The sequence below is a fragment of the Strigops habroptila genome, chromosome 18 (assembly GCF_004027225.2).
Source record: "Strigops habroptila isolate Jane chromosome 18, bStrHab1.2.pri, whole genome shotgun sequence".
Classification (NCBI taxonomy): Eukaryota; Metazoa; Chordata; class Aves; order Psittaciformes; family Psittacidae; genus Strigops; species Strigops habroptila.
In genome coordinates, this window is record NC_044294.2 from 6241987 (window position 1) to 6377686 (window position 135700).

The 135700-nt window shown below is 55.6% G+C and overlaps 7 protein-coding genes and 1 long non-coding RNA gene across 17 annotated transcripts in view; 3 read left to right on the forward strand and 5 right to left on the reverse strand.

Annotated features, from left to right (window-relative positions):
- Positions 1-1088: 1088 nt before the first annotated feature.
- TMEM9 (transmembrane protein 9) lies at positions 1089-6705 on the forward strand. 3 transcript variants are annotated; one of them, XM_030473590.1, is made up of 6 exons: positions 1089-1167; positions 3679-3780; positions 4137-4228; positions 4658-4766; positions 5235-5366; positions 5515-6705. In XM_030473590.1, exons 2-6 carry the CDS (start codon positions 3685-3687, stop codon positions 5662-5664), a joined length of 579 nt encoding a protein of 192 aa, XP_030329450.1. In that variant the 5' UTR covers positions 1089-1167; positions 3679-3684; the 3' UTR covers positions 5665-6705. The 3 variants fall into 3 exon arrangements, with proteins under 3 accessions (XP_030329450.1, XP_030329451.1, XP_030329449.1); XM_030473591.1 differs by having other exon boundaries at positions 1119-3780; XM_030473589.2 differs by lacking the exons at positions 1089-1167; positions 5235-5366; positions 5515-6705 and having other exon boundaries at positions 3475-3780; positions 4658-4987.
- On the reverse strand, positions 3096-13713 carry LOC115602435 (alpha-1,6-mannosyl-glycoprotein 4-beta-N-acetylglucosaminyltransferase-like). 3 transcript variants are annotated; one of them, XM_030473583.2, is made up of 5 exons: positions 12977-13713; positions 10051-10175; positions 9648-9795; positions 7532-8709; positions 3096-6679 (listed from the first exon to the last, which is right to left on the reverse strand). In XM_030473583.2, exons 2-4 carry the CDS (start codon positions 10153-10155, stop codon positions 7565-7567), a joined length of 1398 nt encoding a protein of 465 aa, XP_030329443.1. In that variant the 5' UTR covers positions 10156-10175; positions 12977-13713; the 3' UTR covers positions 3096-6679; positions 7532-7564. The 3 variants fall into 3 exon arrangements, with proteins under 3 accessions (XP_030329443.1, XP_030329442.1, XP_030329444.1); XM_030473582.1 differs by lacking the exon at positions 3096-6679 and having other exon boundaries at positions 7456-8709; XM_030473584.1 differs by lacking the exons at positions 3096-6679; positions 10051-10175; positions 12977-13713 and having other exon boundaries at positions 7456-9225; positions 9648-9702.
- A 2721-nt stretch (positions 13714-16434) lies between these two features.
- On the reverse strand, positions 16435-28883 carry TMEM183A (transmembrane protein 183A). 3 transcript variants are annotated; one of them, XM_030473587.1, is made up of 8 exons: positions 28698-28883; positions 28103-28192; positions 25696-25851; positions 23297-23453; positions 22010-22190; positions 18703-18783; positions 18146-18301; positions 16435-16905 (listed from the first exon to the last, which is right to left on the reverse strand). In XM_030473587.1, exons 1-8 carry the CDS (start codon positions 28792-28794, stop codon positions 16720-16722), a joined length of 1104 nt encoding a protein of 367 aa, XP_030329447.1. In that variant the 5' UTR covers positions 28795-28883; the 3' UTR covers positions 16435-16719. The 3 variants fall into 3 exon arrangements, with proteins under 3 accessions (XP_030329447.1, XP_030329446.1, XP_030329448.1); XM_030473586.1 differs by having other exon boundaries at positions 23297-23456; XM_030473588.1 differs by lacking the exons at positions 28103-28192; positions 28698-28883 and adding an exon at positions 27918-28061 and having other exon boundaries at positions 23297-23456.
- Positions 20299-22003, reverse strand: LOC115602438. Its single transcript, XR_003989662.1, has 3 exons — positions 21852-22003; positions 20800-21581; positions 20299-20344 (listed from the first exon to the last, which is right to left on the reverse strand). It is a non-coding gene; the product is annotated as an uncharacterized LOC115602438 (long non-coding RNA).
- Positions 28884-32028: 3145 nt separating the features above from the next.
- On the forward strand, positions 32029-85296 carry PPFIA4 (PTPRF interacting protein alpha 4). 3 transcript variants are annotated; one of them, XM_030473592.1, is made up of 31 exons: positions 32029-32075; positions 53424-54209; positions 61756-61857; positions 61981-62145; positions 62689-62763; positions 63838-63933; positions 64350-64571; positions 64956-65102; positions 65218-65352; positions 65941-66024; positions 66776-66907; positions 68293-68355; positions 69599-69690; positions 71945-72086; positions 72305-72510; positions 72878-73118; positions 73330-73365; positions 73954-74087; positions 74255-74418; positions 75017-75110; positions 75329-75410; positions 76049-76249; positions 77091-77153; positions 78514-78540; positions 79462-79637; positions 80129-80226; positions 80871-81046; positions 81260-81328; positions 82149-82326; positions 83575-83666; positions 84139-85296. In XM_030473592.1, exons 2-30 carry the CDS (start codon positions 53973-53975, stop codon positions 83631-83633), a joined length of 3696 nt encoding a protein of 1231 aa, XP_030329452.1. In that variant the 5' UTR covers positions 32029-32075; positions 53424-53972; the 3' UTR covers positions 83634-83666; positions 84139-85296. The 3 variants fall into 3 exon arrangements, with proteins under 3 accessions (XP_030329452.1, XP_030329454.1, XP_030329455.1); XM_030473594.1 differs by lacking the exon at positions 73330-73365; XM_030473595.1 differs by lacking the exon at positions 68293-68355.
- Positions 85297-86472: 1176 nt separating this feature from the next.
- Positions 86473-90001, reverse strand: MYOG (myogenin). Of its 2 annotated transcripts, none has more exons than XM_030473337.1 (3): positions 89520-90001; positions 87381-87462; positions 86473-86640 (listed from the first exon to the last, which is right to left on the reverse strand). In XM_030473337.1, the coding sequence occupies exons 1-3, from the start codon at positions 89997-89999 to the stop codon at positions 86519-86521; spliced, it is 684 nt and encodes a 227-aa protein (XP_030329197.1). In that variant the 5' UTR covers positions 90000-90001; the 3' UTR covers positions 86473-86518. The 2 variants fall into 2 exon arrangements, with proteins under 2 accessions (XP_030329197.1, XP_030329198.1); XM_030473338.1 differs by having other exon boundaries at positions 86519-86640; positions 87381-87454; positions 89512-89999.
- A 12168-nt stretch (positions 90002-102169) lies between these two features.
- Positions 102170-126363, forward strand: ADORA1 (adenosine A1 receptor). Its single transcript, XM_030473285.1, has 3 exons — positions 102170-102789; positions 103094-103472; positions 125430-126363. Exons 2-3 carry the CDS (start codon positions 103132-103134, stop codon positions 126061-126063), a joined length of 975 nt encoding a protein of 324 aa, XP_030329145.1. The 5' UTR covers positions 102170-102789; positions 103094-103131; the 3' UTR covers positions 126064-126363.
- A 3141-nt stretch (positions 126364-129504) lies between these two features.
- The window catches only part of MYBPH (myosin binding protein H), a 13442-nt gene continuing 7246 nt past the window's right edge, over positions 129505-135700 (reverse strand). The window contains exons 5-12 of the mRNA XM_030473336.1: positions 134793-134881; positions 133891-134086; positions 133101-133240; positions 132827-132986; positions 131834-131970; positions 131222-131408; positions 130231-130272; positions 129505-129748 (exon numbers count right to left, since the gene is read on the reverse strand). Coding sequence (XP_030329196.1) covers positions 130262-130272; positions 131222-131408; positions 131834-131970; positions 132827-132986; positions 133101-133240; positions 133891-134086; positions 134793-134881 — 920 coding nt within the window. The 3' untranslated portion in view covers positions 129505-129748; positions 130231-130261. The remainder of the gene's footprint in view (positions 129749-130230; positions 130273-131221; positions 131409-131833; positions 131971-132826; positions 132987-133100; positions 133241-133890; positions 134087-134792; positions 134882-135700) is intronic.

Consider the following 135700-nt stretch of genomic DNA (forward strand, 5'->3'; position numbering starts at 1 on the left):
GCTACAGGCTGGGCAGAGAAGAGATTCAGAGCAGCCCTGCAGAAAAGGACTTGGGGGTGTTGGTTGACGAGAAGCTTAACATGAGCCGGCAGTGTGCGCTTGCAGCCCAGAAAGCCAACCGTATCCTGGGCTGCATCAAAAGAAGCGTGACCAGCAGGTCGAAGGAGGTGATCCTGCCCCTCTACTCTGCTCTCGTGAGACCCCACTTGGAGTACTGTGTGCAGTTCTGGTGTCCTCAACATAAAAAGGACATGGAGCTGTTGGAGCGAGTCCAGAGGAGGGCCACGAGGATGATAAGAGGGCTGGAGCACCTCCCATATGATGACAGGCTGAGAAAGTTGGGGCTGTTCAGCCTGGAGAAGAGAAGGCTGCGTGGTGACCTCATAGCAGCCTTCCAGTATCTGAAGGGGGTCTACAAGGATGCTGGGGAGGGACTCTTCCTTAGGGACTATAGTGGTAGGACATGGGGTAATGGGTTCAAACTTAAACAGGGGAAGTTTAGATTAGATATAAGGAAGAAGTTCTTTACAGTGAGGGTGGTGAAGCACTGGAATGGGTTGCCCAGGGAGGTTGTGGATGCTCCATCCCTGGCGGTGTTCAAGGCCAGGTTGGACAGAGCCTTGAGCCACATGGTTTAGGGCAAGGTGTCCCTGCCCATGGCAGGGGGGTTGGAACTAGATGATCTTAAGGTCCTTTCCAACCCTTACGATTCTATGATTCTATGATTCTATAATGCAAGAGACTGATGGCAGACCCCTGGCCTTTGATCCCAGAGGATCACGAGTAGCATTTATAACCGTACATCAGCCAAAAAGCACAACTAAGGGCACGGATGGCGACAATGCCCTTTGATGGACACAGCAACACCTTTGGTGCGAAAGGCGCAGGGAACCCGCTGCTGCTCTGAGGGAGAACCGGGCTCAGGAGCCGCCCCGGGGCGCTCCGCCTCCCGCCGCCCGGCCGCAGCGCTGCCGCCCGGCTCCCCCCAGCTCCCGGGGCGTGAGAACCTGCCCCTCGGGCTACCTGCCTTCCGATTGGCCTTCGGCACTGCCTGTCACTGCTCGTCACCCTCTATAACCAATGAGCGTGCAAGGAGCCGCGGCGAAGGCGGGGCTTGCAGGGGCCGGGGCCGGTGGTGGCGAGCGTCGCGCCGGCGTCCAGGGGCAGGTAGGGCCGGGGCGGCTGCGCCGGGCGGCTTCAGGGGAGGCGCGGCCCGGCCCGGCCCCTTCCCTCCGATCCCTTCCCCGCTTCCCCTTTTCCCTTCCCTGCTGCCCTTCCCGCCGCCTTGCTCCCTCCGGGGCCCGGGCCGTGGCTGTGATGGAGCCCGGTGGTCGGTCGCTCGGTGGCGGCAGCAGCGGCCTGGGGTAACCGGGAGCACCCCGGGAGGCCCGGCCCCTGGAGCGCGGTGGAGCTGGGACGTGGAAGCCTCTGCAGCGCTGAGATCCGCTGTCCTTGCGCGGGCATTGAGGGGTCGCCGCCGGGGGAAGCTCCGAGCGGGGCGGTTGGGTGTCGGGGCTGGGGAGAGCACAGGGCCCGCGGCGGGCCGGGGATGGGCAGCGCATGGGAGCATCATAGATGCAGCCTTGGAAGGGCTACAGGTGATGTAGGGACAGGCCAAGGGAAATGGCTTTAACCTGCCAGAGGGGAGATTGAGATGAGCTCTGAGGCAGAAGCTCTTCCCTGTGAGGGTGCTGAGGCGCTGGCACAGGGTGCCCAGAGAAGCTGTGGCTGCCCCATCCCTGGCAGTGTTCAAGGCCAGGTTGGACACAGGGGCTTGGAGCAACCTGCTCTAGTGGAAGGTGTCCCTGCCCCTGGCAGGGGGTTGGAACTGGGTGAGCTTTAAGGTCCATTCCAACACAAACCAGTCGGGGATTCTCTGTTAAAGGTGAAGAGTTTATCGTGGGTGCTCCCAGGGGAAAGGTGCAGGTGTGCTGTGGGCCACCTTGGGGGGCTCGTACCTGGGAGCTACCATGCTCCTCAGTCCCTCCAAGGCCATAACCACACACAGGTCCCTCTCCCCCGCTATCATTCACAGTGCTGTTGGGTTTTGGTCCAGGTACAGATGCTTTTAGACAGATGGCTGCTGTGAGCTTGGCTGATTGTCTGCAAAACAAGAGTTTTAAGGCATTTGTGCAAGCACCCCTTTGAACATACGTTGTCAATCATGGAAAGAACTACGCATAAACAGCCCTTTGTATGGCTGTTGGTATTTTACAGGTCATGATGGGTGGTCTTGAGTCTTGGAGTCATTCAAGTTTTTCTTTTGTTGCTGATAAAGATGGTGTAATAGATCACATTTCCCCCTGCTCTTATTAAAAATGACATGCCTGAGTTGTTTGCATGACCTGAATTCACTTGAGCAGGCTAAAACCAAATGCCAGCTACACACCTCGTTGTTGAGTAAAAAACAAGTAGTAATCCAAAACCACTTACAATGAGGAATGTGCACGGCACAGCCCAGGTATGTCACAGCATTTCTGATGAGGAGCTCAAACCCTGGTGTGCAAATAGTCTGCAAAGAAAGAACCCTGGTTTGAAGAGGGTTCTGACTGCGGTGCAGAGGGTTAACAAACCCTGCGATAAGCTGATAGGACTGGAATGCATTTTCTTGGGGTTTGGCAGATCCGCTTCTTACAAGTGGCTGGTGTTCTGTTTAAAGAAGAGAGAGGACCTTGGTGTTTGCAATCCCTAACGCTCATTTTTAGTGTTGACATGAGTATAGCAAACGGTGGTGGAATATTCCAGCGATGGAAACACTAATGGAATTATGCAAGCCAGTAGAAAATAACCTGGAGTGGGCTGTGGGATTACCCGTGCCCTACAGAGCTGATTAATGAAGGTGTTTATTACCTTCCCTGAATAAAGCTGTGCTGAGGTGGCTTTTCAGAGTGCCAGGAATGGTGCCACCTTGGGATCAGCTGCCTTTTGTGCTGCCCTTGCGCATCTGGCTGCAGCCTCGTGGAGGCTAACTCTGCTCTTGTGGCAAAGAAAATGAGCTCATGTTCCTTTGGATTCATGCAAACACACATCTCTGGAACAACCTTATCTGTGCATATGGAGCAAAAGGCATACAATGAATTCACCAAGCCAGCAGCTTGAAAGAGTTGTGAAAAATCAGAATTTTACTGAACAGATATTTTGGGGAAAAGGAGGAGGTTTAGGAATCCGTAAATATTCCACCTCCTTCCCATAGTTCATGGCTCATGAGAGAGGCAAATATGCTGACTCCAAGCGCAACTGGAGTGCCAGAAGATGAATGATTTGACACTTACTATGCAGTACAGCAGCGAGGCCCCAGTGTCCTTCTTCAGGTCACTCTTGGTCTGTGGTTTTCCTGCTTCTGTATCTTTTACTGGGCAAAACTGTCAGCAGCAAAATACCACAACAGGGTATTGGGGACTTGCAGAAGTCACTCTGTGAGGGAATCAGCAATACTTTCTGCAGGACTGCTGTAGTTTGGAGGTGTGGCTCTAGGAGGTGGAAGCTTTTTCGATGGGAGTGTTTCTTGGCATCTGTGTAAAGTGTTTCCAGGAGTTTCTCACTGGCATCAGCCTTGATTCAGGGATAATTTTCTACTTCCTGGGCAAAGTGGGCCATAAAAGGAAAGCTCCAGTTAACTCCTTCTGGCTGCATTCAGTTGAGATCCTCTGTCCTGGATGTGAATTTCTGTTTCCTCAGGCTTCCATGATGTTTGCCCAGTGCAGCCCGAGGTGTGCGAGCTCCGTGCTGCTGCTGGTGCTGCTCTGCTGCATACTTCCTCCTCCGGCACTAGCCAGCAAGGTGAGTGACCTGCTTCAGACACACGCTGAACCGTGTGTGTAGTGCAACAGGAACAAAAGCAGTGGGGAAGCAACTGGTTTTCAGTGGAAGTTTGCAAAGACAGGGAGTGCTGAGGTGTGTTTTTCATGGCAGTGGCCTCTGCTCTGCCTTCTGCTGTGTTTTGGAGCTTGCGTTTTATAATGTGTATGAAAAGTACCTCGTGTCCGGGCAGACACTTTAACTGGGGAGTTCTTGATGTGAAAGCAGCAGCGCAGGAAGAAGAGACGTGGTGTGAGGTCCTCTTGGAAAGTGTTTTGCTGAGGGCAGCAGAACTGCACCCGCACCTTCGCTCACTAACACCATCTCTTGTTCTGCAGAGCTCGGAGGACATCCGCTGCAAGTGCATCTGCCCCCCGTACCGGAACATCAGCGGCCACATTTACAACAAGAATGTGTCACAGAAGGACTGGTGAGTTGGTGTGGGTTCAAGCCTGAGGGGTTCAGTGCATGCAAACCAATGCTCCCGAGTCTCCAGCTGGTGCTAGGGAAGTGATTCCCTGCCTGTGCATTTGCAGTGGAAGCTGGTTTGGTAGGGGATGTTCAACCCAGGCAAGGAGCACTTTTTGAACAGAGACTGAGGAATCTGGGGGTGTGATTCCTTAAGCCACAGCTCTCAGCAGATACAGGGTGGACCCTCCTGTTCCTTTCACATGGACCAGATCCCTGCTTGGATGGTCTGTGCCAGGAATTAGCTGAGCTGTGAAGGGAACTCAAACCTGGATCTGTGTTATCAGCCTGATGGGAAAGCTGGGACACAGGAAAAGTCACCCCAGTGTGCTTCCACAGAGCATTGCTTTCATCTTGGCCTGTTGCTGATTTTGGTTTCTCTGTGTTGCAGCAACTGCCTGCACGTTGTGGAGCCAATGCCAGTGCCAGGGAATGATGTGGAGGCCTATTGCCTTCTGTGTGAGTGCAAGTACGAGGAGCGCAGCACCACCACCATCAAGGTAATCGTGGCTCTGTCCCCATGGCTGGCTCCTTCTCGTGCCATGCCACACCAGCCCAGGCACAGCCAGACTGGTGGGTGCCTGGAGGAGAGCTCAGGAAGGGAAAATAAAACCATGGTGGTAATGCCAGGGGCACCATGTGCGGGCCAGGAGGGCTCCTGGCAGGGAGGAGCAGGCTGCACGGGAGCCCAGGCTTCTTGCTGAGGATGTGTGACAGCGACAAGCACCTCTGAGCAGGGACACATCTTGGGCTCCTTTCACATTGGCACAGTGCGGGGAGGAGCAGCACATTGCGGCCCTTACATCTCATCAGCACTTCCTGCAAGTGCAGGGGACTTTCTAGTGAGCAAAATCAGAATGAGAGAGGAGACCCAGCATCCGAGGCAGCTGTGAAAGGAGTTTCCTGGTCTCTGTGCTGCTTCTCACCTACATGCTGATTCTTTTCCTCTCTGCTCTCCTTGACTGCAGGTGATCATCATCATTTACTTGTCTGTGGTGGGGGCATTGCTGCTGTACATGGCTTTCCTTGTGCTGGTGGACCCTCTGATCCGGAAGCCAGATGCTTATACCCAGCCCCTGCACAATGAGGAGGAGAATGAGGTGAGGCTGTGCTGCTGGTGCATGTTTCTTGTGCTCCAGGCCCTTCACCAGCTCCGTTGCCCTTCTCTGGCCCCGCTCCAGCACCTTCCACCTCCTGTGTTGGGGGTGCCCATGCCTTGGTCTCCTTCATTGTTTCTTTCCCCTGCAGGATGCTCGCTCCTTGGCCGCAGCCCCCACCCCATCTGGGGCCAGAGCCAACACGGTGCTGGAGAGGGTGGAGGGGGCCCAGCAGCGCTGGAAGCGCCAAGTGCAGGAGCAGAGGAAGACAGTTTTCGACCGCCACAAGATGCTGAGCTAGATCTTTGCTGAGCACCACTTCCCAAGAGACAGGGCAGCTCCGCTGTTCAAGACGGACAGCGGGTCATCCTCCAGGACTCTGGTGTTTGAAAGCTTTAACCCTCTCTGATTTACCATCTTCATGGAGAGCAACAGACCAAAATGGTTTTGTCCCCTTGCCCTTCACCCCTCAGCCCAGAGGCTCCTGACCCCTTGCCTGGCTGAGGTCTGTGCTCATCGTGGCTGCATGTACATGGTTGGATGCAGGGGCTCACTCGAGCGGACGCTGCAGCTCCAGTCTCCATCATCCCACCCCTGTACTGGAGACAGGGGTCTCTGTACAGAGTGTTGAAAGCCGGCTGAGTCTTCCTGGGATAAAGATAGTGGGATAATTTTTCTGCGGGATAAATTATGTGGCGCTTCTCCATGACAAAGAAGCCTCCTCCTCCTCTTCCAGCTTGCACCGGTGTTAACTGGGTGTCATGGTGCTGAGATGAATGTGTTGCACTGGAAGGAAGAGGAGAAGGTTCCCTCCCCAGGGTCAGCTGCTTACCCAGTGTAAACAGGGTGGATTTCCACTCTCTTCAGTGGAGTCTGTCCAGATTTACACCAGCATAACTGAGATTGCAGCTTGTTTCTGCACAGGAGAAGATCACGAAACCCATTAATACCTTCAGAGGTAAGAGACCAACAGGTAAAAGGTTGATTTACATGTTTATCTTTTCCTGCTTTAGCAGCAGATAAAAACATACTGGGGAGAAAGTTTTCCATTGCACCCACACTGGTAACCAGTGCTCTCACAGCATGGTCAGGAGCACTTGTGTCCTGGGCAAAGGCTCTGCAGGAGCACTGTAAACACTCCGCTGGGTCTTGGGGCTCTGGGAAGGGGACACTTGTGCTACTCCAGGCACTCCCAAAAGCTCTGACTGGACTTGGGCTGCGTGGAGGAAACTGAAGTGATTCTGCCATGTGTATGTTGGTCCCACTGAGAACATTGACAACGTCAGGAAGGTGCTGGAGTTCATCATGTAGCATCTCTGTATTAAATGCAGACAAAACCCTATTACCTGGCTGGCTTTTTTTTCAGGGAAAGGTCCCATCACAGCAGGTCTGGGGCTCCCAGCACTGAGCGGCTGCTCTCCAGCTTCACATCATACCGGGGTCACGTTTTGCTTTACCCATCCTTGTTCTATGGGCTCAATCGTTGGACCTTTCTCTCCCTTATAAAAGCCTCATTTTCCCTGTCCTTCCTTCTCGGTGTGAATCCCCTGTGGACACAGGGTGGTCCCTGGGAACTGCAGCCCCCTGCCCCGAGAGGAGGAAAGTCTGTTGGAAGGGTCTGAACAGCAGGATGGGGGCTGGATGGGAGCTGTTGTGCTGGTGCGATGGGTCCATCTGGTGGCCGGCGCCCCCTGACCAGCACTGGGACATGGGTGACCACCAGTGGCCGGGTTCTTGCCCTAGGCCCCTGATCCTGGAGGGTGAGGGGTTTGCAGAGCAGTTCCCTCCACCCCTCCCAGGAACAGCTGGAAAATGGGATAAGAGAGGAAAACCTGCAGGTTAGAAATCAGGAGTTGATGGGGTAGGAAAGTCAGGTGGGGAGGGGATGGTGTGGAGAGGCTGCAGGAAGTGGCACTGCCGGGTTAACTGTGGCTTGGTCATCAGATGATCGCCTCTGTCCCCTACACCATCGTTCCTGATGGAGCTGCTGCTCCTCCCCTCACCCTGCACTGCTCCTGGGGCACCCCACAGGCAGGCACAGCCTGGGGGCCCTGCTCCTGCTCCCATCCCGCATCCCTCCGGAGACAGGCGCCAGCGGGAGCCAATAATTTAATTCCTTATCCAAAAAAAAAGGGAGTGGGAAAACCAAAGAACCTCTGAGTACAAACCGCAGCCACGTTGATAACCTGCCTCCTCCATGGTCAGGTGCCCGCCATGGTCCAGATCTCGATGCTCTGGATGATGAGCCACTCGCTCTGGCCCCGGGTCACCCGGATCCTGACACACTCCACAGGCCCAGGGACACCCCTCTCCAGCCCCCGCCGCTCACAGGTCCCCTTCTCGAAGGTGCCCACCATGGTGTAAGCAGAGCAGTCCCGGCCATCGTGGCGGCGCCGCCGGCCCAGCTCCAGCACCCCGGCGCGCAGGATGTCACCCCGGCGCTCGGCGGAGCCCGTGCGCACCCGCACACGGGTGACACGGGCTGGCTGCTGGAACACGATGGAGAAGGTGCTGCCGGCTGCGGGGTCCTTCCCCCAGAAATACCCCTCTGCTGTGCTGTAGGCCTTGAGGGGCTCGTAGTTCTCAAAGACAGACATGCTGGTGAACAAGGCTGCCGGAGGGTTGTCCGGAAGGTCCATGGCATCAGCCTGGAACTCGTCATCCTCCAGCCGGTTGATGGTGCCCTGGAAGGAGGAGTAGAGGCCCATGTGTTGGAAGAGGGAGGGCTTGAAGCGGATGACATCCTTCTGGGTGAGCAGGAGGCGGAAGTGCACCAGCAGCCAGTCGCAGGGCATCTCCTGGTAGAAGAGGAGGAGGAAGCGAGCCAGGCGAGGAAGGTCACTGGAGCGGTAGAGCTTCCCGATATAGCCCAGCTTGGAGAACTCCAGCGTGGCCCAGTTGGAGCCCTCCTGGGAAGCCAGTGCCTTGCGGATGGCCGTCAAGAAGGACTTGGCGCACCACACGTCATCCTCGATCATCAGGTAGTAGGAGGAGAGGTTGGCGGCGAAGGCGAGGAGGAAAGCGTAGTCCACGTTCTGCTTGGACCTGAACCTCACCCGCTCCTCTGGGTCATTGAAGTTCCTCTTGAGGCCTTCCAGGGTGGGGTAGAACTCGTGGGGAGCGTGGATCAGCAGGAGCCGGCCCAGGAGGATGTGCTCAGCAAACTTGCTGGCGATGTTGGCGGCCACACGCACGTTCCATCTGGGGTCTGCATCGGCCAAGTGCACCACCACCACCAGCTCCTGCAGCTCCTCCTCTGTTGACTGCTTGAAGAGGGACTGGAGCGTGGCCGGGAGGTAGTAGCCACGCGGCCGTTGCACCGACGCCAATCCCACCGCCAGGAATTCTGCAAGGCAAAGGAAGGGCTTTAGCAGGCTGGGGGTGACCTGGGATGTGCCACGGGGAGGGGACTCCAAAAAGCCCTCTGCATGGCCAACCCACAATGTCCATGCTACTAATAGCCCCATGTCAAGGCTGGTTAGGTCCTTTCTGAAGCTGAAGCCTCCAGCATCTTGGGAGGTGCCCAAATGGCAGGGAGGGCACAGGATGAGAAACCAGGGCTCCTCTGAAGAAGAAATATTTGAGGGGAAACACCTTTACAAAAGCCAAACGCGGGGAGGAGCAGAGCAGAGACAGTGTGTGGGGAGGGATGGCTTTGTGGAATGGCTGCACATCCTTCCCCGACTCCAAACCTCATGGAGATACGGCCTCACCAGGATGGCATGTCCCCCTGCTCTCCCCACAGCTTCCCTGCAGCTTCTCTATGCAGCACGGGCCCGTACTGGGCCTCTGGTTTCAGCCCAGGCTCAGGTGGGGCTGCCCCAGGCTCCTTCCCAAGGTGTTCGTGTGTGAAGTGCTCCTCCTGCACCAGACCAAGAGCTTGATCCACATCTCCCACGCTGTGTGGTTGTCCCGGTGTTCAGCCCCACCATCTCCGCCTTCCTGACTGGAGCGCAGGAAGCTCAACCCCAGGGAGAGGGGATCTCAGCCACCCTCCCAACAGAGTCCTGGGAAACCCAAACGCCTGCAGTCACCCCAGACCCAATGTGCAGAAGCATGGGCCATGCTTGGAGCACACGGACCTTCCTCTACCCCTCCATCTCCGCAAGCAGAGCAGTGAAGGTTGGCTGGGGGGAGGTCACCAGGTATGGGCAGGTGTGTGTCCCACCCCCAAAAAGGCTGGAGCAGGGCCCTCCCTGCCCGGCAGCAGCAGTGATGGGGCAGGTCCATGCTGGGATGTGCAACCCCAGAGCCCTGCTCGGTCGGGGTCCCAGGGACACTCACTTTTGTGGGGTGACAGGGAGCCAGCGAGGAGGTGGTAGGAGACGTTGTGGAGCACAGAGAGGCCGCCCGTGTCCCTGAGGATGCGCTGGGCTCCTTCCGGCTGCAGCAGCTGCAGGACCATGTCCGGGGCCAAGGCCCCGAGCTCCACCTGGGTGGGAGCCGCAGGCAGCCAGGTCAGACCCCAGAGCACCACGGACACGCGTGAGCAAGGGGCAGCGACAACAGGGGTCCCAGAGAGGAGGGGGAGCCCCTCCTGCCCTGGGCAACCCCAGGGAGAGGAGAAGGCAGAGCTGGGGTGAGGGTGATAGGGTGCAGGGCAGGGAGCAGAGCTGGGGTTGGGGTGTATATGGGGCAGGCGGGGATGGAGGATGCGCCAGTGGGACATCACTGGTGTGGGACTCACCTCTGGGGGATCCTGTTCCTGCCGGCTGCCCCCATAGAGGAAGAGGAGGAGGAGGAAGGAGGCTGCGAGCGCAGCCGTGAGGGAGCGCTTCAGGGAACATCGCATAGCACCGGGCACACTGAGACCTATGCGAGGAAAGGGCACATCAGGTCAGGGCACATGGGGCTGTGGGACAGCTCCTGGGTGCACCCCAGGGGTGACCCTTCCACCCGGAGCACCCAGGGGCAGCAGTTGGTACCACCCTGCACCATCCCCTTTGGTGGGCAGGGGCAGGACACCCCATCCCAGGCAGGTACGAAACCCACCCCGCAGCACCCACACAGCACCCGGACCTGAGGGCAGGCAAAACGCAGGCGACACGCACCCCGGGGAGGGGTTTTGGGTCAGGGTGGCACCTCGGGAGCAGTCACCGAGACCTTGGGACTTGGCACCAAGCCCTGGGAAAGGCTCTTCCTGCATCGCAAGGACAAAGCACCTCCTGCAGCCCCTCCTGCCTGCCCCGTCCCGTGCCTGGTATGACAAGGAATCCATCCCCACGGCGGGGGAGTGCCACCTCCAAGGAAGTCACACTGCCCTTGAGGTGTTTTACCCTGCAGCAGGGGCTTGGCAGGAGGCTAAAAGGCTCCTGTGTTCACCTGGGGTTTTTCCATTATAAATATGACCAGGAAGAGGAGAAACTGGAGATGGAGGGAGCAGGACAGCCCCAGCCATGTGCTCACAGCATATCTGCCCGTCAGGTCAAAGCATCTTTGAATGCAAATGTGCAGAGGTAAAGTCCTTCCGAGCCATGCAATAAACTACGGGGGAAGCTGCCAGCTCTCCTGAGCCAGGGCTGGGCTTCACCCAGGGCTGCTCCTCACATCATACAATCACTGAGTGGTTTGTGTTGGAAGGGACCTTAAAGCTGATCCAGTTCCAACCCCCTGCCACGGGCAGGGACACCTTCCACTAGAGCAGGTTGCTCCAAGCCCCTGTGTCCAACCTGGCCTTGAACACTGCCAGGGATGGGGCAGCCACAGCTTCTCTGGGCACCCTGTGCCAGCGCCTCAGCACCCTCACAGGGAAGAGCTTCTGCCTCAGAGCTCATCTCAATCTCCCCTCTGGCAGGTTAAACCCACCACCTCTTGTCCTTTCGTTACAGCCCCATGGAGAAACAAAGCAACCCAGTTAGCTGGGCACAACCAGGGCCCAACTACGGCACCATCCCTGGGCTGCAGCTTCCTCTGGGCTCCTGCCGCCTCCACGGAGCATCCATGTCCTTGCTCCTGCCCCAGCACCTTGTGCACCTTCCCCACAGCTCCGCGCCCCACTGGGGCTGTCCCCAGAAGCCATCCCCCTGCGGGTACATTGTGCTGGTGACCAAGAGCTGCCGAGAGCCCCTCACCCGGAGCCAAACTCCTCCGGTTCATTGGGAGACTCCCAGCCAACCGTGCTGTGTGACGCAGCAGCCGTGAGTCAGTCCAGCAGCGAGGGGAAGGGGAAAGAGTAAATACACAACCTCGGTCCCACGAGGCCTGGGAAAGGGCCGGATGCTCCCTGTGTGCAGGCGGCTCCGGCTGCTTCCTCCGGCACTGGGCAGAGCGGGGCTCTTGCATGGGGAGGAAGGGAACAACCAGGGCTCAGTGTCCCGCTGCCAAAGCGCCTTTTCCATGCTGGGGGAAACTGAGGCACAGGAGAAGGTTGTGCATCACCCAGCGGGGTAAGTGCCAGGTCGCCTGCACCAGGGTCAGTGCGGGGCAGGGTGTTACCCAGCACCAGAAACCACAGCTTGCTGGAGCAGGAGGCGGCAGCAGTGTCCCTGATGGGCACATCGCGCTGTTCAGCCCCACGCTCTGCGGGTGTCCCTGCTCCACAGGGACGAAGGAGGGGAAAAGCCACATTTCAGTAGCGCAGGGCTCCGGCAGCCAAAGCTTTAGGTCAACCCAGGTCTCCCGCAGCACAGGGAGGGCTCTGCAGACAGCTTGGCAAGAAGGGGACATGGGGCGTGATGCGGTCCCCAGAGCTGACAGCGCGGGGGGACCCCCAGCCCCGCACCCAGCACCCCTCCCCGTGCAGCCCCGTCCCACCGCACCTCCGCCGCTCCGGGGCCCCCCTCGGGGCAGCGCAGACTCACGGGGTGCGCGGCCACGCTCCGGCTCCTCGCTCGGCAAAGCCCCACCCCGGGCCCTCGCCGGCCTCCCGCAGAGGAGGAGCGTCCGCCGCCGCCTCTGCCCCGCGCGGGGATGGGGGGACCCGGGTGCGATGGGGAGAAGGGTCCCAGCCCCGCTGCGGGAGGGATCGGGCGGCCTCAGCCTCCCCTTGCGACGGCACCGGCTGTGTCCAGCCACCCGCTGTCCCCGCTGGCAGCATCCGACCCTCCAGGCCCCGGTGGAAACCTGCCCCTTGGCCGGCAGCGAGGTGGAAACGCGCCGGGAGCCCGGTGATAAGGAGCTGTCGGGTCTTTCTGGCTCCGTCTCTTTTCCAGCCCTTGTGCTGAGCTGGCAGAAGCTGAGAACTGCAGCCCCCAGAGCTGGCAGGATCCCACCCGGGATGCCGGTGGGGACCCCGCACACCCCAGCTCCTCGCTCGAGCATTGGGCATCGCAGCCCTGGCTGAGGACAAAGCTCCTTCCAGCCCCCCAGCCAATGTGAGCCCTTCCCATGGCCCAGCTTGTCCCCTGCTCCTCCACCCTCCGAGCCTCATTTCTCTCAACCACTTCCCTTCTCTGGACCTGCAGTGGGAACACGGCCCTGGAGCACCCATGAGTCACCCAACAGCACGTCCTGTACCCAGCTCAGAGCCAGGCGCTCCTCAGCTCCCTCCAACACAGCAACACCCACAGCGTCCAGAGAGGAAAACCCTTCCCTTCATCCCATCCTCCCCAGTTATCCACACAAAGTGTGGATCCCATTTCCCTGCTCTCCTCGCTGGCCTGGAGCTCTCCTACCTTCGGAAGGGCACCAATGTCTCTTCCCAGGCTCCGTCTCCTACCAATTCCCCGGGACACCCTCCAGCCCCGGCTGCTCGCTGCGGACTCAGATGGAACTGCTGGGCTCAGACAAGCCTGTGAGGACAGAGGTGGCTGTGGAGAGATAAGGTACAGCAGGAAGCAGGTAATGGCACTGGGAAGGAGAGGAAAAGGCATCCGCAGGCTCCCAAATCCACTGGCTTTCCCCGTTCCCACGGTGTTTGATGTTTAAATCCTCAAATTCCCATCACGAGATGCTGGTGGCTCTGCCCCTACGGGGTCCCAGGAGCTCAATGGGGACACCAAGGCCTGTATTTGCACCCAGACAGGGGCTGGGTGACACCAGGACAATCAAGGGAGCTGGGATCCAACCCAGCAGTGACTGCACATGGCAAGGATGGGATGTGGGGCTCAGGGCTCATGGGGGATATGGAAACGACCGGCAGCAGCTGCAGGAACCGGAGCTCGGTGCTTCCTGCTCGCTCAGGAAGGAAGGGGAGGGTTGGGGCCACGGTGCCCAGGGCAGCCCTGGGATCCCCTATGGGACCTATGGGTGCAGCAGGCAGCCCCGCTGCAGAGCCCTGCCCTTTGGGGAACACACCGCACTGACACGGGGTGCAGCAGAATCCCCCCGGGGTCCCCACATGCCATCTCAGGGCAGGATTTGCCCCTCTCCAGTCACATCCATGGGCCTGCCCAAAGCGGGAAAGGAATCCGCAGCCAAGACACAGCCCCCGGTGCCCACCACAGTGGGGTCTTGGATCCCCCCATCTGGGGCTGGAGCAAGCACTGGGGTGGGACAGGGACAAGGGACCCACGGCAGGTACCAGCCACCTTCCCCACAGCACCCAGCCCTGTCTGACACTGGATCCCCAGCAAGGCAAGGGGCAGGGGGAGGCCAGGGTGGGACCAAGCTTCCATGATTCCCTTGGGGAAACCGGAGAGCTGGCCAGATCTGCTTACAGCCCTTCCATTATTCAGGAGCCTGAGCAGGACAAAGCGGAGGTAAAACAGGGCCCCACACAGCAGGGAGAGCAGCAGGGCTCCATTTCCACACCACGAGAATCCTTCTGAGTCACATCCTATGGGAAAGAGCGATTATCCGACAGCAAATAGCAGCTGCTCCTGCCTGGAGCCCTGGCAGGGGCCATGGAGAGCAGTTGAACCAGAGCCTCACTGCCCCCCAGCCCTAGGGAACAGGGAACAGCCTTCAAGAGAGGCTGCGCTTGGGGGACAGAAGGTGGGACCCCCTGCTTGGGCTGAGCTCTGGCCAGGAGTCACCCACATCACCGAGCAAACCTCAACGTGGGGTTCCCATGCTCCAGGGAAGGGAGGAAGGGGAAACATGGTGCCCTGCAGCAAGCAGAGCCCAACCTCTGCAGCATCCCTGCCGCCTCGCTGGCCTCCCCACACGGACCACAGGAGTTCCCAATCCCTGCCAGTGCTCAGCACGGCTCCAGCTCTGGCTCCGGGGCCATCACAAGGTCTGCTACTTGCAAAGAAAGAGATCACAAAATCGTTCTTCATTTTATACATTTCAGGTTGGAGAAAGGCTGTCAGGGGAGAGGCACCTCTGTGGGTCGGGGGCACCTCTCTGTGTTTAAACAGCCTTACTTGGAACCAGCAGGAAACATCCCATCCACCAGCTTTCTGCTTTACCCTTTCCACCCAGACCTGCCCAGGGAGTGGTGGGGCTGAGAGCCACCACTCACCATCCGGAGCTGGGGCTGCTGGAGCACCTCTGCCCTAGAGCATGGGGCATGTCCTTGACAACGCCATAGGCCTGATGCGAACGTTCCTGCTCTCACACATCACAAACACACAGCCCCAGGATTTGCTCTGGATTTCTTCACTGGAGCAAGAGCAAAGCACAAGGCAGAGCTTCTGATGGACACCAGCCTGCTCCGTCCTCCTGCTCAGCCCTGGCTGGGAAGCAAATACTTCTGCCTCCACCCTCTGTGTACCCTTGTCTTCTGCAAGCCCAAGCAGTGATCACCAGGCACATGGTGCAAAACAGGTTTCAGGGTCTGTAGTGGAAAACACCTTCAAAGGCACTTCAAAGCACCTCGGGTTCTGCAGAAAACAGGCTCTGATCGACAGAAACCTCCCCAGGAGAGCCTACACCAGCCAAAAAGAGCCCCCAGGCCAAGACAAAAGGCAACTGTGCAGCTCATGCTGCTTCACTCACTAAACAGAAGCGGAGAGACTCCACCATGTGAGCCCTGAGGACTTGTCACAAAGTTCAGCAGCATTTAACCCCATCACAGGAACATGACTGTTACTCACCCAGTGCCCCGGAGCAGTTTCCTCCTGCACAGCACCCACATGGAGCACCTCAGCTGCAGCCTCCACGCAGCTCCAGCACTAACCTGCTGCCCTTCCTCTCCTGCACCACAAAGGCAAATGCAGCTCAGGCCAGGCTCTGCTATCACAGGAACCAGCTTTGTTATCACAGTCACAGCATGTTTTTATTGCCCTTATCTCTACTTCAACTAATCTTGTTCCAAAACTTACCTGTTAGCACCAACACAAGTTCAGCAGCAGTGAAAAGGGGAACTGTAAGGACAGAGTTTTCCCAAGTATGTTTGAAGTCAACATGGCAGAGCCTCAAGTGTAGATCCAAGTTTGGGTCCTCGGTGGTGACTTACAGAGCAGCAGAGGCACATGTAAGGAACTCCTCGTGGGCACCTATGCAGCATCATGGGGTGTTTGTATGCTAACTTCAAACTGGGATGGAGAACTCCCTCCTTCCAGAAGCTTCACTAAACATCATACATGGGAAACCACTCAGTGACTCCTGCTTGAGGCAACATCTGATGAGGAACAGGACCGAGGAGCTAAGGATGGGCAGGCAGCAAAACCCAGCCCAGGGTTCCTATTGCTGCTGTGGCTCACCCACACTGCACTTCCTCCTCTGCCTGCCACTGCTCCTCCATGAGACCCCATCTGCAGCCGCAGGATGTCCACCCCCTCAGCTACACCTCCAGCCTGCTGTCAGGAAAGACACAAAGTCCTTCATCACTGCTGCAGTTAGTTTGGTTTCTCCCCTCCATCTCCCTCCCTCCATTTATCCTCTCTGAAAAGCACCTTCTGGGGTGAAAGGTTTAGATCTTCTTTTCAAAGAGGAAACAGCAGTGTGAGAACTTGGAGTATCTTTACATGCAAGATAGACTTTTGCCTTACAAATCCTCTTTGAAAGAACTCCTTTGTCTGATCATTTATGCTTTTTTTCTTTCCTTAAACTCGGATCTGCTGGACTGTGAATTACTGGATCCCTGCTGCTTTCAGACACTCAGAGACCACGCTGTGTTTGAACACCATCCTGTTGCAGGAAAACCAACATGGATTTGGTTTGTAAATCATTTCTGGTCGTATTAAAGCTGGAAAGCAAAAACTTCCTGCTTCTTCCCAAACAACAGAAAACAGGACCACGGCCATTAGCACCAAAAGGATTTTAAATGAACAGTTCCAGGGAGCTCCTTTCAAATCATAAAATTGGAATTTTACATAAAAGTGTGTTTACAAAGAGTTTCTGCTTTACACTCAGCTCTGCCCATCACTGACCAGAAGTTCTATACATACAGACCAGCTCAGCAGCTTCAACCACTTGCAAGGAGACTGCAGAATTTATTAAAGAAATAAAAAGAGGATTTCCTGGTTCCTTGAAATACTCTTCAGCCTGTGACAGGGAGTCACCCGCCGGCTCTGAGGCCCAGGGAGCACTAAGCTTTTGGAGAGAAGGGGTACTGTGGGTGCCACCAATCCAGGAGCCGCACGCTGTGCACAGGGTCCAGCACAACCTGCACTCCCTGCTCCAGGCGCGGTTTCCTGCCGTTGCGAACCGGAGCGTCCTGGAACACCAGGCGCACGCGATGATGCCTCATGTCTGTGCTCACGTTGATTGTGAACTGCAAGAAAAGAGAGCAGGAGGTGCCTCAGGAACTCAAAGAGATGAAGAAATAAGAGTTTACTCTGAATCTACAGCACTGGATTCAAACCAGTTCTCTCTGGCTGGCAACTCCAAATACTGCTACTACCAGCAGTGAACCTGGAAGCAAGTGGCTGACAGAGGAAGTCTGGAACTTACTGCCCTGCTCTTAGTCCCTCACAGGGGTGTTGGTCGATGAGAAGCTCACCATGACTGGGCTGCACCCCAGAGCATGAGCAGCAGGTCAGGGAGGGGATCCTGCCCCTCTGCTGCGCTCTGGGGAGACCCCCCCTGCAGTCCTGATCCAGCTCTGGGGCAACAGCACCAGAGGGATGTGGAGCTGCTGGAGCGAGGCCAGAGGAGGCCCCGGCGCTGCTGCGAGGGCTGGAGCAGCTCTGCTCTGGAGCCAGGCTGAGAGAGCTGGGCTGGGGCAGCCTGGAGAAGAGAAGGCTCCTGAAGGGGAGACCTTAGAGCAGCTCCAGTGCCTAAAGGGGCTCCAGGAAACCTGGAGAGGGGCTTTGGACAAGGGCCTGTAGGGACAGGCCAAGGGGAATGGCTTTAACCTGCCAGAGGGGAGATTGAGATGAGCTCTGAGGCAGAAGCTCTTCCCTGTGAGGGTGCTGAGGCGCTGGCACAGGGTGCCCAGAGAAGCTGTGGCTGCCCCATCCCTGGCAGTGTTCAAGGCCAGGTTGGACACAGGGGCTTGGAGCAACCTGCTCTAGCGGAAGGTGTCCCTGCCCATGACAGGGGTTGGAACTGGATGAGATTTAAGGCCTCTTCCAACCCAAATCAGCCTGTGATTCATTCTGTGAGTCTATATACACATGGAAGAGTCTGGTCATACAGGGTTTAGCACTCAGAATTTACTGCCATAAGGTAAGGTGATATTTTCTTGAGGAAGGAAGACCTCTTCTCCTGCATCCCTTCCTCTCATACCCTGCTGGAATACTGACAACCTCCCTGCCCCCAGATGCTGCACAACTACAGTCATTCTCTACATCACCTGTATCTGCTGCACCAAGTAGGGAAGAGCTGGCAGAAATGCAGAAGCTCAAATGAGGAGATCCTCAGCATTTCCTCTCATCATTAACCCTAAGATTCCCATAACTGGTTTGCTGATGCTCCAGGGTTATTTACACACCACTAAAGAGGTGTCCTCTACATCTCCTTACAGAGACAGCACCTGCAAAGCTTGCCTGGCAGCTTCCTCCAACACTTACCAAGGTAAATGTCATACCCATGACTATTGGCACGAATATGAAGTTGAAGGTGGTGATCTGCAGTAGACAGCAATCCTGATCTGGATTTGTATGGACTTCTTCATACTGAATGGGTGGCTGAAGACCTTTGCAACACTTGCTCTTAAATCTGGGAGACTTAAAAGAAAGAGACACTTAATTAGTGAAGCAGGAACCTATGATGAGAGTTTGGCTGCCTCTCACCCATGGGAAAACCAGATGGTTCAGATTTTGGTCTACGTTTTGAGCACTAAGGTCAAACAGTCTGGGTTTGGGTAGTAATCACAGACCCAAAGATTAGATTATTTGGGATAACAAATGATCCACATCTTACAGTGGTGGAAGGATAGCAAATGTAAGATTCTAAATACAGCCTGAAAACTGAGGGCAGTTCAAAACGTGCTTTAGTTTATCACAGGAGTCCGAGTTTCCATTTGGTGTCCAAACACATAACAAGTTTCCACCTTCCTTTCTACCACCCAGAAAATTCCTTACTGCTTCAAAACCAAGTCACAGCCATTCTGGTTCTTCTCTCATACCTGCTTTTTGAACTTGAAGTTGAATTCCCACATTGCTTCTTGTCTGTTCCCTTCAATCTTTTTGCACCAGAAAAGCAGACACTGAGGTGGAAAGAAAAGAAATACAAAAATGATGAACCCTGAGGCACCACTTTAAGGAAGTTTTAGCAGAGCAGAAAGGCTTCCAATGACAAACACAGTTACACAGGAGCAGTTAGGAGCCATTTATTCAAATGAATTATGTTCAAAGAACACACTCAGCAGCTCAGGACTCCCAGTTCCAAGTTGGCCAACTCGTCATGTAGCTGGATGATACAACACGGAGCACTGACGTGCTGAACAGAAAACCCCAGCACACATTTTGCCCCTTTCCTAAGGCAGAGATGAGCAGAACAGGTTCACCCACTTCCCCCACCCACCAAGAACTGCCACTAAACTGGGCTCCAGACAGGGCTAAAGTGAGGAACAACTGAAAACAGAGTAAGGATCGAAAGGAGAGGATCCAAAGGGAAATACAAAGTCCAATACGCGAGCTATGAGGTGACAGATGAGAAAGTTCCTAAGCCACTGTGGTGTCAAAAGAAGGTCTTGGCATCACCAGGCACTGATGGTCAGACTTCAGAGTATAAAAACCATCTCCAGGATAGCACGGGCTGATCGACCTACTGTCCCTTCTTAAAGGCAAATGAGGAAAGGGCCTCAAACAGCATCAGAGGTAGCCAGCACTCACACACCAGGAGTCCTCCAACCTAATCCAGTTATCTCTGTGTGGTCCACAGGCTCCATCCCAGCATGCAGCACTCGCACTAGAGGAGTCTCAGCAGAGCTCCTGTATTAAACTGAGCAGGAGGGAAATTCCCTGTCTACCAGTGAGTAGAAGCAAGTAGCCTTCAACAGCCAAGAAAAGAATCTGGCACATCAGTGCAGCCATCACCGCAAGTGTTTCTACACCACAGATGCCAGCCCACCACAGCTGGTCTTATCTTTGAACAGTGTCAGCAGGAAAAGGAAGACTAATATGGGTAAAGACAACTCCCCATGACCCATTCACTGCCTCTCCCACGCCAAGAGAAGGTCTGACTGGATTGCAGGGCGAAGCACACACTTCATTTCATTCCAGGATTGCGTGACCCCAGATGAAACAAAGCCAGAGCCAACCTCCACCATGGGGGCTCTGTAACTAGAGCCTAGGGGTGACAAGAGACCCTTTACTTCAACTCTGAGTCATGTCCATAAACAAGAGTCCTTAAAGGACCTTTACCTCAAGCATCCTCATGAGGTGAACAAAGCAGCTATGTGGAGTCAAGCTCAGAAACACGCGTCAAGCAACCTCCACCCAGAAGGTTACTGACAGAAAGGTTCTCCAGATCTTTTTTAGCTGAGGTGAGCAGCAGATGCTGCCGAGTTCAACTCCCCCAGCAGCAGCATTTGTGGTTCACCTGCAGAGACAGCCTTATCTAGCAACTTGTTTGGTCATGGCAAGTAGTGAAGCACAAAATGGTCAGTACCTCCTAAGGGGCAGAGGATGTCGTCCCCGCGTCAGCCGTCCTGCCCTTCAGACGCGCCGTGCGGCTGCCGCTCCGCCAAAAATAAGGGGGGTGTCTTTAAAGGGCAAACACTTCTGCTGACACCATAACGGCTCCAGTGTCCCACACAAGCTAGGCTAGGGAAAGAAAAAAGGAAATTAAAGAGGAAAAGCTGGATTTGATAACACCCGGGGCTGGGGGCTCCTCTTGCCACATGCACTTTATGTAGGCATCTGCCATTAGTTTCAACGACCCGGAAAGGTAGAACCAAAGCCCGTGAAAGCCAGAACGTGGGGAGGAGGCAATGGCAGCTCCTCCTCTGTTACTGCTGTGCCCAGGCGTTTCTGTGCACAGTAATACAGGTGGAGCTCGGAGTCTTGCAGTGGAGGAGCGCAGCAAGACCAGGCCCACGTTTCTGCTCCAAGGGGTTAGGTCAAACAAGCCTTGTCACCATTTAATTTCCTTTTTTACAAGCTGCATAATAAAGGACTGCACTTGAAGGACCTTCCTCACACCGTTAGTACAGTAGAAGCACTAGCAGTGGGCACCAAAGCCGTTATGATGTCAACGTGAATGCTTCCAAAATGCTGACCCTGCCAGCACCATCTCAGGGTTTCCTACAGCCACCAGCTCCAGCAGTGGTGGGAAGTCAGACGCAGGAGGATTAAGGTTAAGTTGGAATTTCCTAGAAATGTTTTGCTTTTTGGTTTTCAAGAGATATGATACCCAAAGCGGAGGTTTGGGATGAGAATGAAGAGCTCTGGATGCAGAGGTAAGGCTGCACATGGAAGTGTGTGCTGTTCTGCTGCTCTGCAGCACCACCTGCTTGCGGGACTGCTGGATGCACCCTGAGCCATGAGACAGTTTTTTCCAGTATCCACCAGGAGACGAGGGAAGAAAGGAGGGATGTCACAAACAGATCCATGAGGTTGCTCTAGTTAGCATGGAAAAGAAAGTCCAGCTCTTGAACCAAAACTACTTCAGTTTGGCCTCCAAAAACCTCATTCAAGAGGTCTCTGACTTTGGATTTGGAGGGTGAAGGATTCACATTGTTGCTTAAGCTGCTCACAGAGCATCAGCCAGTTGCAAGTTAAACCCAAACAAGAGACACAGAGGCATTTCAGAGTTAATGGTCTACAGCAATTAAAGAGGAATAGATATGCAAGTGCTCCAAGCTGGGATAGCAAAGGGAATTGCCTGCCCACACCAGCCCAACACAACTGCAGCCCCAGTCCCAAAGCAGACACTTGCCATGCTCACCACCTCACTGCCCTCCCTGCCCAGACCCCGAGCCGATGGGTGACCTACAGGAGTGCGGTACGAAAGGACGCCCTTTCAGAGGCTACCAGTGGCACTTCTCATCTCTCCAGATGCCTGCTCGGAGAAAAGATGTATTCTGGCAGACAGTGTCAGAATAAAGCACAAGGTATAAAAGCTGATCCTACTACAACCTCCTTTCAGCAACAAATTTGCAACACGGGAGAAGAGAGCTGCAAGTATCCCTAGTAGTTCTGGCATTCAGTGCAGCAAGTGCCTTTTTGCTGTTACAAAGATGTTGGGGTAGGAATTAAGGTAGAAGTTACCCAGAAGGGTAACTAGAAACCTCTGCAGCGGAGGCTGTACAGATACAGGTAACCAGTGTACTTTTTAAAACGACTATTCAGAGTTGGAAGTCATCCCACAGCCAAGTTTCACTGGCACCATCTAACCATGGTCTATTTTAATTCTAGAAAGGGAACAAAAAAACCCCCAGAAAGACCAACATCTCAGACATATCCACCTTCCTCAGTGCTTCCACTTACTCTGGAATTTTTTAAAGTGCTGGGAGTACTGTCTGGAATAGCTGGATTCCTGGAGACTCGAGCTGCAAAAGGCTCGTACATGTGGTACAGCGACCGGATGACACACGCCCGGAGGCAGTGCAGCTTCTCCATGGACTCCGGGCGCAGGCGCAGCGGCAGGTACGCGTCCAGACTGTAGTGCCTGAAAAGCCAACGACAAACCCAGCACATGCTGAAGGGTCACAAGGGCAGAGATGTGCAGAGGAGAGCTAGGAAAAAGAGATGCATGTGGAGAGAAAACTGAACATCTGATTGATCAGAGGACCTCTGGTCAGCTCTGCGTGCTTCAAGCGTGTCGCACTGCTCCACATGAAATCTCATGACAGTCTCAAGACTTCGCCCATACCAGACAGGTATACATCCTGTCATCCTCCTCCAATTCCCCAGTATCATCCTCCAATTCCCCAGTAATTCCTTGCAGACAGTTTGCCCAGAGAGCCCAGATGGTGTTTTAGCTGCAGGATGCACAAAGACCTGCAGGTTCTCAAGGACTCACTTTAGCCGCGTGTAACTGCATCCCTGCAGCCAACTGCCTGAGCTGTCTGCCTGTGCTTGAGGCTCACTCCTTGATGCAGTGCCACAGGAGCCTTTACTAGAGAACTTCACACTAAAAAACAGGGGTAAGGATGACTATGGCTGCTATTTGCTCCCCACTCCTGCTGCCTGCTCCTCCTGGACAACAGACACAGAAATGTAAAGCAAACGTTCTGTCCTGAAGGAAAGTCCAAGTGTCGTGCACCAGGCCAGAGGATTTGGTTCAAGTTTGACCCCCTCTTTGCTTTTCTTTTACTTTATTTGTAACTAACTTCTGCCACTGAGACAGCTCTAACATGCCTTAGCTCCTTCTCAGGCCACTCTAATTACAGGAAGGTGGCCATGATCAAAGCTTGAGGCAAGGCAAGCTTTCCATCAGTGATGTCTTTCAGTAAGGTAATGGCACTGACTCTACTGTAAGCACTTTGAGTGCTTTACAGCCAAAGCACACTGTTAGAAACAGGAGCATGTAGGCCATGGCAAGCAGGAAAGCACACCATGCTCAGAGATTATATACAGGAATATGCCACACATCCATTTCCAGATCCAAAGCAGATGCAATATACCACAACCCCTTGCCAGATGAGGCCCCCATCACCATATCAATAAGCAAACATTATAGGACACTAGCCAAGAGAGAATTATTTCCTTATTTACAGCTCCACAGAGCTGGTCACTGCTGAAGCCTCCTACAAATAGTCTTTAGAATCTCACCTTCTGTAGAGCCTGGTCCAAAAGGCAGCAGTGCAAGTAACAGTCCAGGCTTTCTTGCAAATCAAAGAGAAGCGGACAATGTCTTCAGGGCGAATGTAGGAAGCCAACAGCAGCCAGATATCAATGGGGTATTCTTCTCCACCACCCCCATCAGGATCTTCTAAAGGCAATGAAGGTATGTTAGTGTAGTAAGTGACCTCTTTATCAAGTCCTATCTAAAGGCATGTACTTTACTACTGGTAGCACAGGATAAGCAGCTGAAATATGTACAGACACAGGGTCAAACACACCCAGGTGAATACAACTTTGTTACCACTGCTACTGGTTTTCATCAGCATGCACTTGCCCGTCCACACAACCATTACGCTTGCCCTTTGCTGGATAGATGCCATCATTTATCCCTGCCACACTGTCTGCACAAGTATGATAAGTGGCAGATTCAAATAATTCAGGCTGAAAGGTTCTCTGGAGGTCTCTAGTCCAAACAGCCCAGCCCAAAGCAGGCTGGATGAGATCCTTTTGTTCAGGATTCTCGTCCCATCCAGTTCTGACTATATCCAAGGATGGAAACCCCACAGCCTTTCTGGACCCTGTTTCAGTGCGTGACACTTTCACAGCTGATAAATAAGTGAAAAAATAAAAAGTGATGGCAAATACAGAGGCAGCTTTATGTAAAGGAGGGCCAAGCTCATGGGTTTTTATCAAAACCCATTTATCAGGTCATTTAACTTCAGCTTTATGAAAGCTCACTTAACAGGTCAGCAAAAAATGCTTTGCACTAGAAGTCCCTGAACATTAAGACATCGCCAAGCTTATCAGTTCTTTGTTCAAATGGTCACAGTATTTTGGTAGGAGCTCTGCTAGGGAGAGCAAACAACTCTCTGCAACTGGCTGATCAGCTGCTTCTCTTTAAATCTGATTTCATTAAAGCTTCTTGGAAGGGAACGGCCCATTCTTCCCCTCAGAGGTGTCAGAACTGCTCAACCAGAACTGAAGGCACAGAAACTCCTTCATTCCTGCAGTGGGTTTAAGTTAACACCACACCTTGTTCCACAGACATTGCTCCAAAAACACCTTTAAAGAACATAACTAACTAAACAATACCAAGCATTAAGAACATTAAGAGAAAGAAAACATACAACCTGTATATTGTGCTAACAGAAAAACTGCTTCAAAGTTTGTGAATAGGTGGCATAAAGAAAGTGTTTAAGAACTTGAGGGTGCCAGACCTAACCCTGAGGCAGCAGGCTAATAGCAAAGGGCAGTACTTTAGCCGCATGTGGTAACTGCCAAAGCAAGCTCTGCGTGTAATCTCCTTCCTACACCACTCTTGTGGGCAGGCACACCCACAACGGGCTGTCACATCCACTTTGCTGTTTCATCTTACTCCAGAAGCCATCAAACTACAACTGCGGAACTGCAGAGCACAGCCAGACGCATCCTTGGTCTATTGCCATTTTTTCCTTCCCTAAACACGTAGCAGATGCAAGCCAAGGTTGGGAGAGACCAGAATCCTGTCCTTGCAGACTGCTAACTCCCATAACTCCAGCCACTCCTTCTTATTTTCCCAGAATTCTGAAGCATGTCTTAATAAAAGAGATTAAATTCCTATTCCAGAGGAGTGCTGTGCACCTACAGGCCCTAATGGATGTTGATGTGTTACACAAATTAGTAACAGCATTAAGAAAGTCAAAAGTTATTCTTAAGCTCAAAAAACCAAGTTAAACTTGGTTTCTCCACCTGGAAGTAACCTTTCTTCAAAACTCCTGCAGGATTCCACAGTGGAGCTGAACAGTCTGTTGCTTCCACTGTGATGCAAATTGCTTTCTAGAGCTGCACAAAGTGCTGAAGGCTACATCTCCCTGGCATTAACTTACTTCAATGCCACTAGGGCCAAGTTCACTTGCTTGCTAGAAAAAGAGCCCTCTACACTCATTCGTAACAAACCACAGCTTGGAAACACCCTGAACACAGAGCCTGTATTCTGCCAGCCAATGCATTGTGGACAGCAGCAGTTGCTTCCCCAAAGCAAACACTGCTCTCACCAACGAGTGCTCAATGAAGGAACCTGTCCAGTGGCAGCTTCACAACTCTTTCGAGAGCAGCATTTGTTTTCCAAGGTTGAGAGAGGTTTACTGAAAGGAACGAGCTCTCAGGCTTTGATTTCACAGCCAAGGCTCTGCCTTTGTGAAAAGGCAGCAGCTCAGAGGAGTCCCAGCACATTCGAAAGTGATTTAACCCTCGGCATTTCATTTCTTTGTGCACAGACAAGTCACAGAATGTGCCGAAGAGCCCCATGAATAGCCTGTAATTAGCAAATATTAACATGACACAGGCAGAAGCCATAGCAGCAGCCCCTGGAGAGCCCCCAGGAGAGGCTGGTGACAGTACAGCCCTACCTTTGTGCCTTTTGCTCTTCTTTTTTCTAGAGGCAGCTCGCCCGTTGATGCTCTCCTTCGTATCCATTTCATCGCTGCTGTCACAAGACTCTCCCGATACGGAGAGAACTTCCTCAGCAGGAACACAAGAAGCTTCCAAACCACAGAGGGATTTTACTAGAATGACAAGTCATGACAAGACAGTAAGTATACCAGCAGAGAGAAAACGGTGCTCCAAGTTCAGGAGGTACTTCAGTGGAGCCATTATGCACACATTATGCAGATGATCCCACTGGTTTAGCTGAAGCTGTTTACAATTCCAAATAGAAACAACAGGCTCTTTCTCTACAGAGCTCACGGGTTCCCCTGCACACCAGAGCTCCCCTGCATGGCCACTGCAGAGCCAGCACCTACTCTGTAATCATTCTGTGAACACAGAAAAGATACACTCCCTTCTCTGCAGGAGCAAGAGATCCTGTGGCCAATGACACACAATCCACTAGTGATGTAACTCGGTGCCAAGCAAGCAGGAGCTCCACTTATCCTAGAATGTAGTGAAGGGAAAGACTGGGCTAGTGAGGAAAACAGCAAGCGGAGTCAGTTGGTTTGGTTTTGGGTTGGGGAGATGTTTAGACACATCCTTGCTTGTTACTTTTAACAGGATCTGTAAACTGAAGGCTCCTTAGGGCAGAAAAACCCACATGTGAGGCAGAAATGACAGTTTACTCTGTAAACCTTATGCATTCATGACAGTGGCATTCCTCACTGTCAAATCACACTGCCCTCTCTACATCACCTTTTACAGGCAAAAAGAGAGAGAAATAGATGGCAACAGGAATAGCAGCAAGTTATGACACCAAGTACAGCCAAGCAAGGGAGGACAACAACTGACAGAGCCTCTGAGAGGGGGTTAGAAATAGAAACCCTCACGTTCTGCAAAGATCAATATCTGAGTCAACAGTGCAAGTCCATTCACACACCAATTCACACCCCACTGTAATCTTGCAGAGGCGCCTCTCTTCGTCTAAGAGTTGCAACCTCCACCCCATTCCTGGGGGTTAGGATGGGGAGGGGAAAAAGGCACAGGACGATTCCACCTGGCCTTTGCTCCCTGCCCTGTGAAGCTCCCTGCCTGCTGGCAGCCACAGCACCATGTTTACTTGGAGCCAGGAGGTGAGTGAGGCCAAAGGCTGAAGCTGCCGGGGCAGAGGCTGCTGCCCCCCTGTCCCAGTGTGCTGCACCAGATAAGGCTGTAGCATGAGCCAGGACTGCACCAGATAAGGCTGTAGCGCAGCCCCAGGCTGGGGAGGAGAGATCCTGAGGATCCCACATAAGGAGGGGAAAACCCCAGTGACTTCGCACAGCAAAGACCGGAGGAAGGGGTGGGCAGGGAGCTGCTGCGACCTGCAGTCAGGGAGATAACATGGAGATGAGCCAGAAACAGAGCAGGATTTCAGGAGAGGGCTTCAGCTGGACAAAGCAGGTGATGCTGGATGCAAGGACATGGAGTGGGGCAGGGAGAAAGAAAAGACAAGAGTTTGGCAGGTGTGATGCTGAAGCACAGTACTTTGAGACAAGGTGAGAGAACATAGAAGGGTGAACAGGAGAGGGAAGCCACAGCCTCCTACTAACAAGAGGGAGGTGCCCTAATCTTAAAAGCTTAAAAAGTAGCAGCTAAAAAGGATATTCACCAGCAGCACTGCCCTATACAGCTTCCTCCATGTCAGGCACTCATGCAAAGAGCATATTCTCTTCAAATGTGAAAGACTTCAGCAACATGAGTTTTTCTGTATGAAGGGCTCAGTCCTCACTGTCAATCTCTTAGCATTCACCTCCAACATGTGTGACCAGTTCCATTAAGAGTTGGGCCTAAACATTAACATTTCTCAAGCAAACAGGGCATGTTAGGTCAGAATGCTCCCTCCCAGCAGCTGAAAACCGAGGAGGAAGCTGATAACTAAGTATTGCAACACCTTTCCAGGAAACTCCTTGCTTATGCACTTCAGCAAGGAAACAGCAACACCCTCAACAGAGCGCCCTGCAGCCCAGGGAGGGAACAGGTTTGCCAGCACTATCATATTCCCACTGCAAAGACTTTTACCTGCTAATAAAACTGGAGACAGTTTTATAGGAGGTACTAAAGCCTCCTACCACGTTAATTTCTGCTCCAAGCAGGAGTAACACCCAATAGTTAATGGGAAAAGGCCTACTGCAGGCACTGACCAAGACTCAGCAATTCTTACTGGCCTTCTGCAAAACCTCTTGTCTAAGATCCCAACCCCCTGATTCTGCAGAGGAACAGACTCATTTCCAGGCACTGAATGAGATGGATTCTCTCAGGCCACAGAAGAGGTGTTTCCCCCACCACGCCGAGGCCAGCAGAGCAGGGAGGCAGCCTGCGGAAGGCAGGCTCTCAGCACACACTCACCTTCCTGCTGCACTGCATTGGCCACGGCTTTCTTCACCCGTCCAGACTTCACGACAGCCGGGTCTGAGTTCGCGTAATCCGCCACCGTCACTGCGGGAGAGGCGGGAGACGGCGTCAACGGGATTAGGGATTACAGGGAGGGGAGAGAAGGGCTAAAAACTGCCATCCCTCCAGGCGGGGGGGACAGCAACAGAGGTGCACAAGCAGGAGAAGGAGCCCAGCAGGCCTCTGCCCCAGCCCATCAGCCGACCACCTATACCGACCCCACAGCGCCCTTCTCCCGCCCCAACCGCGCCTGACCCCCGGGCACACACAGCCCAAGCCAGCTCATTCCCTCACCCCCAGACCAGGCCAGGCCCCCCCAGCTCCGGCTACAGGCAGCTCTCTCCCTCCACACCCCCGAGCGGGCCCGGTTCACCCCCCGGGGGAGGCTGTACCGGCCTCATCCCCCCCCCAACAGGCCCGTCAGCCCCTCGGGTGAAGCCACTTCGCCGCCAGGCCCCAATCCAGGCCTGGCCCCTCCTTTCCGGCCAGCCCAGGCCCCGCTCCCTGCAGGCCCGGCCCAGCCCCGCTCCCCTCAAGCCCCGGCCCTCACCGCGCTCGGAGCACACATCGTCGGCCCGGAACTTGAGGCGCTTGCGGGCGCCCCTCTTGGGCATGGCGGCGGCGGCGGGGCGGCCGCGAGGGGCCATGTCCCGCCCGGGCCGCAGCGGGGCCGCGGGGACAGCGCCACCCCGGCCCGCCCCGCGCAGAGCCGTGACGTCGCCCGAACCGCGACCCCGCCGGCGCGCCGCAACCACGTCACGGCGGCTGGGGATGGACGGGGGGGGGCGTACGGCCAGGTCTGCCTCTGCCTAACCTCAGTACTCCCAGTAACGGGGGACCCGGAGGGGATTGACCCCCCCAGTAACGAGAGCCTCTAAGTTAATTGTCCTTCCCAGTCCTCCCAGTAACGGGGGACCCGGAGGGGATTGACCCCCCCAGTAATGAAAGCCTCTAAGTTAATTGTCCTTCCCAGCCCTCCCAGTAACGGGAGACCCAGAGGGGATTGACCCCCCCCCCCAGTAACAAGGGGTTCCAAGGACATGGCTCCCTCCCAGTAAAGAGGGCGCTTGAGGGGATTTCCCCTGCCCAGAAGTGAAGGTCTCGGAGGTAATTGCCCCCCCCACCCCCCAGGTACAAAGATTTCTGGGGTAGTTGGCTCCCCAGTACTCCCAGTAACGAGGGTAATGGGGTCCACACTCCTCCTTGTAATGACAAGCTCTGAGGTAACTGCCCCTCCCAGTCCTACCAGTGAGGAGGGGCTCTGAAGTACCTGCACCCCCTCCAGTCCTCCCAGTAACGACTCTCTTTGCACCCACAGCCCGTGTGAGCACTCCCCAGCGCTAATGTCTGCATGATCCCCGCCCTGCCGCCCCCCGAGTCCCGCCTCTGGCCATGCCCCGGTCCCTGGGTGTCCACCACCACCCCAGCGTGCCCCGGCTGAACCCCCCCACCGCGAGGAGCAGGAGCGGAGCTGGCACCGCAGCTCCCAGCGCCCACCCCGCACCCTTGTGGTGGTGACACCTCGGCTGTGGGTGCAGCGATGGGTGGTCACTGCCTGTAAACTGTACTTACTGTTTCTGTTGGGTGTGCGGTGCTTGTTGGTGCCACCTCCCAGGGGAAGAATCACTTCAAATGGAGCCATAAAGGGGATACAAAACGGGAATGGCAGCCTGGAGCCTGACAGTGATCCTGGGGGCTGCGTTGCCCTGAATGCTTGTGCCATGCTGAAAGGAGGATTTGAGCACCACCAGGAGCACATGCTGGTTGGGAATCCCAGCCGGTCCTGGGGCTGGTCCCACTCCCTTCCTTTGGGATTTCCACAATGGCTGGTTGGGAAACCCAGCCAGTCCTGGGGGTGGTCCCACTCCCTTCCTTTGGGATTTCCACAATGGCTGGTTGGGAATCCCAGCCAGTCCTGGAGGGTTCCCTTTGGGACCTCCACAACGGCCAGGGTGGCACAAGCCCTGTCCTACCCTCCCTCCCTTGACGGCCACCGAACAGCCCACAGTGTGCTGCATGTTCTGCCTGTGCTCCTTTACTACAGACCACAGGAGATGATTTGGGTCTCGGGGGGCCGGGGCCACAGTGAGATGCTTCCAGGGCTGTGGCCCCAGCTCTTGTGCCTCCTCGGAGCAAGGGAACACGCAGGGTACAGCGGAATCCACGTTTCTTCTGCTTCCAGGCATGGCCAGGAGCTGACAGTGTAAAGAACTTCCATCCCTGACTGTATTTCTTTCAGCATTTCATTAAAAGCCTTTTATCAGCAAAGAACATATCTGATGATTGAGAAGACTTTGGATCATCCCAGCCAAGGAAGGCCATTCCTTGACAGAAACACTGTTTCTAATTCATCTGGTTTTAAAACAAGTGATATGAATGAAGGGCAATGGCAGCTAATACAACCAGCTCCCGGTGCCGAGGGTTTTACCCACCTCTTTGGTACTTGAAACTGTTTCCCTTGGATTATGATTGTTATCTGAGAGCTGTATCACAGTATTATTCTTAAACAGTAGAGGTTGTCTTGGCTTGGAAAACTCTGGCACATGGAAAACGGGTGAGTTTTTACCAGGGTGTGACAAAAACAACGTGAAGGCAGCTATGTCTGAGGCTGGCTGATGTTCAGACTGAGCACTTGCTCCTCCAGTGGGGCTGATGCTGGTGCTGTGTGAGGGTAGGAGCAGCAGCATGTGGGCTCAGGGGCCCCAGGTTCATTGCTCACCTGCTAATGCTGCCTCCCTGTGCAGTCCGTGGACAGCCTCTGCCTCAAATCCCATTTTAGGGAGCAAGAGGCTCTCCCCAGAGAGGGAGCCAAGGGCAAGGGTCCAGCCTCACACATCCACCACCACTGAATTTGGGAGGCGTGATGCTTCTCATCCCCCCATAGCTCGGAGCTGGGCCTCGGCAGGGCGAGGAGGGGACCTGGCAGAGGATGGGGATCTATCTGCTCCCACCTTTGCTCCCCACATGGCGGGGTCCCCATGTCCAGGAGGAAAGGGATGCTCAGGAAAAGCATGCTCATGGAAAAGGACCTGGGGGTGCTGATTGACAGATCTGAACATGAGCAGCTTGTGCCCAGGCAGCCAAGAAGCCACCAGCACCCTGGCCTGTATCAGCACCAGTGTGGCAGCAGGGCCAGGGCAGTGATTGTCCCCCTGTGCTGGGCACTGGTGAGGCTGCACCTCGAATCCTGTGTCAGTTCTGGGCCCCTCACTGCAAGAGAGACATTGAGGTGCTGGAGCGGGGCCAGAGAAGGGCACCGGAGCTGGTGCAGGGCCTGGAGCACAAGTGTGATGAGGAACGGCTGAGGGACCTGGGGAGGTTAGTCTGGAGAAGAGAAGGCTCAGGGGGGACCTTCTCGCTCTCTGCAACTGCCTGACAGGAGGATGGAGCCAGGAGGGGGCTGCTCTCTGCTCCCAAGGAACAAGTGATGGGACAAGAGGAAACGGCCTCAAGCTGCACCAGGGGAGGTTTAGATGGAGATGAGGAACAATTCCTTCCCCAAAGGGTGATCAGGCATTGGAACAGGCTGCCCAGGGCAGGGCTGGAGTCACCGTCCCTGCAAGTGTTCACACCCCGTGTAGCCGAGGCCCTCAGTGCCATGGGTTAGTGGTGGCCTTGGCAGTGCTGGGAAGGGTTGGACTGGATGAGCTTAAAGGTCTTTCCCAACCCCACTGATTTGATGATGACTCTGACCCTAAGGGGGGTCCTGCCCCCTCCAGGGGGGATCCTGACCCCAGGGGCGGCTCCTGCCCCACAACGAGCTCTCTGCCCCGCGGCTCCTGCCCTGTCCCCCCCCCCGACCCCCAGCTCACCCCGCGGGGCGTGGCCACGGGGGCGTGGCCCGGCGGGCTGGTGACGCAGTGGGCGGGGCGGGGCGGGCCGCGGGAGGCAGCGGCGCGGCGGCGGCTTCCAGCGACTTCGGCGGCCGGTGAGTGCGGGCGGGGCCGGGCGGACACGCGCTGCCTCCGGCCCCGCGGGGATGCTCAGCCCCCCCCCGCCCTCCCGTGGGGCCGGGCTCGGGGGGCTCTGCCCTTTTTGCCCCCCCCCACCCCAGGGATGCTCTGCTCCCCCGAGGGATGCTCTGCATCCCCCCCCCTCCGGGATGCTGGACCGGTGCGGCCGTGCTCCCTATTGCCCTCCCGGTGGGGATGCTCTGCACCGCCGGGAGGGTGCTTCCGTCCGGGAGTGCTTTGTCTCCCCACCCCGTTACCCCATGGAGGGGGTGTCTGAGTCGGGGGGGTGCAGAGCTGCCCCTTTCCCCTGGGTTGAGGCTGAGCTGCGGGGTGTCATCCTTACCCCTGAGCTGGGTTGGGGAGGGGATTGCTGTCCTCTGCTCCCCATCTGAGCAGGGGGGTGCTCATCCCTCCGCACCACTGGCCCGACACTGAGGGGGGCTGAGCCGGGTGGATGTGCTGCCCTATCGCATGGGTGCGTAGGCAGGAGGGGCGAAGGAGTGAGCACATCCCCCCCCCCGGGAGGCTGCATGGTATGGGGGGGAAGCGATTCCTACAATCGAGTGGGGAGGGGGGTGTCTGTGATTTTCCAACTGCTCTCTGCCCCTGGCAGCCCCCCAGTTTGGTCCCACGCTGTCCCTTTGCACCCTTCCACCCCATGATGCTTTCACCCTGTGCTGATGGGGAGGGCGGGCAACCTGGTGAGACTGGTCCTAGCCTGGCCTTCCCCTGCCCTTCTCCCGCTCCTCTCGTTTCCCAGCGCCGGATCCTCCTTCCTCAGTGCTGTCTCCAGCCCTGGAGCATCCGCCCTGGAAGCATCCACCCAGTGCTGAGCCTGGGCTGTATCAGCCCTGGAGAGCATCTGCCTGGCAGCGAGCTCCAGCCTGGAGCAGCTCATGGGGATGGCTGCTCGCTACACAGATGCTCACGGGGCTGGTTCAGCACCAGGTAGATGCTCATTAAGCTGGTCCAGCTCAGAACTGGGCAGATGCTCACCAAACTGGTCCAGCCTGGATGTGGATGTTGGCACTGTGCAGATGCCCACAGTGCTCGGGGCTGGACCAGCTCAGTGAGCATCCAGCAGCATGGTTAGCTCCAGCTGGGCTCACACTGGTTCCCAGCCTCTGCTGGTGCTGTCTCGTCACGGTGGTGGCAAGCTGCCTCCAGACACCACGATTTTCTCCTGAATAACCAGCCCTGAAGGGCTTGTTTATCCCCTAAATTGCATCATTATAACAGCAATTGGCTTAGGAAGCCGGGTTTTGTTAAAGCTCTGCAAAACCTTCTGGGGACACCCTGGGTTTGGCCGAGTCAGGCTTGGCAAAGTATTCATTTAAGCTCGTTTGCCACCATCTGCTTGGATGCTGGAATGAGGTTCTGCTGGTGGGTTTGACACCACCACGAGGTGTGAGCTGGAGTTTGGTACCTGGATGAACATGCCTGTGTGGTTTGGGAGTTTCTTGGTTGTGGTGCTGCCCGGGCTTTAAAGGAGATGAATTGTTGGTGTCTTCATAGTTCTGATGGTCCGGGAGACTCAGGTGTCTGTGCTCTTGGGGACACCACGATGTGCTGCTCCCTGCATCTCAGGACACTGCTGGTGGGGAAACAGGATGGATTTCTGGGGACTTCCTTGGAGATCTGTCATGGAGCCACTAGCACAGGTCGCTGGTGCTGTCTCCACACACCCAGAGGTGCTCAGATCCATAGAAGACTCCCCAGCTTTGGTGCTTGCTCCTCCTGCATCTCTTTTCCATGAGATAGACCAGAAGTCTGGGACCTGTATCCCTGGCTGGAGGGAAGGGGGGAGCCTCTAAACTGGCAGGTTCCTGAGGCATTGGTGGTGGGACTGATGGATGGATCTGGCTTTTTGGGGTGGCCAGCTCAGCTGTGGCTTGGCGCATGTGGGATTAAGTGACTTGTCTGTCTCCGTGCAGCTTTGTGGCAAAGGCAAACGGGTCTTGCTCTTGCTGTGCCTTGGTGCTCCCCAGCAGTTGAAGTGATGCTGGAGGATTGAACCTGCTGGGATGCGGGTTCCTGCCTGTCTCAACTGTCTCAGAACGTGCTGGGAGTAAAAACCACCCCAAAAACCTCCCTACATCTTTTGAGGGTCCTTTTTTGCTGAAGCCTGGCCCCATCAGGCAGCTCCTGCTGGGGTGCAGGGGAAAGGGATGGGGATGGTGGTGTGAGGAGGAGGCTGAGTGAGCGTGAGCTGGGTGGGTGCTGGGGTCCTGGTGTGCTGGGTGGGGAGACTGTGGCCGTGAGTCAGTGCTGGGGAAGAGCCTGGCACTGTGTTGGAGGTGGGAGCTCGCACTGGAGCTGGGAGAGGCAGCTCTGGAGCCTCAGAGGGTGCTCAACCCAAACTGGGGCTCAACTGGAAGTGCTTCTGGAGGTCTCCGCTCTCTGGGGACAGGGAGGGACTTCGCCATGAACCTGTCCTCTGCCCGGGCAGTGCCACATCGTGTTTTCCAGCCAAGCAGAAAGCTGCTGCAAACCTGGAAACCTTATTTTACAATTCCACCTAAAGAATGCTTTGGTGAGTCTGAGGTTTCCCACATGGCTCCCAAAAGGGAGCTGGGAGGTCTCATCTCTGGGCTATTAAGTGGAGGGGAATGATGTTGGCTCCATTTTCCGCCTCTCTTCCGGGAGAGGTGTTAAATGCAGTAACAACCCCACACTTCACAGATGCTTTCTGTGAAATGCCAAGCACCAAGTGTGGGGTGATGGTCCAGGCCAAGGCTGAGGGCTCTGGCATGGGCTCTGCAGGTGGGTCCAAGCCCTGGCCAGGCTCCGGAGGGATGTGCTTGGGAGTTTTCAGTGCTTAAAAGGGCTCATCTGTGAGCAAACGATGCCAAAAGGCTTGGAAGTGGGTGCATGTGGGTGTGCTCACACGAGCTGGCATTTGGGAGGGAGGAAGGGAAAATATCACATGGAACAACTGCAGCGTTGGGGGACAGGTCTGCGTTGGGCCCATCTGGAGCAGAGTCGTGAAGAAATGATTCAAGGCTCTTGGCTAAAAAAAGTTGTGCTGATAGAAGTGGATTTTGCTGCAGTTCGTGCTGTGGTCAAGCAGGTTAAAATCCGTGTGGGGACATGGGAAAGCCCTCGGCTCGGTCTGCGCAGGGGGGATGCCCCAAGGAATAAAGCGGGTGTCGATCTCCGTCTTGTTTCCATGCATGGAGTGATGATTTCCATCCCACAGCAGGTAGATGGAGGTATCTTGATGGTTGGTGCCCGATCTTCTCCAAAAGCGTGTGTTCACAGCCCAGAACCCCGCCATGTGCTGGGCTGCACCCCCAGAGCGTGAGCAGCAGGTCAGGGAGGGGATCCTGCCCCTCTGCTGCGCTCTGGGGAGCCCCCCCTGCAGTCCTGATCCAGCTCTGGGGCAACAGCACAAGAGGGACGTGGAGCTGCTGGAGCGAGGCCAGAGGAGGCCCCGGAGCTGCTGCGAGGGCTGGAGCAGCTCTGCTCTGGAGCCAGGCTGAGAGAGCTGGGCTGGGGCAGCCTGGAGAAGAGAAGGCTCCTGAAGGGGAGACCTTAGAGCAGCTCCAGCGCCTAAAGGGGCTCCAGGAAACCTGGAGAGGGGCTTTGGACAAGGGCCTGGAGGGACAGGCCAAGGGGAATGGCTTTAACCTGCCAGAGGGGAGATTGAGATGAGCTCTGAGGCAGAAGCTCTTCCCTGTGAGGGTGCTGAGGCGCTGGCACAGGGTGCCCAGAGAAGCTGTGGCTGCCCCATCCCTGGCAGTGTTCAAGGCCAGGTTGGACACAGGGGCTTGGAGCAACCTGCTCTAGTGGAAGGTGTCCCTGCCCGCGGCAGGGGGTTGGGACTGGGTGAGCTTTAAGGTCCTTTCCAACACAAACCAGGCTGGGGTTCTATGAGTCTATGAAAAGTCGCTGGCCAGGAGGGGCCTGACTCTGTGCCCTTCAAGTTGCTTTTCCTGAATCTCCCCCCTGGTGTTTTAAATGAGCTCCTGTGTCGCTGTCTCCAGCAATGTAATCCTGCAAGGACTGACAGGGCTGGAATTGATCTGAAATGCAGATTGGGGGGTTTTTTCAGCTCCTGGGTTTCAGTTTGTGCCACACTGCTTTAGCAAGCGCGAGGAGGTACCGGCTGGGTGGCTGCCTGTAATTGCATCCAGAAAGCAGAAAACAAGTGGGGGATGAGAGCTCATTTCCCCCATGCATCCATTGCGACCGCTGTGCAGCAAGGAAGGATGCTCTTCCTGCCTGGATTCGCCATCCAGCCTCCCAAAGGGATGGAATCCATCGCCAGGGCAGGATGGCACAGCAGGGGAAGGGACCCCCTCCCAGAATCACTGCCCATCCACCAGCCATATTGATTTATCGCTCTCATTTCCACCCTTTCTTGATAGAAATGGCTTTTCTCCTGAATTACAGATGGGTTTTCCCTCCCTGGCCAGCATCGTTCCTCATGCAACTCATGTGCTGGGACAGGAGAAATGTAATGCTGTGGGGCCCTGGGGGGCTCCATAGCCAAGAGATAGGAGCTGGGCTGCACATTGCATGGCCGGAGCCTGGGGAAAAGGGGACGTTTGGCCACGCTGCCAGCCCAAAACTCACCTTTCTGGGAGTCTGATTAGTGCAGAGCATCCTCATACACATATTCTCCTGCCAAAGCCTGGTCTTTCTGGCTCCCAAAATCAGGAAGGGTGTTTATAGCCTTGCTGTGGCATTAGCACAAGTGTCGTAAACCTGAGCTCAGGCTCTTCATCATGAATTAACTCGGCTTGGTGGTGGTGCCTGCTCCTGTTCTCCAGGCAGAAATTTATGGTGCCAGGGGCTGCAGACAGGGAGGGGAAAGATGGGCTCGTGCAAAGTTTACAGCCTCAATAACGCGGGTAATCCACCCTGTAATTCAGTGCCTGGCAGCTCTACTAACCACATCTTGGCCTCTTTGTAGCATCCCCCCAGGCTGGTTTGCAGGAAGGAGTCAGAAGGGTCCAGAGGTTATTTTTGGCTGTGGCTGATGTATTCACACGCTGATGAGCCAGGAAAGGAAGTTATTCTGGTCCCAAACTGTCCCACATAGCACGCAAGTGCCTCGTGTGAGTGTGAATCCTCCGGGCGAGGTTGTGAGATGACATTCCCGGTTTGGGGAGCAAAGTCACATAAAGCACCTTGATGGCTCCTTATCCTGTGAACCCACTCAAGGAGCTCAGCTCAGGCCAGAGCCCCACAGCCAGGGAATATGGGCTCTGTGCCCTCATGTCCTTGGGAGACAGACCCAAGCCCTGTGTCCCTGGGATGATGGAGAACACTGTGCCTTGAAATTCCTGCTCCATCCAAGGGAGCACCCAGCCAGCCTATGGGTGTCCCTGGGTGAGACCTGGATTTGGGGAGTACGGGGCAGCGTTTCAAGGCTCGGGAAGGCTGGTTTCTCTGCAGGATGAGGTAGCTGTGGTTCTGCTGAGTATCTGCTCCTGTGTTTGCTTTCCCTGGCACACTGCGAAGCTGAGCTCCCCCTTCTCGAGAAGGGGTGTTGGGAATGAAATGTGAGGGTGGCACAGACAGATCCTGCTTTCCTCCGGTGTCTGCATGAGAGATTCTTTCCATGGGGCTTCCTGCTGTTGCTGCAACTGGTTTCTGACCAGGGCTCGTGTGGCCAGCCAGGGTGGGCAGCACTGGGATGTGGCACTGATGGTGCCTTTGCCATTCCACTGTACCAGTAGCGTCTTTCCCACCCTGGCTGAGGATGGCATCGCTGTCAGCTGCATCCCCCTGCAGAGGTGCTGGTTGCAGTAGAGATCCTGTCCCTGTGCCACCCTCAAAGCTTCTGTGGTAGCCATGTCCAACCATGGATGCACTGCTGACATGGGCAAAGTGGGACCTGATCCCCACGTCTCCTGCAGTGAGGAGGCAGGCAGGGCAGAGTCTGCATGGTGAAAGGGAGCCGAGTGTTAAGGCTAAGGCAGGCTGGGGAGGGTTGCAGGAGGCTTTGTGGGGGCAGAGGAGCTGCAAACCCAAGCCCCTAAAGGACCCATGGAGGTGCTGAGCAAACCAAATGTGTTGGCTGCTGCTTTGCCGCTCGGAAAACCTGGCAGTGCTGGAGAGCAGATGGGTGGATGTCCTGGAGATTCCCATCTGCCTGCTAAGCACTGCTGCCCTCGCTCCTCGCCAGCACCTGGAGGCAGGTGCCCATGAGCTGCACTGGGACACGGGCTGGAGCAAGGTCCCTAAGGACACTGCCAGCATCCCTTGGACAGGCACCTCCTGAACCCTTCTGGGGGCTTGGGCTCCCCAGTCACCATGTGCAGAATAATGTGGCTTAACTCCTTTTAACCCAGTAAGTGTTTAACTGGAGCCAGAAGGCTCATCTCTGGTTAAAGATGTCTCTGTCCATTGCAGGAGATTGGACTAGGTGAGCTTTGAAGGTCCCTTCCAACCCAAACTATTCTATGATTCTATGATCTCTCATCATCTGAGCTGTCTTTCCTGCGAGCCCAGCTCCAGGAAGGGTTTGCTTTGCTGCTGTTACCTGTCTGACACCCAAATGTGCCACCCAGAGAGCAGGTAGCATTTGATGGAGAGAGAAGACTTCTCTTTTGTCCTCCCCAGCGTGAAAACCTGGATGGAATCCTCGATTATTGCCAACACTTTGGGAGTGCCATATTAAAAACAAAGACCATTTTGTTCCCTTTTCATCATCTGCTTCTAGTTCGTTTAGTTCCAAGACTTTGGCAGTGGCCATTTTTAGAGGTGGCAGGCAGAGCATCTCTGCAAGCAGAAATGCTTTTCGTGCTGCATGTCCTTTGTGTTTCCATGTATCCGAAGGGATTTTGTCTCTTCAGATGAAGCAGAACTGAGCCCCAGCATTGCTGATCACTGTGTGGCTCTTCCTGAGCGCTGGTGTCGCTTTCAAATCACACGTCGTCAATAAATCTCATTGGAAGTGCCCTGCAGCAAATGGCATCAGTCTGCACTTGGAGATCTCTCCCACACTGCTCCTGCTGTCTAAAAATACCAGCTCTTTCATTCTCAAATGACTTGGCTATTGTACAGCCACCATTTTTCACTTCAGTGTTGCTGCATGGCTCAGTGCAGGACATCTGTTACGCTGCAAAGGGTGAGATTCTGCTCCCCAGCTCCGGGCTGTCAGTAACGCAGCGGCTGTGTCGACCTTTGGGTTCAATGAACGTTTATTACTCTTACTCTCCATGCTGTGAGGTGTTAATCAGTGTTCCAGGAGGGGGAACTCATCCCTGATGTAGCATCGAGCAAAATACCCCCCCAAAACTCATCCTTTCACCAAAGAGATGGACCCTCAACAGCCACCAAAGAAAATGCCATCGTTGCTGGTGACCTTCCCAGGGAAGGGCTGGCCAAGCGTGCTGGCATTATCCAGGCATGGCATGGCAAAGGTAATTCCAAAATGCCATCCAGCCCATCACCCTTCCAGGTCCCTGAGCTGTCCCCGTGGTGAGGACAGTGGAGGTTGCCCATGAGGATGCTCTTGTGTCCAAACACCTGAATGCTGTCAAGCGCCCTGGGCTGCCTCCATCCCTGTTAACCCTCCACGTGTGTGTCCCAGGTGTCTAGTCCATCCGCCTTGCAGGAAGTACATCATTTACATTTCAATGTCTGGATTTGGGATGTGGAATACTGCTTTGGTCTGAGTAGCTGGGTCTCTCTTTAACTGGTGAATGCAGAGGCCATGCTGTGTTTTCAGTCCATACAGGGCGCTGGGCAGGCTGGCGTGTGATTCAGAAGCAAGCAGGCTTTTTTCTCCAGCATATTTCAGCCTCTTGACTATTGTGGCTTGTTGGCAGGGCAGGGAGAGCTCATCGTTTGGTCTATGATGGAGCCAAGGGCTAATGTCATGTGCTGTGATCTTGGGGTGAAGTGGCAAACTGGCTTTGTTGGCATTGGCTGGGCCAAAAGCTGCTGAGATAAAAAGTAAAAATGGTTTAAGCAATCCTGGTGCCTGTTAACCCCGTAATGAGGGTCAGCTCCCACCCCTGAGCATCCTGAAACCTCTGACTGCCTGGAGATGGGGGGCTATGGGCAACACACCCCCATTTCATCCACAATGACAGAGGGGAGATTGAGATGAGCTCTGAGGCAGAAGCTCTTCCCTGTGAGGGTGCTGAGGCGCTGGCACAGGGTGCTCAGAGAAGCTGTGGCTGCCCCATCCCTGGCAGTGTTCAAGGCCAGGTTGGACACAGGGGCTTGGAGCAACCTGCTCTAGTGGAAGGTGTCCCTGCCCATGGCAGGGGGTTGGAACTGGATGAGCTTTGTGGTTCCTTCCAACCCAAACCAGGCTGGGATTCTGTGATTTTGGAGCGCTGCTGGATGCGACGGATGTGAAAACTGAAGTGAAGTGTGCCTGGGAGATGCTGAGGCTATAAACCATGAGTGATGCTCTAAATGGATGTGTTTCTTTAGGACGCTTTGCATTGAAGGTATTTGGATTTTCATCTCTCCATCTCCATGCAATAAACCCTTATGCTGCTGGGGGAGTTAGTTTCTGAGCTGTAAATGCAGCCTGGAGCAGCGGGTGAGCACTGGTGTGAAGCACTGGTGGCGGTACCTGGAGTACCCCCACCAGCACTGAAGGGCTGGTGGGGCTGGCTGGTACCTGGAATTCCTACACACTGCTGCAGTGTGGTCAAGCCAAGCACTGATAATTCCCCAGCCTTGAAAAGAAAACAAACAAGTATCTTTGTAGAGGCTGAAAAGGTGAGAAACCATCGCAGAGCCCACACTGCCCACTTGGTTTCCTCCTCTCTCCACTGCAAGCAGGAGGAAATCCAACCACTGGAGATGCCAGGGAGGCTCCGCCGCTGCCCCGCAGTGGGGACAAGTGTAGTGACCCATCAAGAAGAACCACCACATGTGGCACTCAGACCAAGATGTGGCAGGACCTCCACCACTCAGTGCCCAGACTTCCTCCTTCCTGGGGACTCTTGGCTGCACATGGGCTGACCTGGTGTACCTTGAAATGTGTGTGGATTAACGTGGAGCCAAAGCAAGGCTGGACATGTGTGTGTCTGCCTCCATGGAGCGCTGCGGCTGGAGCTGGGCTGTGCACGCTGGGGTCTGTGCTGAGGGGGCTTGGAGGGATGTTATCTGCGGATGCAGCTCACGGGCGGCTGGGGAAGCGATGGAGAGCTGCCAAGAGGGGAGGCTGCTGCAGGGAATGCACGTCGCTCCTGCCTGCAAAGCTCCTGCTGCTGCTCGGGAGATGCCGGAGAGGCGGCTGGGCTGGGAATGGCCAGTCCTGGAGCAGGGAAGGGGCTTTGTGGCAGTGCTGGGAGAGCAAGAGCAGCTCCCAGCGTGGCTGCAGCTCGGCTCAGCCTGCGGAGCTGGGATGGAGCTGCCTGTGCCGTGAGCCCGCAATGCTGCGTGACGCTGGCACAGTCCAGACCCTCCTCTCCCAGCAGCACCGGAGCCGGGAAGAGCCAGAACCGTGTTTGCCCAGCGTGGGCTCTGGCTGCAGATGCTCCGGCTCAGCTCTTCTGGAGGTGGGGAGGTCCTTGGGAGGTTGGAGATGTGGGTGTCCCCTCATAGGGTGATGCTCATGGGGATGCCAGAGGGATTGCTCCATTTGCTTTTCCACTTGGGATTCTGGCAGCTGGATTCTCAGCCGTGCTGATGGCGCTGCAAGTACATAAGAAAGCAAGGAGGCATCCACACTGCTCTCCTCAAGCAGTCAGAGCCCGGACCCTGCGATGTGGTACAGCAGCAACGTGGCCTGGGGGTGGCAGGAGAGCAGGAGGAGGGTGTCTCTAAAGAATCAGAGAATCCCAGAATGGTTTCTGTTGGAAGGGACCTTAAAGTTCATTCAGTTCCAACCCCCTGCCACGGGCAGGGACACCTTCCACTAGAGCAGGTTGCTCCAAGCCCCTGTGTCCAACCTGGCCTTGAACACTGCCAGGGATGGGGCAGCCACAGCTTCTCTGGGCACCCTGTGCCAGCGCCTCAGCACCCTCACAGGAAGAATGGGATGCTTCAGAACATGAAAGCATTTCACCACAGCTCCTGTGGGACTTGCAGGTCTGGGGTGGGGGGAGGCTACCCTGGGGCTGCTGTTGCCCTTCTCCCAGGTACAGCCCCTCAGCACCCCAAGCATCTCACAGGTCACCCCCAGGAGTCAGCCTACCACTGTGGTCACCAGGGTGAGTGGAGCCATACTCAGGTGCTTGCTCCCTATCCCGCTTGTTCTCCAGATGTTTTGCTTCCCCCATCATATCCCTGTTCCCATCAGTCTTTTTTTCTCTCTAGGTGAAGGCTTTTTAATAACATCTGACATTTTAGCCATTTTTTGAGTCATTTCCTTTCTTCTACGCCAATTTTCTTCCTCTTTTCCCTAACCAGGAAGCCTTTCTTTGTCCTTGGCCAGAGAGGAGGTGTCTGTTATTGCCTCTCTTATCATATTCCAGGAGGTTTGATCAGGTTAATGAAAATCCTTCTCTTGTGTGTCGCTTCCACTCCCATCTTCTTTAGCCTGGTTTCTTAAGGAAATGAAACTGAAGGGCTTGTGTCGTCACGGCTTTTACTCTCCCTCTGCTCACTCTTTTATTGGTGTCTCTGATGGGGTGGAGCCCAGAGAAGCTGTGGCTGCCCCATCCCTGGCAGTGTTCAAGGCCAGGTTGGACACAGGGGCTTGGAGCAACCTGCTCTAGTGGAAGGTGTCCCTGCCCGTGGCAGGGGTTGGAGCTGGATGATCTTCAGGTCCTTTCCAACCAAACCATTCTATGGTTTTATGATTGTACTGGCCCAAGGGAAATTTTGGGAGGCCTGGGAGAAGCACAGCGTGCAGTCAGTAGTTCAAATGCATTGGTGGAAAAGGACCAAAGTGCGTCTTGGTGTGTCCTTGGAGCTCATTGCCCTTTGCAATGAGACACTATTTGAGGTATGTCATGAGCACATGCGCTCCTTTCCCAGCCTTGCGTGGGGAGAGGGATCGTGCCAGGCTGGGGAGGAGGGTTTGCTGAAGCCCTGCAGCATGGAGATGCTCTGCCCAGCTCAAGCAGTGTGGAAGCAACCTGTCTGCTTGGCAGTTTAGTTGGGACTTGGCTGGTTGGCACCAAGTTGTGTTGTAGGGCTGCGCTCTGAAGGTTTCCTCCTCGCTTTGCATGTCCTTCTCTTTGCATGGACATCTGGTGTTTCTTTTAGCCCTCCTGTTCTGTTCTCTTGTCAGCCTTTGTCCCTCAGGCCTGGAGCCTTGCTGGACCTCAGCATGGCCCCTGCCTGGTCCCACTGCTGGAGGAGGAGATTGGGTTTGCCATATGGAGCCATGCCTTGTTCTCTGCCTGGTCCCACCAGGCACCTGCCCTCCCCTCTCCCTTGTTGACCTTCCCAACATGGGAAGGTGGCACCAACCCTGCAGAGAGCACAAGGGCACTCGTAGCCTAGCAATGAGCAGGGTCGTCACCAGGTCCCCATGGGCTCCCTTCTCCCGGGGATGCCCAAACACGCGATCTCATTACGGGGGGCAAACACAGCAGTGGCTCTGTGCCCCAGCTCATGGTGCATCCCTTTCACCCTGCTTGGCCTCTCCACCTATTTGTGGTCTGCTGGGTAAGAAGGCTTGATGGTGGGAAGACATGACCAGCTTTGATGCCACCATGGTCATGCATGGACAAAAAGAAACGGCCTCAAGCTGCCCCAGGGGAGGTTTAGGTGGAGCTGAGGAACAATTCCTTCCCCAAAGGGTGCTCAGGCATTGGAACAGGCTGCCCAGGGCAGTGCTGGAGTCACCGTCCCTGCAAGTGTTCACACCCTGTGTGTCCGAGGCCCTCAGTGCCGTGGGTTAGTGGTGGCCTTGGCAGTGCTGGGGAATGGTTGGACTTGATCATCTTAAAGGTCTTTTCCAGCCTATTTGATTCTATGATTCTATGACTTCATGATCCTTATGGGTCTCTTCCAACTTGAGACATTCTGTGATTCTATGATGCAGTATTTGGGGTGCATTTTCAAGCTGGGCTTCCTCACCAACTGTGAGACATGGATAAAGGCAGGAGAAGGGCTTGGCAGCTGCTGCTGCTTAGGAGCTGGGTGCAGGAAGGGGTTTGTTCTCTCCAGCTTCTCCTCCACTGGTGGTGAGAAGGTGGATGTGACTGAGGAGCTCTGAGCTGAACAATCCACTGAGGAAAGCTGCTGATGTGAAGCCGTGTCTGTAATAATTAAATCACTGTCTGGAGGGACGTGGGGAACAGGCACCGAATCGGAGGTAATTAAAACCCAAGGCCAGGATGAGTCGGGCTCCGGGCGCAGTCCGCTGGGGATGGCTTCATGTGTAATTGCTTTTCAGAGCACCAGTCCCACCAGCAAACCCATCTGCTCCCCCTCATGAGACAAGACTGACCCAGAAATCCTCTTGTCTTGTCCTGTCCCATGTTCCCCTGAGCAGACACAGCTAAAAGATGGCCATGTGCTTTGCTATAGGACAGAGGAGAAGGTGAGACCCAATCTGGGAGGATATTTGGTTCTTGGGCCTCAGGAATTAGGTTCCTCCATATCTCTGGAAGATTTAGTTCTTATCTTCTTTGAACCTTCAGGCTTGGCCAGTGCTCTTTGGAAATCCCTTGAGATCTAGGAGCAAGGTGGGCTCATATCTATGCCTACTTTATGCATGGAGGGATTTGGACCTGTAAAGGTGCCACGGGGATACAGTGCCTGGGGGAAAGGTGGCTTTGGCTGTAGGGAGAGATGAGTCTTGTTCAGGCTGACTCCACATCTGGGGTGGGAGCGCTCTGGGAGAGGTTTTGTGTTCTGCATCACCTGTAAGGATGCAGTGCATTGCTGGAGATGAGCGCAGCCCTTGGCTTATCCTGGGCTGTCAGCTCTGAGCAGGTCCACGTGGGTAGAGGTGGCTCTGTTGAGCTGAAACATGATGACCAGGAGGTGTGATTGTAATGTTGGAGGGGAGAAAGGGTCTTCAGACAGCACTTCATGCTATGCCATGATGATGGCAGATCTACAGGGTGGGTGTTAACATGCGTACCCCAAGGGGAACGCTTTGCCCGAGGCCAGTCAAGCCTGAAGCCCACCACGTCCTTCAGCAGGGCCGAACCCTTTGCAAAGGACAATGCATAACAATCCCATCTGCCATTTTCAAGATGGTGTGTCCAGGGCAAACTCCATCCTTTTGAGCTCCTGCACTGGGTGGTTTTCTGTGTCAGGGAGGTGTTGCTGCTCTGTCTGCCTAGACTGAAGGTCCTTCCATTGGTGGTAGCAAGGTGGAACCCAGCAGCAAGCGCCGTTTCAGAGGAGCTGGCCTTGAATCACTGTATTGGGCAGGGAAGGGCTTGAGCTGTCCAAACCAGGCCCCTTCCAAAACTGGTTGTGATAACTTGGTGCATTTACCTAATGGAGACAACATCAGGAGTTCTATCAGGTGCGCACATCCTGAGCATCACTCAGTGAATGCCCCAGAATCATTTAAAGCAGCCAGAAATTTAGAGTTGTCACTAGACCTTCTAGAAGATGTTGGCTCAGCTGCTGTGCTTGAGTTGTGTGTGGAGAGGGACTCCCAAGCCCGTGTCCATCCTCTTGGCTCATGAGCTTCCATATGCTGCTTGCTTTTCATTGTCATCTCAGGCAGCAGATGTGTTGCCAACACACTGGGTCATCCCTTTCCCTTCATCCCCCACCAGGGATTTTAAGGTTTCCTGGTCCCCATTTTTGGAGTGCCCACAGGAGCACTGCTCAGACAGAAGGACCAGGATGGGACTCACCACCCTGCGTCTCCTCCAGCCACTCGTGCACCCATGTAATTACCTATGTGCCATTTCTTCAAGAGCCTGCTGAGCTGCAAGCACGGTTCCCACTTGTCCCAGCTCAGCATGTGCAGGAGCTCCTCCAAGTGCTGGGTTGGGGATCGCAGAGCGCTGTGTTGAGGCTTTGTGCCGATGGGAGTAAAGGGAATTGATGCTTCTTGGGTGCTCTTTAGGGGTGATGGATGGAAATAGGGGCCAGGCTCGTGAGGATGATGGCGTGATTGGAGCCACCACCACAAAGGTCTTCTTGGGTGAGCTGGGCATGGCTGGGGAAGCTCAGTGGAGACAAGGGCAAAGCTCCCGGGGCTCTTGGTGCCAGGCACAGGGCTGTGCCCCGAATGCACTGGGGGCTGCTGGCAGGGGCGCACTCACTGCATTAGGTTGGCTCCACAGAGCTGACATTTTAAGAGGGAACAAGTTGGAAATTGAGCTGAACTAATGCCCAGGCTGCTTTTTTTGACAATTAATGCTCAGAGGAGAGCTCTGCTGACACAGGGGAGAGCTGCCACTCTGCTCCTGCAAACAGCGACACTGGCCACATGTTCTGGGGTAACTCTGTGTTAGTTCCCTCACTTTGAACCTTGCGCCCTGTTTTCAAACCCCTCAAACCAGCTGAACAGTGCTGGGGCAGTGTATTCCCTCTGGCCAGTCTCTCTGCTCATCCAGCACGGTGCTGAGCATCCCTAGATCGAGTGCTGGGTCAGTGTATTCCCTCTGGCCAGTCTCTCTGCTTATCCAGCACAGTGCTGAGCATCCCTAGCTCGGGTGCTGGTGCAGAGGAACAAGGATGAAGGCAGTGCTAGGGGACTGTGGCAAGCAGGATGGGTACCCCGATCACTGAGTGGGCATGGTAGTAGCAAGGGCTAGAACATGAGTGGTAAAATCCTGGCACAGGGTGCCCAGAGAAGCTGTGGCTGCCCCATCCCTGGAGACATTCCAGGCCAGGCTGGATGTGGTTCTGAGCAACCTGCTCTAGTGGAAGGTCCCTGCCCGTGGCAGCGGGTTGGGGCTGGAGGAGCTTTAAGGTCCCTCCCAACCCAACTCTGGGATTCTGTGATTTCAGCAGCCCCCTTGTGCTGGTGCCTCTTCCCCCGTTGCTGCATAAATTAGCACCAGCGAGTGCTCGGGTGTGTGACTAAAGCAGGGCAGGGGCTGGTTTGGCAGCGGGGAGGAGGCCCCGGATGCAATAAATAACTCCTCGTCAGCAGTGTCACGGGGGTGGGAGGGATGTACCTGTGGCAAAACCTCAAGTGAAGTCACAGAGAATCACCGGCCACCCCTCGAGCCTCAGCGGTGGCTGAAGTCATGCCCTGGCAGTGGGGAGACCGAGGCACAGAGCCTCGCTTGCCCAAAGGAGGGGGGACTCTTGCAGTGATGCCACCTCTGTGACACGCTCATGATTTCTCTCCATGGTTATAGGCTGCCTCCCCTCGCCTTGTTCCCTCTCAAAGGAGTCTGCATCCACCTCGGCCTGGATACCAGCCTCAGTGCTGGGATCCCAGTGCTCACCTTTGTAGAATCATAGGATAGAATCGTAGCATAGTTTGGGTTGGAAGGGACCTTCAAAGCTCATCTAGTCCAACCCCTTGCAATGAGCAGGGGCATCTTCAACTAGATCAGCTTGCCCAGAACTACGTCTGGCCTGGCCTGGGATGTCTCCAGGGATGGCAGATTCATGTAGGGCTGGGTCATCTCAACATGCTGCTTCCAGAAGAGCTCTGGCGATTGCGTTTTCCTCTGCTACTTCTTTAAACTAACCTTGCATGAAGCAGAAGTCAAAGGCTTTGTCCCAACAGAGCCAAGGACATAGGTTTGGTTGCAAGGTTATAGTAATAGGGATCAAACAGCCATGTGCACGCACAGGGATGGCCAAGGGGCCAGCTGTTGAAAGAGGAAATGATTGGAACCAGATAGTGGCTTTTTTGTGTCATGTCAGTTGCTGTTAACACTCCTCCTTGTGTCTGTGGCTGGATCTGAGTGCAGACCACATCCTGGAGGAGGGATGTGAGCTCGGGGTGATGCATCAGGCACATCCTTCTCTTCCCTTCCAGGGAGTTTGGCTCCTGGCATGAACTGGTTTCCCATCACTCACCCATTGAAGGCATTGGTGTTTCTCTGACAGTCCCGATCCTTCCAGAGCTGCTGGATCTTTGTGGGAATCCACCATGGGTGCAGGTGACTGGTGACAGGACTGGGGGGATTTGGCTTGTGTTTCTAATGGTTTGGGGTAACCCCTTCTGCCTGCCGGGGCAGGGCTTCATCAGGGTGAGATCCAGCTCATGGGCTTCTTATAGTGGCCGTACACCCTTGTGGGGCTTCCATGTGAGCTCCTGGCCACACTGGGATCCTCACGGGTTCAGCAGCATCTCCAGACCTGTTGTCCTCTTTCCCCTTGGTTGTGTTTTCGGCCGTTGCAAACCCAGAGATGAAGTTTGAAGATGAGCCTGGGCTTGCTGAGTGTCTTGGCCGCGCTTTGGGATCTCATTTGTCAGAGGGATCATCCACTTTGTAGCCCCTCCAAGGCTCATTCCATCTGTCATCTCACCCCGAAGCGCAAAGGCAGGAGGTTTGCATGTTGGTGTGTCTTTATCCCAGTAGCACCTTCATGTGCCAGATTCCTCCTTGCAATAAACTGAGGTTACCCTTTCCTCTGGGGTCAGGTGAGGACACAGCCCATGTTGGAAACAGGGAAACTGAGTCAGAAACCATAAAAGGACTGATACAACACGCTCCAAGGGGTGCCACGGTGCTGTAAACCAGTGTACCTGACTGAGTTGAGATGCCAGCCCCTGCGGGGGTGTTCACCATCCTCTGCACTGTGCACCCCAAGGACCCAGCAGAGATTTCGGCTCCTCGTCTGACGAGCTTTTTGCTGCAGAACCATTGTGTTTGTGCACAATGGTGAGGAGCAGGTGGCTTTCTGAAAATACCCACTGGAAGTTGTGTGTAATGCCTCCCTCCCACTGGGAAGTAAAAATATCAGTGGAATACTAACACTTCTCCCTGCAAAGAAACAGCCAGATCTGGACATTTTTCTTCCTGGTTCCTGCTCCGGCTTGGAGCGAGCAAGGGCTGAGGAGAGGAACTGCTTTTTGGTTTGGGAGCAAGCCTTTGGGGCAGAAACGTGCCCATTAAAGGAAGATCTTGGGAGCAGCTCTCTCTTATTGCTTGCAGTGTTCTCTGTCCCCATGCTTTAGATGCTTCTCTGCCACCTCTAGACAGGTTCAAAACCTGGAGATGATACCCAAGGGTCCTGCCTTGCCAGGGCTGCATCTCCAGCATGGGACAAGTTGGGCATTGTCCTCTGGGGAGCAAAGGACACGTTGCTGCAGATGTGGGGACCTCTGGTGACTTCCCAGGCTTGGACAGGAGAGGAGGCACCACTGCATCTCTTCCCAGATGTGGAGCGCATCCGTAGCGCAGCTCTCCGCAGCGGTGCCTCTCCCTCTGCGGATCCATCTCACCTCTTCGTGTGTGAGCCTAATCCTGTGCTGCTAAAAACTGGCACCTTATTCCTGGCCAGAATGCCTCATTTCCCTTCTTATCCCTGGGTGTCCTGGCCATGGGCTGCCCCTGGCAGCGGCTGGCACCATCTGCGCGGTCCCCTGCCAGCAGCAGGGCTGCGTGAGGGAATGTGAAGGTTCCATCACCATATGGGCCCCATGGGAAATTGGATCTTCCTTGTCTCTTCTTCCCAGAGAAGCTGTGGCTGCCCCATCCCTGGCAGTGTTCAAGGCCAGGTTGGACACAGGGGCTTGGAGCAACCTGCTCTAGTGGAAGGTGTCCCTGCCCGTGGCAGGGGTTGGAACTGGATGAGCTTTAAGATCCCTCCCAACCCAAACTGTTCTGTGATTCCTCTTGGCCTGGCTGGGAAGGGGTCAGTGCTGGGACCCTGTTTTGCTGCTTTTGGTGGAGGAGAAGACATCCTCATGCTGCTGAGCTGCAACCTGGGTACCGGTGTGGGCTCTGCTGCCCTGCCTGCGCTGCTCTCGGAGGCCAGCTTGGGCTGACGGGGATTTTCCAGGCATGGAAAAGATCAAAGTGACGTTTTTATGGGATGATCAATCTCCGTGAGCTTGTTGCCTCCAAGGTGCGTGTTAAACCTCTTTGCCAGCTGCCTGCTGGGGTGAGGATCTCACTGACACACGGGGTTTTATTCTGTCTCTTGTCAGGGCTGAGATGAGAGCGGAGCTGTTCAGAGATAAAACACACGCCTGTCTCTGCCTCGGCGCACAGGCGGGTTTGTGTGTGGGTCAATGCTGGCTGTGCTGCTCTCTGGAAAGGGAAAGCCAGGGTGCTCCTGGGGACCCAGCATCCCGCAGGCAGCCTGCCTGCCTCCGGAGCTGCGTGAGCAAAGAACCAGCTTAAGGGCAAAAAACCCCCCCTCTGCTCTCCATGAGCTGCTCCATGTCTGGGCACTGCCATTGGGAACCGGCCTCTCCAAGCAGGCAGCGCGTGACTGTGCAGGTTTGCAGCCCAAAGAGCGGGGAGAGCATCATTTTGGGGAGGGGAGGGGGGGGATAGGAAAGCCAACACGTTTTCCCTGGCAGCAAAGCTGCTTCCAGCAGAGCTGTGCCTGGCAGCCCCGCGGCACTAAAAATACCCAGCAAAGGGCTGGAGCCGCGCGGCGTCTGTTTGCTCAGCTCCCCAGCTGTCTCCTCGCATCCCCACTCTCTACCCAGTGATTATCCCATCACTTCAGGCCCTCGAAGCCCCGGCAGCAGCATTTCCGGGGTTTTACCACATGCACTTGGAGGGTTGGGATTCACAGGCAGCGTTTGGCTGCTAATTGCAAGCTCAGGCCCCTCTGGCCCCCGGCGCCATGGTCGCTCTGCCCTCGCTGCTGCCGAAGTGCAGTGGGTGATGTGTTTGGGCTGTGATCCACACTGACAGCCCCGAGGTCCTTCGAAGGGACCAGCTGGACATGCAGGTCTGCCTAAGAGATGCTGAGCTTTGATATGTGGGGATGGCAGCTTGTGTCTGCACCCCCCAGCTAGGAATGGCTGCGTGGGAATGGGGGATCTGCTGGTGCTTGTGGAGGATGGAGAGAATCCCATGGTTTGAGGTGATGCTGCAGTGAGGGGCTGCTGCTGGTGAGGGGAGATTCCTGCACATCCCAACACCATGCACATCCCTGCTCCTGTGCACATCCTGACACCCATGCACATCCCTGCTCCTGCGCACATCCCTGCTCCTGCGCACATCCCAACACCCATGCACATCCCTGCTCCTGTGCACATCCCTGCTCCTGTGCACATCCCATGCACATCCCTGCTCCCATGTGCATCCCCAAAACCCCCAACGACCCGTGCACCAGCTCAGCTGTGGGGCGAGCAAAAAGCAAATTACCCCTTGGGTGATGGATGAGTAAATCTGTGCCTCCTCCTGCACCCTGTGAGTCCAGAATCACCTCCATGGGGTGTGGGGAGCTGCAGAGGCTCCTCATGGTGAGTATCTCCTTTCCCTCCCATCATCGCTCCTATCAGATTTATGTCTTGGCCATTCCCTGCAGCATTTCCCCCCCTCTAAGTGTTCGCAGGGCTCTTCTCTCTGTGCCTTGATTGATATGTCTTAATTCACCTGATAATTCATTCAGGTCCTTGCCAGCAGCTGGGATAGGGATGGAGCCACATGGCTGGTTTTGCCATTCACATCATGCTCGAGGGCTTTCCACAGTGTAGACTTGCTTTCTCCACACTTATCCCACAGACAGAGGCACAGCAGTGAAATGGAGTCACCTCATTTGGGTTTTGCACCCAAATTAACAAGGCTTTGCCCTGGGGTGAGCCTAATTCCTGCTGTTCTTGGCTCTGCGTCTCCTTAGAGCCTGGGGCATCTCCCCTCTGGGAAGCGTGGCCATGCTCGTGTGTGGGTACCACTGGGGCTGCTCATTTGGGGAAGGAGGACTGGGAAACACTTTACCTTCTTAGTTATGGCGATGAAACTTATGTCCAACTCAACCCAAAGGGATCCGGGGGCTGGAATGGTCCCTCTCTCTATGCCTTTCCCTCCACCAGCCTCCTTTTCGCAGGGATGCTGTGGGGACGGGATGTCCTCAGTACACTGTTCTCCTGGTCAGCCATGTCCCAGCAGCCAGGAAGGAGCATGAACAAGCTTCAAGGGTTCAGGACAGCGTTACACACCTCTGACAGGTTTTATCCCTGTTGAGGAATGTGACTTAAATCCCTAAAGCGGGAGGAAACGGGACAGCCACGTGTGAGACAACCCTGTCCCACGTCCCTGGCACACTGGAGCCGGCTCTCAGCGTAACGCGCTGGATGCACATCAAGGGGCTGGTGCTTTTGCCAGAGCTCCTCTATTTTTAGAGGGGTTTTTGTGTCAAACTTCCCATCGGCTGAGGAGCCAGTGTCAGCCCAAGAACGGAGCTATGGTTCCCCTGGCCCCGGCAGCGGGTGTCTGCGTGTCTGGTGTGCACAAAAGTAGCTCCTTCTCCTTTGAACGGGGCAAAAGGGCCCCACTGTGCTGCCGAGCTCTTTGAGACATGAGCTTTTGTTCTAGCCCAAAGGGCCAGAACGGGCTGATCCAGCCCATGACAGCACGTGGGTCCTTTTTGTCTGTGTGCGTACATTGGTTTGAAAGGGGAGTGATACAAGGGCATTCAAACTTAACCTAGAATCATAGAACCCCAGCCTGCTGCTCATCCAGCCCCAACCCCTGCCACGGGCAGGGACAGCTTCCACTAGAGCAGGTTGCTCCAAGCCCCTGTGTCCAACCTGGCCTTGAACACTGCCAGGGATGGGGCAGCCACAGCTTCTCTGGGCACCCTGTGCCAGCGCCTCAGCACCCTCACAGGGAAGAGCTTCTGCCTCAGAGCTCATCTCAATCTCCCCTCTGGCAGGTTAAAGCCATTCCCCTTGTCCTGTCCCTACAGGCCCTTGTCCAAAGCCCCTCTCCAGGTTTCCTGGAGCCCCTTTAGGCACTGGAAGCTAAATCTCCTCTGTTTGAGTTTGATCCCATTCCCCCTTGTCGTACCACTACAGTTCCTGATGAATAGTCTCTCTCCAGCATCCCTATAGGCCCCCTTCAGATCCTCAAGCATTATGTCTGTTGTAAAGATTTAAAAGCTTAAGGCAGACCCCCCCATAAGCAGTATTAGACCGAGTTTGCCACATCATGTTTTGCTGCTCAGCTCCAGTCCTGCCCATGGTTTGTCCCCTTACAGACAAAGCCTGGCCAAGGCAGCGATGAAGGGTGGGCAGGTCCCCAGGGTGCTTGGGTGACAGCAGCACACCAACCCTTGCTGCTGGGGCCCTTGTCCAGCTGCAGCGGGCTGAAGCTCACCCATCAATAGAGATCCCCATCAGGCACCTTGCCTGTGATGATCTGGGGCTGCAGAAGTGGAGGAGAGGCTGTTCCCCGCAGCTTGGTACCATCCTGGGTGCAGTGTAGTGACCACATGGGCGCAGGGTGGCACAACCTGGCACAGCCCATTCCTGTGCGTGCTGAGCCCACCTATTGCAGCCCTTTGAGATTTGCTGGGGGTGGGGGCAAAGGGTGCTGGGCTGGTGCCCTGGGCATTCTGGGGCAGCAGGAGGGATCTGATCTCTGTCCCCTCTCCTGTAGGTCACTACAGCGACATCAAAGGAAGACACATTCCTGCATCAGCAGTGACTGTCTCATCCAGCCTTGGGGAGAGCAGCCACCATCACTGGACTTCTCTTCAGCATGCCCAGGCAGCCCAGAGCTCCCCCAGACCCTCCCTGTGCTGCTGCCAGCTTGGGCTTCCCGTTGGGACGAATCCTTCAGGGTGGCTTTGTCCCCCTCTGAACACCTCCATGGCTCACTGATGCTGCAGCCCCTCCAAGAGGCATCAGAGAGGTGACACGAGGGACCCTGGCAGTGACAAGCAGCCAAACGGGGGGATTTAAGACTGCAAGGACCTTGTTGGTGCCAAGGACGTCGCTCCGTCCCCACCGGAGTGATGCCAGCTTCTGCTTAGCACCCAAGAAGAAGGGATGGGGGATCCCCCCCACCTTCACCACCCCATTGCCCCCTCCCGTGCTGGCTCCCCTGACCCACGGGAGCCTGTAGCTACGTGATCGGGGCCCTGCAGCTCAACAGCACCCACCACCCATCTCATCTCCAGGACCCTCACCCACCCCTTGCCCCGCCATGATGTGCGAGGTGATGCCCACCATCAGCGAGGGGGACCCTCTGGGGCCCCCCCAGGGCTCCGAGGCGGATGCTGACTTCGAGCAGCTGATGGTGAACATGCTGGACGAGAGGGACAAGCTGCTGGACACGCTGCGGGAGACCCGCGAGACGCTCGCTGTCACCCAGAGTCGCCTGCAGGAGACCCTGCGGGAGCGTGACCAGCTCCAGAGGCAGCTCAACTCGGCGCTCCCCCAGGTAAGGGTCTGGCTCTGGGATGAGCAGGAGCCTTTGCTGGGGCATCCGATGGCAATCGGAGGCTTGGATGGGATTTTTAGCACTAGGAAGGTGGAGCTGACGTGGGAACGGGGGTGCTGCTGGATGTGTTGCACCTCATGGCAATGGTAAACCCTGTGGGTTCCCCCAGGCCAAGCCACAGCCACCTCGGACACTGACACCCCTCATTGGTCTGTGTGTCCATGCAGGGAGGTGTGGGACCACAATCCCCACTGTTGCACAGGGAATGGATATGGAGAAGGGGCAAAACCTTCCTGAGGGCATCCTGGGGTGCCAGGAGGCAAATGCAGAGCCTGTGCTCACCCACTGGGGATGCTGAGGTCAGAAGAGGATGAGATGGATCAGCCCCACAGGGCTGTGCAGGGTGGATTTGAGCTCTCCACCTTCCCTGTGGAGTCCTGTGGGGCAGCACATGGTATGCCAGGGCCCAGACATGGGGAAGGCAGGATCTGGGGGGCTTTTGCACTACTCCATTGTGGGTGTGATGTGGGGAGAAGCCCAGCAGCCAGGGGAAACAGGAGGCTTTGGACATTTGTATCTGCTCTGACTGTGCCAATGCTGACACTTCAGATCCTCCTTGCCTGGTGCTGGGGTTTGGGGCACCCCAGGGAGACAGGGGACAACTAATGGATCAAAACTGGTGGCACAAGCCAGGACAGAGCTTGGACTGGTGGCTGGCCAGCTCTCACATCCCTCCTCTGCTCTGGATGGGGACACAGTCCTGGAGGAAGGCAGCCCATGTGTCCATGCACGGGGCTGGGCTGGTCCTAGAATCGTAAAATCATAGAATGGTTTGAGTTGGAAAGGGCCTTAGGATCATCCAGTCCTAACCCCCTGCCATGGGCAGGGACACCTTCCACGGGCAGGGACACCTTCCACTGGAGCAGGTTGCTCCAAGCCCCTGTGTCCAACCTGGCCTTGAACACTGCCAGGGATGGGGCAGCCACAGCTTCTCTGGGCACCCTGTGCCAGTGCCTCAGCACCCTCACGGGGAAGAACTTCTGCCTTATATCTAACCTGAACTTCTCCTGTTTCGGTTTGAACCCATCGCCCCTTGTCCCATCGCTACAGTCCCTGATGAAGGTCCCTCTCCAGCATCTTTGTAGCCCCCTTCAGGCACTGGAAGCTGCTCTGAGGTCTCCACACAGCTTCTCTTCTCCAGGCTGAACACTCCGATGTTCTCAGCCTGTCTTCATAAAGTCCTGTCTCTGCCCAGGCTGCTGAAAGCAAAAACCCCACCAGAGCTTCCCCAGGAGCTCCTGGGTTCCCTGTGGATGAGTTGTCCCCAGGGATGTGCTGAGACGCATCCAAGCGCTGGGTGCAGGCAGGGCCCCTGCCGCCACCTCTCATGTGCTGGGGGCTCACATCCCCTCTGCTCCTGCCTCTTTTGCCTGTACACACCAGAGAGAGCAACCCAGGTCACGCCGAGCACCCGCCGCCCGCCCCGCACAGCACCTCGGATTAAGGGACCGCACGGATTTAGTCTCCATCCCTGCTCCAGCAAAGGGGCCTCAGTGCTTCGGCACAAGGAACAAACTGCATCAGCACCAGGGGGCTCGGTGGCAGCCGCCATCCCCCCTAGTGCCTGCGCTCCCAGCACCGCGGCGAGGGATGTAGGGATGTGACCAGGGCAGGCGGCACATGGGGAATGTCCTGGAGCTCCTGCTGCCTGGCCCTGCCCAGGCAGGGGGCTCTGTGCCCGGGCACGGCAGCACCCCGTGCCCACCGGCTGCCCTCGTGGGAGATGAGGGCTTGGAATGAACCCGGGGAGCAAACCCAAAGGCACTCACCTGCTCAATGGGATTAATCCCAGCATGTGCATGTACCAGGTAAGTGGGATGCGGCGGGTCTCTTCCCCAGGGCACTGCGTGGGGGCATTCCACGGGTCTGTCCCATCCTCTTCCTCCTTATCTATGAGCCCTGCTACCCAGGAGCAACATGTCAGACCCCATTGGGATGGGATTCAAGCTGGATTGCTTGAAGAAACCCTATTTTTAGGACAGGGTTGGGCACCCAGGCTTGTCAGTGGCCACCCACAACAGCCTTTCCCCATGTCACCAAAGAAGCAAGCTCTGGCTGGGGGGGGACAAGCTGCCCCGGGATGTTGGGGGGGATGTGGCTGGGGGATGTGGCACTCTGCATCCTTTCAGGGCACAGGATCCAGAGTGGTGGCAAAGCCATTGACAGGACAGGCAGGGAATATGTGTCTGGTGCAGACCCACACGTGTGGCAGGCAGGGGATGTGCTCTGGGGTAAAGCACTGCATGGGGCAGGCAGGGATGCTCCGGGGATGCTCCAAGGATGCTCCTGCCTTGCCCATGTGGAGTTTGGTTGCTACGTGGCCAAGCCATCTCCCCTGAGTATCCCTCAGCCCCTAAAAGGCAGAACTCCAGAACGATTTCCCGGGGAGCCTAAGCTGCCTTAATGCTTCTTACATGATTTATTTATTGATGGGGGAGTGCTGAACGCGACTTAATCGGGCTGAAAGCTCTCGGCTGCAATCCCTCTGCCCTCCCCTGAGTGCTTGTGCAGGGGGGATGCGGCCAAGGACCAAGCCCTGGCTCTGGGTGCTCTCAGCAGCACCCTGGGGCCCTGGCGTGGCTTCCAGCTCCCTCCTGCCTGGCCACCAGCTCGGGCCCTGCTCTGCTCTTCTGGGGGTAGGTGCCACCCAGGGATGCGACACGCAGAGCTCCAGGTGTATCCAGATGTGTTCCCGGTGCGGGCTCCTGCATTGGGATGGCATTCCTTCCTGTCCTGCAGGGCTTGGGGGTTTGGCAGGAGTCCCTGTCCCCAGCTCTGCCAGGGGCACAAGGGGCTCCCACATGTCACAGGGGGCTACTGATGGTTCTTCCCTCATAGCCCCTTCGCTGCCTCTTGGGGCTGCCTGGGGAGCTGAGAACCAGGCTTTTGGGGTAGGCAGATCCCCTAAGACTCCCCAAGCTCCCTGGAGGTCCTCCGGGAGCTGCAGAGGATCCTAGCATCAACCAATCACCCCAAATTCCTCCCATTTAACTTAATACATAGAGTCATGGAATGGTTTGGGTTTGAAGGGACTTTAAGATCCAACTCCCAGTTCCAACCCCCCTGCCATGGGCAGGGACACCTTCCACTAGAGCAGGTTGTGGTTGCTCCTGCCGGGACAGGCATGCAGTGGAGGGGATGTGGAAGGATGCTCACAATGGGAAAGCAGCAGTTGGAGCCCCAGCGTCCCTCTGTCCGTGCTGGGAACTGGCAGAGCCACCACCCCGGCTCCTCCTTGTGTCCCGGGAGAGGTGCAGGATTATGGGAAAGCCCTAAAGCACGGCAGAGGGGATAAACACAACCCCTGTGTTCAGCATGGGATTACAGAGACTAAATCCCACTGAGTAAACCCAGGGCTTCGACCATCACCCACCCTCCGCACCAGGCAGGGCAGTGGCATGTCCTGGACCTCCCGGCTACAGCACCGTGACTCTGCAGGAGAACTGGTGTCCTCCCTTCTCCACATGCAGCCGGGATGTGTATTTCCAGCCAGGATTACTCAGGGAGGAGCATTCCACAGCCGAGCAAGCAGGAACCCAACATCTCAGTGTCCTGATCTTGTTGGAGCGAGACCAGCTCCGACATGTCAACACTGAACCACCAGATCCCTTCATCCTTCCCCAAAACCTTGAGGGCTCTTACCCAGGGAGTGTTTTCTCCCTGCCTGGAGCTGCTGAGGGGCCTGTTTGCATGCTGCTTTTTGCAAGTGTTAGCTCTAGATGTTAACTCTGAAATGCTTCATCCTTGTCAGTGTTCAAGGCCAGGTTGGACACAGGGGCTTGGAGCAACCTGCTCTAGTGGAAGGTGTCCCTACCCATGGCAGGGGTTGGAACTGGATGAGCTTTAAGCTCCTTTCCAACCCAAACCAGTCTGCGAGTCTATGATTCTATGAAATGCCATTAATCCTGCAGTTGGAGGCAGTTTGTTCCCAAGGCTCAGGTGTGTTGGAGCAGCAGCCGTGCTCCTGCCACAAACAGGGGAATTTTCCTTGCTTTGGAGGCAGAAGGTGGCTCTGGGCTGAGCACTTTTGCAGTTCAGCTTTTTCATGCTATGAGCCTTCTCCCCTGAGCTTCCTAAACCTCTCGTTGCTTTCCCAGACATCTCTATGTAGGTGCTTCTGGCCTCACTCCAGCTCTTCCCTGTGCCTTCCTAACTGGCACAGCCAAGGGGGAAGACCCAGAAACCCCAAAGGGGGAAGGCACCGAAGATGCCTGGTGCTGCCTGAAGATCCAAGCCCTGAGCCACAACACTCCATTTCAATACCCTGTTGTGGTGCTCCGGGTCTCCCTCCCTGATCCCTCCCTTGCCTGTCCCAGGGCTTGGAGCTGAGCCCAGCCCTGTGCTTTGGGTGGTTCTAATCCAAAGGAGCCCCTTCCCAGGCTGCTGGGCTTCCCGCAGGCTCCTGAGGGCTCCCAGGGCTGTGTCTCAGCATCCATCCTTTGATTGAAGATTAGGCACCTCTCCTTCACTTTCTAATCCGTTTATAGGTGTCCCTGCTTAGTTTGAGAGCTTATCAGCCTTGCTGGGTTGCTCAGCCCAGGATCTGACCAGCTATTCCTGTTGGGATGGAGGGCTCGGAGAGGAGCAGCCCGATGGGGTAGGGTTGGGCAGGAGCACAGGGTGCTGGAGAGGGGCTCTTCATCAGGAACTGTAGCAATAGGACAAGGGGTGATAGATTTAAACTGAAACAGAGGAAGTTCAGGTTAGATATAAGGAAGAAGTTCTTCCCTGTGAGGGTGCTGAGGCGCTGGCACAGGGTGCCCAGAGAAGCTGTGGCTGCCCCATCCCTGGCAGTGTTCAAGGCCAGGTTGGACACAGGGGCTTGGAGCAACCTGCTCTAGTGGAAGGTGTCCCTGCCCGGGGCAGGGGGTTGGAACTGGATGATCTTAAGGTCCCTTCCAGCCTGAACCTTTCTATGGTTCTATGACTGTGTTGGGAGTGGAGCTTACACCATGCTTTGACCTGCTGACCCATGTCTGGCAGCGGGTGGCCGCGGTGGGGGCGGCCCATCTCTCTGCAGTGGATTTTCTCTCTTTTAATCTCTTGGCATCCTGGGATGGAAGCATCATTGTGGGCACAATCTGTGCAGCTTGGCCAGCCTAGGCCGTGCAGGGTGAGGAGGGCTGAGTGCTGCTCAGCCCTGTCCCCAGCGTGGCATTCCTCCTCCCTTGCTGCATTCAATACCTTGTCCCAGCCATCCCATGCCGCATGTAGCCCTGTTCACCCTAGTGAGGAGAACATCCATGTCCACAGCCCCCATTTGCCCTGCAAGCCATGGGACAGAGCAAGAGGTTTGCACTCTTTGCAGATCTGGAAGCTTTGGATCCACAGGGTCCATTCCCCAGTGCTGGAAGCAGCCAGTGTGTCACCCACCATTATAGCTTGACAGGGATGCCTTTCAGACATCAGATCCCATCACGGCTGCAAGGAAGCTTTTGCTGAGCTCCTCCAGCTTTGCTGCCTGTCTCTTGGCATGTTGAAGGACCAGAGGAGTGACATATCCCCAATTCTGAAGCAAAAAGTGGGGAACAGGAACCTAATCTAACACCTCCTGCTGTCACTCACATACCAGTGTTCCCAGCCTCAATATTATATTGGGATTATCCGCAGGGATGCTCAGGAGCTGCTCGCTCTTGCTCACAGCATGTGCGTAACCCAGCAGTGTGCTCACATACGTATGTGCTGATGGGCTGTGCTGAGCCCTAATTCCCACTGGCTGGAAGAGCAGAGCTCCAGGAGAGGCTTGGCCGGCACCATGGAGCCCCGTGGGAATGGGCTCTGTGGTGGGATTCGCCTTGGCTGTGGGATGGTCCAAGAGCAAGGGTGGGATGGTGCCTGGGCATGGCAGAGGCTGGTGATGGAGGTTTGGGGTGCTGTGATTGATTTGGAGGACAACTGATGGGCACAGGGATGACCCCAGGGCTGGAGTGGTCCCTGGGGAAGCAAGTGGGTCTGGAAAGGAGCTCAGGGATTCAGGCCCTGGGGCAACGCTGGAGTGAGGATGTCGGGTGGCAGCAGCCCTGAGGCAGGGTGATGGGCAGAAAGGGGGGGACAGCTATTTAGAGGGACAGTGACTGACTTTGGCCTCTGCAATTGCTCTTTCCCTTCCTCCACATTGCAGCACAGTCGGGTCCTGTCCTGCTGCGGGGTCGCAGCATCACCAGTGACACCAGCATCCCGCCCAGCCCCAGGCTAGAAACCACACCAGTGCAAGCAGCTTGGGGTGGGAAGGGAGTGGGAAAAGCTAGCTGCGACAAACAGAGCTTAAAAAGCTCTTGGGAGGATGTCAGCTATTGCCAGAGGTTTCACTTTGAGCAGAGCATTTGGTTCAACCTAAATCTTAACATTTTGCTTCCGTTTGAAGGGGTTTGATTTGTTGAACTTGAAAGTGGATTTCACGCTGTAAAACGTCTCTCAGCCCCCAGTGAGATTTGGGTTGTTAATGCTCAGTCAAACCCCCTCAGCTGCTTTGGAAACCCTTCTGCTTTTCACGTTCTTCTCGACACTGTGAAACTGGTGTCAATTCAGGAAGAGTTTCCACATTTGCATTTTTCACCCCAAAATTCCCCAGCTGCGGAATGTCGCTTAGTCCTGGCACTGCTCAGCGACTGGGAATGTAACTGGGAGCAATGGGAGGGTGCTCCTGGGCTAACCCAGGTGCTGGGCTTTCGTTTCCTAAGGGAAAATGAACTCTCCTGCATCCTAGGAGCCTCGGAGCGAGTTTCCTTTCCCCTCCGATGCAGTCACAAACACGACTGCTCTGTTTCTGAGGAGCCCATCGCATCCCAAAGGATGTGCTGGCTCTGCTTTGGCACTGCCCTGTGCATGGCTCTTTCTCGCCGGCTGTCACCTCCCTGCAGGGAGCAGTGACTGGAGCAAGAACTGGTGGTATCAGGCACATGTCCTTCAGTGCCCCATCTCTCTCAGCTGGGATTTGGGGTGTGGGGGTGCCCCACAAGAAGCTTGATGGGGCCCCACATGCTGGATCGAGGAAGCTCTTGCTCTTTGGAAGGAGATTTGGATGATGCCAGGTCCTGAGACTATGGCAGAGGCAGGCTGGGGGCCAGGGGACTCATCCTGGCTGGCTGTGGCTTTGTGGTGAGCTTTAGCCTGATGGGATCCTCCAAGGTGGGTCTTGCAGATGATGCTGGGCAGCATCAAGGGGACACTCTGGTGGCCTTGGCTGGGATGCTTCAAATGCCATCGAGCACCTCTGGAGCTGTTGAGCAGTTTCTTGTGTCACTGGACGTCAAACCAAATGGATAAATATTGGGATGCTGCGTTCTCCCTTGTCCAAAGCACTTGGGGAAGGCAGCAATAGGTCACCTCCCAGCCTGGCTATGCTTCTCCACTGATTTCTCAGTGTTCCTCTTGGTGTCACCATCTCTCACTGGTTGGGTTTGGATGGGAGATGCTCTGTCTGGAGATCCCGGCAGAGGTCTCCATCCCGCTCTCCCCGCTCACTTCCATGCCCTGATTCCTGCAGGAGTTTGCCACACTGACACGGGAGCTCAGTGCATGCCGGGAGCAGCTCCTGGAGAGGGAAGAGGAGATCTCAGAGCTGAAAGCCGAGCGCAATAACACCCGGGTAAGCACCTGGAACCTGCTGCCTGGCTTCCAGGCCTCAGGAATGCGGGACACTGCGGGCTGCCGGGCTGCCAGCGGCATTGACAGCCCCAGGCTGTGAGAGCCTCCCTCCTGCCTCTTGCAGCTCTTGCTGGAGCACTTGGAGTGCCTGGTGTCAAGGCATGAACGGTCCCTGAGGATGACCGTGGTCAAGCGTCAGGCCCAGTCGCCGTCCGGGGTCTCCAGTGAGGTCGAGGTGCTCAAGGCGCTCAAGTCACTCTTTGAGCACCACAAGGCACTAGATGAAAAGGTGAGACAGGCTCCGAGCCCTCCTTCTCCCAGCCCTCCTCCTCCCTCCCACTGGATGCTGTTCTTACTGTTAATCTGGGTGGTAACATGGGGTCCCTCAGGAGGAAGGTGTTTGGGTATCCAAAAGCTGCAGTGCCCTCATTTTAGGAGCTGGTGGGGCTGCCAAGGGGATGCTGTAGGTTTGAGGCTGTTGGGGATGGCAAACTTGCTTCCCTGGGTCACTCACGTGGTGATGGCGAATGCTGGCGTTTGGTACCCTGGTTCAGTCATGTTACAGCTCTTGTTGTTCCTCCTGATTCATTTGCCTCAAGCATCTCCTTCCTCTGCTAAAAGATGTCCTCAGGCTGGCCTGGCCATAGGTCTCCAAGTCAGCTTGGCTCAGGCTGTTCCTCTCCAACTGGAGCATCTCTGAGCCTGTTCACTGGATGTGAATCCACCTGAGCCTGGCTGCAGCGAGACGACAGGATCTGGGAGCTGGTGTAGATCCTGGGCACCCACACCACAGATAAGTGATGGCCTTTCCCATTGTCTTACCCATCTGCAGGTCAGGGAACGCTTGCGAGCAGCCTTAGAGCGAGTGGCAACCTTGGAGGAGCAGCTCGTGGATGCCCATCGGCAGGTAAGAGGTGTTTGGGCAGCCAACCCTGGGCCCTTGGTGGGCACCCACTGGGCTGGGACTGCGCCGTGTCATGACTGTGAATTCCAGTTGGATTTGCTGGAATAGCACCCTCAAAACATGGTGCAGACCAGAGAAATAGCATTTAGGCATTTTTAATGTAAGGCTTTAACTCTAAACTTGCCATTCACCTGAAGCATTGGCTGTGTTGAACTCAATACTCTGAAAACCTTTGTCTCCGGGCCAGGTTTCCTCTGCTGTTCTGCTGTTTGGTGTTCATACACTGATAAAGCAACCTGAACTTGAATCATTTCAGGGGGCTGAGAGGGACTTGAGATTCTCTCTGCCTCAGCAGAACCCCAAAACTCTCTGCTCCCAGCACCTCATCTCCTTCCTTGCTGGAGCCCTGGCATGGGGACCTTGCTGCCTCCAACCCCTTGTCATCGTAGAGAGATGCTAACCCTGTTTTCCTTCCTGAAGTTTGTGCCCAGCCACTACTGCCAAAGGGAAGGAGCCATCCTCATAGCCTCTGCCTGGCCAAAATTTGCTCCTGTTTCCAGTTCTCAGGCTGTCTCCTGGTACTTCCCCAGGCTCAGTGGGGAAGTTGGTCATTTGCAGGGACCTTTTCCCCTCCTCTCCCAGCAGAGCAGGAGGTGATGTCGATGTTTATCCCCTGCTCCTGTTGCCTGTATCTGCGTCAGGTTCGGAGTCTTTCTGGCTGCAAATGAGTGGGAAGGGAGTCCTGGGATGCAGGGCTCAGGTCTCTGAGGGCTCACCAGGAAAACCTCAATGCTGGGGCTCAGGCTTTTTGTGTACTGTAGCGAGCATCGTCCTACCCATGCAAAACAAACAGGCTTCATCCTCTGTCAGTGCTGAGCCCCCACAGCATCTCTGCCTTCCCTTTCCCCCTATCCCCCCAGCTCCTCCCCATCCCCAGGCACCAGCTCAGTATAACGGTGGAGGAAACCAGCGGGAAGCCGGTTGCAGACCTGGGTGCTCCAGGGCTGCCCCCAGCAGCGGCTGGTCAGGCTGGTCTCATCTGCTGTCCCTCATTGAGGAATCCCTGTTCTCATGCAGGTGGCAGCTCTGCAGCAAGGTGCTGTGCGGGAGGCCCCGCTGGGAGAGCGGGATGAGAGGGAGCCCAAGGAGCCAGCGCAGAAGCTTCCCTGGAAGGTGAGAGCCCCGGAACCCCCTGCTCTGACCACGCTCCCTGGGGCTGTCGTGTCTCCAACCCCCTTGTGGCTGGCTCCAGGCTGCTGAAAACCTTTTCCTCTCTCCCCCGGTTTAACTCCCTGGGAAATGCCCTTCCTGGTGGATACAGGCTATATCTGAGCAGAAGGGAATTTGTGCTCCCGCTCAGATGTTCCATGGGGCTGTGATTCCCAGAGATGCTTTGGGGAGACTCAGCCATCCCTATTCCATGTGAGAAGCCACATCCCTGGCTAGCGGAGACTGTTGACAGGGGGTCCCAGAGCCCTATGTCCCCACTCCTCACCGCCCCACTGGGTCCCTGCAGGGCCATGTTCCCCCATTGCCAGCCCATGCTCTGGGGCAGCCCGGCATCCGCCTCCCTCTCTGGTGCCTTGCAGCGGCTCTCCAACGGCTCGGTGCACCCAGACGATGAGGCAGGGCGGGTGGTGGAGCTGCAGGAGCTCCTGGAGAAGCAGAACTATGAAGTGGTCCAGGCCAAGGAGCGCATCTCTGCATTGGCTGCCAGCGTCGCAGAGCTGGAGGAGGACCTCGGCACCGCCAGGAAGGATCTGATCAAGTCGGAGGAGATGAGCAGCAAGTACCAGAGAGACCTCCGCGAGGTTAGACACTGCCCTCTTGCACTGCCAAGCCTCTTGCAGAGACATTCACAGCAGCTTCCACATGCTCTGGGCTGGGAAGGGATTGGAGCTTCTGTTGTATGCAGGGTTCCACAAAAGAGGCCACTGCCTTTGGGAGGTTGTCCCCAAGCCCATCAGCAGAACATCCCTGAGGGATGTTCCAAGATACCCAGCTGTGCTGCAGACCTGGGGTACTGAGCTGTGGCCATGCTGGAAGATGCTGCTGTGATTGCTTGACTCTCCCTTTACTGCCGTGAAGAGTGGAGCAGGGTTTTCATGGCATGCTTGGACTCGGGGCTGGGTGGCCCAGTTGTTCCCAGATTAGTGGTCACAGATCAGGATGTGACAGCCCCATCACTTCCCCAGGCCCTGGCTCAGAAAGAGGACATGGAGGAGAGGATCACCACCCTGGAGAAGCGCTACCTGGCAGCCCAGCGAGAAGCCACCTCCATCCACGACCTCAATGACAAGCTGGAAAGCGAGTTGGCCAACAAGGAGTCCCTGCACCGCCAGGTACAGAACCTGCGCCCAAAGACTCCCCCTGACCCCGGGCACTTGGCAGGCAAAAGCGGGTGCTGGGGCCGGGACCAGCCTTGGTGCCGGGCACCCACCCTGCCCTGTCCCACAGTGTGAGGAGAAGGCCCGGCACCTGCAGGAGCTGCTGGAGCTGGCGGAGCAGAAGCTGCAGCAGACGATGCGGAAGGCGGAGACGCTGCCCGAGGTGGAAGCGGAGCTGGCCCAGCGCATCGCCGCGCTCACCAAGGCAAGTGCTGGGGCACCAGAGCCAAAGGGAGAGCAGGGACCAGGGCAGGAGGCAGCTCTGGCCACCCCATTGCACCGTGGAGCCCCTGCTCCGCGGCACCCTGCCCTTGGAGCTGTGCTGTCTTCTGCTTCCCAGTGGCTGCAGGGACAATGAACTGGTTTTGAAGCTCTCCACGTGTCCTGCATGCATGGGGTTTGCTCCCTTCCCTCTGCTCCTTTCTCCAAGGCATAGATGGTCCTGTTGGGGTAGATGTCCCTTGGCTTGTGCTGGGATCATTCTGGGATGAGGAGGAAGAGGAAGGACCCAGGCTGGATCTGTGAGGGTGCAGGCCTGGAGGGATGTTGGATACACCAGCCCTGCGCTTCCTGGGTACTGCAGCAGGTGCCTGGTCACCTCCAGCTCCCATCACCTTGCTATCAGGGCTGGTTTGGGTTCACAGCACACAGCCAACCATGGCAGGGATGCAGGCAGTGGGAGAGAGCCCTCCATCCTGGGAAGGATGCAGATGCAGGGGTGGAAGGAGGGATGCAGGAAGGTGTGCATGCTTTTGGGGAGCATCATCCGAGAGGGCTGCTCTGCTTTTCCCAGGCAGAAGAGAGGCACGGGAGCATCGAGGAGCACCTCCGGCAGCTGGAGAGTCAGCTGGAGGAGAAGAACCAGGAGCTGGCCAGGGTAAGTGGTGGTCAGCCTGGGCAGGGGGGGTCCTGGTGAGTCCTGATCTGGATCTTCCCCATCCAGGATCTCTTAAACTAGAGCCACACCGGAGCTCATGACACTCTGCTGTGATTTCCCTCTCTCCCAGGCATCCAAGCATTGCTTTCCGCATCCATCCTCTCCCAGCATCACCCCCTGGGGCAAGCTGGGACCCCAAATGCAGGAAGGAGAGGGGGAGGCTCCAGCAGCATTTCCCCAAACCTGGATCAGCAGCAGGATGAGACCAAAGGGCACTGGGAGCAAAGAGTGCTGCCGCTCAAAGAGGCAGGGAGGCTGAGCTGATGGGTCACGGGCTGCACAGTCCCTGCTGTGCTCCTTAGCCAGTGGCTGAGCTGTCCACGCAGGAGGTTGCAATGCTCATTTCTCAGGTTGCTCAGGTGGAATTACAGCCTGTGTCCCTGGGAAGCCCCAGGTTGTTTTGGCCTAGGACAGGCACTTAGATAGACCTTTGCAAACCCAGATGATCAGCACTCACTGGGGTCTGGAGTGTTCCCCTCAGTGTGGGTGTCCCTGGATGCAGAGGTGAAGCTTTCCGGAGGGGCAGGCAGGACAGGAATCCTGTCCTCTCTCCTGTTCATCCCTGGCTGGGGAATGGCAGAGCCCCAGCAGAGGGTCTGATCTGTGCTGTGAGGGGTGAGTTTTGTCCCCAGCAGCAGGGACGGGGTGGCCGGAGGAGCTGGAGCTCACGTGTTGCTGTTGGCTGTTTCAGGCCCGGCAGCGGGAGAAGATGAATGAGGAGCACAACAAGCGGCTCTCGGACACCGTGGACCGGCTCCTGAGCGAGTCCAACGAGCGGCTGCAGCTCCACCTCAAGGAGAGGATGGCGGCCTTGGAGGAGAAGGTAGTCCTGGGGGTCCTCTGGGGGGCCTGGAGAGGGGGGTGCTGCATGGTCTGTGGCCCCTCTAGCATGGAGCCTCAGCCACAGAACAGGGGTTTGGAGGTGCCTGTGCAGGGATGGAGAGATGATCCCATGCAGGGATGGAGAAATGGCCCCGTGCAGGGATGGAGAGATGATCCCATGCAGGATGCCAGCCAGGCACTGGGGCTGGTGGGAGCACTGGGAAGCGTGCCCTGCATCACACCCACTCCCCGCTGCCTTCCACCTCCAACAGCAGCAGGATTTGTCCTGCTCCGCTCCCTCACTTCCCTGTGTCTCTTCTGGCTGTCCAAGCAAAACCCTGCTGCATTTTGCAGGTGAAACTGCAGTGTTCATCCTCTCTCACCTGCCCATCCCCTCCATATACTGCCTTGAAACCTCCCTGTCTCCAGCCCGGGCTGCTCTGCCTGCTCCAAGCCAGGGCAGAGCCCATGAGCAGCTCCCAGCTCCCACCCTGGGGCACTGGGCTTTCCTTTGAGGAGCCGGCTGGAGCTGCTGCTGCTTCCCAGCATGAATGCAATTAGCTGGGAGAGCAGGTGGCTCAGAGCAAGGACGAACCTCACAGTGCCAATGGGAGGTCGGGCCTTGATAATTCCCCTCTATTTGGGTTCCTGCAGGGAGCAGGCTCCCCTTAGCGAGTGAGAGCACAGAGGACTTGCACCCCCCAGCTGGTGCCTCCAGGACTGGGTCTGTCTCTCCTGCTGCTCTGCAGCTCCTGTCCCCAACCAGATGTGGCTGTGCCAACGTGTCCAGTCATTCAGCAGATAGGTCCGAGTGGCCCTGGGTAAAGAGCAGGACCTGACACATGGGGCTGAGTCCAAATTTCCACCCCAGCAAACAACAAGGACCAGAGTGGTGGCACATCATCTGCTCCTGCTGCTGACACTGGCTCCCCCAGAGCTTCTCCAGCTCTTTGAAGGCAAAAGTGTTCAAAAAAAGAGCACTAGATCAGACAGCTGCAAACACATCTGCTTTTCCCCCTGCTTATTCGCTAGCTTAGATGTAGAGGACATTTTTGCCCTTGATCCAGCTCAAGGAGTTCATCTCCTCTCAGATGCATTTACTAACGTTGAAGCCCTGTCCTTCAAATCTCTAATCACCACTTGCCCCCCATGGCCGTGGCCTGGTGCTGGTGTGGGGCAGGAGCCAAGCGAGGGCAGCCCTGCTTGAGGAGCAGGAGGTTTGCAGAGCAGACCCGTTCACAGGTAGGTGAGGAGACGCTCGGTGGCCATCGCTGTCCCGCGTGCCGGGCGGTCCCATGCTGGCCATTCCCAGGAGGCCGTTTCCTAAATGGTCTCTCTTTTTCTTTCCTGTTTTTGTTCCCTTTTCTTTTGTTTCATTTTTCAAAGAACACTTTGTTACAAGAGCTGGAAAATACCCAAAAGCAGATAGAGGAGCACCAGCACGACAAGGTAAATGCGGTTGCAGGGAGCCTGCCCCAGTGACTGCGCCTCCTTGCTCCTAATTCCCAGCCAGTGGCAGTTGTGGCTCCTAAAATGCCTTAGTTTTGGAGGAGCTGGGATCCCAAAGCACCCAGCAGCAGGAGGCCACAAACTAACCCATGCAGTGGCTGGATGGAAGCTGCCACCCACCCCTCTGGAGACCCCTGGTTTGGTTCCCTGACAGGCATGTTCAGTCCCATCTCCATGTTTCTATCAATCACATTCATCCATCCCCAACTCCCCGAGGACAGCAGCGAGGCCGGGGTGGCTTCACCTCAGGCAGCCACATCCCCCTCACTCCTGAGGCTTTCTCAACCCCCTCACTCCAACTGGGGGAAGATCTGCTCCATGCCCAGCCTCCAGAAGGCCCTGTAGGTCTTCACACCCCCCTTGCTCTCAAATAAAGCATCCAAGTAGGGTCTGCAGCACGAGCCCACCACGTTGTCCTGTGCTGGAAAGCTGGAGGATTGTGGCTTTTTGAAGCAATAGGAGTTTCTGGGATATGTCCCATGTTTCATGCATGGTTGGGGGGATCAGGGGGCTGATTTCCCCCTTGCCCAGGGCCTTGCTCTCCCAGATGCTCCCAGCATCCCAATGCGGGCACTGCTCATGCTTCCCAGCCATGGCTGCTGAGCTCCAGGCAGAGGCAAAGCTCCATGGCCTGCATGATGCTGCCTGCACATTGCCCACCCTGGTTCAGCCTGTTTGCCCATGGGGCTGGATCCTATTGGGCTGGAAGATCCATCTCCCTGCCTCCCTGCCCGCTCACATCTCCTGTAGGACAGCACAGCCGCGTAGTGCAGGCGCAGGTTCCTGTGAGGATGGGACTGGCAGCAGGAGGGACAGGACCAGCAGCACATTTGGCCAACTGGTCCCTCACTGCTGGCCCCGCACGTGCAGTGTGGAGCAAACCCAGAGCATGCCATTGGGACTGATCTTCCTTCATCTCTCAAAGCAGCATCGCTTCGAGCACGTGTGTGTCTGTCTGTCTGGCCTGTGATCACTTCCTCCCTTCACGGCATCACCCCAGCATCGCCATTCACTGTCGCCTGCATGAGCTGTTCCTTTCCCGATGTGCCAAAGGTGCTTTAAACCTGGGATGGGGGTTTTTAAAGGAAATATAAACCTGGAAATAGCAAGGACGTGGATTGGCCCAAACCTGGCTGCTCCTCAGAGCAAAACCAACCCCTGTCTCTTGTCTCACCCCGAACAGCGGCGGTTGTCTGATGAGATCGACAAACTGAGGCTGGAGGTTGATCAGCTCAAGACCAGAAGTGGGACATTCGTGGAGAGTGTGCACTCAAGGTAAGGGCAGGACCCCACCAGCCTGTGCGTGCCCTGCTTGCACTCTGCACCCATGGCTTTGGCCCCAAAACGCTGTTGGCATCAGGCACCTCTGGTTTCACCAAGCTGCAGGGTGGTTCGTGCAGCAGGGTCAGCTCTGGCTGTGCTTTCCCCATCACAGGACACAGGCTGTTGAGAATAGCCCAGCCCAACTGAACAGTCCAAAAGTTGCTCTTTTAAGGGTGAAAACCCACTGGGCATGGTTTCTTTTTCTGCACAAAGGACTTAGGGCTTAATTCTCTATGAAATCTGGGTGTTCACCAAACACGTTTCCCCTTGTGGTGTGCTGGGAATGGGCTGGTGGAGAAGGAGAATCCCTTTTGAGGTGTTGCAGGCAAAGAAGAATGAACTCCCCCATTTTTTCCCCTCCTTTCCACAATGGTCCCCCCCCTACCCTTTCACTTAAAGTCATCTGGGAGATGGGGAGCAACCCAGAGCACCAGGAAGAGAGGTGAGTGCATCAGGCCTCAGCCCCCAGCACTGACCAGGGTACCCAGCACTGCAGGGGGGGGTAAAGCAGGGGGTAGAATAGGAGGGTGACAGCACAACATGCTCCCCAGTGTGCTGCTGTGGCTGCCTGGGACACAACATCCTCTCCTGAGCATCTTCAATGTGGGTTAGAGGCAACGAGGGATCCAAGAGAGTGACAACCAGTGGGGATAATTCCCCTCTCGGGAAAGCTGGAGAAGATGGAAAGGAGCTGGTGTAACCAGCTTCAAACCTACCAGCAGCTGCGCGGGGAGGAGGAGGCCTGGAGGCCTCGTATCTGTTGTGGAGAGAAGAAAAAGGGAGAGTGAGGGAGAGTTTGTGAGGCTGAAGGGTAGCTGAGCGCCAGAGGAGCGCGCGGAGCATGTGTGGGACCTCTTTGTACGGGGCTGTAAGAACAAGATGGACATTTTTGTTTAGCTTTGTTTCTGGGAGGAAATAGCAGCAGACAGCTTGAGTTACAGAGGGCAGAGTAATCCCCCAGCTGAAATGTCAGCTTTTGTCTGAGGCGCCTTTATCTGGTTTTAGCTCAGGAGCAGCTTGTCAGTGGCTCCGCAGCTTAAATCCCCTTGAAACTTGGGCTGTGCCTTCATGTGCAGGCACCAAGCTGACGCCAGGCAGAGCTGCTCCTGTCAGTGGCTTTGTCTGGGCTTCGTAGGATGCTGGGGCAGGGAGGCACTGCAAACCAGCCCCACCGTGCTGGTAAGCACTGATCTGCCTTGGGCAACTGCTTTTGTCATCCTACATCAAAACCCCCTCGTGCCTCCCATGGCAATGCACACAGGGAATGATGACCCCGTGCTCTGGGAAGGCACTTGGCTCAGCTGTGGGGTTGGGTCTTCAGGATGAGGAGGAGCAACCAGGCAACGTGGAGGTATGCAACGAGTACCACGGGTGGCAAAAAGTGACCTCGTGTCCCATAGCTGCTGTGTTGCTCTCCCTGGGCATGGGGACCTGCTCCCAAGCACCAGCCTGAGCATGGAGGAGAATGAAGAAGTGCCAGCTAGTTTCTGCTGGAAGATCCCAAATGATGCCCATGTCCCCGCACTTGGAAGATCTGTTTCAAATGGGATTTTATTCAACATTTTTAACATGAAAATATTCAAGAAAATATAAAAAGGAGGAGAAAAGCTCCCTGGATGGCCCCTGTTCTGTAGCGCGGGGATGGAGAAGACAGGCACAAGACGTGCTGTACATGCGAGGTGCAAGCTGTTCTCTAGAGGGAAGGAGAGGAGGGGACTGCTCAGCCCACGGCTTCGCAGCAGACCCACCGCACAGCGTGGTTTTCTCCAGGGCTGGCTGGATGCCCTGGTGGGTACTGCAGAGAGGGGGGAGGTAGCAGCAGGGTAGGGCCCAGGGCTGAGCTTCCTGCAATCTGTGAGCACATCTCCAGGGCGAGCATGGGGGGAATGGGGCACCTTTTTCTGGAGCCTTGGTGTTGCGTCATTTGTAGAATCGCAGAGTGGTTTGGGTTGGAAGGGACCTTAAAGCTCATCCAGTTCCAACCCCCTGCCATGGGCAGGGACACCTTCCACTAGAGCAGGTTGCTCCAAGCCCCATCCAACCTGGCAAGAGCTGCAGAACAGGCAAGCATCACTGGGGTGGGCATGCCAGGGTGGCCTCCTCCTCCTCCTCTGTCCTCAGCAAGCCTGGGCTGCGAGGGGAGCAGCCTGGGGATGAGGGCATCCCTCCATGGAGCAATGTCTGCAACACGGCTCTTTGTCCCCAGGTCCCATATGGGCAGCGCCACGGACCTGCGCTTCCCACTGAGTGCTGTGGTCCATGGCCCCGCCGAGCCCTTCGGGACAGCCCCGGGTCTGCCTCGGGCACAGAAGGGCCGATTCGCTGCCCGGCGAGAGGAGCCAGCCAAGGTAACCCATCTTCATGGGGTCACGTTGGGGTTGGGGTCTCCTCCTGCCTTGCATGCCAGCCTCGTGTGTCCTTGGCTTGAGGACGTGGGGATAACACGGTAGGAAGGGGTTTTCCCGTTGGGATTGCATTGAGTTGTAACTCTTGCGTGGAGGTCTCCAGTTTGGCTTTTGGAGACATGGGGTGCCATGTGGGACCAGTGGACCTTGTTCCCCCCCAGGATTGGGAGCAGGCCCAGGCTGGCAGTGTCCTGGCCACGGGGCCTCACGCCTTCGACAGTGACCCCGAGATCTCCGATGTGGATGAGGATGACCGTGAGACACTTTTTAGCTCCATGGATGTGCTCTCCCCTGGTGGGCACTCAGATGCCCAGACGTTGGCCATGATGCTCCAGGAGCAGCTGGATGCCATCAACGAGGAGATCAGGTAGTGACCACGGGCAAAACCCACCACTGCCTTGCTCTGAAATGGCTCCGGAGTGGGGGGCAACAAACTTCCAGGTGGTGGGAGGAGGCTCTGATGCCCTAAAATTGAGGTCTTGGTCCAGCTTCAGCTAGGGAAATGGCTCCAGGACATCCAGCCACAGCGCTTGGTCCTTCCTGCACGTGGTTTATGTGGATCCTGATGGGTCAGTAGTAGGATCCCAATCCTACTATTCCTGGAGATGAGGGGCTTGAGTCACAGCACCCAAGGTGCATCTCCCCTGGATAGGGGGATGCTGTGGCTGGGAGGTGTGAGGGGACTCCCCAGCGAGGTGGGGAGCCAGGAGCCCTGAGCTCTGCTGCTCCCCCAGGATGATCCAAGAGGAGAAGGAATCCACCGAGCTCCGCGCGGAGGAGCTGGAGACCCGCGTCACGAGTGGCAGCATGGAGGGTCTCAACCTCACCCAGCTCTGCAAAAGGGCTTCCATCCCCACCTCGCTGACAGCCCTGTCCCTGGCCAGCTCGTCCCCCCCGCTCAGCGGCCGCTCCACCCCCAAGCTGTCCTCCCGCAGCGCCGCTCAGGACCTCGACCGCATGGGGATCATGACGTTGGTGAGGAGGCACGTGGGCTGGATGTGGGGCTTGGACAGGGCGTGCGGGTGGCTGCTGGGGTGGGAACGGTGCCCTGGCACCCACACGGCTCTGGGATGCGCTATGGGATGGGGGTGCCTGGTCCTGGGACTGCACTGTGGGGTGGGGCGGGGGGGTTTCTCCATTAACTGCCCCCTTTCTGTGTCTCTCTCGCTTTCCCCTTTGCAATCAGCCCAGCGACTTGAGGAAGCACCGGAGGAAACTGCTAGTGAGTGGCTCCCATCCCGTTGGTTTTTGTCCAAGCCCCTTTTCCAGCCTGCTCCTGGCTTTGTCCACACCAGGTCAGGGTGCAGCAGGCGCGGGATGGAGCTGGGGACCCCAGGGATTCAGCAGGAGGATCATGGGGATCCCATAAGGTGCTTGGAGATGTGCTGGCTGGCAGTCTGGGGGGTCTGGCAGGACATGGGGAGGTTCAGAAAAGCCACTGGGTCCTCAAACATTGTGTGTCCCCTCTGGCGACTGGGTGTCTTTGGGACATTCCCATCTGTGCTCCTCAGAGCCCTCTGCTGAGGGCCAGTAGCTTCTGTGCTCACATGCTGACCTGGACCACGGGGCTGCATCCTCTCTCCTCCCTATTCCCAGGATCTTGGCCATACGGCCACATCCTCCCCTCTATTTGGCAATCTCAAGCCATTGCCAGAGCTCTACTTGAGGCCAACCCTGAAGCGTGGCAAAGCCTCAGGGCTCTGGTGGCTCTTTTGGCCATGCCTCCACGGAGCAAGAGAGAGGCAGGCAGCAGGGCAAGGATGGAGTTGGGCTTTGGCCACCTAGCCTCATCTCTTCTCTGCTTGTTCAGTCACCTGCAGCTCGGGATGAAAGCCGAGAGGATAAAACCACCATCAAATGCGAGACATCCCCCCCATCCTCACCCAGGACACTGCGGCTGGAGAAGCTGGGCCACCCTGCGCTCAGTCAGGAGGATGGGAAGAGGTATGTGGAGCACCTTTGGGTGTCACAGCAGTGCTTGCTCTGTTGGTTTGAGGATTTACATGGGACAAGCGTGGGACTGTGGGGCGGGCTGGGGTTTGCCATGGGCTTGTGAGCTGCTTGGCAATAACCTGAAGGCTTTGCTGTTCCTCTCCCTCCTCCATCCCCAGCTCGCTGGAGGAGCAGGCCAGCAACCCCAGCAGCAACAGCAGCCAGGACTCCTTGCACAAGGGCTCCAAGAGGAAGGGGATCAAATCCTCCATCGGGCGCTTGTTTGGGAAAAAGGAGAAGGGTCGTTTGATCCAGCTGAGCAGAGAAGGGGCCACGGGGCAGGGTCCGTGAGCAGCCCCATTCCTGCGCGTGCCGGGCGGGCGTCCTCGGGCACAGCTCCTCGCCCTCTCTGGCATCGGGATGCTGTTGGGGTGACCAGTGGAGGAGCAGGGACACCCCTGTTGCTTTGGGGATGTTGGGGCCACTGGCTTGGGGCAGTTGGGTCCTGGAGTTTCTGCCTTGTGGCCATTTCTGGCCTGAGCGTGGTATCACTCATAGTGCTCTGCAAGAGCTGCAGTAAGGATAGTGACCCCCCATCAGTGTGTCTTACCTTTAATGTCCCCAAATCTGCTTCCCTCCCCATAGGACCTTCTTGGTTTTGCAGAGCCCATTGGTAGGAGCTGCTTTTCCACTCCTAAATCCTTCACTGCTGTGACGTTGAGCATTTTGAAATGAAAGGGAGGGCAGGCTGGGATCCCCTGGGGCTATCCAGGGATGAAGGGGGCTGTGAGGGTGGGTTGGAAATGGAGACTGTCACCTCCATTTGTGCATCCCCAACCCCCTGGCGTGGGGGCTGTGACATTGCCCACACTAGCCCTGGGGATGTCCTGCTGGCCCAGGGGATGTCACATTGACCTGAGGGTGTCTTGCTTGGCCAACAGTGCTGCTGACTGACGTGGAGGTGGGCATCCAGGACCCTCTGGGGCTTGGCAAGTTGGGTGCTCAGGCCGAGAAGGATCGTCGCCTGCGGAAGAAGTGAGTGAACCTCTTTCCTTGCCTCAGCAAGGAAATGTCCTGCCCAATGGCTGGGGATTGCTGGAAAGACTGCTCATCTTCACCCTCTCTTGAGCCCTGTTAGCTCCTTTAGTGCTGTGCTGCCAGCTGGTTCTTACTGCCCATGGTCTATTCCCTTTCAAGATCTGCTTCCTTCCCTACAAGTGCGCAATCAATCACTCTGCTTCTCTTCCCTCCAGGCATGAACTCCTGGAAGAGGCTCGGAGGAAAGGATTGCCCTTTGCTCACTGGGATGGCCCCACTGTTGTCTCCTGGCTGGAGGTAAGGCAGAGCACGCCCGTGCATCGTCTCCAGGCACTGATGGCTTTGCAGTTGCTGCTGGTCTGTAGTGTGCTCCCCTGGCAGTGGTACAGCACCCACAGTGCCACCATGCTTGGTCCATGCACATGGTTGGTGGTTGAAGAACCTGGGGGTGCAGAGCAGATCCCCAGATCCCTCACATATTCCGTTGAGTTGTGGTTTGAGTAGAGCTTTGAGTCGAAATGTTCAGTGGGTGCTTTTTCCCTGAGCTGCATCCATCAGATCTAGTGATGCCGGGCTGCCCACAGGCCATCTGTGCAACAGACAAGGAACCCCATGAGGCTCTTCAGCTTTGATACTAGGTTAGATATAAGGCAGAAGTTCTTTCCTGTGAGGGTGCTGAGGCGCTGGCACAGGGTGCCCAGAGAAGCTGTGGCTGCCCCATCCCTGGCAGTGTTCAAGGCCAGGTTGGACACAGGGGCTTGGAGCAACCTGCTCTAGTGGAAGGTGTCCCTGCCCTGGGGCTGGATGAGCTTTAAGGTCCCCTCCAACCCAAACCATTCCATAATTCTGTGATTCAAACAGGAGAGCCTTGCTGCTAGCAGGGGAGGTGAGGGGAGGTGACCCGGGCAGTCACTGGCTGTGCCCTGTTTTGGCAGCTCTGGGTGGGGATGCCGGCCTGGTACGTCGCTGCTTGCAGAGCCAACGTGAAGAGCGGAGCCATCATGTCAGCCCTGTCTGACACGGAGATCCAGCGGGAGATCGGCATCAGCAACGCTCTGCATCGCCTCAAGCTGCGTCTGGCCATCCAGGAGATGGTCTCACTCACGAGCCCCTCAGCACCACCCACCTCCCGCACAGTAAGTGCTGGTCCATTGGCCACCAAGGAGTTAGGCAGGCATGGCCATGGAGGGTGTGATGTTCCCTCATGGACTGCGCAAACCACCAGACACTCGGCCTTAGGCACAAAGATCATTTATGGTCGTTGAGTGTGAAGCGCTTTCCTGCCCTGAGGCACCAGCAAATGCTCTTGTCCTCCCTCTCAGAGGTTCTCAGCAAGAGGCTGACCCTGCTGAGCAGCCTGCAAAGAGCAAAGCTCAGGGGCTGCCTGCCCTGGAGAGGAGTAAACCCATCCAGACAGCACGTGTGTGACTCATGGGGCTGGTTGTGCACAGCCATTTCCTCAGTCATTGCAACTCAAGCCTTTCCCTGATGCAAGTCGGAGCAACCGCAGATCCCTGGATAGGACACGGAGTGGATGGAGGGATCATGTCTTGTGCTGGTTCCCAAACCCCTCAAGGGCTTAACGGTGCCCCAGTCATGCCAAGAAACATCTGTAGCAATGCAGCCAGCAGAAGGAAAGGCCCCGAGCGTGCTGTGTCCCCCTCAGATGGCCGTGGCTGGGGTCACAGCTCACAGACAAGCCTGCAGGCTCTGTGAGCATAACAGCAAAGTATAAAGGCAGCCAAAGGGCCTTGCTGTGCTCTCTGTGGCTACACAGGCAGCACAAGTTCCCCATGGGCAGCGGGATGCCACCAGCCTGAGCTGCAGAGAGGCTGTGAGATGTCCCCAGTACAGGTCCAAGCACAAAGGTGGCCCAATCCTCCATCAGCCTGTGCCGGGCTCGGCTCCAGCACAGTTCTGAATGAGGCCACGGCTCCACAGGGGTTTATTGTGACCTCTCTGCTCTTTTCCCTACAGTCCTCTGGAAACGTCTGGGTCACCCACGAGGAGATGGAGAACATGGCAACTTCCACCAAGACGGTGAGGCTGCCCAGCCCCACTGCACAGCGTATCAGTTACTGCGCTGAGCTCCGGGTGTGCATTAACACACTAACCCTGGGAGAGAAGGAGATCTCTGCTGCATCTCATGTGTCAGCTTTTGGCCAGCACCATGCAGCTGCTTAGAAACCATCTTTCAGCCTTTAATAGCCAACAAGTTCTAAAACTGGCTTAAAACCCATCAGATGTATTTGCCTTTGCTGAGCCCCTGTGGGTTTCTAGAGTAGCTTGGCTGTCAGTTGTGGGTTAGAGGAAAGAAGTGAAAGGCAAAACCCAAGAGTGATCTCAAGACAGATGCATGAGATTGAATCCTGCATTGATCATTCTGCACCCAGAAAAGCCACTGTCTGATCTCTTATTGACCTCAGCACACCCAAACATTGTCCCCACTGTCTGTCCCTAGCACTGCCTGATAGCTTGGGGTCCCTCGGTGGGATGTGGCTGCGCTCCCAAAACCTCTGGCTCCTTCAGAGATATGTAGCCACACTCCCCTCTCTGCAGCTCAAAAGACCCCGTGTGCGTGTGTCAGAGCAGGGGCAGCGTTTTGGGTTTGTTGTTGTGTGAATTGGGCATTTTATTGCAGCTTTTGTCTGCTGGTTGAGTAGCACAGACCTGTAACCAGCGGGAGTCTTCCAGGGAAGGAGAGCTCAGTTACAGCAGGGAAATGACACTTTATTTTGGTAGGTTTTGTGAGGTTGAGCAACACCAGCACAGGTTGACAAGGGAGGAAACAGCTACAAAACTGGGTTGGAAAACCCCTGTAGGGGTTGGGACCCATGAGCTGAGGCTTAGGTTTCTTTCTGCATCCATCCATCTTTGGGGGCACAGGAGTTACCATTTGGTACCCATATAGGGCCACGAGGATGATCGGGGGCTGGAGCACCTCCTATATGAAGACAGGCTGAGAACATTGGGGCTGTTCAGCCTGGAGAAGAGAAGCTGCGTGGAGACCTCAGAGCAGCTTCCAGTGTCTGAAGGGGGCTACAAGGATGCTGGAGAGGGACCTTCATCAGGGACTGGAGCGATAGGACAAGGGGCGATGGGTTCAAACTGAAACAGGGGAAGTTCAGGTTAGATATAAGGAAGAAGTTCTTTGCTGTGAGGGTGGTGAGGCGCTGGCACAGGTTGCCCAAAGAAGTGGTGAATGCTCCATCCCTGGCAGTGTTCAAGGCCAAGGTGTTTCCAAACCAAACCATTCTATGATTCTATGGTACTTCCCAGGAAAGATGTGTGACCCTGAGTGTCTGCCACTATGCCTTTATAGCTCAGTTCATGGTGCAGAACCACCAGGTACTGACTTGACTTGTCCTTTCTATTGACATGCTGCATGTGTCACGCTTAGGACACAGAGGAAGGCAGCTGGGCACAGGTGAGGTCCCCGTGTCACCCTTCTCCGTGGCGGTACGTGGGGTGGATATGGGTGGGAGGGAGAGTTGGACACCATGGGGCGCCCGGGAGATGAGCTTGGGCCATCAATATTCACCACGTCCTTGTTGGTGTCTGAACCTGCACCCTGTGGTTGCTCCTCTGAGCCATCTTCTAAGTGCAGGGTGGTCCTCCTGAAGACACTGGGGACCAGTGTCTTCTGCTTCAGGCAGAGTGACTTCTTTTGGGACCTCCTCTGCAAGATACTGAGCCTATATTAAAACCCCCACCTAATAGTGACCAGCCACCCTGCATGGGAGGTTTCTAGCTGCACAGACATTCAGTTTTCACCTTTTTTTTAGCCCCAAGTTCAGGATATAGACAATTTTCCTGAACGGAAAAGGTGGGAGCAAAGAGTCCTTGTTTGAGCCATCTCTTCTGCTTTTATCACTCTCAAATGACTTGTGGTGGATTTTATTTCATTTTCGGACCCAGAATCAGCTTGCAGTGAAAGGGTGAAAGGGAACCGATGCTTTTCTGGCTCAAACTGACCTTTTGTTGCGTTTTGATGTCATAAAGTAGATCTTTTGGCGATTTCTGAGCTTCTTAAAAACCAGTGTGGGATGCACTGAAACCTATGTCTTAGTTAGTTGTTTCCAGAAGAAGCTGGTCATAAATTCCAACTATCCCTACACTTGCTTTTTGGCTACTGCCTTGTCTCCTTGGGGGACATCAGTAGGACACAGACCATGGCCAACAGGACCATTCCCTTCTGCACAAAGTAGGGTTAAGCTCCTCTGGCCTGGGTTTGGTCCTCAGGACAGTGACCCCCAGACTGCAGCACTGAATCATCACTTGTCTCCTGGAGTCTGCAGCTCCACCAAGCCCTGGTTTCTTTCTAGCATCTCCACTTGCTTCCCTGCAGACACTGGCCTATGGGGACATGAACCACGAGTGGATTGGGAACGAGTGGCTGCCCAGCTTGGGTCTCCCGCAGTATCGCAGCTACTTCATGGAGTGTCTCGTTGATGCACGGATGCTGGACCACCTCACCAAGAAAGATCTCAGAGTGCACTTGAAGATGGTGGACAGCTTCCACCGGTGAGTCCTCTCCTCTGGGAGGTCCCTCAGGTGCAGAGCGTGCACAGGGAGCACAGGATGAGACAGCGTGAGGGGTTCTCCCCTGTTTTGGCCAGCTCTGGTGCTGGAGATTGGCTCTTCTAGGCTAAACCCTGACCCATGGGGCTGTGTCCGTGGACCTGCCAGGTCCTCCCTGCTCCTTCAGCCTGGACCAATCCCCATGGGCTGGTTCTCCCTTTGCTCTCCAGCCACCAAGCACAGAGTGTCCTTATTTGGATCTGGGCAGGTAGAACATGGTAAAACTGATGGTGTTGGGAATTTCCATTCAAGGGAGGGACAATCTCATTTTCCAGCTGAGATCTTCCCTTTGGGTTGTGTTTGTCCTGACTCAACCCTGAACCGAAGCATCCTTCAGGCACAGGGAGGGCAAGCAGGGAAGCGGGTCCTTCCAAACCACCTGCCCTGCAATGCTGAGCCCTCCTGAGGGTTGGTGACATCTCGTGTCCTTGCAGCACGAGCCTGCAGTACGGCATCATGTGCCTGAAGAGGCTCAACTACGACCGCAAAGAGCTTGAGAGGAGGCGAGAAGAGACCCAACACGAAATCAAAGGTCAGCAGCCACATTACACCATCCAACTCTGGAAAAGTTGATGAGAAACCTCCCAAGAGATGCCCATGGATGGTCCTTTTCCTATCCCTTACTTTTAACACAGCATTTGCCTTGGGAAAACCCTTATTTCTGAGCAGCCATGTCCCCAGTGGGGACCTCCCTGCAGTTTTCCCCAATAGGTTGCTCCAAGTGCCTTTGTGCAGCTTTACCCTGTGGGGAGGGAAGATGTTAAGGCAGAGAAGAGCCAGTCTGAGCATCAGATCATCTCCTGCCCATTTCAGATGCTCAGGACATGGCTTGCTCAGCCTCGCCTTCCTCACTGCCTGTCCTGAGATTCCCTGCACATCTGCCTTCTGCTTGGATTACATCTCATTATTGATAATGCCCCTAATTACAGCAGCAGCCGGGGGTTCTTAGGATTAATTTTCACAGTTGGTTTCTGCCTGTTAGCTCAGCACTCAGTTTGGTAAATGGAAGTGAGCTGCTCCTGGCACTTGAGCACCCAGTATTGATGCTGGCTTGGGAAGGAGAGTCCCAGGCTTAGCCTGGGGCAGTACAAAAGAGCTCCAGGACACCATCAGGTCCCTGCACAAGCAAGAGCATGGTTTGAGCTGGCCCTGAGACATTCCCTCGCTCTTTTGCAGACGTGTTGGTGTGGACCAATGACCAGGTCATTCACTGGATCCAGTCCATCGGGCTCCGCGAGTATGCCAACAACCTCGTGGAGAGCGGCGTGCACGGCGCGCTCCTGGCCCTCGATGAGAACTTCGACCACAACAGCCTGGCTCTCGTGCTGCAGATCCCCACGCAGAACACCCAGGTGGGAGAAGGGACCTCGGAGCATCTGGGAGGAGGGTGTCCAGCGTGGGACACGGCTGTGGGGGGACTCCACTGATGCCACCGGCTCAACTCTGCCTTCCAAAGCAGAGCGCTGGGATGGTGCACGGGCTTTTTTCCACTCATTCTTGGGGTGGGAGTTTGGGCTGGAAATCATTTCCATGGGTGGGGAATGCTCATTTGTGGTTAATTTCAGGCTCGACAAGTGCTGGAGAGGGAGTTCAACAACCTGCTCGCCTTGGGCACAGATCGGAGGCTGGACGATGTGAGTACCAAACCTCTTCCATGTCCAGGTCATGCTGAGGGCCTGTTGTGCAGGAAACAGGCAGGACCTCTGCTCACTCCCTCCTCATCCAGGGGTGTCAAATAGTGCATCTTGGACTCTTTAGAGCAGTTGCATGAGCAGTATCAGTGGAATAAGCTAAAACTATTAGACAAGGCCCCAAGGAATGTGTTGCCAGGCTGTGGAGGCAGGCAAGGAAGAGTCTTGTGCATCATTTCAGCCTCATGCTCAGAGGGCTGAATTTCAGGTAGGCTGACCTGGCTTTCCTTGCCTGCTGCTTTAATATTGCCTTTTAGAGCCACAGATGTTCTGAGCATGACACATCTGCAGCAAGTGAAGCTGGTGGGTTAGAGAAGCCCCATTAAAGCAGCCAGAAAACTGTTCATATTGAGTTACTAAAGGTGGGAATTCATCTAGATCTCTTGTATGTGCAGCTTCCTGCCGTGAGATATGAGAGCAGAGCTAGTCAGGGCTCTCTTTAGAGCATGGTCTTTAGAGCAGGTGCTTCCAGATGCCATTATCTGGCCAAGGTTAGATGCATCCTTTGGGGTCTTTACTGGGGTTTGTGTGTTGATGTCTCCAAGGCACCTTTGCAGGCAGGATGGAGAGAAAGGCAAGCTGGAAAGGCTAAAGCCTATGTCATGGCATCGCAGAGAGGTCTCCTATGTCCTTGGCCCGATTCACTCACACATTTCTGCACTGTTTGAGTCAGTCTCCGTGTACAGGCACTTTTTACCTTGTAGAAGGTATCTCAGAGGGGCAGAAGGTGCTGCCGGGTCCGTAACGGGCTCTTCCCTCGCAGGGCGATGACAAGACCTTCCGCCGCACCCCGTCCTGGCGGAAGCGCTTCCGCCCGCGGGATGTCCACAGCATCAACATGCTCAGCGGCTCCGCCGAGACGCTGCCCGCCGGCTTCCGCGTCACCAGCCTGGTGCCACTGCCCCCTCCGGCCGCCCCTGCCAAGAAGATGCCCCCAGAAGGTAGGTTCCCCCCCTTTCCCCCCATCACACCACAGGGTGAATATAGAATCATCGACTCACAGAACCAATGAGGGTGGAAAAGACCTTCAAGTTCAAGTCCAACCGTTCCCCAGCACTGCCAAGGCCACCACTAACCCATGGCACTGAGGGCCTCGGCTACACGGTGTGTGAACACTTCGGGGTGTGCCACCAGGAGAGGAGAGGGGCAGAGAATTGTTGATGGTGATGCTGAATCCCTGTGGTCCTTGAACTGTAGATGGTTTTTCAGGAGGGTTACTTCAGTCTCTGGTCCACCATGACGAGGGAGAAGGCTGGATTGGGAATAAAATGGGGATGCCCATGGAACTAGATGATCTTAAGGTCCTTTCCAACACTAACTATTCTATGATTATATGTGGGTCACTCGCCCTGGGTTGGGCATCCAGGTCAGAGCCTGCTGGGGTAGCACTGGGGGCTGTCAGGAGTCAGTCTTGTCCATCCTGCCTTTTGGAAAGCATCCCCAAAGGGACTGAATTAACCAGATCAATTCAGTCCAAGCGCTGCTGAGCACTCTCTTTCCCAGGGCTGGTGGGCCCTGCTTTGACACGCCTGCTGCCCGTGCTGGCTGTTGTGTGTTTTAGCTGTCCCAGGCTCTGCCCAACCACCACACAGCTCCTTTCCACCAGGTATCTTGGTCCCTTCTAAAGGTGTAGGGAGGCACAAGCTCCAGCCAGGCCACCACATTGTGTCCCCTGGGCCAGGCACCCTGGTCCCAACTGTCCCAAGGCACCTGCCAGTGGTGCAGAGCAGGCTTCAGCAGGCTCAGAAATGACTGTGAGTGAGAATTAGAGGGTTACCCTTCCACCTCCCAGCTCCAAGCCCCGGGCTCAGCTCTGCTCCTGCCTCCAGATTTGCTCAAATCTCAGTTTTCCATCCCGTGGTTTGACCTTTTCCACCTCATCTCTGGAAGCTGCAATTCCCACCTAGCGGAGGGCAGTGAGACCTGGGAGAAAATCCCTAGGTGTGACAGCACCCAGGCATGGGCAGCTGACTGCTTGTTGCCCAAGAGTAGGGATGGCAAATGGCAGCTTTCCAAACACCCTGGAGCCTTGGGAGCATCAGAGGTGGCCAAACATGCCTCTTCCTTTGAACCCTCATCTTCACGTGGCTTCAATGCCCAGGTGCTGCCTAATAAAGGCTTTGGTGGGAAGCCAAGGGCTAATTGGGGTAATCACTAACTGCAAGCTCTGCTCTCTGACTTGCTTCCAGTTGGTGCCTCTGGGTCGCCAAGGCTGGAGACCTCCACGGTCCGGACGTATTCCTGCTGAGGGTCCACGTGACGGGAACCAGCCCGGCCCTGGGTAAGTGGATTGAAGCCCTCAGAGCTGGATGGGGCCCAAGAGCAGAGCACGAGGCCTTTGCCCAGCATCACGCAGGCAGGGTGTCTGCCTTCACCAAGGTTTGCCTTGCCATGGAGGACCATGGAGATCTCAGTCATGGGGGACAGCCCGCTGGTGCCTGGGGCTCACAGGACACTGAGATGATGCAAAAGGGATGCCCAGCATCTTAACCGCATATGGTTTGCCCAGTTCCTGGACAGACAGCTCCACTGGGGACCCCAGGATGCCATCCTGGATGTGGGGGTCCAACTGGGGTGAGGGAAGGATAGGCAAGCACTTTAGAGGGGCTCCTGAGATCCTGCTGTACCCTGGGACATGGTTCCCCTGTATCAGGAGGATTCATTACGGACTCCACCTGGATTTGTTGGCCTGTGGATGCAGAGGTGGAGGTGAGCCACCATCCTCACATGGCCTTTCCCACTTTGTTTCTCAGCACATCCCCACTCTCCTTACGGCCATGTGCTGGCTGCCTTCAGGACAAGAGCCCAGCATGTTCCTCGGCCCAACAGGCGCTGCAGTCTCACTGCTGTGGACCAAAAAGGATGCTCTCCCTTCTGCTTGTGCACCCCACTGCTTCCCCCAGCCCCCCATGGCTCCTGCCTGTGGCTTGTTGCCCACCTCTCCCCGCACTGGCTGCAGATGCACTCGCTGGGTGCCTGCTCCGTCGCTGCAGAAGCGTGGTGCAATCCAGGGGAGCAGCAGAGACACCCCAAAAGTGGGCTGAGATATTTGGAAACCTTTCTCCTGCCTGGTTCACGTTGCCAATACACCGTGGGCTGCTGCACTGACCTGCCCCAGCCCCGAGCATCAGGGATGCTGCTGCCCACAGGACTTGAAGCCAAGGAAGATTCAGGCTTGTGAAATTCCTCACGCTGCCGGGCACGGAGCTGCCCCAATGGGGACTGGGGCCAGTGCCAGGATTGGTGCTGCATTGGATGGAGCAGGGACCAGCCATTGTGGGGACAAGGGGGTGACGGTCTGCCTAGAGGTGGGCAGCCAGGGTGCTGCAGTTTGGGGTGCTGCCAGATGCCACATGGGGGGAGGCTGCATGGGGAAGGACTGGAATCGCCCCATAGGGCTCACTGCTGGCTGGGGCAGTACCCAGCACCCATGGGAGAAGGAGCACAACGGGGGCACCCACCACCCCAGGACGTGCCCATCCTTTCCCCTCCGGGTACAGAGGAGGTGCTCTTCCCCCCTGCCTCCAGGCTACGGGCAGGGATCTATCCAGGAGGCTCCAACTCTTCCCATTTCTTCCCCGTAGGGTAGGATCTCTTCGTCTCCTCATGCCACGTTTGCCTTGTGTGGCCCCTATTTCTGATGTGATATTTATTGATGGCTGGAATGACCTTATACTTATCATGTGCTGTCTGGAAGTGCAATACCTGAGAGGCTCTACAGTCACCATGTCTTTTCGGTGTATTATTTGCCTAATACAGTATTAAATATTTTTTTAAGTTGAAGAGTCAGTGAGCCCTTTATATCGAGGCCCTATTTCTTTCGTCATATTATTGGTACTGCATGGACTCCAAACCCTGGATCGGGTCAGGAAAGGATGTATGTGTGTTCCAATAAACAGGATTTTAAAGCAGTGCTGGCTTGAGCCTTCTTTCTAGAGCCCAAATTAAGAATAGAATTAATCTTTAGCTGCCCCAAGAGTTGCTGGGGTGCAGGGCTGAGCCCCACTGAAATCACTGCTCTCTGCAGGGCTGATTTAAGTGTGTGACATCCAGTTCCCACCACCAAGCGACCACACTGAGATCCAGCTGGGTTTTCTGATACAGAGAATCATAGAATCCCAGCCTGGTTTGTGTTGGAAGGGAGCTTAAAGCTCCTCCAGCTCCAACCCCTGCCACGGGCAGGGACACCTTCCACTAGAGCAGGTTGCTCCAAGCCCCTGTGTCCAACCTGGCCTTGAACACTGACAGGGATGGGGCAGCCACAGCTTCTCTGGGCACCCTGTGCCAGAGCCTCAGCACCCTCACAGGGAAGAGCTTCTGCCTCAGAGCTCATCTCAATCTCCCCTCTGGCAGGTTAAAGCCATTCCTCTTGCCCTGTCCCTACAGGCCCTTGTCCAAAGCCCCTCTCCAGGTTTCCTGGAGCCCCTTTAGGCCCTGGAGCTGCTCTAAGGTCTCCCCTTCAGGAGCCTTCTCTTCTCCAGGCTGCCCCAGCCCAGCTCTCTCAGCCTGGCTCCAGAGCAGAGCTGCTCCAGCCCTCGCAGCAGCTCTGGGGCCTCCTCTGGACTCGCTCCAACAGCTCCATATCCCTTTTGTGTCATTGCTTCCAGAGTTGAACCCAGTGCTCGAGGCAAGCTGCAGTACTGCAGTGAAGGAAGCCCCGAGCAGTCAAACAAGAATGCCTTTATTTAAAAAAAATCCAAATAAGTTAGCAAAAATAGTCATTAAAAAAAACCAAAACAAGAAATGGCAACTCCACACAGCACTGGTAGAAAAGCCGCCGCGGTGCTGAGCCCAGAGAGACACCAGCCCCAGAGAGACGTTGGTCAAAGAGCATCTTGGAAGGAAATCAGCAAGCGAACCCAGCACACGTATTGGCCCCCAAAACCCAATGGCCCTGAATGGGTCCCTTGTGTGACCCGGGGCCGTGGCACTGCCCATATCCCACCTCTCCCTGTTATTTTCTCAGCTGGCCGAGCAGGAGCGTTTCACCGGGAATGGGAAAGAAGGTGAGTGATCTCAGTGGTGCAGTCCATGATGCCGGAGGGGTAAATATGATTTCCAGTGGCTGGAACCTTCTGGCATCTTATTCCCACCCCATTACCAGCTCGAAGAGCCGCCAGGGTTGGTGACAGCTCAGTTTTGGACCTGCTCCTCCTGGAACGTCACGGCCACATCCTCCACGGCGATGCTCTCCACAATGGAGGAGAGGGAGTGGAGGTTGCGGTCCTCTGCCGTGTCATCAGCCAGGAGGTGATCTGTGGAGAGCAAGGGGATGATGGTTCTGTGGGGATGAGGACTCTGCTGGGGGCAGCTCCTGGCTCCACTCAGAGATCCCCCAACAACCAGAGTGACCTGGGAACCGCTCCCAGCTCCCACCATGGGGGATGATGAGACCTTCCACTGAAGAGGGCAACAGGGAGTGAAATCTCTGGACACTTTTTGAGGTTTTATTCCCCATTGGAAAATGAGACTTAAGTTTCTGGAGGAATAAACGTGTGGATTTGGCAGGGATGGGGATCACTGGATTAACGGGAAAAACAATCAGCAGCTGCAGAGGGGACATGGGGAGGGAAAGGGAGCCTGGGGCAGAGATGCTCAGTGCACGGCAATGCTCAGCAGTGCAGCTGGCAAAGATAAGCCAAAGGATGGAGATGAATGAACCCTTGATGGGGGACCCAGGCTGCTGCAGTCCAGTTTCTCACCCCCTAAGAGAATGTTTCGTGGGGAAATCAGACAGTGGGAGAAGCTGAGCTCACTCAGCACCCAGCCAAAGAGGTGCTGGAGGATTTATGAGTCTGGGAGAAGCTCATCTCTGCAACAGCAGCGTGGGGAGAGAAGGACAAAGCTGCCTTTATCCTATACTCTGATAATCTTCTGCTTGGGGGGGGTTGGCTCAGTGATGCTCTGCTCCAGGGATGTGGGTCCCCCACTGCTGCCCCCCACTGCAGAGCCCAGTGAGGTGGGGAGGACCTGGGTGAGGTGGGGAGGACCTTACCTGCGGGGTTGGTGCCAAACTCCAACTGGCTGCTCCACTCGGGGCTGCAGGACGAGCTGCCGGAGCCACACTCGCTGCCCGCCTGCAGGGACCCAAGATGTTGACCATGGGTGTCACTTCTCCAGCCCAGCCAAACCCCACCAACCACCCCAAAACCACCCCGGGGGCGCCCAATGCCCTGCGGAGATGGTGACATCCCTCCCCATCTGCAGAGGGGCTGTAGGAGCCGACAGCATTCGGCATCCCCACGACCCATTAGGAGATGCTTTGTAAACCATAAAGGCTGAAATAAGTCCCTTTTGTGCTCTGGATGCAGGAGGAATGGGGCCATGCTCTCACTGCAAGTAAAAAAGGTGTCTCTTTAGCCAGTGACTATGAGAAAGGGCTGCAGATGGATGAACAGCCTTGGAAAAAACAGCATCCCAAGGGTATTCCTGGGGAACACCTTTGGGCAGTTTGATTTGTGGATTTGGAGCTGAAGGGCTGTCTCAGAGGGAAGAGCTGACAGCCTGAAAACCGAGCGTGTTACTCAGCAAAGCTCTGGATTCACTTTCTTTTTGTGTGTGTCTTTACCTGGAAGTAGATGCTGGCTCAGGTTAAACCCCAAATTTGATTTATAGGGGCAACCCCAGGGACCCAACTGTTTGTACAAGCCTTGAAATGGCCCTTTGGGTCTATAAGCTCTGGGCAGCACCAGCCGATGAATGAACACTTGGATTTATTTCCCACTAAAGGAGGGCTTGGAGCAGCAGTGACATGGGAACTGCTCAGCGAGGGTTTGGGCACATTTGCAGGGGCAGCCACAAATCCAGAGAGTCAAACCCAAATGCACACATTGGGTTTCTACTGGGAAGTCCCAAGAATATATAGGATGGAGCTAAAAAGCTTTTTCAGTTGTTTATTCAGCTGTAAAGTTTGGGCTACCCGGGTACTGCTGGTTTGTGCTTAAATCCTCTCATTTTCTGTGCTTCTTATAAAGTCTATATCTGCATTTATATCTATATCTATATCTATATCTATATATCTATATCTAAATCTATGTCTATATAACTATATATCTCAATCTATATATATATCTATATAACTATCTATATCTAATCTATATATCTATATCTAATCCATATATCTTTAACTGTATATCTATGTATGTCTCTATCTTTACATCTGTATCTATCTACCTCTATCTTTATATCTATATCTATATCTATATCTGCATACCTATCTCTGTATCTCTATCTATACCTATATCTATTCTATATATTGATAGCTAATCCATATATCTATATATATCTATAACTGTACCTCTACCTGTATCGTCCATAGCTGTAGCTATCAACGCAATTCCATACACAAAGAGCCGCAGGGAAGTGCATGCTTGGACACTCCCCCTCCCCCAGAAATGGGGTCTCAAAAACTTGGTTCAATGACCAAGACCCTGTGGTGCGATGGGGCTGGGGAGGAGGCAGCGGGGTGGAGCCCAGGAGCACCCATTCCTGCGGAGTGTGGCGGGAGGCAGCGGGTGCTGACAAACACCCCCTCCACCCCTCAATGGTCTTTGGTCAGAGGCTTTGGGGGTTGTGTCACCCCTTGACTTCACAGGGAGAGATCCGAAGTGTGAGTCTGTCTGCGAGCAGGGGGAGGAGTCATCTGATTTTATTATACTTCACTATTTTATCTTATTTTATTTTATTTTATCTTATTTTATTTTATATTTTATTTTATTTTATGTTATTTTATTTTATGTTATTTTATTTTATATTAAATTCATTTAATTTGGTTTGAAAAATTGTTTTATTTTATTCCGGGGTTTTTTTTTTTTGTTTGTTTAATTTGATTTCATTTCACTTCATCTCATTTAATTTCATTATTCCATTTTATTCTATTTTATTTTATCTTAGTCCCCCCAGCAGGACTCTGCGCCCCAGAGCTGCCCACAATGCCTCTGCTTGGGATCACCCCCATAGAGCAACACCCCCATGGGGCATCCCCCCCTAGAGTAACACCCCCATAGAGCAAACACCCCATAGCACATCACTCCCACAGGGCATCATCCCTCTAGAGTGTCATCCCCATGGGACATCATCACCCCCATGGGGCATCATGGTGGGGACCGGGGGATGCCCTGAGGCACTTACTTACCCCGGGCTGGGCAGCAGCGGGGCGGAAGCGCAGGTCCCTCTGCTCCCGCTCCTGCTGGTTGAGGGTGCTGAGCAGGCTCTGCAGGCGCTCGATGTACTGGATGGCGCTGCGCAGGATCTCCACCTTGGGCAGGCGCTGGTTGGGGTTCAGCAGGGTGCTGCGCTTCAGCGCCTCGAAGGCTTCGTTCACCTTCTTCAACCTGCGCTTCTCCCGCAGCGTGGCTGCCCGCCGCCGGTCCATGGACACCGTCTTCCTCTTGCAAACCTTGCAGGCCCAGGGCAGGCATTGCCCGGGACAATGCTCGGGCAGGGCTGAGTCCTTCTCCTCCAAAGCCACCCTTCCCTCGGGACACAGGGACACCTCGGGTCGCTCCGGGAATGCCGCCGGCTCGTAGCCCTGTAAGCGGGAGCCCAGGAAATTTTCCCCATCGTAAAACCTCTGGTCTGGGAAAAAATAAGGGTTGGTCTCAAAGAGCTCCATGGTCACCGGGGCAGCTCGGGGACGTGTGTGCGGCTCGGGGACGGCTGCTCCCTCTCCCCACACCAACTGCTTGGTGCCATTTAAACCCCGGCGCTGGCATTAAATCACGGAGATAAATATAGAAAACGTAAAGGAAACCTGAGCTCGGCCCGAAGCTGCTGCTGCCTCACATCAAAACTTGTCCATCTGATTTCATGTGCTCTCCCCAACGGGGATTTCACTGCCCAGACCATGCTGGGGGGGCCTGGGGGAGCTGGCACGGTGGGGACGGCAGCGAACAAGGGCTTTGTTTGAGCCCAGGGGTGCCACTGGGGACGGCTGGTGGCTGCCAGCTCCCCCCCAGCATTCCGGCATCACCTGGTCCCTTCAGTTATGGCTGGGATGGGGGGAGCCCATGTTGGTCTCATGGCCAGGCTGCACGGCCAGGGCACCCTCATCCCTCCATGGCTGCACCCCTGCATCCCATGGCACTCCAGATCCGTGCCTTCCCAACAGCTGGACCAGACACTGGCATAGCATCAGCTGCTGCTCAGCCTTTACCACCTCCCCACCATGCTCTGCCCCACACCGCTCCTGCTCACCCCATATTTCCAGCAGCATAAAGCCCTGATCCTGCTGAGGCTGCGGGGAAGGGGAGGAATCCAGCCCCATGGGGGACATCCCAATTCAGGGAGCACCCCAAGGTCCTGCCCTTTCTCCATGGGCATCCCTCATTGTGCAGTACCTGTCCTGGTACCAGCCACTGCACTCTGCAGCCCATCTTTCCTCCCTGATCCACTGGCAGGATGGCTCCAGGCCCAGACTTTCCTCCACCATGAGCTTCCTGAAGGTCCCTGGCCGAGTCCCTTATCCCAGAGCTGCTTTTTAGCACAAAATCCGTGTTCATGGCTTCTCCCATGCACCAAACCCAAAGGGCACCTTCTCCCACGTGTCTCCATGATCCATGACCCATCTGAGTAGCCCAGCTGGGGTGGATCCCACCAGCTCATCCAAACTGGCCTCTCTAACTGTGGATAACCAAAGCCCACTCATCTCCCAGTAAAGACACATTGCTCCTACATTCCCAATGGGGAAACTGAGGCACGATCATGGGCACTGCATGAGCTGCAGCCCTCGCCCTTCCCTACTGACTCCAACCCCTTGACTGAGTCTCTCCAGCTTTGTCAGAGGGGATGGTGAGTTTTTTCCACCATGAACATCAGAAACCATCTCCCATCTCCTCCTATTCCTGCTCCAGGCCAGATTCCAGCCGAGGGATCGGTCAGTGGAAAGAATGTCAGCAAAGAGCAGGGCCAACCCTGCCGGGTTTTTCCTTCCCCAAATCCCCCCTCCTACAGAGGCGCATTCCCCGTGCCTGCTACTGGCACTGCTGCTCACTTTGAGTTGATTTCCAGCCTTTTTGGAACCCACCATGATGGTCTCCTCTCTTTGGAGTGATTTCTTGGGGCCAGGAGTCTTATAACACATCCTCACCCTGATTTCAACTCTCTCAGGGTCTCAGCCCCCCGGGTTTTAGCATCCTGCAGTAAGGAAAGCAGGACCTTCAGCCTCGAGGTTCACCCTCAGCACAGCACCTGAGCTCCCCAGGGTCAATCCAACCCCAGAATACTCAAGAAGGAAAGAAATCAGAGCACCAGCTTGGTCTCAGTACAAGGCGGCACTGAAACAGGTAGGAAGAGGCAGGATCTATCCCTAAGAGTCTGCAGAGTAGCCGGCAGCAGGCGCAAAGGTGTCAGGAGGGGATAACCTGAGCCCAAGGGCTTCACATCACCACGTCAAGTGGTTTGACTCACTCGTGGGGATCTTTATTGGCAACACTTGCTGTGGACATGACCCTGGGGAGCCCCTGGAGCTGCAGCCGGGTCCCTGGGTGTGGGTTTCTGCAGCACTGCCCTGGATCACCATGTCAATGGGCTTGTTCTAATTGCAAGAGTGTATTCGGAGGGTGAGGATGTAAGTGGCTCCCAGGGCACGTGGTGGACCTGTACAAGAGAGCAGCCAAGCATTTAGCACTTCATAAACCAGGGCAGCATCAGTGGAGCAGGCGCAGTGGCACTTCCCCGGCCAGGATCAGTGGGTTGAGCCAGCCCCAATGGGCCACCAAGGCCACCATGTCCTGAACAGGCAGCGGAGACAGGAGGTGGTCCATGAAGACCATGGGCAAGGGCAGCCAGTGCCAGAGAGGGATAGGGACTGGGAAGAAGGACCCCGCACTGGGGTGGCAGCCCCACCTACTTTTGGGGGGTCTCATGCAGGCTGCCAACATTGCCACTGATATCAGGAGCTGGAATAATGCTGTGCTCCTCCATCAGACCCTCCGTGCCAAGGATGACCCTAACCCTGGACATGGCGAGAGGACACGGCGGGGTCTGGGGTCCCTGAGTCCAGCGGGGTCATCCCAGCAGATATCAAGAGAGGGATAATGATTTCTCCAGGGGAAAACCATCACTGAGGCACACCAGTGAATGGGCTATGGGGGGGTCCCCATCACAGCCCACTCCACCCAGTGCAACCCGCAAGGGGGCCAGGTGAGCAGGGCAGCTTATCCAGGTCCCATGGGTGCCCAGGGTGGCTGCAGGCTGCACCCCGGGTGATCCGGAGCTGTCAGGGGGATTAGGGCTCTGCTGCCGGCTGTCAGGTTAGCCCGTGATGGATGGTGGCGGCTGGGAGGGACACAAAGGGACGCTGTGAGAGCCCCGGTCAGAACGTGCTGCGATCCGTCACGGGGTGACCTTCCCCCGGCTGGCGGAGGCCTCGCGGGGACGGCTAAAAATACCCTTCCACTGAGGAAACCCCGCTCCTCCGCGGCAGCTTCCCCAGCCCGTGGCCATGGCGCAGGGTCATGAGGAGATGCCGCGGGGCTTTCCCACCGTGGTTCATGGTGTTGATTTGATGAGTTTTGGGGAAGCACATCATAGACTCATAGAACCAACCAGTCTGGGAAAGACCTGTAAGATCATCAAGTTGCCCCAGCACTGCCAAGGCCACCACTAACCCATGGCACTGAGGCCTCGGCTACACGGGGTGTGAGCACTTGCAGGGACGGTGACTCCAGCCCTGCCCTGGGCAGCCTGTTCCAATGCCTGAGCACCCTTTGGGGAAGGAATTGTTCCTCATCTCCATCTAAACCTGCCCTGGTGCAGCTTGAGGCCGTTTCCTCTTGTCCCATCCCTTGTTCCTTGGGAGCAGAGACCAGCCCCCTCCTGGCTCCATCCTCCTGTCAGGCAGTTGTAGAGAGCGATAAGGTCCCCCCTGAGCCTTCTCTTTTCCAGATTAAGCCCCCTCAGGTCCCTCAGCCATTCCTCATAAGACTCATCATCATAACATCAGCATGTTGCCTGCTGGTACACGTCCCTGCTTGGTCCATGGAGCTGCGCGGTCCCCGCACTGGAGGAGTGATGGTGGGGATGGTGCCAGTTGGCTCCTTCCATTGGGAAGGGCAGAAGAAGCAGCAGGTTCAAAGTGCTGGTGAAGTGATCCGGGTGGTCAAGGCAGCATCTCCACCCGCAGGGCGTGGGCACCATTCTGCTGATGGGCTGGTCCGGACCCAGCAAAGAGATCATCCCACTGGGATTTCAACACAGGAAAGGCGTCCCTCCAAAATGCCACTTCCAGTGGGACCCACCCTCCCATCCCGTTCCCCCCCAGGCACCCCACTGCCCCGCATCCCCTCTGGCTTTCCAGGCTCACCGACATCCCTTCCTGCGCCGTGACAAGTCCTAACATATTTGGGAGCAGCTGCAGGCGGCGGGAGATGCTTGGCCCTGTCCCCGCTCCCGGCCGAGGAATGTGGAGCAGACCTCTCCGACACCCGGGATTTCCGACGTGCCTTCCAACGGGGATTTGGGACGGCGACAGCTGCTTGGCCACGCTGGGGCCACGGCAGAACCTGCCCCTTCACCCCCTTCCCCGCAGCCAGCCGCTGTGCACAGCCATGTCTCAGCCTGCTGCCGAGGCGGGGTTGGGTGTAGGTCCTCCATGGGGAGTGATGGGGGACGATGTCCTGCTGTCTGTCCTCTACTGGGATGGGAGCAGTGGTGGCAGGACTGGCCAATGACCCCTTCCTCACCCGTATGTGTCAGTTTCGGGTGGGATGGAAGGGTGGTGGGATGGAAGGGTGGTGGGATGGAAGGGTGGTGGGATGGAGCTACTCATGCCCCTGCAGCGCCATGTCCCCATGGGGCTTGACATAGAATCATAGAATCATGGAGTGATTTGGGTTGGAAGAAATGTTAAAGCTCATCCAGTTCCAACCCCCTGCCACGGGCAGGGACACCTTCCACTAGAGCAGGTTGCTCCAAGCCCCTGTGTCCAACCTGGCCTTGAACACTGCCAGGGATGGGGCAGCCACAGCTTCTCTGGGCACCCTGTGCCAGCGCCTCAGCACCCTCACAGGGAAGAGCTTCTGCCTCAGAGCTCATCTCAATCTCCCCTCTGGCAGGTTAAAGCCATTCCCCTTGTCCTGTCCCTACAGGCCCTTGTCCAAAGCCCCTCTCCAGACATCACAGAACCATAGAATCACAGTTTGGGTCACCTAGTCTGACCCCCCTGCCTCAGTTTCCCCATCCCGAAATCAGGGATTATGATGGAGGTCTGAAGTTTGGCTGGAGAACAGTTTAATTTTGCTTCTTAATTGTCTTTACAGGTTTGACCTGGGATGGCGCCGGGGTATCAACAGAGACGGGCTGATGGCTGAGCAGCTCCCAGTCCACTGGATCCCAGTCTGGGGACAGTACTGGGTGCCCCAGCACACCAATCCTCTGGATCCCAGCCAGGGAGTATTAGTGGGCACCCTGCCCCGTAGCCTGTTGTGATCATCCTCTGTGATCATCATCAGCCCTGACCCTGCAGCTGCCAGGATCTCAGTATGGAGACTAAACCAGATGCCCCAGCACACCAGTCATCTGGTTCCCAGTCCATATACTGGATGCCCTGACCTCCCTGCTTGCCTGCGCTGATGGGGTGATGCTCTGCCCCACAGCCAGCACTAAACCTCCTGAATTTCTGCCCTGCCATCACCTTCCTTACTCTGTGACCTCAAGTCCTGGACGCAGCCCTTCCCCTTCTCAGCCCCGAATTGCAGCTGGTGGAGGGATTCACCCAGCAGGACCCCACTAATGAACCATGGGCTCTCGCATCCAGAGTGCCCCCCTGTGCCAGGGCCATACCCAGCACATTAAAGGCTGCTCCTCCATCTCGTCCATGGTGGCACCGGCCACGCTCTCTCCACATGTGTCACAAAGGGACTGGGGGAGGACTTGGGTTGTCAACAAGGGGTTGTTTTCCCGTGGGTTAGAGCCTGGCTGGGATGAACGGGGGGACAGGTGGGTGCTTGGAGGAAGACCCATGAATGTGAGGGATTCAGTAGTGACATATGGTGGCTATTTGACCCCCCGAGAGGGACAGCTGTCTGGGCCAGGGGGGTGGCACAAGGCCCAGGGAAGGGACCCGGGGACAGCAGTGTCCCTGGGCAGGGGACAGCCCTGGGATGGGATGCCTGGAGCCATGCGGGGAGGGGGCTGGTGGCTACAAGCCAGGTCCCATCATCTTGTCTCCATGGTGGGCACATTCCTGCTGGGGCTGATCCAGCCCCCGTGGCCTGACCGGGTGCTGATGCTGCAGGATCAGGGTCTGGTGAACAGGGGGATAAAGGAGTTGGTGATGCTGATACGAGGCTTTCAGGAGATGAAACAGTGATCCTGCATTTTTCTGCCCCATGGGGCAGCAAATATCTGCCCTACCCTGCAGTAGAGCACCCCACAGTAACTCAGTGAGGGAAGGATGTGGGGATTCTGTGGCTTCAGGGTGGGATGTCCAAGCAGAGAAGGGGAGGCAGCCCCTCCCCGGGACATGCCAGTGGTGATGCCAGACACGCTGGTCCCCAGGGAGGGGCACCCAGCCCGAATTCCCATCGCTGCTGGCTCAGCCACCCCATGAGCACCCAGGCTCTGGGCCCCCCCACCTCCAGGCTGATTTTCTCCCTTTCCGGGGTGCTCAGCCCCATGGTGGGGCCGTGTCTCAGCAACACCCCACTCATATGCTCAGCTGTCAGCTGCTCCGGCATGTCCTGTCTGGATGGAGAAGAGGCTGGAGGATAATCCCGACCCTCCAGTGGCGAGACTGCGGGCCGGCAGGCACTGCTGCACCCCATGGGGGTCCCCAATCCACCCACCATGGGATATCCCACACCCAAAGAGCTGGTGGAGCCGGACCACAACCAGGGGAGTTGAGAGCCGGGAGGATGAGGAAGGGCTGGGAGGGGTGAGGAAGGCTGCTGGGGTTTGGTGTAGAGAACAGAAATGGGGTAGATATTTTTGGGGTGCTCCAACACCCCATCGCAGGGAGCCAAGCTCCTTCCAGCCCCTTTCAATCACTGAGTGAATGCAGCCCCTGGCTGCCTGAGAGGAGAAACGCTTTCAAATGCGAGGTTGTGACCGAAGATAAACCCCCCGCTCCTTGGCCGGGTGACCCCTGATCCCATGGGATGGGGTCTGGGGATGGGGTGGCCATCCGCTCCCTGCCAGGAGGGATGCGGAAACCATCGGCTCCTCCAGCCGCTGCAGCTGCACGATGCAGCCGTCGGGAGAGGGCACCAGCAGCCCAGTTATCCACACACGGCTTGGATTTCGGGCTGCACAGCCCAAGTCAGAGGCTTAAAGCACCTCAGACCCCTTTGAATACCCCCCACCCCCTTTTTTAGGGGGGAGGGGGAAGAAAGCCGCACCACCTCCCTATGCAGGATCCGGGATGCGGATGCAGCCCTTTGCCTGGGGGCTGACGGGGAGGATCCAGGGGAGGAAACCCTTGTCTCTGGCACTGGTTCCCAGCAGGGATGAGCCTGGCTCTTCATTTCCAACCCCCCTGGGGGAGAAAATCTGGAGGTTTGTTTTTTCCCGCAGTGTAATGACCCCAGCAGGTGCTTTTCCTGCCCCAGGGCTGAAAATAGCTCCCAGGGTTTGGCTTCCTCCAGTTCCTGCCTCCCTCCTGGTCCCCTCGTTCATCTCTTGGACCAAAACATCCCAATCCGGGGAGGAGAGGCTGCGGGAGAGTGGGGGGACTTCCCGGAAACCCTTTTCTTTGCATCTTTCTCTTTGGATGGAGATGGAATCATCCTGGGGAAGGAATTTCTGCCTCAGCTCTAGTAGCCACATTGCCCTCGAGTATCTCTTGGGGAGCAGCTCAGCTTCCACCCCATCGGCAGGGACTGGAATGTGCTTTGAGGGGTTTCCTCCCCTCAACACTTCTGTTTTTCCTTGAGGAGCTGTGTCCTCTGTCCCTCAAGATGCTCTTGCCCATGTCCCAGCTGGTCCCTTTGCCCCCATGGATTCAACTGGTTTTGGGGAGTGAAATGGCTGGGTGGGATCAACCCCTCGGCCACCAGCACTTACGCTGGTCACTGTCTTATCCAGAGCATTTATTTAGGGTGTTGAAACCAGGACCCTCAGTTACGCCTCGGCCTCTGCAGCACTGAACCTTCACTGATGGGTTCCCACTTCTCCATCACCTCCAAGCCCTGGAGCATCCCATTGCAGCAGCGGGTCCACAGGGCATCGCTGCACCAAGTCACCTCTTCCAAGGGCACAAATTCACTCACGGGCTACCCACTATGGGGCCGGGTGAGCCCCAAGCTGGGCCCTGCACCCCAGATCCCCTCCAGCTGTGGAAGCAAGAGGAGGAAAGGCAGGAAAAGCAGCCTCCATGTCCATCAGAGCTCCGAGCTTGTGGCAGGGGACTTGTGGTGGCGTGTCCCTGAGGAAGGCAGCCAGCTGTGGGAACATCGCTGCCGACCATCCTGGTGTTGCTCTGTGCAATGCTAAATGTCCCATGTCCCACTGCAGCGTCACCGTCCCGCTACAGCCATCCCATGGGGACCAGGAGGCTGTTTTCAACAGCGCTCAGATGGTTCAAGTAATGTTTGTGCTGCTCTGGGGCCACACGGAAAAGGATTCCAGCTGGAAGAGCAGAAGAGGAACAGAGCAGGAGGTGGATCGCCTCTGCTGATAAGGAATTTTCCACGTCTTCAATCAGAATCTGTAGGTTTTGGTATGTGGGAAGGGTTTAAACAGCTTTTCCTACAATACACAGGACCTGCCCAGTGAAGCTCTGTCCTGACTTGATTTCTGGAAATAAAACATTCCAGCTTTGAGTGCTTGGAAGGAAACAATTTGGGCAGCAGCAGAGTGTGGGACGCGGCAGCTGCAGGGCTCGGGTGGAAGAAGAGCTGCTGTGCTGGAGCATGACGATGAGGTTCTGGTCTGTGATGTGAGGGGACAACTCTCCACCTCAGCCCGAGGCACCGAACCAGCCCAGCCACGTCCTTCCCTCCAGCCCTGTCATTCCTTTGCCCCCTGTTTTCTCCTTCACCCCAAATCCTCATCGTCCACTGCCCCTATACAGTATGAGGTTAAGTGCGGGTGTCCCCAGGCCACCACAGTCCCAGGTGTGGGGCTGGCTCTGGGGTCTTCCAGCCATGGCACCCATCGGGATCTTCATCCTTTCCCCAGTATTGTCCCAAAGACCAATCAGAAATTGATGACACCACCTCAGAGATCGATCAGGGGAAGAGAGTCTGCTCCTTCATCAAACCAGGCTTTGCAAAAGTCACATTTTTCCTTTTATATTTTCCTCCCCCTTTATTTTTTTTCCCTTTCCTGGGAAGTTGCTGTTTCACACGAGACTTTGCCCCAGAAAGATCTGTCATCACCACTGCATGCTGCAGAGTATTTACAGCCTCTCTCCTCCCTCCCCATGGGCACAGCTCTGTGCCTGCAGGGCTGGAGGCAGCAAGCACCATCCTGCCTCTCCATGGGCTACTTCAAATAACAAAAGAGGTTAAACAAGCACTGGGTTTGCTTAAGGGGTGGCCAAGGGTTTTGTACAAATCTCAACTGATTTGTAGGGGTGGGAAGGTTTAACCCTGTCCTGCAGCACCGGCCTGCTGGAAGTGGTGGTCAGGAATAGCTCTTGGCCGGCAGCCTGGCTCGATAACACTCTGGGGCTCCCTCAGGATTAAAATAAACCCAGTGCATGGTGAGGAAGATGCAGCAGTGAAGAGGCCAAGGGGCTGGGTTGGGGCAGGGGATGGACACTGGCACCTCGCTGCAGAGCTGGAGCTGGGGCAGACCCCTGCTCTACCCACTGCCATGCCAAGGACAGTGCTGGGGGAGAGCTCAGAGGGGTTTGGACATGTTTTCTCTTCCATAGAGTGATGTCTCAGCAGTTTCTCTCTGCCAGGGAAGCTCAAAAGCCCGTCAGCAACCTGCAGTACCAAGGCACCAGCTTGGCTGAGACCCAAGTGCCTGCAGGCAACATCTGGCTGGCATCTGGCAGGGCACTGAGTGGGGCTCGACCCCTTTGGTCACTGCGTGGGAGCCCATGGCATTTGCCTGGGGTGGGGGAGCTGGGACATGTCCTTGTGCTGGTACCCACACACTGAGTGACGAGAGGCACCATCCATGACTCAGTTCCTACCTCAGAGCACGGGCAGCGCTGACAGTGTGCTTTAAACCGTGCTCTGGGAGGCAGGGCTGAGATGGGCTTGGTGGAAGGATCAGTCCATGGGGAAGCAGCTGCTCCTTCATTCATCCTCCAGGATCTGCTGCTTTGAATTATCTCCCGGGAATGTTTTCTGCGCTGTGTCATTGCTGCTGAGTATCTGCGTGGGGATGCATCACACTGCAAAAGCCCCGTGCTCCTTGCTCCTCACACGGCTTCCCAAGGGCCATGTATCCTGTTGAATGGAACAGAAACCCAGCACAAGTCATGGAGCAGCCCTGTATCCCAAGGGCAGTCCAGCTGAGGCTCTGCGTCACCAGTGGCCCCAGGGCTGGTGCTATGGGGTGAGCATTGCTCTGCAGCATCTCATCCTTGGAAAAGCTCCGGGTTTTCCCTTTGTTTGCTCCTTTTTGTGCCATCTTGTCTGGACCCACTGGCCTGTGGCATTCGAGGGGTCACTCGTCCTCATTCATATCTCATGGAGACATTAACGTCAGCCTCGTCCTGCTGGCACCAGCCATGCTCCTCATTAACTTTCCTAATTAAGAGGCCCCTTTCCACGACCAGAAGGGCTGTGGGATGGTCTCTGTGATGGAAGAGGGGGAGAAACCCTCAATCCTGCCCTGAGCACCCGGGATGGCAGCATGGAGCTGCTCTTCAGGGAGGTAAACTGAGGCAGGAGGGGGAAAGCTCAAAGCCCCAAGAAAGGCTGAAGAAAGGCGGGTGGAAATGAGCTGCCGTCACTCAGACTTGCCTCCTTGGAAAAGCATTTCTTGGCTGCTCCCGAGCCCTGGGGGTGTTCAGCTGGGATTTGGTTTTGCCAGCCAGGCCCTGACACGCCAAACCCTGCGGTGCACGGCTCTGGCACAGAGCCGGGCACCCACCACTCCTCCTGCCATGGCCAAGCTTTGGTCCTGTCCCCAGCTCATGGGAGATGCTGAGGTGGAAAAGCCGGAGCAGGAACACTGAAGCCACGCTGTGTCCCCTCTTCACCCTCCTTCATCCCATCTGCACCAGGGATGGCAGTAGATATGCGCCTGCAGCAGCATTATCCAACACTTCACAACCTGTTTCAGGTCTCAAGCCATTTTCTCATTCCAAACCCCAGCAAGACCCTGGAAGACAGGAAAAACCTTCTCATTGCTTGATGTTCACTACAAAATTACCTTTCATGGGATTTCAAGGGATCTCTGACACTCACCCAACACAAGTCCGGTGTCCCAGAGGACGAGGAGATGATGACTTGTCCATCAGGAACAGGCTCTGCACAACCACCAGCAGCAACATTTGCTCATTCCATCTCTACAGCCTTTGCCAAAGCCCTGTGACCATTTCCTTGGGCTGGTGGGAGAGCTCCTACCCGCTTTGGCCAACTCCCAGCCAGGAGTTTTGGCATTAAATGGGGCTTTTTTAGGGGTGCTGCTAAAATTAAGTGTGCTGGGGCATGAGTCCAGGGAGGGAGAACAAACTGCAAATGCACTAAGGAAAAGGAGTGGTTTTTAATCTGTGTTTGAGAGATTTGCATACAATTAGGCCGGGACCTGCCTGCATTTGCTTCCGCATTGCATTCCCGTGAGGAACCTGCCGGTTTTCCTGCCCTGCTCCCAGCCAGAGGTTGATTGCAAGGACGTTCCCCCTGGGAAGCTGGTGGGCAAGGGGGTTTTGGGGCTTCCTGGGGATGCTCTTTCCACTGTGGTCCCCTGCCCTGAGCACTATGTGTTACCTCTGGCCATACAGCTGGGTAACGGCTTCCTCCCTGAGGTGGAGGATGTGTGAGGAGACATGCTGGGAGATGCTCCAGTGATTGCCTCCCATAAATAGCACAGTGTTTACAGGAGCCCGCCATCCTCAGTTTATTTTTCTCTCTGCAGAGCAAACAGGTCATTCAATCCAAATAAGCTCTCCTGGTCCTGCTGCTGGCACAGCCCAATGGCACATTGCTGCAGCCCCCAGGCATCCCTTGGGTTCTCAAGCCCCTCAGCCCAACGCTGGCCACTTGGCCAAAGAGGTGAAGGGGAGGCCCATGGGCTACCAGCTGAGAAGCCCAGCACTGGGTTTGTGATGGTCCCACACTGTTCCCATCCCCACCTTGGGATGTGCAGGCTCTGTTGGAGGAGAGGGTGAAGGTCAGCCCAAAGGGGCAGATCCAGGCGTTGGGACATCTCTCACTGAGGCAGAGCAGAGCAGGAGGGGACAACTCACCAGGGTCTCATTAGAGGAGGGAGAAAGGATGGCAAGAGGTGCAGATGGGATCTGGGAGCATCCTCTTGCTGCAGATCTGAGGCTGTAGCTGGTCCATGTCCCTGCTGCACTTGGATAGACTAACCCCACTCCTGGGGAGCGACTTATGCAGGATGAGCCTAGTCCATGCTTGGGAGGAGTCCCTGGAGGTCTTGACTGGTTTAGCTCCATCAGTCCCGTTCTCTCTGCACTACCCAGCCAAGGGGTGAGATTTTGGGGGTGACCATTTTTCCCCCTACTTCTCCAAGGATCCTAAGTAGCATCTGGTCCAGCCTCACCACCAGTTTGGGGTCACTGTTCCCAGCCAGGACCCGCCGCCTGCCCCAGCAGCTCTGTTTAACACTGACATAGCTCTTGCACAAGAATGCTGCCAGCCCTGCGCCTGTCCCCCCCCCAGCCTGGGGTGCAGCCCTATCCCAGCACCCAGGGAGGATGAGGGTTGCACGGGGGTCTCACCCCGGCACATCCCAGCAGTGATTTGGGGTGACACATTGTCAGCCAGAGCCCGGGGCAGCCCCCCCCGCTCTTCGCGCCGGTTCAGGTCTGATCTGGGGGGGAACCAGCCCCGTCCTGTCCGGTTGATGCGCTGGGTCCTCGCTCCCCCCGAGCGCAGGCGCTGCCTCCGCGCCCGGAGCCTCCGTCACACCCGACCTCCGAAACCGGTTTTGGTGCTAAAACTGGGACCGGACCCGTGCCGGGAGCTCGGGGCTGGCACCGACTATGCTGCTCCCCCCGCTGCCGGCTCCACCCCCACCACCCCCCCCCCCCCCCCGGTTCTTCCCGGCCTCGACGAGCCCCAAATCGGGTCAGTCGCTCTTTAAACGCCTGGAAGGCTGCACCATGTGATGCTCCAGCTCCGGTTGGGAGCCGGCGGAGCCTGCGGGAGCCGAGCGGTGCCGGGCACCGGGCACCGGGGACCGCGCACAGAGCCGAGCGCCCCGGGCATCCCTCCGGCCGCCCCGCAGCATGCCCCCGGCGGCACCCTGCGGGTGAAGTGCTACTCCTGCGCCGGGGTGAGGGCACCCCGAAACAAGCCCTCGGCTTGCAGAACAAGGTGAGGTCCACGTCCGGCCCGGAGCGGGCGGCTGCTGCCGGGGCAGGGGCCAGCAAGGGGGGGAACAGAGGTCCCGCTCCGGTGCCTCGGCCCTGAGGGGCTCCGGGGGCTGGCCCCGCGGCTCCGGGAGCGGTGGCGAAGCGGTGCAGGTGGGTGCAGGATGAGCCCCGGGGGTCGGAGCGCCGGGGGACGGCACAGGGCTTGGGGTGGGGGGTCCTAGTTCCCACCCCCCGCCCAGGCTCCATCCCGGCTTGCAGCGCAGCCAACGATGCCAGTTGCAAACCGCGTCCCTGGGCGTTTGCAGGTGACCGAGGGACCCCAGCGCGGGGGGCCCGCAGCACCATGGCACACCCCGTCTCAGCCTTCCAGGCTGCCTACATCTCCATCGAGGTCCTCATCGCTTTGGTGTCCGTGCCGGGGAATATCCTGGTCATTTGGGCTGTGAAGATGAACCAGGCGCTGCGGGATGCCACTTTCTGCTTCATCGTCTCGCTGGCGGTGGCCGACGTGGCCGTGGGGGCTCTGGTCATCCCCCTGGCCATCATCATCAACATCGGACCACAGACGGAGTTTTACAGCTGCCTCATGGTGGCCTGTCCCGTCCTCATCCTCACCGAGAGCTCCATCCTGGCGCTCCTGGCCATCGCCGTGGATCGATACCTGCGGGTGAAGATCCCTGTCAGGTAGGAAAACACGTTGGGACCAGCTCTGTGCTGGCTGCTGTGGGGAGGTAAAAGAGAGAAAGGGAGCCCCAAACTCTTGGTGAAGCACTGGGAGAAAGGTCTTCCTCCACACTGCTGCTGCTGGGGCACATCTGGCTGCAGCAACGATCGGGGCAGGCTGGGCTGGGGGGGTCCTGGAGCCTTTGGCAGCTTCACTTGGGGGTTCAGAGGGTGCTGGGGTGCAGGCAGAGGTTGCATCGTGGTCCCTCATGGGGTCCCACCGCACATGGGAGAGCACCGGTGAGTGCTCCAGGGAATGGAAAGGGGATGATAGATTTGTTTTCAACCCAGCCTTTCCCTCAACATGGGCAGCTCAGGAGCCCGGGGGTGATAACTTGCTTGCTCATGGGCATGTGTGGCACAGTTCTGGGGTTTTGAGGGACAAAAGGTGACAGCCTGGCATGTCTTATAGAGCAGGCTCACATAGGAGAGACCCCAGCTACAGGGGTGCCCCACAAATGACTCCTCTCCCTGGATTTCCCCTTCTCCTCATCTGTATCTGTTGTCAAAGCCAAGCCCATAACAAGTACAGTGGGGTGTAAATGAGGGGTACGAACTGTATTTGAACTCTGCTGCTTCAGGAGTTGATATTTAACTGCTTCATGGCTGGCTCCTGGTGAGGTGCTGCAGCCCCTGGGGCTGGAGGGAGGCAGCTGTGGGGCCAGAGTCCCGCAGTGGGACCGGGGCTGTCGGTGGGGCTGGAAAGGATCTGACACCCGGCACTGGTACCTGCACATCCCACCTCAGCCCCGCGCTGTGCAGTCGCTGTTGTTGGCTCTCCTTGCTCTGTTCAAGGACACCTTTGCCAGGCTCATCAGCTCCAGGGAGGCTCTGGCTGCTGAGAGCATTGCTGGAAAACTCAGCCCAGCCAGATGGCTGAGCACGAACTCAGCTCGTGTCACCCCACTGACCCTTTGCAGTTCAGCCCCTTAGCTGGAGGGGCCCATGACCCTTCCTCAGCACAAAGACCCCCAAAAAGGACCCAACCCTCTTGTGTTAGGTGCTGCCCAGACCCTTCCAGAGGCAGGAATCACCTCCCTGTACAGGGAGACAGGGACATGAGACGCTTGTGTCGGGATCGACTGGCTGCTCCGGTGTGCTCGGTGCCCCTGGACCAGCCCAGAGATCTCTTGCTGTGGGGCTTTTCCTTGGCCCACAGAGGCTGCTCGGTGAGGGACCGCCAGGCAGAGGAGAGGCACAGGTTAAAGCCCAACCACTCCCCACCACAGATGATTCCTCAGGCTGTTCCCGACTTCCTCCCTAAGTGTGATTTTCCCAGCCTGACAAATCCTTGTCTCCCAGCCCGTCGGTGTAACTGAAGTGATTCTCACCCTGTCATTGATCTGGGTGCTTTTTTGGTTCTCCTGCATCCCCTGCATGCTGGGGCTGGCTTCAGGAGTGGGAGTGCTGCAGCTTTATACATAGCAACACCGCCAAGCTCTCAGCTGTCATTTTCCTAACAAATCCAGTCTTTTTATCTCCATTCCTGCCTCTGAGCAGCAAATGGGCCTTTTGGGGGAGATTTCTGCCCTGAGCCCAGGAGTTTTCCTGGAGCAATATTAAGCTGTGAATAGTTTGGGTGGGTTTTTCTTATGCAATATCGACCCTGACTTTTGTTGTCCCATTACGTAGCTGAGCACTCGGCACCAGGAGATTTTCCTCCGAGTTTCCGTAGCCTACTTAATATTGAAAAGCTTTATAGCCACAACAAGAATGGTTCAGCTTCACCAGCTCTCCCATTCTCTCATCCCTGGGTGCTTCCTCCTTTTCCTGGCAGTTGGCAGATGTGGTGATTTTAGGTGATTTTGTGGCACAGCAGCAGCAAAACGCAACGTTGGAGATCACAAATAGCACAGAAACCACCACTAGAGAATCTTGCCTGAACCTGGAATGCCGCGAGTTTCCCCCAACCTGTGCTGGATGCTGAGAGATGATACTGAAAACATTTTGACAGCTCCAATCACGGCTTCGTGGTGTCATTCCTCACTGTGACACCGAACCCACCAGTGTGCAAACGGGTGCTGAGAGCCTGTGGCAGTACTTGGGTCCCCACCAAGGCATGTGTGTGTCCCTGGAGGTCCACAGGCAGCGATAGCACCCAGAGAGACCTGCAGACGATGTGAGGGGATCTCTGCCTCAGGCACATCCATAGGGCAGCCAGGACATGGAGCAGGGACATCCTGTCTGGCATATTGGCATCGGGCATGGAGGGGAAGGGGACGGCAGACAGTGTGCATGCTGCAGTGCCAAAGTCCCCACACAAGCCTGGCACAGGGTGGGTGCTCACCAGTGGGACTCACACACAGCCAAGAGGCCTTGTGGGCTCTTGTGCACGGGGATCCCACATCCCCAGCCCCACTACAGGCTCTGCCGAGGCTTGGGGAGAGGGGACAGCAGGGAAGAGAGATGCATCTCCTAGAGGCAGCTGACAGGGACTGAGAGCAGCAAGCAGAGAGGGTCCGGGCATCCCTTCTCCATCCTTGTGCTGACCACCCCACCAATGCTGGGTCCCCGGCAGGTCAGCACTTTTACATTTTGGGTTCTATGAAGGGGTGTGCAGGGTTTCCACATCCCTGCCACGTACTGGCCAATTGGGGTGAGAAGCCAACGGGACTGTTGCCTGGGAAGAGTTGTCTGAAAGAGAAGCCAAGTCACTACTGGATTTTCCAGGTTTTCTATTTAATTAGGCAGAGCCAGGACTGGAAGTGCTTGGCAGGGAGGGGGGAATGTGGTGCATCACAGCCGGGATCCTGTTCCAGCTCCCATGTACAACCCAGCCCTGGGGGCTGCGAGCTTGGGGGAACCACCTTCAGGTTTGTTCCTTCTTCCAGCAAACATGTGGACCCGTCTGCTGCCCGTGCGCTCACTGCCCATGCACCCAATGGAGATCAAGCCCTGGGGCAGACCAGGAGCTTTGTGGCCCCAGGGGTGAGTGTTTTCTGGCACAGTGTCTTGAGCAAATGGTGCCCTGAGACATCTGCGATGCATCTCAGGATGGCAGTGGGAAAGTGGCATCCAATGTTGCATCTCAGGCATCCTCCCTGCTCCCACACCATGTTTCCTATGGGTACAGAAACACAGATGAACATGGATCACTTGTACAAGGAGGAGGCAGGTTTTGCGGGATGAAGAGGGGTCTTTCATGGCTCTGCGTTGGCATCTCTTTGCTTCTGCTCTGGGAGGTAAACCCAGTGCACACCCAGCGTAGTTGGGGGACGGGGATATCCCACCAAACCCTCTCCCTCTGCCTCAAATCCCGAGCTAGCATCCCTCCAGTCTGCTGGGGTCTGCAGGATGCTGCCTCCCCCAAAGGGCATTTCCTTGACTCTGGAGGGATGCAGGAGCATCGCTGGGGTTGAGCAGGCTGGAGCAGAGGGTACCACGCTCCCGAGCCTCCACAGGAACTGCTCTAAACAGCTGGAAACCACCTAAAATAGGTTTGCTGCTTTCATGCTGCTGGAAGCGCTCACATCTCCCCTCTCGCATCCTTCCTCCCCTTCTGGCTGCAAGGCAGGACCCCCCGTGCTGCCGTCCCCGCCGCCGGGCGCAGCAGGGCCCCCAGCCCAGCCCAAACTTCCCTCTCACAGCCGGGCCTGGGGAAGATGAAACGAGTTCAAAGGGAGGGGAAGCAGCCGGGCAGGGGCGTCCGGCAGGAACCGGCCCCTCGGCGGCAGGATGCTGGGGGCCGGGGCCGGAGGGATGTCTGGGGGGGTTGTAGCTCCTCTGGCGCCAGCCCCTGCCCCATCTCTGCTCTGAGGTGCTGCATTGGGCTTTTTGGAGAGGGCCATGGCAGCAGGAGCAGGTGTCACTGGGACATGCTGAACCACAGCCCCTTGCCTGGGATGCTGGATGCATGGATGCAGTCTGGTCCTGGCTTGGTGTGTCCTTGGGGGCCCTCACCTTGCCCACTTTGCACCACCAGCTCTTCCCTCCAGGTCTTTGAAACGTGTGCCAGGAAGATAAAAGTTGGAGAGATCTGCTGGTAGCAAGAGCCCTTGTACATGGGGGTCTCTCACTCCACAGCAGGGACCTCCAATGCTTACCCGAGGAGCATTCCACCAAGGCAAGCTGCATTTTATATTGCTGAAGGTTTTGAACATACATGTGAGGCTGCAGAACCATGGAAATTAGACCAAACTGGAGTGGAAGTTGCTAGGAAATGGTGGTGGGGGCAGTAGGAGATGGTTTAGAAGAACTCTCTCCTGAGCCTTATGAGATAAACCAGCTCAGGCGTGGCAGGAGCATCCCTCAGCCCCGGACTGCAGCACTTGGCAGCCAAGGAGGTGAGGAGAGCTGCAGGCAGCCTTGGATGGCCCCGATTCTGGAAAGGGGAAGCTTTCCTCCCTTGACTCCTCTGTTGCCCAGGCTCTTGCCGGGATTGCAGCGCTCTTTCCCCTTCTCTCCAGGCGTGCCAAGGGCTGGGGCATGGGGCCAGCTGGGGCTGGGTCACAGGGAAGCCTCAGCACCCTCAGCCAGCTGGGTCATGGAGCAGGGCATGTGGCTGGGATGGTTTTCCCACCTTTCCTCCACTGGCAGTTCATGGAGGGTCTTGGCAGGAGGGCGATGGGACCCCACTATCATGAGATGGGGATGAGGAGGACATTGGGATGAGCCCCTGCTTTGGCCCAAATTCCCAGGCACCAAAGCACATAAGCACCCATGGGAAACCTTTCTAGCACCCCCAACACTAAGTGGTGGGAAACCTCCTTGGACATTTGGGCTCTGACACCCAGCAGATGTGTTCAGGATGGAGATGAGGGGGTTTTGGACCAGGCTGGGGTGTGTGGTGGTGCTGATGCCTGTGGGAGCTGGTCCTTTGTGGAGGTATCAAACCACAGCAGCAGTTTTTGAGGCTTTCATCAGACCAATGGGGTGAAATTAAGAAAAGGAAATGTGTGCTCCATCTGAGGGCAGTTTGTTGGCCGGGCAATGGGTTTCATGGCTACCCAGGGAGGCAAAGGTGACTGGAGATGCCTCAGCCTGGCCAAAGCAGCAGATGATAAGTGAGGGTAATGGCAAAGTGATTCTGTCCACCCAGGCAAGGGAATAAACCAAACCCTGGTTCTCCCAAGGCTTATTTTTAGGTTTGGAGGAAACATTTCACAAGCATCAGGTGACTCAGAGCCAGGTGACTCGGAGAGCTGCAGGGGGATTTTGCACCCAGGAGCTCCTCTGGGTTTCCTTCAACCTCCATTACTCATTATCCATCCTTATAGACCCTGCCCCTGTGAAAGCAGATTGAAATCCCAAGGAAAGAGCTCCCATTTTTCCTAAACTGGAGAAATTTGGGGGACTGGCAGGTCTCTGCAGCCACCTCTTTTATTCCTTCCCTTGCTGCCCTCCACCAGGTGTATTTTTAGCAGAGGAGGGAGATCTATGGAGACCTTCATTCCCAAGGAACAGGCAGATCTGAAGCAAGGATGGAGATTAAAAGGCAGAAATCACATGCAGGGGGGTTTGCTGGAGCCTTCAAGCTGTTTTCAAGCTGCAGCTCCCAGCACCCTGCACCAGCTCGGCAGGTGGGTGCTAAATCAAAGCCAGCATTTCACACCGCGCTCTGCTCAAACCAGACCCGGGGTGCACGGATGAGTTGTGCTGGACCAGGAGCTCGGTTCTGGTATCACCAAAACACCCAGAGCCCTGGCAACAGGATGGGCTTTACCAGCAGGTTATATTGGTCTTGAGATCCCAGTAAATACCCGGGTGAGCTGGGTTGCAGCACGATGCTTTGATCCACAGAGTGGTTTTCAGCCAAGAGCAGGCTAAGTCAGAGATCCCTCGGTGAGGGGACATCTGGAGGAGGCTCAGTGGGATCACACACAGCTGCAGCAGCAGCACCATGCGACGTTTGCCAGCAGGCACAAAATCAGGTCACTCAAACTACAGATGCTGCCACGCCGGCCAGAGGAAGTGATTTGGGCTCTAAGCAGTGTCCGCAGCTCCAGGGCTCTTAGGGAAGGCTCTGGTGTGGGTGTCCCCTCCTTGGCATCTGTGGGTGTCCCCTCCTTAGGATGCAGCGAGGGTCTGACTGTGGGATGCTCCGTTCTCAGTAGCATAGAGGGAAGGGGAGAAGAGCAGTGAATCCTGTGCAGGGATACTCTGGATGTGCTCAGATTAGGGGTTATTCCCCAATTCTCTCTATTAAAAGGAGGAGGGGAGATGTGTGGCCCCCAGAGACCCCAGACAGGCTTCCTGGGCAGCAGCATCCCATCTCATCCCAGCCCTTCTGTATGTCTGAGCAGGGTGCTCCCTGTGCTGGCTAAGCTGCCCGGGGTATCATTCCACCCTGACCCCATTTGCTGTGAGTCGACATCTGGCCCCTCAGCAGAGCTTAAACGGAACAAATACCAGCTCCTTCCTGCTGATGTTTCCCTGCTGCATCCCGAAATCCTGCTCTGGGATGCTTTTTTCCCCTCCATCTCCTCAGATTTCCAGGCAAAACCATTGCCCCTTGGCAAGGCATCACCAGTGCGTTTGGAGGCATGTTTCCAGGGCAATAGTACATTTGCAGACAGGGAAACTGAGGCAGGAAGCAGCACTGTGGCTTGCTCAGCATGACCCCACCAGGCAGGGAAGGAGGCTGGGGCACAGCAGGGATGGAAGCTGAGATGTGCTGGGACAACTTGGCCCTTCTGTCATGCACTGTGCAGTGATCAGCTGGTCTCATGTCACGATTGTGCCCATCAGCCAGGTTCCTCCATGGTCCCAGGCCATGCCATGGTGATCCATGCATGAAACGGGGTTATCCAGGAGTCCTGCTGGGCTGCAGGTCCCCGATCTGCAGAGCCTGGAGTTAAGAATGCCAGAAGTTGCTCTTGTCAGCAATCGATCCCAGTTAAAAGTGGCAGCAACTCCATTCACTGAGAGTCAAAAGGGGCTGAGACACATCTGGAGGGATGATGCCCTCAGCAAAGGGGCTCCTTTCCATGAATTCATCCTATAGGAAACACAGACATCAAACTAGATGGAGATGGGTGGATGGAACCCAGCAGTCTCTGCTCCCTTCATAGCACTGATTCAGGTGTGTTGGGTACTATCAACCCAAGAGGGCTGATGCTCTACGAATTGGGCAGATGGGACACTAGCCAGCTTGCATTTCTTCATCCCATGGCAATATAAACTGACCATGAGGTGAGGAGCACCAACAGTCAGGGCCACCTGGACATGGTGGGATAGACAGGGAAGTGTCTGCAGTAAGATAAGGTCCCTCACTGCAGGTGAGTGACGGTCCTGTGTCCATGGTGCAATAGTCCATCAGGCCCGTGGTTGAACAGCAGACCCCCAAAACCACCCCCAGCCCCAGAGCTGCAATTTGCAGACCCAACAGGCAGATTGCCACACTTCCAACAGCACCACTGAGCACTTCAGAGGTGGCTTTCCCTTCTCTGGAGTGCCTGGGGTGTTTCCAAGGGCTCTGGGTTGGTGGAGGTGATGACAGTGTTCATTGGGCCTTGGTGTCCAGTGCTTTCCAAGACCCTGTGCAGATGCTGGCAGCAAGACAAGTGAAACACCCTACAGAAGGAGGCTCTGCCAGAGCAAAAGCTGCTGATTCAGCCTACCGGGTCCCAACCAGCCCAGCCTGGCCCTGCAGGCAGCATGTCAGGAGTGAGTCAGGAACAGCTCACCACAGTGTGTGCCGTCACCGTGGCCATCCGGTGCTGGAGCTGGCTCAGGGCATGCTGGAGCCCTTCCATGTGGGGTCCTGGGTCTTCCTCCACCCCTGAGATGGAAGAATGTGACTCCATCAGTGGGAGGTAGCGTCATTACCTGGTCTTACAGAAATGGTCCCACCTCTGCTCCATGCTGGCCAGAGCGTGTGATGGAGCAGAAGTGACTCAGGGGTCAGGGCTGGGTGTGCAGCAGGCTCAAGCATTCCTCTGCCATGGAGCCAGCACCATTCCACTCCCCAGTGAGCCTCCGTGCCATTGCCCAGCCCTTGGCATGTGGTCTGGCTCTGGCTGGACATGTGCCATGTGGCCACCAACAGCCACGCCACCCTCAGTTCCTTTTACACCCCAGGGTGCATCATAGTCTCGTTTTCCCAGCTCATGTGCAGTGTCTTTAAAGTGGCACGTTGACTCTGTGGACCAGAAAGGGGATTTTGGCCATAAGCTTGGATGGGAGACAGCTGGGACAAAGCCCACCAGACTCTGTGTTCAAAGTCAGATCTGGAAGGACTCCCAGCCCCAGAGCTGCAATTTGCAGTCAGTGAGGCCAGACCCAACAAGATCTCCTGTCTAGGGCATCTCAAAGCAGCTTGTTCCCAAACACCAGGGACTATTGGATGTGGGGATGTGCTCTGAGGGTACATGGCAGCCACCATGGTCCCTGGGCCTCCAAGGAAGAACAGGCAGTGCTGGGCAAAGGCTCAGGGATGGGGGTCATGGAGCTGCTGCATTCAAATGGCCATGCTCAAAATCAGCCTGACAGTGAGGAGGAATGACACTGTCATTCCCAGAGATTCACTGCTGTGACCCCTTGGGAGTCTCAGCATGGAGAGGGGCTTCAGTGGGACCGGTTGGAGCAGACGTGAGAGAGTCAAGAGCCGTCTGAAATTCAGAAGGTCAGTGTATTGGTGGGTCTGTATCCTATTGTGGAGGCAGAGGGGATAGAAAGGTCACTGCAACACAAAGGAGGATGCTAAAAAGGAGGAAAATGTGGAGGAGGCACCAAGGTGAAGTGACCTGGGAGATGAGTTTCTATGTGACACACGCAGGAGTCATTTCAGTGTGGAAAGAAATTGTTTGGCTGGATGAAAACCTCTGGTTGACAGAAGGGCAGGGAAGAACCTTGCAGGGTTCTGCCCACAGACACAAGTCGTGGCAGGGTTGAGGTTCCTGCAGACAGCAGGACATGGAGCACTTTTCAAAGTGATCCTGGCAGATGCAGCAGGGATGGACAGGGAGAACCAAGCGCATGGGATGCTGATGGGCTGGGAGGAGCAGTCCCAGGGAGCCAGTCCTTTTGGGACACATCTTGTCCAAGGTGACCCGAACTTTCAAGCCCATGAAATAGGAACCCAGCTGTGCCAGAGGCTGCCCTGGCTCCTGGCAGGGACAGAGATGCTTTCTCTGGCAGCACGGCTGCCCAGCTGCTGGGACAGGCACAGGATGCCCAGTTGCAAGAAAGAGCAATTGATGCTCTCCAAAGCAGTCACAAAAAGCCCCACAGGGCAGTGAGGTGTCCTGCAGAATAGCAATGAGCTGAGCACCCCCAGCACCCAGCCCCACCACAGCCTGCGGCCAGGCACGTAGCTGCCTTTCCAGACGGGCAGATCTGGGTATTAAGGAGACATCACTGGCGATGCCATCAGGAACAGGGTATAAAATAACCCCAAGGGGTTGAGACCCTCCTTCCTATAGAGCAGAGGCAGCAGTTGATGGGGGGCGAGTAGGTGGAGGAAGGGTGATAATGCTTTTGGTGATGTAGGGCATTGCAGAGCAGGATCAGCCACTGGGAAGTTCTGCAGCATCTGGGTTTGCCCTTCACTGCCCTGAGCCCAGTGGGCCTTATGCCCTTGCCCCATGTCTTGCTGCCTTTTTCTTCCTCTTCACCATCCCTTCCTTGCCTGGGCTTTGCCCCGCGGCACTGAGCCAGGGACCACTTTCAGCAGCCACCGCATTTTGGCTGGATTGATCTTAAGAACAAAAGTCTCTCTTCACAGAAAGGAGCTGGAGGAGGGAAGACGATTCTTCCCCAGCCCCGTTTCCTTGTCTTCATCACCAGCCTCCTTCACTGCTGCCCTTAAGGCTGGCCATGGTGCTCTTGCATGCGGACCCCTGGGTACCAGTGATGCCTGAGCAGGACCACAGGGACACAGAGGCAGGAAGGTGACATCCCTCAGTCCTGGACCTTGCATGGGATGACAACAACACCTTTCCATTGATCCTCAAAGGAGGCCCAGAGCACAGAAAACCAGGACATCACTGGTATGGCTGTCTATCAACCTTCTCCAGGCCATTTCTCTCCCTAGATCCAGAGACCAGAATGATTTTTTTTGGCCTCTTTCAAATAAGGGAAGTGCCAGCCTCTGGCACCAGGGATGCTTTCTCATTCTACTCAGTTCATCTTGCTTCACTTGGCACATCACAGTCCCCCTCTGCGACTCAGTTTCCCCATCTGTTCACAGAGGGAATGATGCTCTACAAACACTCCAGAAGCACCAAGAGGATGATGCTGTGAAACGCTGCCTCAGCCACAGCCAGAATTAGCACAGTCTTACAGACTAAATGATTCCTCTTTCCTTTCTGCACTGGTAACAACACTCAGTGACTCAAACCTTGTGCTGCACAACTGAAGCACTCGTTTCTCTGTGTGCAGGCAGCTTTGTTCACTGCAGCACTGAGTGGTCAAGGCTGGGAGAGAGCTTAGAGCACAGCCTGTGTCCAGATGGACGTGGCAAAGCCTGTGCCGAGCCAGGGGGGTGCCCACGTGGGTGCAGGCGAGAGAGGTTTATTTTAAGGGAGATCATTCCTCATATTCCTCACTGCTGGGATGCAGAAGCCTTATGGGCTCAGAGATGTCTGTTTGCTCCAAAGGAGCTCAAGGTGTGCTCTGATACCAGCAGCCATCCCCATCTTGCTTTTAGACCCTCACCCACAGTGCTCGCAGCATCAGTAGTGTGGTTGCCACCCTGAGTAGGGCCATGCCCTGCCGTAAACGCCACAGGTCCAGCTACAGCAAAGCACCTCCATCTCCACGAGCCTGGGGACCTTCTTGCAGCACTGCATGTCCCTTGTGCTCCAGGGAAGGGGGACGCTGGCTCCTTCATGGGGTCTGGCACATTCCTTGTGCCTGGGAAGGACTCGATCCTGCTCAGTCCATGCCCACGCCCTGCACCAGCCAGGCTGCCTGGGCAGACTTCTGCTATGTCTGCCCATTGCTCCTTGCCTGGATTTAACTGCCAGAGTCATTAGGAAGAAGCACGGGGTGTAATTTATGCCCAGCTGATGCATTTCGCTGGTCTTGGGTCTCAGCTTTTTCTCTCCACCATGCTGCTGAGCTGCTTCCTTCAGGCAACAAGGTCAGTTTTCCTTCAAGGGAATAAATAATCTTTTAAATCTGAAAGAAAAAACCCAGAATTTACATAATAAACTTCAGGTTTGCTTTGTATTTGCACTTTTTAGTTGTTTTCTTGGTGGCAGATCGATTCTCTGCAGCGAGAGAACATTTGATTGCGGTTTGAACTGGAGCCTTCCCATTCAATTTGGCATTTCATTTGGCTGATCAAGATATATAGATTCATCCCAATATAAATAAGTTAATGGCTTGACACGTATGCTCTCTGATCCTCACTTCTCCTGTTTTGATGCTGTTGTTGAGGGATGAATAAAACAGGTTTTCCTCCAGCTTTGTGGCAAGTTGTGTTTGCACTGAAGTTGGAAGTCAACTATAGCATGAAATGGCACCTCCAAAGTGATTTTCACTAATTGCAAGTACATATAGCCAAAAATTAAATTAAATTAATCTAATCCAACTGCTTTTTGCATCTGAAATTGATCTTTTAATCAAGGGAAATATGCATGGGGCAGGAGGCGCTGAACTGGTTGTTTTGGGTTACTGTGTCCTCTGAGGTTTAGAAACAGCAGATCTCGTCGGCACGTCCTAATTCTCATTTAGACCTTGGGTGGAGAAAACAACCTCCCTCAATTTGTGAGCTTCCAGCCAATTTCTCAGTCTTGAGTATGTTAATCTTTGAACTGGGCCATGTGCAAGAAGGGAAATGTTCCCTTTGCAGCGACAAATTGTGCTGTGAGGATCCTGGACAGAGATAACAAGTTGTAGCCTAAGAAACTGAGGAGTTGAGTTGTTGACTGCGAAATCAGGAGTCGGGTGAGCAAGCAGAAGTGCAGAAAACAAGGAATTAAAAGGCAGATGATACTGATCTCTTGTTCCAGCTGTAATGTGGGATATGTCTTCTTCTGACGAGTCCTTCTGCACTGGAGAGATAAAGACCCACCTCAACCCTGCTTTGTGGCTGGGTTAATGCCTCTTAACAGGAGATGCTGTTTCCAGTTTCCTGCCTCCCGTTTATCCCAGGAGCAGAGCTTGCTGTCTTGTTGAATGCAGATGAAATGCCAACAGCAGGTCTCAAGATCCCTCTTATTTCCCTTCTAGTTGGGATCTCTGATCTGCTCCTGCCTTTTAACAGCTCTCGGTGCTTTCCAGACTCACCCGGTTGGAGGCGTCTCTGGGTACCGACTTGTTCTTTGCTTTAGCAGCATTCGCAGAGCGTGGTGGTGACATGCAGGGAAGGACGGTGGCACTGGGCAACCTGCCCTGGAGCTGGACAGATGGTACCAGGAGCTTCCTTAGCTGGCATCTTCCTCCTAACACGTCCGGCTTTCTGCAAGCCACAGCGTTTTGTGGGATGGAGTATGAGCCATCGAGGCTTGGGGAGCCCAGTCACACCAGGCATTTTAGATCTCATTTCCATTTCTCATGGAGCCCACATTTGACAGATTTGGCATTTTAAGTGGTTTAAAGAGCTGCTTTCTTGCTTTCTCTGTCCTCTCCTCTTCCCCCTCGCTTCTCCATTTTGGGCGCTGACTTTCAGAGTCCTCATTTCAAAGAGGTTCTTTTGCATAAAGAACAAAAATATGCAGCGCATGAAAAATTCAAGTACAATACAAACAGCAATTGAAATAACTCGCTGTTTATCCAGCAAAGGCCTGGATTTACCCTGAAGATAGCCAAAGCTGCCTTTTATCCCTTCTCCTTTGTACTACACAGGTACCTTGCCCTGACTTCTCTCATCACACAGTGACACGCAGAGACATGCAAGATCAGCTGCCTGAGCAAACAGCTCCCAGGTAGTCACCATGGCAGGGGCAGGGCTGATGTATGAGAGCCTTTGAGATGGCCGGATCCACAGGGCGATGGTCCAGGGCAGATGACCTGAGAGTCCTGGCCAAGCACATTGATCTCCCCAGCATGATGGGTGAGAAGCATCTCCAGCACAGTGCAGAGAGGGAGGCACGTGGGTTTGGAGCAGCTCATCCTGAAACCTTCTTGCCCTGCCGAAACTGCTGGAGGTGGGTTGCTCCCAGAATAGAAGGGGCTCAGCTGTGTGATGGGGACGTGCAGGACCTGTCCTCACATTCAGGCCTGTCCTCCTCTCCAAGGAGACGTTTGCACACCAAATTCCTATTTTTGACAACAAAACCGTTCGGGCACTAAAAACGTCCACGGAGTTTATTGCTCAGGGGTAACACTGAAAACAAGCCCCTTGTACTCATCACGCTGGCCATCAGTGATGCAGCCAGCTTTCCGAATCTCACCTCCATCTCTTAGGGACTGGGCCGTTCCTCTCTCTGTGTTCTAATTCCCAAAGTCCTGCTGCAAGAGAAGAATCTCAATTTCTGTTTCTATTCTCGTTTAAAGCAGCACTTCTCATGCTTTGCATCGCAGAGAAATGCTCAAAAATGCCACTGCCTGAAAGCAGGAGCCAAAAGAGAAGAACATCACAGTTTTTAACCCGCAGTTCTAAGATTCTTCAGCTTGTTTCATGATTTGCAGCCATTGCCAATGGGGTTAAATCTTTTTCCCCTACCCTGGGGTCCTGGAGGGAGAAGCCAGTGATCCAGGAAAGTTCTGGGGGGGCTGTGACCACACATGGAGCTGGGGGGGAGCCCTGGAACTGCCTGGGTGCAAAGCTAAGGCTCAGTGCAACTTGCACCCCACTGACCAGGGGCACTGTCACAAGTCAGCAGGAGGGTGGGTGACATCCAGAGCATGGCCACCCAAGTGCAGGCACTCAGCACCCTTGGATGCACCTGGTGCTGCCCACAGCATCAGGCAGTCTCACATCTCCCTTTGGGGTATGAAGGGTCTGCCTGGGGTTAGAGGGCAGCACTCCCCCATAGGCACAAACTAACTTAGCATTTCCATCAGGCATCGGACACCCCGCGTGTCCCCAGCCCCCTGCCTAGTCCCCATCCACCCGCATTTTGACTGCCAAGCACTGAGTGGTTCTTGCCAAGAATTTCTGCTTACACAGCCACAGAGCACTTGAATGTGTCAGGATCCAGCCACAGGCTGTAAACCAAGCCCAGTCTGAAAACAAGCTTAACTTTATATGCACAAAGGATTTATACTTGCTGCCGGGATGAAGGATGCTGCTTGAAGGAAGTGAGAAAAATGGCCTTTCTCATTGAGCAGCAGCGGACGACACGTGCTCCTCTGCCTTCTTTGGGCAAGAGCGGTGTCTCCTCCACACCCAGGGCAGAGCCTGAAGGGGAAGGATGTGTGCGAGGTCCCTGTGCTCTCCATCCTCCCTCCCTGCGATCTCTAGCCCTTGCATGCTCCCCTTCCCCTTGCAGCATCCTGTTGCAGTGGGATGCCCAAGATGATGCCATCGGCACCGGTCCATGGTGGAGCTGCCATGGAGGTTACTCACATCCCACCTCTAAGATGAGGACAGCTGGGCAAGTGGTCTGGAAGGAGCTCTGCAGTTACTGGGCGCCTGCTGTTTGTTCCTGAAGATGGGCTGTGACTCATCACCAGAGCCTAAACAGGCTGCAGGGATCCAGCAGCTACTTCTCCATCAAGGCCAGAAGCAGCCCCAGGAGGGGTATGCAACTGCTTGGCAATGAACTCATCCAGGCTGGTGTGATGTTGTGGCTGCTCCTAAGGACCAGAGATGCGATAAGTGTCTTTGGCTCAGCAGGCAAAGATTTACCTCAATCCTCCAGCTGGAACCTTGTCTATGGCAGGTTTAGACTCAAAACCCAGGTGGGCAGTGTGGGCTACTGGGGAGAAGGGAAGGAAGCCCTTAAACAGTCTCATGAGGCGATGTCAAGCTGAAGATGGGCTGAGCTGTGATGTGCTTTGAGGCTGATGGCATGAAGAGAGCAGCAGATGTGGGGAGATGTGTCTGGCCTCTGGGTCCACACCGTGGACCACTAGAGCTGGGGGGAGACACCTCTTCCCATACTTGTAGCCATCCACTGGATGGACATCCCTGATGGACTCTTATGTTTTGTGCCTCCAGTCTGGGGTGAAGATACCCTGGCACAGCCTGGCTGGCCTATAGAAGCATCATTCCCCGTTTCCAGACACTTTATCCCATAAAACCCTTTTCTACCCTATTGCTCTTGCTTCTTGTGGGGAAGTTTTTGTCCCTGGGGCTGCTTTTGGATGTGCCCACATCCCTCTTTCCTGCCATTTGCTGGAGCTGTGGCCACCGCAGCTTCACCCACCACAAAACCAAGCACTCACCAAAGCCCTGGGGACACTGTCTCAGTGTGTGGGGATCAGTCAATTTGGGCAGGATGGATTTGTTCTCAGAAGCCTCATCATCACCCTCACCTTCATCCATTAAAGATTTACTGGCTATTAAAAGGGGTCAGGAACACTTGGTGGCTTCGCCAGCTGCTTGTACTTCACAGTCACTTGTGCACGGTAATTCCTGTGCAGAGAGCTACAATCTTAGGATGGTTAAAACCAAACCCTGGACACAAGCTGGACCAGGAGGAACTTCAGTGGGACGCACACAACCCACTGCACTTATGGATCTATACACTCCCATGCAGATGCTTCTGGCCTGTCTCATATTAGCTTTGGACGAGGTTTGCATCAGTCGTAGAATCCCAGACTGGTTTGTGTTGGAAGGGACCTTAAACCTCATTCAGTTCCAGTGCCAGCACCTCAGCACCCTCACAGGGAAGAACTGCCTAAGATCCCATCTCAATCTCCCCTCTGGCAGGTTAAAGCCATTCCCCTTGTCCTGTCCCTACAGGCTCTTGTCCAAAGCCCCACACAGCTTGGTGTCAGTGGCAAACTTGCTGAGGGTGCTCGATCCCACTGTCCATATTGCTGACAAAGATGTTGGCTCATTTTCTAGATCTCCAACCCACAGGTCAATGCAAATGTGACACTCCCAAAACATCTCCTCTTGTTTTGGTTGAAAAAGCTCCAAAGCCTCCAGGTCTAGTTTGTATAAAACCATTTTGTTCTTTAGTATTTCCTTGAACATCCTTTTTGTCCAGAAAACACTTGCAGTTGTCCAGCCAGCCCCAAGATGTGGCTTTGCTGGTCCCTGCTCTGGTAGGGAATTGCAGTGCAATTCCTGGGGAGTTAATTCACTAATGAAGGCAGGCCAGAGCTAATGAAATTAAGCTGGGGCCAATATGGTAGGAGGAAAGGAGGCCAAGCTGACATGAAGCTCATCTGCCCTGTGAACAAGGCAAAGCAGCCAGAGCACGTCCTGATCTAATTGAAAGTCTCTAGACAGAAGTCCTTTGATGGCAGAGGATTTGGGTTTCTGCTCCTTCTTCCTGGCTGCATCTTTGCTTCAGATCTTTCAGTGTCCCGGAGGCTGCTTGGGTGGGAAAACTCAGATGTTGGTGATCAAAGCTGCTCAGAAATGCAAAGCTGAGAAATGCCCAGGGCTGGGATGAGGAGATCTCTGGGCACCTGCACAAGGTGAGAAATGCTGCAGAAGGGACACTGGGACAGATCGTGAGTTCTCGTAGGTTCTTTTTCACCTCTAATGCTTATTCCTTCTTAAGTCTTTTGCTTTGGCTGTTTACCTCCTTCCATTCAGATCTCTTTAGGGCTTCATTTAGGGAAGTGCAAAATCTTGAAGGTTATCAAGGATTTGAAGGTGGATTTGGATGTCTAAAAAGCTCTCTTAGCAGTAGCATAAATGTCTCCTAGCAGTAACATCCTCTTTGCGTCACTTGAGTGCATCTTCTATTCGTTCACATCCCTCCTGTTCGGAGTTTTGGGGCTCTTTGGGGGTCAAACATCAGCCACTCGGTCCTTCCCGCTCCTGACAGCATCCATCCAACAGCATCCATCCAAACACTGCTGCAAGTCAATGCCAGCAATGGGCCCACACAGCCTGCAAACACAGCTTGAGCTGTTGGATGGCTCCATGAAGACATTTCACACCCTCCTGTGTCACCCTGGCAGCTCTCGCAGCCAGGATGGGGGCACAGATGGCAACAATACAGAGGTGATGTGAGAAAAACATCTCCTGGGCAGAGAGGTGCTGACACCGTTTCAGCATGTTCCTCTCATGGTCACATCACCTCTGGTCTTTCACCTTGGAAGACATGTGGGCTTGTGACCATTGGTGGCCGCGTCACCATGTAAGCAGTGGCCTTGGGAGGGACAGATGTCAACTAACATCATCCAAAGCTGGTAGCTGGATGGAAGGTCGGACAGCCTGTTTCTATAAATGCTTGGAAGCGAGGAGTCTGGCCCTATCAGCATCTCCTCTGGGATGTGTGGAGGCTTGTCCTGATCTCAAAATCCCAGACTTGTTGCTTGTCAGATGCCAGCTGGCAAGTAAAGACATGAACACTGGCCCAAAATCCATGGAAAGTCTTTGAGGTGGGACAGAAGAGTGCATCCTTCTACAGCAAAGACATTGGTGGTGGTTGCTGGTGGAGCCCCTTTCCTGCACCAAAATAGCCCTGCACGCTCCATCAGCATGGTACTTCCAGCCTGACACTGATGTCCTACCACAGAGACACTTCCCAGTGCTCCAAAGGAGGACCCAAGGTATCCTGTGCCCTTCCCAGGACCTCTGGTTGTTGGTCTGCAAGACATTTGAGCTGTGGAAGAAAACTGAGAAATGCCATCAGGCTCCTGGGGGAAGAAGGAACAAGGGGACATGGTGAGACAGGACAGCCAAGTGGCTGCAGCAAGGTGGTTTCCACCATCCTGCCCTCTGACTCCTCGCGTGACCTTGAGGAACTGATTTAAAAGGAGTTGAGACCATCCTACCAAGAGCCAGAGAAGGATTTTCTCACCATATGGCATCCTTTCTGCTTGGCATCATCTCTACGAGCAGCTGGCACCTTTCCTACAGCTCATCCCACACGTGGTGACCTGGAGTTCAGCAGCTCAGAATCCCAGGCTCAGCAGCAAGAGGAGCTGGGCATGACCAGCCCTCTTCTTTGAGTATCTCTGCTCCCAAAACACTTCAGGTGTCCACTGCAGCAAGAGGAGATGGCACCACACCATGAGGTTGTGCCCAGAAGCTGTGGCTGCCCCATCCCCGGCAGTGTTCAAGGCCAGGTTGGACACAGGGGCTTGGAGCAACCTGCTCTAGTGGAAGGTGTCCCAGACCATGGCAGGGGGTTGGAACTGGATGAGCTTTAACGTCTCTTCCAGCCCAAACCAGTCTGGGATTCTCTGAGAAAAGGGGCCTCAGTGTCTCCCTCAGTGACTTCATTCTCAGCCCAAGAAACTGACTACAACATCTCCTGGAGCATCCCATCATGAGGCAGCATCTCTCCCTGGAGGACCCTGTTCCACGTCTCCCTGTTAGCTCTACACAGCCCCTGGGGACAATTTGTCTGCCTCCACCTCCAACCATCACTTCTCGCACTTCCTCTTGGGATGCAAACAGCACTCCAGCAATAATTGACACTTTGCTTCTTTCTTTGCATTTCCTTCCAAACCACCAAAGACATTTTTGCTCCACACCAAACCCAATTTCCTGCCCATCCCATTTCACTGGGATGTCAGTGAGGCTGGATGGCTGCTCTGCTCCCTCCAGGCTCCTTTCTCCTGGCCTTGGCAGGGCATGCAGGAGGCTTTGGGGCGATGCCCATCTCTGTAGGGAAGAAATGGTGCAAAAACCACCACTGAGGACAAGCTAGCAATTATGGTCAGGCTCAAAACCCCACAGACAAAGGAAACAAACTCAAATTGGGTGATGATGGTGGTGACTATTATCAGGGATGGTTTAGTCACAGCTGTTAATAAAAATAATAGCAGTAATAAAATTGCAGCGATGCAATTGTTCCGATGCTGATGAGAATAATGAGATTATTTATTAATTGTGAGCCATTAGCAGCATTTTCTCATGCTTCTGCCTCCCAGACCCATCCCAAACTCCAGCCCTATCATATTGATGAAAAATGAGGTAAAGGAGAAAGGCTTTTTCTTGATGGCATAACCAAGGGAGAAACACGGAAACAGCCAAGACTCCTCTGCTCATCACCCCCCACCCAATGCCCTGTGCTGTGAGGCTGAGCACTGGGTGGGATCAAGCACTAGGTGGGATCTTGTATTTCCTTCGTTTAAGCCAGATTTGCAGCCGTTAGAGCTGCTAAACCCCTTGAGAGCTGCATGGTCAGACCCTGTGGGGTGGATGAAGGAGGAACTCAGAGCCAGTTTATGGCCGTTGTCAATCTCCACGTCAGGCTTATGGGAGACAGTGGCACACATGAGCCCCTGAGGACCATGTTTCAATGCAAGATGCTGCAGCTGCCTCTGCCTTTGGTTTATTGCTTGAAGAAGCAAAAGGAGCAAAAGGAACAAAAGCCCCAGCTCCAATGTTGCTGTTTCCTATGGATTTTGGGGGTTCAGCTATGGTTCCTGGGGGGATGCACAGACAGGCTTTGATCTCAGCTGCTGGCTGCTTCTGCAGTGCCACATTTAAAACCTCATGGTGCAAAGTTAAGCAAAGGAGCACAAAGAGGCAGGTCCTGATGTTAGAACTGTTGTGTTGTGCAGCAAGGGTGGAGACAGATGTGCAGCGAGCAGGGATGGATATGGACCATGGCAGAGAGATGGATGTGCAGCAGGGAGGGATGGATATGGACCATGGCAGAGAGACGGATGTGCAGCAAGGAGGAGGAATGAATGCGCAGTGAGGTGGGAGCATCCACGTGAGGCAAAGAGGGATGGATGTGCAGTGAGGAGGTTGGAGGGATGCTCACTGAAGTGGAGAGGTGGACAAGCAGCCAGCAGCGTGTGGGGTGGTTGCTCTGTTGTGTGTGTGTGTTGGACACCCCGGACCACGCGAGCTTGCGTGCATCCAGGGACATGAGGTCTGCACAACCTCTGCAGCTGTTCTGATGGTGCTGATAGCCATCTGCAACAACACACAATGTTCTGGAGCTGCAGGGGGCCAGGACCGGCCGGGCTGGGCCCCCTGGAGCCGTCCCCATCCCTTCTGCTTTGGCTGCAAGAGCGAACGCTGCGTCCTCTGATCCGACCCTGCTTCATGACTAACAGGGTCCCAGTGCTCACTCTGTGCCTTGTGCTCCCCCAGCCCAGGCATGAGAGCAGGGGGAGAAGGGGTGGGTGCTCTGGGAGCAGCTCCATGCCTGGGTGCTGGCTGCAAGCCCTGGGATGGTGTTTGGGGACTGTGGTGCTCAGCAGCCCTGTCTCTCCGGTGATGGGTGTCACACAGCTCTGCAGGGCAGGGAGCACCTGGGGTGGTGGCAGCACGTTCACCAAAATCAATAGAAGACCCTAGAAACCCTCGGGAGTGGGGAGATGGGGCACAGCCTGCAGGGACTGCGGAGAGGGAAGGAGCAAGGGCAGGTGGTTGATGCTGTTATTTCGACCTGCTCGAGCCTGAATGGTGGGAATGGAGTGTCACGGCTGCAAGGGAACATCAGCTCTCCCCAGGGACCTGTTAAGGGTGATGTGGGGTGCACAGGCCAGCACACAACCCTGCAGGAGCCTCTGGTACCCCTCTGCTCACTCCCCCACCATGGGCCCCCCACCTTTCCCTTCTCCTGGCTCACTGGTGCTCTCCCGCCACCCCTTGTCCTGCCCGTGCCCCGGCTCTCCCTGCCCTGCGCCTTTCTCAGGGTCTCCTGCCCTCTCTCCTCCCTGCAAAGAATAAATCACCCTCCGGCTCTAACCTTGGCTCCGAGAGGAAACAGCAGCCTTCATTGCCACCTCATTCCCATGGGACTGGGCTGCCTCCCAGATGCTGGGAATCTTTTCCCAGACCAGAGGGGTTTGTTTGGGAAAGCTGTCAGGGACTGGTGGCTCTGGACCCTCTGGATTCCAATGTTCCCCCCCTCCATAATCCCACCCTGACACCTTGCGCATCAGATGGGTCTTGAGAAGGGACTTTCAAGGGGGAGTGAGGCTGGATTTGAGCCCTTGGCTTTATCGAAAAGCCCCCAAATTCTCCATTTTCCCAACAGAGGTAAAGGCTGCAGACATGCAGCACAGAGCTCTGAGCACTGCGATGGAGATCCAGGCTTGCCAGCCACCTCCCCATGGTCTCCATGGCCAGGTTAACACTGGCACCACAGCAAAAACCCCAGCAAACAGTCAGAAAATGCCTTTTGTTCAATCCCCTCCAGTGGAAAGCAATAGTACTTGGGCTGCAAATCTTCTTGGCCTCTGAGGAGCAGCTTTACTTTGAGGACCGGGGGGGAAAATCAGTCTAGCAGCCTCCACTTCCCGCATGGAGAGCTCTGGAGAGATGAGCCCAGCCCCATCGTGCTCCCCAGTGGCATCAGGGAGGGAGCAGAGCCCAGCCAGAGCATGGCTTCCTCCTTCTCCTCCATCCCTTGGCACCGGCCCATTAGGAAAGAGGATTTGGTCGATCGGTCCAGCACTTTAGGAAATGAGATAGGCTGTGCCCAGAACCTTCCCCAGGGCTCCATTAGTACCAGCACATCCTTCCTGCAGCCCCGTGGGTCCCAGAGGATGCTTTTGCTGGTGATTTCCTCCCCCAGTGCAGGGGGAATTGTGTGGGACAGGGCGCTGGTAGGGCTGGTGCATGGGGGGAGGAAAGGGTGAACTGCTGCTCTGGGTGTGGAGTGCTCAGATGTAAGGTGGGCTGTTGGAGCACCATGAACCCCCCCTAGATATGAGGGTTGAACACGCATGCTCCAGGTTGCTAATGCATTTCCTGGCTTGGCATCAACCCCCAGAGCTCCAGGATCATGGCTGAGGTCTCTGCTCATCCCTGGGGCTGGGGGTGGTGGTGGGAGACAGGGTGAGGTTCCCCAGGGCACATGCAGAGAAACCAGTCCCTTAACACGTCTGTCAGGACAAGCTGCTACCGACTGCCAAGGGCGGGAGTGAGGAGCACCATGGCATCTCAGCATGGGCACTGCCACCTCCTCTGGAGCAGTCTCAGCCCCCAGGCAGAGCATCTGGCTTGTGTTTGATTCTTTCCTGCGGTTGTTGTCTCCTCGACAGGTATAAAAGCATGGTGACACCCCGGCGGGCAGCCGTGGCCATCGCTTGCTGTTGGATCGTCTCCTTTCTGGTGGGACTCACCCCTATGTTTGGCTGGAACAACCTGAACAAGATGCGGAGGACTCAGGAGCTGAACGCCACCCACACACAGTTTGTCATCAAGTGCCAGTTTGAGACGGTCATCAGCATGGAGTACATGGTGTACTTCAACTTCTTCGTCTGGGTCCTGCCTCCCCTGGTGCTGATGCTGCTCATCTACCTGGAAGTCTTCAACCTCATCCGCAAGCAACTCAACAAGAAGGTCTCCTCCAGCTCCAACGACCCCCAGAAGTATTATGGGAAGGAGCTGAAGATCGCCAAGTCGTTAGCACTGGTCCTCTTCCTCTTTGCCCTCAGCTGGCTCCCCCTGCACATCCTCAACTGCATCACCTTGTTCTGCCCATCGTGTGAGACACCGCACATCCTCACCTACATCGCCATCTTCCTCACGCACGGCAACTCAGCCATGAACCCCATCGTCTACGCCTTCAGGATCAAGAAGTTCCGGACAGCCTTCCTGCAGATCTGGAACCAGTATTTCTGCTGCAAGACCAACAAGAACATCAGCACCACCACGGCCGAGCCGGGCAACTAGAGCTGGGAGAGAGCAGAGAGGGGTCCCCCGTGGCCAAGCCTGGTCCCTGCTGTCAGGGGAAGGGGTAGTGAGGACTTGGGAGGGCTGGATTCGCCAGCCCTGTCCTCCCCAGCTGCCCAGGGGGTTATTTATTCACTGGTTTGATATCGTAGCCTGCACTGTTCCTCGCCTTTCTTTTTTGTTCTGTTTGTTTTTGTTTTTCAGGGTTTTTTTTAACGGTTGCCAAGTATTTAAGGAGAAATTGTACAGACAAAGGCGCAGTTTATCTTCATGCAAATAAAGTAAGATGATCAAAACCACCCAGGAGGTCCTCTGCCATTGATGGAGACCTCCGGCTCCCTGGAGTGATGATCTCTATCAGTGAGTGATGCTGGGGGCATTGCATTCTCTGGGCCCCACATCCATGGGGCAGAAGGGTGCCCTGGTGGGAATGAAGCTGCTGAGAACCAGGAGAGGCCAGGACAATGTGATTTCTGCAGCTCTGAAGCCAGGAGCTTTCAAGCCCTTTCTTTCCCATCCATAAGCAGGGAGAGGTGAGCTGGGCTGATGGAAGAGATAGGAAAAGGCACCCCATGGCAATGCCAGCACCCTCAGGGTGATGAACCCACCATCCCCACAGAGCAAAGGGTCAGTCTCCAACTCTAAATGCTACCAGAGAGGTAGGTGGAGGGGAAAGAAAACCCCTAAGCATAACCCAGAGTACTCTGCAAGAAGTACCCTTCAGTGCCCACAGCCCCCAACAGCACGCATAGCCCTGTGAGTTACACCCTGTGTCCCCTCCTGTGTCTTCTCTCTCCTTTTACTTTGGCTCAGAGTCATTTTTCCCTCTTTAATCCTACCTGTCTTCTGTGCAAGGCAGTAGCAAGTCTCTCCCAGCCCTCTTCGTCTCATCTCAAGGTTTGTCTCATTGCTGCCTACCACCCTCCCTGTGCTGCCAAACTCCTTTGACCCACACTTTGTGGGTTATAATTCAGCCATCCCCATGGTCCAGGGGAGCAGAGAGGCACCTGCACCCATGTGGGGGCAAGTAGGAGACAGCTACAGCCACAGGGTTGGTGTTGATGCTGCCACAGGGGCACTTTCCCACCTCCATGTGTCTGCCACAGGTTCAGCCATTGGCAGGGTGCATTGGAGAGCTCTGTGGTCCCTATGGATGCTGGCAGCCTCACTGCCAGTCTTTGCTCTGCAGCAGGATCTCAGAAGAGGTGGTGGGAAGAGTTAATATGAATTCTTTTCTTATCAGCATCCCTTGTTCACCAGTCTTCCATTGGAAACACACTTCCTATGACCCTGACCCTGCCCGAGGAGGGTTGTGTCCCTTGAACGTCACCAAGTCACTGCAGCAAGTCCCTGCAGGGGCTGGGAGGGGGTGTAGAGAGGAAAAGGACCTTGGGTGGGTGAGATTTATGGGTGGCCTGTTAGCCAGCTCCAGAGAGCGATGCTGTGTGCACACAGCATGGGCAATGGGGCTGCTGGGTGCCCCCTGTGCCCACTGCTGCATCCAGCTCTGTTCAGCCTGGAGGGAGTTCCTTCATTTCTATGAGAGGAAGAGGAGGGCAGCAAAGAAGAGAGGACGCCTCAATACATCAAATCCAGGCTCCTGTCTCCAGAGCACACTGGGCAAAATAGGAGTGGGGCAGAAGAGCAATGGCAAGAACAGGAGCAAATGGGTCTCATCGTGGTAGAGGTGCCCTGAACACTCTCCCAGCCTCCTTAAAGTGAAGAACCCCAAATCCTTTATCAGTAGTGTCCGAGGATGCTGCAACCCCAGGCTAGTGCAGGGAAGACCCTGTGGCCAATGGCAGAGCAGTAGCTTGGCCCTGGATTAGGGCTGCTGTTTAGCGAGCACAGGTCTGATTCCCCCTGGCATTTCTGCAAGAGGCTGATTTCCTGGAACCGGTGCCTTTGCCTGATGCTTGCTAAGGTGCCCAGAAACCTGACGTCCGGGATGCTCATAAATTAAAAGGCAAGCGAATGCTTTCAGAAATAAACATCGAGTGGTTTTTTCCACTCCGTGCTCTCTAGACCTTACCCAGGGAGGGCTCACTAAAAGTGGATGCTGTTACCCACCCTGGTCCCCTGTGGGGTTACAAACACAAGTCTTTGCCTCGTAGAACTATATTAAGAATCTAGAAAGGGCAGAGTGCGCAGCATGAGACAGGCTTGGAGATGCTGCTTCTCCCCTGTGTTAGTAAACCCACATCTAACACAGCCTGCTCCCAGCCCCTGTTCTCCCAGGCTCCCACATGCCCAGATGCCAGGGATATCAAGGGGGCCAGGACACCCTCATCAGCATTCACAGCCGGGTGTTAGCGTGCCAGGGCAAGACGTGCTCTCATCCTGCCGGTGGGACTACAACCTCCATCCACTCTGGTAGCATCACTGCTAACCCCAACCACCTCCATAAACGAGCATCTAACTTTCCCCTTGACTATCTGCAGGGGAAAATTAATCCAACAATGCCCTCTGATGGTGAAAACCATGTCTGGTGCACACAGTGCTGAGCCCCCGGGAACAGCAATACCCCCTTGGACTTCAGCTTGGGCACAGAAACGACAAAGATGGGGACAAAGCAGAGGGGCTGTAGGAGGAACCATCTATTTTAGCCATAGGCACTGCCTGGCTCTGCTCACCAGTGACACCAAGGGAGGGCTGGGCTCAGGTCTGAGAATGCCTGGGCTGAATTTGCACCCACATTTGCAGCACCAGGGCTTCCTGGGGTCTGGCTGAGGGCAGGATCCATGTCTGGCTCCATGACCGAGCTGGCACATGGCTGGGAGAGCTCGTCTGTCACCCCACAAGGAAGGCTGTGCTGGCGCAGGAGGTGGACCCCGCGCTGACCCCTCAATAACGATGCGCTCAGTCAAGTTGATGGATCTGTCTGGGCTCTCAGTGAATAAACAGAGTCTGACCCAAGCTGTAAGTAACAGCTCATCCTTTTGCACATGAGCGAGCAGCAGCTAACACGTCGATTCCTCCTCCTCTTCCTCCTCCAGATAACACATCGCCATGTCCTGCTCCCACCGTCTCACACCATGGGGATGGGATGCTGGTGGCAGCACATGGCTGGATCGTTGAATCGCTGGTGTGGGTAAAGAAATTGTGCTTGGATGAAGAGACATCATCATGACACAGTTTTGATGTTGCTATTTTTTTTCCCCTCCAGCCAGAATCATTCTCCAGTTCCAGAAGAAAACTTTTCCCCATCATGCCCCTCCTCCTTGTTAGGTTGCTTCTGGTTTAGGACTAGATGATTTTCTAACCATTCAATGATTCATATGTGTTTTATAAAGCCGGTCCTTTCTTTCCAAGCTCAAATCCATCTCCTCCACCCATGGTTCAGTGGGATGCTGTATGAGCCCATAGCATCCCTGGCAGCTCTTTCCCTCTACCTCCCCTGTCCAAGCCAACCCCACAACAAGCAGGACAGAGCAGTCTGGATTTTCTCATTAGGACCAAAGTCCCTCAGATGGGCTTGTTTTATTGTCACAGCTAAGGACACATTGAGAGAGGACCATGCCATGGCAGGTCCATGCCAGTGCAGGATCCCCCAGAGCACAGCCAGGGATGGGGCAGGCCAGCAGAGGCCATGGCCAGGAGCATCACCATGCACCACGCTACTGCACAGCAGCTCCAGCATCCACCCAGGGTAAAGGAACGAGATCCAAGTCCTGTGAAGGCACCACTGCCAAGAGACCAGAGGTGAGATGAGAAACCATGTCCCAGCCCTGGCTCTAATATAAGACAAGCCCAGCCCAGCTCTTCCCTTTAACTTTGCTTTTCCACCCCGCAGCCCCACTTCATACCTGCCCCCAGCCCCTGTACCTGTCCTCATGTGAATCCACCCCTTGGTGCCCCAGGTCTCTGAGCCCTGCCTGCTACGCAGGGCTCTGCCTGCCTTGCTGCCCATGCATCTCCCAGGCACACCAGTCTCCACGTGCATCTTCATCCCCCGGCCACATTTACAGCCCTCCCTCCACCTTTCAAAGGAGCAAGTTTCTCCCAGGCCGTGCAGCGTCCCACCCCACCAGTGCCTCTCCAGCAATGGGATGGAGCCGGGGGCTCCATCAGCAGGTGACAAGGGCTAATCCAGGACACTCAACCCCATTCCATCCCCAGTGAAGTGATCCACGCTCCCTTCATCCCATAGCCCCTACCCAGACCTACCTTGCTCTTCATCTTGCCCTCTGATCTATCCTCACTGAGGCACTGCAGGAGAGCACAGGAGATATAAATGCCCTGAATTCCCCTCATTTCACTCCCCTTTTGACATCCAAAAGTGAGCCAGGGCACTACCAACCCGCTCATGTGCACACCAACATGCACCTACACATGCATGCTCCGAGCAATCACACACACCACTGTCATTGCCTGCTTCTGGCCAGTTTGTCCCCAAGATCCCAACCTGGGTGTCCCCAGCACAATGACAAGCCCATCACCATGCTGCCTTCACGGCTGCACTGACAGACCTGCCTGCCAGACTGGAGCCCTTCCTGCCTGGGAAGTAGGGCAGAGCGTGTCTTGGGGCAAGCATGTGCTGGGAAGCCACAGGAGGAGAAATAATAACAATGACATGTGTCTAAGGACACACCACCATGTGAAGAACACGTGTATAGCAGTGGGCATGCATCCTCCTGCGTGGTGAGCACACAGAGAAGGCATCTGCAGGGAGCAAAGTGGGGCACCTCCATGCAAAGGCTGGGCTGGGAACTCTGCTGAGGCAGGGAAATGTGAGCTGGAAAGTCTGGGCAGGATTCCGAGGCATAAATCAGAGCAACCCAGGTGCAAAGTGCAGGGGGTTCAGCACAGTCCCCACATGCATGGCTTGTTGGATGGCTTGGGACACAAGTGCTGGTGGACACAGTGAGGAGCAAGTGACTGTCCCAGCCTCCACCGGCACCTCTGGTCCTTTGGCTCTGCAGTTTCTGGTTTCTTCCCCAACTTTTGGCCGTGCATGAGGGAAGGTGATTTCCAGATGCTTCAAGCCCATAAACCCAAGAAGCTCAAAGCTCCAGCTCTACAGGGCTGCCCAGTGCCCTTTAGGCTCCTCCATCACCAGGATCAACACAAAACAGGGACAAACCACAGCACTGTGAAAGCGAGAAGAGGAAAAGGCAGGCAAGGAGAACTGCTCCTCCATCTCCTCAGCCAATCTTACTTTTCACATCAAGTTTGCAGTCTACTGAGGCTTCCCCCAGGGCGTTTACAGCTTTGCAGGTGTAGATGCCCCCATCGAAGGGGCTGGGCTTGCGGATCTCCAGGGAGCAGACGCCCTGCTCGATCATCGCTATGTATTTGGGGTCTTCCCGTATCTCCATCTGATTTTTCATCCAGGTGATTTTGGGCTGAAAGCAGCAGAATTTATTTGTTTCTTTAAAGCAGGGAGAGAAATGAGAAATCTACTGGCCCCAAAATGCACCTCCCTCTGCCTCGGCCCTGCCTGAATCTGGTGGCCATGGTGGGATTCATAGTCAGAAGTAGTTTGAAGAGCTAAATATCCTATTCTTGAGCCCTAAAAACTGCCCCACACTTCTTCCCCCAGTGCAGAAGGAAACAGGACATGGCTTGAAGGAAGATCAGTCTCATCTCTATGCAGAAACGCTCCACATTTGCCCTAGTTTGACTTAGAGGGCAGCAGCAGCCCCCTAACTTCATCCAACCCTAACCCAACATGACCAGCTGTCTCCCAACACCTCCATCCACCCTTCAAAACCCCCACCGGTGGCTGCCCGCATGCAGAGGCGATGCTGCCCATGGAGGAACCACTGACCTGGGGGAAGCCCCGGACACAGCAGATGAGATGTGTGTTGTAGCCCCGGGTGGTGGTTCGGTCTGTCAGGGGCTGGGTGAACTTTGGAGGCTCCATCATGTCCCGTTGGGGGATCTTCTCTGACTGGTAAGAAGTTTCTAAGAAAGGAATTAATTCTAGGTTGAGGCAGAGCTCCTGGGCTGACCAGCAGCACATGGCCACAGCTCAAGGTACACAAAAATACTTCTGCTCCCTCACATAAGGGTTGGAACTGGATGATCTTTAAGGTCCCTTCCAACCCAAACCGTTCTATGATGCTGTGATAATAAGCCAGACAGCATCTAGCCTGACCCGGGGACCCAGCCTTCAATTCAGACCAACCCTGTCTATAAACTCCTTCTCATCCAACCCATGCCACATTAGTGACCAATCCCTGCAGGGGCCAGGGGAGATGCTAGTCTGCAAACCAACGCCATGATGTATGCTATGTGCAGTGAGTCAGATCCAGGCCAGGCACTGCTCTGGATCTCCTACTCCATCCCCAAAATTCAGTGCACAGGAGCTAGAGGTAAGCTCTGCGGGTGGCAGAGACCCCAACACACTGTGTGCTATACCAGGGACCAGGATGGAAATGGAGTGAGGGAGGGAAGGGCTGAGGGATGCTGGTTTGGATCCCTGAGCTGGACCACTGCAGGGGTCTCTTCATCTGCTGGTCCTGAGCTGCGGGGGAAAGCCAGGGTTGTTCCTCACCCCTCCTGCTTCAATCTCACCCCAGGGATGTCCTTGATCCCTCCTACAGACTGACCATGGCACAAGCCTTCTCCAAAGCAGAAAGGAGGTATAGGAGGGCAGGGGACCTCTGGGGACTCCCAGCCTCACCCCTTCAGCACTCATCCTGGGGCCCAGCCCAGCAGCATCCCCACAACACTAGGAAGCCCCACTAGCCCCAAATAGGGACAGGACCCTTCTTGCCCACCACCACCTCTAAGCCCTTAGCCAGAGCATTGTCCCTACTTGTCTTCTTGATGTCGGCCACCGCGGCAGTGACGGCCGCCTTCTCGCTCAGCCCGCAGGCATTCTCGGCGAACACGCGGAAGCTGTAGGTGTTGCCGATGATGAGGTCGGAGATGGTGCAGCTCGTGCGGGTGCAGCGCTCCAGCGCCATGAACCACTTCTGGGAGGGCAAAAGAAGAGTGGTGAGGAAAGGCAGGCTGGCCAAGGGATGGAGAAGGCATGGGGGGAGACAGGGGTGTGCAGCCATCAGAGCATCCCGAGTGCACAGACTCACCCCGCTCTTCTTGTCTGATTTCTGCACTACGTAGCCCTTGATCTCAGAGTTCCCGTTGTCCGTCGGTGGGGCCCACTCCAGGGCCACATTAAAGCCCCACACATCCACCAACTTCAGGTTCTGGGGGGGCCCCGGCAGCTCTGCAAACACAAACCCTCACAGGGTGGCATCCCAATTCGATCCCCCCACATTCTGTGCCTTGACTATCCCTTGCACCTCACTTTTAATCTCTTCCCACCCAGTTGCAGCAGAATGAGGAACGAGAAGCTGCAATGGACATGAGGTGGCAGAAACCCTGCATCCCCAACCAGAGGATTTCACCTCCGTGACTATCTTCCAATATCTGAAGGGGAGCTACAAGGATGCTGGAGAGGGACTCTTCATCAGGGACTGTAGTGATAGGACAAGGGGCAATGGGTTCAAACTTAAACGGGGGAAGTTCAGGTTAGATGTAAGGAAGAAGTTCCTTGTGAGGGTGCTGAGGCGCTGGCACAGGGTACCCAGAGAAGCTGTGTGCATCCCTGGCAGTGTTCAAGGCCAGGTTGGACGCAGGGGCTTGGAGCAACCTGCTCTCATGGAAGGTGTCCCTGCCTGTGGCAGGGTGATCTTACGGTCTTTTCCAACCCAAACCATTCTATGATTCTATGATCCTGGAGAGGATACCAGTGGAAGAGGGACCCCAAAGTCCCTTGCCTTGTTGCTGGCTCTGTCCCAACCCATCCAGAACAAGAATTATACCCCAACCAAGGGGCAAAAATGAGCCCCTGCAGCGTCCCATCCCCAGCCTCACCAATCACTCGGATGTCCAGGATGGCCTTGTCCTCCGCTCCGTTTATCCGCACAGTGAGCTCGTACTTGCCCGAGTCGCTGCGCTGCGCCTCACGGATGTAGAAGATGGTGTCCTTCAGCGTGTTGCGTATGGCGACACGGCTGGTGTCCAGGGGCTGGCCACCCTTGGTCCAGATCACCTCGGGCTCTGGCTTTCCCTGGAGCAACCCGCACAGGCTGGTTAGGAGCCACTCGAGCACACGGTCCCAACAGGTCCTGCTGGGAAGGATGGGTGGGCAGAGCCACCCCACTTTGTCCAGGCAGCAGTGGCCTGATTTGGCCTCTCCCAGCCAGCAGGCCCCAGGGAAGAAACCACAGCCGATCCCTGCCAGCCCCACTGATGGGAAGCCACCAAAGGCTCCAGAGATGATGCTGGAACATGCTGGTCTCCCAAAGTCCTCACAGAGCAAGTCCAGCTTTACTTGCCCAGGGCATGGCAGGCAGAGCTGTGCTCCTGTTCCTCAGGCACTGACCCCAAGTTCAATTCTACCCCAGGAAATTCAAGCCTAGCAGGAGGGGCTTGAATTCAGCAGCCAGGGACAACTCATGCCTGGAGCATGGCCGGTGCAGGCTCCCAGTCACCGATGGAACATGGCGTGGATATAGCCCTCATCTCAGGGGCAGCTTTCTGCCTCACTTCCCCCTGCTTGGCCAGCATGTTTCAGCAGGAGAGAAACAGGAGCCAGGTAGGAACGGGATAAAGGTTCCCACCACATCTCCCACCCTTGGCCAATAAGGCATGGGCACCAGGACAAGCCAGCCCACAGTTGGCCCCAGGCATGTCATAGCGGCTATAAAAGTCACTGCAGAAGCTAGCCTGCAGTGAAAAAGCCTGGGGGATTAAATCCCAAACTGTCCACCTACCTGGAAAGGGATCATCATGTTCACAGCATCCCCAACATGCCTGACGTAGGTCTCCCGCAGGTGACGGGGCATGCGGATCTTCGGGAGCTCTGGGGACAAGAAAGTCATGTTGTGGGGCCAAGGAAATCACAGCCCCCAACTGGCTGACGCACCCAAACATCCCCCTGCTTGGCCATCAAGAAATCCCACCCAGAAACGCAGCCACCTCTTCCCTCTCATCTCCTGGACAATGCCTGCTTCCCTGCAGGGCCGTGCCAGCCTGCACCTCAGAATTACAACCAGGTCACCAACCCAATGGCACCACCCCAGTGGACCATTCACCTCCTTCACTACAGCCAAGCCATGGAGACCAACGTGGGCTTCACCAGAAGAGCCCCAGCAGAGCCTATGGGCAGAGAACAGCATCTCCCAGTTAGGAAATATTTCTCCCTCAGCTCAGAAAGCACTTTTCAGAGGATGAGAACCCAACTTCCAGCAAGGACAAGGCTCTCCCAGGCCTCCGCCTTCACTGTGTGCTCAAGTCATCGAGAGACCAAGGTGGTGCGTGGTTATTCACAGCAAAGCTGTGAAAGCCCCAGGCTTAAAATGCAGGCTAACATCCCCAAGGGAACATAACAAAGATAAGCAAAAAACCCACTGGAGAATGCTGATGGAGCGTGTGTCTCCTTCCCGGGGTGAAAATAGCAGCCGTGTAACCCTACCGGCTCAGCACTACTGGGTGATCCAACTGAAAGGCATTGGCTTTACGTGAGCCCCTCATAAAAGAGCTGTGTGTCTGTGCTGGGATTAAACGTGCTGGAGCTCAGCCCTGGGGAGGGGGCACGGCCAGAATTAAACCAGGGCTGAGCAATGGCTCAACAGCTGTGAAGCGGCGGCGGTGGGCTGGGGAGATGCCCAGCGGTCCCAGA

What these genes read in the sequence shown, in the direction of transcription:
- MYOG (XM_030473337.1), bottom strand. Translation starts at nt 89,999, where the DNA reads ATGGAGCTCTTTGAGACCAACCCTTATTTTTTCCCAGACCAGAGGTTT. An exon ending in CCGCTGCTGCCCAGCCCGGG is followed by an intron (nt 87,463 to 89,519) that starts GTAAGTAAGTGC and finishes GGGTCCCTGCAG; the next exon opens with GCGGGCAGCGAGTGTGGCTC. An exon ending in GTTTGGCACCAACCCCGCAG is followed by an intron (nt 86,641 to 87,380) that starts GTAAGGTCCTCC and finishes TGCTCTCCACAG; the next exon opens with ATCACCTCCTGGCTGATGAC.
- ADORA1 (XM_030473285.1), top strand. Translation starts at nt 103,132, where the DNA reads ATGGCACACCCCGTCTCAGCCTTCCAGGCTGCCTACATCTCCATCGAG. An exon ending in CGGGTGAAGATCCCTGTCAG is followed by an intron (nt 103,473 to 125,429) that starts GTAGGAAAACAC and finishes TCTCCTCGACAG; the next exon opens with GTATAAAAGCATGGTGACAC.
- TMEM9 (XM_030473591.1), top strand. Translation starts at nt 3,493, where the DNA reads ATGGGAGTGTTTCTTGGCATCTGTGTAAAGTGTTTCCAGGAGTTTCTC. An exon ending in CTCCGGCACTAGCCAGCAAG is followed by an intron (nt 3,781 to 4,136) that starts GTGAGTGACCTG and finishes CTTGTTCTGCAG; the next exon opens with AGCTCGGAGGACATCCGCTG. An exon ending in AATGTGTCACAGAAGGACTG is followed by an intron (nt 4,229 to 4,657) that starts GTGAGTTGGTGT and finishes TCTGTGTTGCAG; the next exon opens with CAACTGCCTGCACGTTGTGG.
- TMEM183A (XM_030473586.1), bottom strand. Translation starts at nt 28,794, where the DNA reads ATGGCCCCTCGCGGCCGCCCCGCCGCCGCCGCCATGCCCAAGAGGGGC. An exon ending in GAAGAGCAAAAGGCACAAAG is followed by an intron (nt 23,457 to 25,695) that starts GTAGGGCTGTAC and finishes CATTGCCTTTAG; the next exon opens with AAGATCCTGATGGGGGTGGT. An exon ending in TGGGTATGACATTTACCTTG is followed by an intron (nt 16,906 to 18,145) that starts GTAAGTGTTGGA and finishes CTTTTCTTGCAG; the next exon opens with TTCACAATCAACGTGAGCAC.
- LOC115602435 (XM_030473583.2), bottom strand. Translation starts at nt 10,155, where the DNA reads ATGCGATGTTCCCTGAAGCGCTCCCTCACGGCTGCGCTCGCAGCCTCC. An exon ending in AGGAACAGGATCCCCCAGAG is followed by an intron (nt 9,796 to 10,050) that starts GTGAGTCCCACA and finishes GCTCCCACCCAG; the next exon opens with GTGGAGCTCGGGGCCTTGGC. An exon ending in CTCCCTGTCACCCCACAAAA is followed by an intron (nt 8,710 to 9,647) that starts GTGAGTGTCCCT and finishes TTTGCCTTGCAG; the next exon opens with AATTCCTGGCGGTGGGATTG.
- PPFIA4 (XM_030473592.1), top strand. Translation starts at nt 53,973, where the DNA reads ATGATGTGCGAGGTGATGCCCACCATCAGCGAGGGGGACCCTCTGGGG. An exon ending in TGGCGGCCTTGGAGGAGAAG is followed by an intron (nt 66,908 to 68,292) that starts GTAGTCCTGGGG and finishes CATTTTTCAAAG; the next exon opens with AACACTTTGTTACAAGAGCT. An exon ending in CACCACCCACCTCCCGCACA is followed by an intron (nt 76,250 to 77,090) that starts GTAAGTGCTGGT and finishes TTTTCCCTACAG; the next exon opens with TCCTCTGGAAACGTCTGGGT.